At 42.6% G+C, this 103,121-nt stretch overlaps 2 protein-coding genes across 3 annotated transcripts; both read right to left on the bottom strand.

Moving 5' to 3' along the window:
- Positions 1–19,362: 19,362 nt before the first annotated feature.
- Positions 19,363–94,345, bottom strand: KAT14 (lysine acetyltransferase 14). Of its 2 annotated transcripts, none has more exons than XM_054255240.2 (10): positions 94,046–94,345; positions 91,681–91,799; positions 85,780–85,901; positions 77,678–77,859; positions 74,659–75,075; positions 73,953–74,521; positions 60,729–60,865; positions 59,284–59,459; positions 57,780–57,970; positions 19,363–21,472 (listed from the first exon to the last, which is right to left on the bottom strand). In XM_054255240.2, exons 1-10 carry the CDS (start codon positions 94,302–94,304, stop codon positions 21,434–21,436), a joined length of 2,211 nt encoding a protein of 736 aa, XP_054111215.2. In that variant the 5' UTR covers positions 94,305–94,345; the 3' UTR covers positions 19,363–21,433. The 2 variants fall into 2 exon arrangements, with proteins under 2 accessions (XP_054111215.2, XP_003732865.3); XM_003732817.6 differs by lacking the exon at positions 19,363–21,472 and adding an exon at positions 54,652–55,409.
- Positions 94,046–99,814, bottom strand: PET117 (PET117 cytochrome c oxidase chaperone). The gene is made up of 2 exons (XM_002747498.7): positions 99,618–99,814; positions 94,046–94,754 (listed from the first exon to the last, which is right to left on the bottom strand). Exons 1-2 carry the CDS (start codon positions 99,711–99,713, stop codon positions 94,605–94,607), a joined length of 246 nt encoding a protein of 81 aa, XP_002747544.1. The 5' UTR covers positions 99,714–99,814; the 3' UTR covers positions 94,046–94,604.
- Positions 99,815–103,121: the final 3,307 nt, after the last annotated feature.

Here is a 103,121-nt window from a genome sequence, read left to right as displayed (position 1 = left end):
GCTTCCTGGGTTCAGGCAATTCTCCTGCCTCAGCCTCCCGAGTAGCTGGGACTACAGGCGCGCACCACCATGCCCAGATAATTTTTGAATTTTTGGTAGAGATGGGGTTTCACCATGTTGACCAGGATGGTCTCGATCTGTTGACCTCGTGATCCACCCGCCTCGGCCTCCCAAAGTGCTGGGATTACAGGCATGAGCCACCGCGCCCGGCCTCATCTTTTCTTTCTTTCTTTCTTTTTTTTTTATTGCATTTTAGGTTTTGGGGTACACGTGCAGAACATGCAAGATAGTTGCATAGGTACACACGTGGCAGTGTGATTTGCTGCCTTCCTCCCCTTCACCCACATCTGGCATTTCTCCCCATGCTATCTCTCTCCAGTCTTCTTTTTTGAGACAGAGTCTCTCTCTGTCATCCAGGCTGGAGTGCAGAGGCATGGTCTCAGTTTACTACAACCTCTGCTCCCTGGGTTCAAGCAATTCTCATGCCTCAGCCTCTCAAGTAGCTGGGATTACAGGCATATGCCACTGCACCCAGCCAATTTTTTTTTTTTTTTTTTTGTATTTTTAGTAGAGATAAGACATGGTTTTGTCATGTTGGCCAGGCTAGTTTTGAACTCCTGGCCTCAAGTGATCCGCCCCCCTTGGCCTCCCAAAGTGCTGTGATTTCAGGCATGATCCACTGCACCTGGTCCATAGTCTTCTTTTCTTATGATGTCTTTAGCTTTGGTGTCAGGGTAATACTGGCTTAATAAAATGAGTTGGAAATTGTTCTTTTCCTTTCTATAATATTTATAGAATTTGTGTTGGTACTAGCCCACTCATTTTTGTTAAATGTTTGATAGCGTTTACAAAGGAATTCCAGGGAAACAATCTGGGCCTGGGATTTCTTTGTGAGAAGATTTTAAATTACTAATCCTAATGGATAAAATTACCATCTATAACTGACGTTAACATATTCAGGTTTGATGCTATTTTGGGTCAGTCTTAGTAGTGTCTTGCTAGGGATTTGGTTCATCTAACTTGTCCTCTGCAAACTTCTGCATTACACTTGGTAAGCAGAGTGCAGGGTAGACCTCACAGCCCTCACCCCCACAGCTGGCTGCCTCTGGGAAGGGCCCACCCTGCCCAACCTTATCCTGCAGTTCTGCTAGGCCCAATAGAGCTCAATTCATATGCACGTATGCACTAATGTATTCAACACATATTTGCTGTCTTTTGATTAAGTGGAGCCAACCCGATAATAATTTCTGCATTATAAACACCTCCCAAGGCTCGCCTTCCTTCTCTACCCCTGTGTTTCTGGTCCTAGTTGAGGTCTCTGCCATCTCTTACCTGGGCACCTGCTAATCAGTCACTTCCTAATCAGACTTGCTCCTTCTAGTGTCATTCCCTTCAAACCCAGCCCATACACTGGCCAGAACCATCAATAGATATAAATAGGTATCAACAGATATAAAACTCAGAACTGGCTAGGGCTAACCCCTGCTCGACACCTTCCAGGGGCTCCCGATACTATGGTCTGCAATGGCTGCCCTTACAGGGATTGCTTTAATCACCTCCTGTTCATCCTGCTGGTGAGAAAGGGATTTCTGTTCTAGAGTTATGGGAATGGCCAAACACAGGACATCTCACACAGGGCAGATGAGATGACAGCAGTTTATAACACATTCTGGGTCAGAACACAGCATAGCATGTAGGGCCACAGGGGCTGCACTTGGGAACGGAGTGAACAGCCAGGGTCTGGAGTCAGGCTTCGTGCTCTCAAAAAGGTGGGGTGATTCCTGCAGGAGAATATGACAGGTTTGTTTGAATAATTTCTCCGGCTGACAGGGAATTGACTGACACCCACTGCTCAGAGATAAGCAGGAACTGCACACCGTGTTTGGCTGGAGGATCTTATCCAAGAGAGCAGAAGGGAGGGGAATTTGTGGTTAGAGCATTCCAGGGTCTCTCGGTTTGACCAGATTTCAAAGCAGCACTTAATACTGAGCCAAATTCTAGGCCTTACACAGGTGAGCTCCACCTCTGTGGGCTCCTCCATCTCCCCACTCCCAGTGACTCTCTGGCTAACTCGTGGTCATCCTTATGTCTCAACTCTGGTCTCCTCTCTAGCAGGCCACTGCCCTGGCCTCTCCTATCTAACTGAGTTGCTTACATATCCTAGATACTCTTCGTGCCTTTTTTTTCCTTCTTTTTTTGAGATGGAGTCTCACTCTGTTGCCTAGGCTGGAGTGCAGTGCATGATATTAGCTGCAACCTCTGTCTCTTGGGTTCAAGTGATTCTCCTGCCTCAGCCTCCTGAGTAGCTGGGATTACAGATGCATGCCTCCAGAGCTGGCTAATTTTTGTATTTATAGTAGAGATGGGGTTTCACCATATTGGCCAGGCAGGTCTTGAATTTCTGATCTCAGGTGATCCACAGGCCTCAGCCTCCCAAAGTGCTGTGATTACAGATGTGAACCACCATGCCTGGCGTGGTACTATAGTTGCACTCTCTTGCCCATGTCAACGTCTAAATAAAAATGTAGAGATGAGTCTCTAAACTTAACATTTTATTTGGAATACGAGAATTGCAATTTGAGGCATACACATAGACTAGGAGGTCTTTGGTGTGTCTGAAGAACAAAGAGAAAGTTGGGGGTTTTATTTATTTATTTTAATATTTATTTATTTATTTGAGATGGAGTCTTGCTCTGTTGTCAGGCTGGAGTGCAGTGGCACGATCTCGGCTCACTGCAACTTCTGCCTCCCGGGTTCAAGCAATTCTCCTGCCTTGGCCTCCTGAGTAGCTGGGACTACAGGTGCGCACCACCGCACCCAGCTAATTTTTTTGTATTTTAGTAGAGACAAGGTTTCACCATGTTGGCCAGGATGGTCTCGATCTCTTGACCTTGTGATCCACCTGCCTTGGCTTCCCAAAGTGCTGGGATTACAGGCGTGAGCCACCGCGCCCTGCTGGGGGATTTACTTTTAAAAAGAAATGTTATCTGGGGTCTTGAAAGAAAGTTCATGGGTGTTAGTCAAGTTTTGGGGAGCTGGCAAGCTCCAGTTGGTGAGCCACGGGGCTGGGTAAAATTAGTCTCAGAGCTGTAGCAGCTGTTGGGTAAAGCTGGTCCAAGGCTGGTCTTATTTCAGCAGCTATTGGGTAAAGCTGGTCTTAGGTTACCACAGGTTGCCAGCTTTAGCTGCTGGACTTGCAGAGAATGAAATTTTTGGAGCAATGCTGTCTGCCCAAGTGCTTTTCCCTTCTGGCTTCTCAACTCTGTTTTTGTTGGGTATGACTAGAATGACTCAGTTTGTATACTCAACTTTCACACCCAGAAGTTGGCAAACCAGGCTTAACCACACCCTCTCTTCTCCTCTACAATGTCAGCTCCTTGCGGGCCTGGCACAGTCTGTTTTCAAATCCTTAGTACCTGCCCAAGGAAAGGTGGTAAATTTTTAAACTATAACTCAAAAATTCTAGCTTACTTTTGCTACATTTTACATGGCAAGAAAAAGCAAGTCCATTGGAATCTCTCAGACAAAACAGACAACAAAAATTTCAACTCTACAGAGAAATTGTGGGGGAAATAATATGTTTAAAATAGTTGGGTATGTTTGCTCACACCTTAAATTCCAGTGCTTTGGGAGGCCAAGGCAGGAGGATTACTTCAGGCTAGGAGTTCAAGACCAGCCTGAGCAACATAGTGAGACCCTATCTCTATAGCTGTATATATTTTAACATAGCCAGGCATGGTGGCACATGCCTATAGCCTTGGTTACTCAGGAGGCTGAGATGGGAGGATTGCTGGAACCCAGGAATTTGAGGCTGCAGTGAGCCATGATGGCACCTACTGCACTCCAGCCTGGTGACATAGTAAGACCCTGTCTCTTTAAAAAAAAATTGTTTGTGAATATGTTCTCTTCCTGCTCCTTTTCTTCACAATGTCTAAGTGGGTGCACGTGAACACTTGCTCTCAGCATACCTTGGTGATTTTGCCGCCCTCCTTTTAAAATGTTGAGCATGAGGTCAAAGAGAGTTTGTGGTTCTGAAGTACCACTTCAAATCAGCGTGCTGGGAACTTGTTCTCACAGCCAGGAGCTGAGATCCGCATTGGTTTCACACAGAGTTTATTCAAATGGGCAATAGATGTTCTGTCCAGGTCCATTAGTCCAGAGGAGTTGTTTCCTCCAGAGGTAGGAAACACATTACTCAGAGAAAAGCTTTTATAATCCCCGACCCACTGATAGAGAAGAATCCAGCAATCCGGCATCTCATGACTACTAAAAAGCAGAGGCAGCATTCAGACCCAAGTGTGTCCAGCTCCCTAGACCACCCAGATGGAGTTGGGCCAGAATGTGGAACAGCCATGGGCCATTGCAGAAGACCAGTATATGGCAGAGGGGACAAGCTAGCAGCCTCGGGCCCCACAGAACCCAAAGACAAATTTTGTTTGAACTGTACTGTACTTAGAATTTTGTTCCTATTTTTTTATTGCAGTAAAATACCCATAACACAGAATTGACCATTTTGTCCATTTTAAGTTCAGTGGCATTAAATACATTCATAATGCTGTACCACCATTACCACCATCCATCTCCAAAACCCTTTTTATCTTGTGAAACAGAACCTGTACTCATTAAATGCTAATTCTCCATTCTCTTCTCTCCCAGGCCCCGGCAGCCACCATTCTATTTTCTGTCTCCATGACTTGGACGATTCTAGGTGTCTCAGAGAAGTGGAATCATACAGCATTTGTCTTCTTGTGACCAGCTTATATTACTTAGCATGATGTCTTCAAGATTCATCCATGTTGTAACACATATCAGAATTTCCTTCCTTTTTAAGGCTGAATAATGTCTCACTGTATACACTCATCTATATCACATTTTGCTAATCTGTTCACCTATTGATGGACACCTGGGTTCTTGTAGAGTTTGACTCTTATGAATAATGCTGCTTTCAGTTCTTTTGGAAGTACACCCAGAAGTGGAATTGCTGGATCATATGGCAGTTCTATTTTTAATTTTTTGAGGAACTGCCATACGTTTTTCACAGTGGCTCTACCGTTTTACATTCCTACTGACAGTGCACGAGGATTCCACTTTCTGCATATTCTCACCAACATTTGTTATGTTTTTTAAATAACAGCCATCCTAATGGATGTGAGGTGGTATTTCATTTTAGTTTTGGTTTGCTTTTCCCTAATAATTACTGATGTTGAGCATCTTTCCATGCGTGAATATAATTTTTAAAAACTTAATTGTCAACATGAAATACCTGTAAATTTCACAATAACTCAAAATTCCTGGCTTCTCTTGACAAAACAAGAGATCTGGCTCAGCTGGGCACCTACTTCCACAAGGCGGCAGTCAGCTGGTCAGGACGAGGGCTGCTCTCTGAAAGGCCATGCATTCTCTAGTTTACCACAGTCCCCACCACTCCCTGTTGCCTGACCACAGGTGGCACAAAGTTTGGGACTCCCTAGGCGATGTTAGCAGTACCTCAACTTGTCTATGTCTTCAGATCTTTAAGCCAACGACTCATCCTGGCCTCATGCACCCCTACCCTGCCCCTGGGCCTTGTGAAAACTGCCAGAGCGGCTCCAGATACCACATCTGACTTCTCCGAGCGCTTCTTGCAATCACCTCTGTAACAGGAGCCAAAAAGTATTTGCCAAGCAAATAAGAGAACGGAGGCTTCTCCATAAATCTCAATACTTAGTTAAGAATCTAGGTGTGACCGGGGAGTGACATCTTGAGCCCAAATGATCTCAGGAGAGGCCGCCAGAGGCCTTTGTGAATCAAGAGCGGCCCAAGCATGGCTGAGCCGGGCATGCAGCCGCATTTCTGACATTGTGCTTTCATGGCAAAGGTTTGATGCGGCTTTCTTGAGATGACAGAGTAAGGAAGAGCAAAGCTGCTGGAGCATAACCCTTCTATTGTTGCAGTAACTGGACAAATAACGTGGAGGCTTTTCTAGGTGACTAAGACCCTAGCAATGCCCTAGGGGATGGAGCTGGTGAGTGTTCCCCTCTCCCATGGGTGGCATCCAGTACCTGGGAACTTTGGGTGGGGATGCCAAGACTCAGAAAACAAAACCGGGAAGATAGCAGGATCCTCCACGCCTCCTCCCAGACTGAACTTGGTGAATCACCCAGCGTATCGCACCATCAGGAAGGCAGGCGCTGAATTGTCTGGGGCAAACCAGAGAGAGGAGGAATTTTCCAGGCTGCCTTCCTGGGACCTCCCAGTCTTACCCTTGCTGCAAGGATTTAAGGACATCAACAGAGTGGAAAACAGCCTCTCCTTTCTACCACCTTAAGGATGAGTACACATTTCACAGGACAGGAGGATGGAGGTTTGTGTCCCAGTGACACATGACCCTGGACATGAACTATGAAAGCACTGAACTATTAAAGGTCTAGTTGGGCTGGGCACGGTGGCTCACGCCTGTAATTCCAGCACTTTGGGAGGCCGAGGCGGGTGGATCACGAGGTTAAGAGATCGAGACCATCCTGGTCAACATGGTGAAACCCCGTCTCTACTAAAAATACAAAAAATTAGCTGGGCGTGGTGGCACGTGCCTGTAATCCCAGCTACTCAGGAGGCTGAGGCAGGAGAATTGCCTGAACCCAGGAGGCGGAGGTTGCAGTGAGCCGAGATCGCGCCATTGCACTCCAGCCTGGGTAACGAGAGCGAAACTCTGTCTCGAAAAAAAAAAAAAAAAGGTCTAGCTGGTCACCTTGATATTCCAAGTTTCTGGCTAGGTTAGTTAGATGCAGTCTGAATAAATTATGGTTTTAGCAAAAAGATGCTGTAGCTCTCTGGGGCAGCGACTCACTGTTCTGCAGACATGGGTCTGGCTCCAGAAATACTTAAGGGGTCTATGGGACTTCAGAATAAACCACCGGCTGCTTTATTATTGCAGTAATCACCAAGTTGATTGTGTATCTGCATTATATGCTTCCTATAGGCCAACCACTCTTCTACACCTTTGCCACACGTTGATACTTTTGATCATCACCACAGAGCTTTCAGGTCTTACTGAATTCCAGGATGAAGAAGTCACTGAGGCACAGACAGTGCTCACAGCAGACAGCGCCCATGGCAGAGAGTGCCCACAGCAGACAGCTCCCAAGGGGCAGTGCTGAGAGCCAACCTAAAATGCTTGTTCTTTCAACTCCTACAATATTACGGTTGTGTGTGGTTCCCACAGAAATTTCTACCTGCTTTCCCCGCCCTCAGAGCACTATTCCACAAGCAGATCTGTGCCCCATGCCCCCTTTTTTCCCAGATGAATCAGCGGCACCTATGTCCATTATGCTCTTTACTCCTCACAACACAGTAAAATGGGTGTTGCTCTACTACCATCATGGGCTCCACTGTTCAGAGCCGAAAACAGACCCAGAGAGACTTGGTGGTGTGGTCATTGGCATAGCCTGGGAGGTAGAGGAGGGCACTGCTTAAGTCTCCCTGCCCTGGGCCGGGGTTCCTGATGCTCCGCCCTCAGTGGGTCACCAGCAAATTCATGATGGATAAATAAACTTATCAATAACTTCTAGATGGGAAATTTCAGATAACTGACAATATCACTCCCCACTCATATCATGCAGCAAAATCTTCTTAAATAATATTTTGGATTGACATTTTTATAAAATACGTTACTCTATTTCCTGCATTTTTTTCTTACCTTTTCTTCCTCAGTTGCCATATTTTATTTTAGCAATTTTGATGGAAGTTTTTCTAAAATAGATTACACAATTTTTCTATCTTTTTTAGGAGTAGCTTTAAAAACATAACTTTATCATGGAGAGTTTTGAAGATACATAAAATAGTTCAGAGTTGCGTGAATCCACAGTATCCATCACCGAGTCCCAATTGCCATCAGTGGTGACTGGTCCTGTCCCCAACATCCCACTCATTACATCCCCTCCAACCATATAATTCTGAAGCAAATCCCAGACGTTGTATCATTTCACTTCTAGATATTTAGACACGCATCTCCAAAAGATAAAATTGTTTTTCATCATAATTATCCTACTCTTCTTTTTTTTTTTTTTGAGATGCAGTCTCGCTCTGTCTCCAGTCTGGAGTGCAGTGGTGCCATCTTGGCTCACTGCAACCTCTGTCTCCTGGGTTCAAGTGACTCTCCTGCCTCAGCTTCCCGAATAGCTGGGCCTACAGGTGCGTGCCACCACACCCAGCTAATTTTCATATTTTTAGTAGAGACGGGGTTTCTCCATGTTGGCCAGGATGGTCTCGATCTCTTGACCTTGTGATCTGCCCACCTCACCCTCCCAAAGTGCTGGAATTATAGGTATGAGCCACCGTGCCTGGCCACCCTACTGTTTTTACATATGAAATTTAATAAAAATTTCTTTTTTTTTTTAAGAGAAAGGGTCTCACCATGTTGCACAGGCTGATCTCGAACTCCTAAGCTCAAGTGAGTCGCCCACCTTGGCCTCCCAAAGGGTTGGAATTACAGGCGTGAACCACTGTGCTTGGCCAAAATTTCTTAATATGATAATATATTCAGTTGTATTCAAATTTTTAATTGTATCACATATTTGTACACTTTCAGCAGAATTTTTTAAAAGTCAAGATTCAAATAAGGACCTCACATTGCATTGCAATGGTGATAGGCTTTTTAAGTGTTCTAATCTAAAGATTTGTCCTCCATCTCTTTTTTTTCCTTTTAATTTATGTGAAGACCCCTGAATTCACTTTACCAGAAAAAAATAGCTTACTTTATAAACAGAGTGCAGAGAAAGTTATTGTTTTTTTTCTGGATGCCTTGGGACTGTTGTGTAAAACATTAGTGACTGTTCTCTGCCGTGGCGGGAACCCTTTCAGGATCCTGCTACATCCTTGTGCTGCCTGAGGCCTTGCTAATCCTTTCATATTTGCTCTGCCTCTGACCTCGGGGCCTGTCACTTCTCATGGCTGAGGTCTGCCCACAGCAGCCCTTCTTCTACCCTAGCCAGCAGTGGGCTGGCAGCTTCCCAGACTTGGGACTGCTGCCCTGTGCAGGGGTGATTGAGAGGCTCTGCTGCAGTCTTAAACTTGGCCCTCCGTGTGGAGACTGAAGCAACATTCTCCCGGACTGCTTGTATTTGCTCTCTGGGTGGTGTTTCTGAGTAACTGAGCTCTGGCAGCAGTAGTAATACAACAGTATTTGCATACTAATCAGGAAAATAGCTAACATCATAGTGGTAAGGCATTTTGCCCAGGATCCTATTTTAAAGTGTTGGTTCTCTTTTGAGGATATCAAAACAACAAGAGCTTATATTTATTGAGCATTTGTGATACCCTATGTCCTGTTTTAAGTATTTCACATAGATTATTTCATTCAATCCAATCCTAAGAAGTGGGTGCTATCATATCCCTATTTCACAAATGAAGACACAGGGGCACGCCGGTATCAAATCTCTTTCCCTGGGGAGCCCAGCTTGCTGGTGGGCTGCTCAGTGCCTGCACCCTGGAGGCTGGCTCCAGAATCCAATGTACAACCCCAGCATACTGTTAATTCGATAATAGTTTAATACAGGGAAGTGAGATTCAAGGGTGCTGGCCTCCATTATTCTCTGTGTCTTCCAATCAGTCATTTCTCTTTTACTATTAGCAAGGGGAACAAATTATACTCCTTAAATAGCATTTTACAATTCTCTGTTGAAAGTGAGAATGATTCAGATTGTTACAAGCCATACTAGACCTCCTTTGAATTATTCAAATCACAGAATTATTTCAATATGAAAGAAATGTTCCTAGTTTTTAAATTATGACTAACTCCAGCCAAAGTGGAAAGTGATAGAACTACCTTGGAAACTGATTGGCTCAGTTTCCTAAAGCTGAACACATCCATATCTTTGGACCTAACAGTTTCACACCTCTGAGTGTATACTGAAGCAAAATGCGTGCATAGGACCACCAAAAAAAACCTGCAGAAATGTTTTCAGAATTTCTTTTTGTACCATCCTCAAACTGGAAACAACCCAAATGTCCATCAACAGAGGACATCATACATCATTAGAGAATTGCAGATTAAAACAGTGGTGGGATACCACTACACACCTATTAGAATGACCATAATCCACAAAATCCACAACTCTGACAACACCAAATGCTGGTGAAGTTGTGGAGTGACGGGAACTCTCATTCATTACAATGCAAATGAATTTTTGTGGGAATGCAAATTGATACAACCACTTTGGAAGACAGTTTGGCAATTTCTTACAAAATTAAACATATTCTTACCATTTGATCCAGAAATTAATGCTCCTTGGTATTTACTCAAAGGAGTTGAAAACTTACGTCCACACAAAAACCTGCACACCCATTTTATACTGGGTTTGTTCGTAATTGCCAAAACTTGGAAGCAGCCAAGACGTTCTTCAGTAGGTGAATGGATAAATCAACTGTAGTTCATCCAGACAATGAAATATTGTTCAGTGCTATAAAGAAATGAACTAGCAAGCCATGAAAAGACATGGAGGAAACTCAAATGCATGTTACTTAGTGAAAGAAGTCAATCTGAAAGAGCCAAATACTGTATGATTCCAGCTATGTGACATTCTGGAAAAGGCAGCAGTAAAAAGACCAGCAGTTTCCAGGGGTTGGGAGGCGAGGAATGAATAGGTGGAGCACAGAGGATTTTTAGGGCAGTGAAACTACTTTGTGTAATCCTGTAATGGTGGATACGTGTCATTATACATTTGTCCAAACCCACAGAACGTACAACACTAAGAGTGAACCTTAATGTAAACTGTGGACTTTGGGTGATAATGATGGTCAGTGCAGGTTCATTGGTTATAAAGAACAAATGTGCCACTCTGGCGGGGGATGTTAATAACGGGGGAGGCTTTGCATGTGTGAGGGCAGTGTGTATACAGGAAATCTTTGTATCTTTTTCTCAATTTTACTGTGAGCATAAAAGTGCTCTAAAAAAATTAAGGGCCAAGTATGGTAGCTCACGTCTGTAGTGCCAACACTTTAAGAGGCAGAAACAGGAGGATTGCTCAAGCCCAGTATTCAAGACCAGCCTGGGAAAACAGCAAGACCCCATCTTGCTGATGAATAATGAAAAAATTAGCTGAGTGTGGCAGCACACACCTGTGGTCCCAGCTACTCAGGAGGCTGAAGCTGGAGGACGGCTTGAGTCCGTGCATTTGAAGCTGCAGTGAGCCAGGCTCACATCGCTGCAGTTCAGCTTAGGCAACAGAGCAAAACCCTGTCTCAAAAACAAATTAATAAATAAACATTTTCAAAACGAATGACGAAAAAGACCTGACTTATCTGGTTTTGGGGGAAGAAGGTAAAGAAATTAGAATTAGCACACAACCATTTCACCACAGCACACTAGACTATCAAGCAGAAGCAAGCCCTGGGGCTAGTTGGCCACAGCAAGGAGGTTAGAGCTGGAAGAGCCCAAGAATCATCGCTTTCTCGATCCCTTTCCAACTTCCAAATAAAATTGACCTTCTTTCTTAGTGCTTATAGTACGCCCCATACAAATCTCTAGTTGCATTTTCTCATTTAGCAACATTAAAATACCAATTACATGTGCATTAATATTTAATTAAAATAATTAATAATTTTAAATAATAGAAATGGCGTCCTCATAACAACCCTCAGGCAGGTATCATTAACATTTCCATTTTACAGATGCAGAGACTGAGGCACAGACAGGTTAAACTGGCCAGTCGACCAAGGTCTCCCAGCTAGTAAGCGGCAGGTTATGGCCATTCTTGCAGGAGTGAAGTGGTATCTCATCGTGGTTTTGATTTGCATTTCCCTGATCATTAGTGATGCTGAGCATTTCTTTATATGCTTGTTAGCCATTTGGATATCTTCTTCTGAGAACTGTCTATTCATATCCTTAGTCCACTTTTTGATGGGATTGTTTGGGTATTTTCTTCCTGATTTGTTTGAGTTCCTTGTAGACTCTGGATATTAGTCCTTTGTTGGATGTACAGATTGTGAAGATTTTCTCCCACTCTGTGGGTTGTCTCTTTACTCTGCTAACTGTTTCTTTTGGTGTGCAGACACTTTTTAATTTAATTAAGACCCATCTATTTATCTTTGTTTTTGTTGCAATTGCTTTTGTGTTGTTGGTCATGCAGTCTTTGCCTAAGCCAGTATCTAGAAGGATTTTTCCAATGTTATCTTCTAGAATTTTTATGGTTTCAGGTCTTCGATTTAAGTCTTCGATCTATCTCGAGTTGATTTTTGTATAAGGTGAGTGATGAGGATCCAGTTTCATTCCTCTACATGTGGCTAGCCAATTATCCCAGCACCATTTGTTGACTAGGGTGTCCTTTCCCCACTTCATGTTTTTGTTTGCTTTGTCAAAGATCAGTTGGCTGTAGGTACTTGGCTTTATTTCTGAGTTCTCTCTTCTGTTCCATTGGTCTACATGCCTATTTTTATACCAGTACCATGCTGTTTTGGTGACTATGGCCTTATAGTATAGTTTGAGGTCAGGTGATATGATGCCTCCAGATTTGTTCTTTTTGCTTAGTCTTGCTTTGGCTATGTGGGCTCCTTTGTTTGCACCATATGAATTTTATAATTACTTTTTTCTAGTTGTGTGAAGAATGATGGTGTTATTTTGATGGGAATTGCACTGAATTTGTAGATTGTTTTTGGCAGTGTGGCCAATTTTACAATATTGAGTGTACCCATCCATGAGCATGGGATATGTTTCCATTTGCTTGCACCATTTATAATTTTTTTCAGCAGTGTTTTGTAATTTTCCTTGTAGAGGTTCTTTCACCTCCTTGGTTACATATATCCCAAGTATCTTATTTTATTTTTTTTGCACCTATTGTGAAAGGGGTTGAGTTCTTGATTTGATTCTCAGCTTGGTTGCTGTTGGTGTATAACAGAGCTACTGATTTATGTATACTAGTTTTGTATCCTGAAATTTTGCTGAATTCGTTTATCAGTTCTAGGAGCTTTTTGGAGGAGTCTTTAGGGTTTTGTAGGTATATGATCATGTCATCAGCAAACAGTGACAGTTTGACTTTTTTTTTTTTACCAATTTGGATGCCCTTTATTTCTTTCCATTGTCTGATTGCTCTGGCTAGGACTTCCAGTACTATGTTGAATACAAGTGGTGAGAGAAGGCATCCCTGTCTTGTTCCAGTTCTCATGGAGAATGCTTTCAATTTTCCCCTGTTCAGTATATGTTGGCTGTGGATTTGTCATTGAAGGCTTTTATGGCCTTAAGGTATGTCCCTTCTATGCCAATTTTGCAGAGGGTTTTAATCATAAAGAGATGCTGGATTTTGTCAAATAATTCTTCTGTGTCTATTGAGATGACCATGTAATTTTTTGTTTTTACTTCTGTTTATGTATATCTCATTAATTGACTTGTATGTGTTGAACCAACCCTGCATCCCTGATATGAAACCCACTTGATCATGGCAGATTTTCTTTTTAATACGTTGTTGGATTTGGTTAGCTAGTCTTTTGTTGAGGATGTTTGCATCTATATTCATCAGGGATATTGGTCTGTAGTTTTCTTTTTCTTTGTTATGTCATTTCCTGGTTTTGATATTAGGGTGATACTTGCTTCATAGAATGATTTTTACAGGTTATGTCACTATTATCGTTCAGTTCAAAGAATTTTTTAACTTCCATCTTGATTTTATTGATGACCCAAAGATCATTCAGGAGCAGGTTATTTAATTTCCATGTATTTGCATAGTTTTGAGCGTTCCTTTTGGAGTTAATTTCCAGTTCTTTTCCACCATTGTCTGGGAGAGTATTTGGTATCATTTTGACTTTCTTAGCCGGGCACAGTGGCTCATGTCTGTAATCCCAGCACTTTGGGAGGCTGAGGAAAGCGGATCACTTGAGGTCAGGAGTTTGAGACCAGCCTTGCCAACATAGTGAAACTCTGTCTCTACTAAAAATCCAAAATTAGCCACGTCTGGTGGTGGCTGACTGTAATCCCAGCTACTCAGGAGGCGGAGGCACGAGAATCACTTGAACCCAGGAGGCAGAGGTTGCAGTGAGTCAAGATTGTGCCACTGTACTCCAGCCTGGGCAACAGAGTGAGACTCTGTCTCAAAAAAAAAATTTTATTTTCTTAAATTTATTGTGACTAGTTTTGTGGCCTATCATATGGTCTATCTTAGAGAATGTTCCATGTGCTGATGAATAAAATGTATACTCTGCAGTTGCTGGGTAGAATGTTCTGTAAATACCTGTTAAGTTCATTTGTGCTATGATATAGTTTTAATCCATTGTTTCTCTGTTGACTTTCTGTCTTACTGACCTGTCTAGTACTGTCAATGGAGTATTGAAGTCCCCCATTATTATTGTGTTGCTGCCTATCTTATTTCTTAAGTCCAGTAGCAATTGTTTTACAAATTTAAGGGCTCCTGTGTTAGGTGCATATATTTAGGATTGTGGTATTTTCCTGTTGGATAAATCCTTTTATCATTATATAATGGTGTGCTTTGTGTTTTTTCACTGATGTTGCTTTAAAGTTTATTTTTTCTGATATAAGAATAGCTTATGTCTTAAGTGAACTCATGTTCGCTTTTGGTGTCCATTTGCATAGAATATCTTTGCCTTACGTCTATGTGAGTTCTTATGTGTTAGGTAAGTCTCTGGAAGACAGCAGATACTTGGTTGGTGAATTCTTATCCATTCTGCTGTTTGTTTGTTTTGCTGTTTGTTGGTTTGTTTCTGTAGCTCTTAAATGGAGCATTGAGGACATTTACATTCAATGTTAGTATTGAGAAGCAAGGTACTATTCTATTCATCAAATGATTTTGTTTTCTGAATACCTGGGGTTTTTAACTGTGTTTTTGTTTTATAAGTCCTGTGAGATTTACACATTGAGGAAGTTCTATTTTGGTATACTTTGAGGATTTATTTCAAGATTTAGAGCTCCTTTTAGCAGTTATTGCAGTGCTGGGTGGTGAACTCTCTCAGCATTTTTTTGTCTGAAAAAAGGTGTATTTTTAAAAAATTTTCATTAATGAAGCTTAGTTTTACTAAATACAAAATTCTTGGCTGATAATTGTTTTGTTTAGGGTGGCTAAAGCTAGGGCCCCAATCCCTTCTAGATTGTAGGGCTTCTGCTGAGAAATTTGCTGTCAATCTAATAGTTTTTCCTTTATAGGCTTACCTGATGCTTTTGCCTTACAGCTGTTAAGATTTTTTTCCTTCACCCTGACTTTAGATAACCTGATGACTATGTGCCTATGGATAATCTTTTTGCAATACATCTCCCAGGTGTTCTTTGAGCTTCTTGTACTTACATGTTTAGATCTCTAACACGACTGGGGAAGATTTCCTCAATTATTCCCTTATACCTGTTTTCCAGACTTTAGATTTCTCTTCTTCCTCAGGACCAAGAAACTTCTTGGGCGCTTTGTTCATTTTTAAAATTCTTTTTTCTTTGTCTTTGTTAGATTGGGTTAATAGGAAAGCCTTGGCTTCCAGCTCTGAAGTTATTTCTTCTACTTGTTTGATTCTATTGCTGAGACCTTCCAGTGCACTTTATATTTCTCTAAGCATATCCTTCATTTCCAGAAGTTGTGACTGTTTTTTATTTATTTTATTTAAAGATTTTTCCCTTCATATCTTGTATCATTTTTTTGATTTCATTAAGTTGAACCTCACCTTTCTCTGGCGCCTCCTTGATCAGCTTAATAATCGACCTTCTGAATTCTTTTTTCAGCAATTCAGAGATTTCTTCTTGGTTTAAATCCATTGCTGGTGAGCCAGTGTGATGTTTTGGGGGTGTTAAAGAACCTCGTTTTGTCATATTACCAGAATTGTTTTTCTGTTTCCTTCTCATTGGGGTAGACTATGTTAGAGGGAAGATCTGGGACTCAAGGGCTGCTGTTCGGATTCTTTTGTCCCATGCAGTACTCTCTTGATGTGATGCTCTCTTCTTTTTCCTCGGGATGTGGCTTCCTGAGAGCCAAACTGCAGTGATTGTTATTTCTTTTCTGGATCTAGCCATCCAGCAGAGCTATCAGGCTCTGGGCTGGTACACTCCGTGAGTGTCTGCACAGTCCTGTGATGTGATCTGTCTTCAGGTCTCTCAGCTGTGGATACCAGCACCTGCTCTGGTTGAGGTAGCAGGGGAGTGGTGTGGACTCTGTGAGGGTCCTTGGTGGTATTTTTGTTTATTGTGCTAGTTTTGTGTTGACTGGCCTCCAGTCAGGAGGTGGTACTTTCAAGACAGCATTAGCTGCAGTAGTGTAAGGAGGGTCAGGCAGTGGGCAGGGTCCTGGAGCTCCCAAGAGATGATGTCCTTTGTCTTTGGAGTTTTTCGGTTGTCTCTAGGGACCTGCAGCAGCAATCAGCTTCCTTCAAAGGGTCTGTGGGTTCTCTCGGCTTTCCTGGTATGTTCCTGCTGTAGTTCTTGAAGCAAAAGTTCACAGTGTGAGTCTTCACATGTTGCTCTGTCCATCTGAATGGGAGCTGCAAGTTAGTCCTGCCTCCCCTCCACCATTTTCTTCCAAAAATCAAAATACAATCATTTTTGATGTATAAGAAACTGTTAGAAAACACAAAAAAGAAAACTTTTGCTTATAATACCCAGAAAATAAAAAAAATACCTAGGAATAAACTCAATTGAAATTAATTTATATAAATCAAAACTTTAAGGCTCTAGTTAGCAAAGAAAAAATCCTGAATGAATAGCAACACATACCTTGATTTTTAATAGGAAGAACTAATAATACATTTTTCTCTTTAAATTTATCTAAAAATTTAATATAGTGTCAATGAAATATCAACTTTTTAAGTAGATAAGCTGATTCTAAAGTTCATAGAAGCAAAAATAGCCAAGAAAACCCTACAGAAGGCTAGTAGACTACTTTTTCCAAATTATCCTTTTATCATTTGGAAAACTATACTTGAAATAGTACATGAATGAATGTAGAGCTAGATCAATGGAAGAAATTAGAGTGCTGAAAAGTAAACTCAAATACATATGGAAAGATGGCATTTCAGACAGTGAAAAAAAAGATGGATTATTCACAAAATGGCTTTGGGACAGCTGACTACCAGCCAGAACCATCCCTTACTCCGCGCACCAAAGTCAATGCCAGATGGATTAAAGTACTTTAAAAACACGTGAGAACCAAAAGAAAACATGAAGTTTTTTTTTTTTTTTAATCATCTCCAAATAGGGAAGAGATTTTCATGTAAGACATAAAACTCAGAAACCATAAGGGAAAAGATTACTATATTCATGTGCATGTAACACATTTAGGGGAAATACTGACTTAAACATTTTTTTAAGTGACAAACTTGGGGAAAGAACATTTGCTACTCATATGACAAAGGCTCAATTTGCCTTAATATGTAAAGAATCGTTATTAGAAACAAAAATAGCTAGTAACAATCCATAATCCAACTGTCGTCAGTGGGCCAGTTAAGGTTCTTGACTTCAACACATAGAAGAATTTGACAGCAAATCCAAAGTAGGAGTAAGCAGAGAAGTTTGTTGCAAAGTGCGAAGTATACTCTGAGAGGCAGAGCAGGCTGCTTGAAAAGACAGACAGTAGCCAGTGCCTTAAGGGAAACTCTCTTTAGAGGAGCAGTTCATACCTCTTCATAAAATACTCATGAGGTCAAGTAGGCAAAGGTGGACCAGAAGTTGGCGCGTGCACTTGGTGTCTACATGCTCTAACACTCTTCGCATGTATCAAAAGCATATAAAGTCTACACCTAGGGGTGTCTTTTTTTACAATTAAAATGAGGAAAAGGTCACTGTAAGCTAAACCTTGTGCATGTGGGACCCAAGAGAAGTCCCTATCCCCCCAGAGCAGGAATTTGTAGGTAATAGTTTCTTGGGCTTTTGGTGATGATTGGCTGGAGATTGGGGAATCTACATAGTGAAAAAGAGGCTTTTCACAGCCATATTGGATATCAGGAAATTGTAATCGTCTGGCGGTCAGCTGGTACCTTGCAAGAGGCTGGTATGCCTTCTGCTACCCTGCAAAGAGTTAGGTGCTGACACGCAAGAGTGCAGATGAAAGGAGCCCACTGCAAAAGGAGCCTGTGGGGCGTCACACAACGAAGCAAGTCGGCATGGCCTCTTAACCTTGTTTATCCTGCCCTACAACCCTGTGACAGAAAAAGAAGCAAAAACCAGGAACATGTAGATATACCTCTTTATTAAAAGGTGCTCAGCCTAACTTACAATTAAATAAATGGAAATTCCAACAATGAGACGATAAAAATGTAAAAATCAGTAATTCACACTGTTAGCACATAGGGAAAGTGCTGCTGGTGAGAGGTGAACGGCTGTGATTTCTTTCTGGGGCCTTGCGGCATTAACTGTCCAAAATAAAAATGCACCCTCCTGTGGATCCAGCAATTATTTCTCTACTAGGGATTTACCCTACAGATATCCCTGAGGGCAAACTTCGATGAAATATTGTTTAGAATAGCATGAGGTTAGGGCCAGGTGCAGTGGCTCACACCTGTAATCCCAGCACTTTGGGAGGCCGAGATGGAAAGATCGCTTGAGGCCAGGAGTTCGAGAACAACTTGGCAACCTGGTCAACATGGCAAGACCCATATCTTAATAATAATAATAATAAGCCTTAAATTAGAAACAATTCGAATAAGCTTTCAACAGGAGACTGGCCAAGTATGTTCCAGAATGGGGATCAATAAACTTTTTCTTGATGGGCCAATAATAAATATTTTAGATTTTGTGGCCAAGAAACAAGATAAAGGTTATGTAGGTACTGCTTAAAATGTAACAATTTAAAAATTATGAAACCACTTTCAGCTTAAGTACAAAAACAGGCAATGGGCCCGCTTCGTTCTGTGGGCTGTGGAATGAAGACCAATCTAGATCGGCCACATAACAGGATGCTATCCAGGTAACAATGAGGTATCTCAAAATATTGATGGTATAGAAAAATCCCAATACATACATTTTTAAAAGCAAAGGATAGAGCAGGATGCAAAATCAACAAGCAAAAACCAGTTGTGTTTACATTAATGATGAACAAGTGTCAGAATGCAGCGGCTCACGCCTGTAATCCCAGCACTTTGGGAGGCTGAGGCGGGTGGACTGAGGTCAGGACTTCAAGATCAGCCTGGCCAACATGGTGAAACCTCATCTGTATTAAAATTACAAAAAAAAAAAAAGAAAAAATTAGCCAGGCGTGGTGGTATGCACCTGTAGTCCCAGCCCAGGACTACTTGAAAGCTGAGTAGTAGCTTCGGGAGGCTGAGGCATGAAAATCACTTGAACCCAAGAGCCAGAAGTTGCAGTGAGCCCAGATTGTGCCACTGCACTCCAGCCTGGGCAACACATGAAGACTACAAAATATTGTTCAAAGAAATTAAAGAAGACATAAGCCAATAATAGAAAGACAACCCAGGTTCATAGATTGGAAGATTTAATAATGTGGAGACAGCAGTACTTCCAAAAGCAATCTACAGATTCAATGCAATCCCGGTCAAAATCCCAATAGTTTTTGCAGAAATAGAAAAAAACCATCTTTAATTATATGGTATTTCAAGGGAAGTGTAATAGCCAAAATAATCTTGAAAAGGAAGGACCAAAGCTGGTTTCAAAACTTATTACAAAGCTATAATAATGCAAACAGTATTGTATCACCATTAAGACAGATATACAAACCTATAAACCAATGGAATAGACAGCCCAGATTTAAACCCTCACATATATGGCCAAACAATTTTCAACATGGATGCCAAAGCCATTCAATGAGGAAATGCCAAGAAAACTGGATATCCACATGCAAAAGAATGAAATTAGATCTTTCTTTTACACCATATACAGGCATACCTCATTTTACTGCTTTTTGCTTTACTGCATTTCACATATATTTGCAAATCAAAGAGCTGTAGCAACTCTAGGTTGAGCAAATCTATCAGTGTCATTTTTCCAACAGCCTGTGTTCACTTCATGTCTCTGTGTCGCATTTTGGAAATTCTTGCAATATTTCAAACTTTTTCATTATTGTTATATCTGCTATAGTGATTTATGATCAATGATCTTTGATGTTACCATTGCTAATTGTTTTGAGGCACCTGATTGCTCAACCAATAGGCCACTTCCCATCTCCCTGTCCTCACCTCAGGCTTTCTTATTCTGTTAGACACAACAATTCTGAAATCAGGCCATTCTGGCCATTTAGAACATCTGTGACTCTGGCTGGATGCGGTGGCTCATGCCTATAATCCCAGCACTTTGGGAGGCCAAGGTGAGTGGATCAGTCAAGGTCAGAGTTCAAGACCAGCCTGGCCAATATGGTGAAACCCCGTCTCTACTAAAAATATAAAACTTAGCCAGGTGTGGTGGTGGGCGCCCGTAATCCTAGCTACTCAGGAGGCTGAGGCATGAGAACCCATTGAACCTACAAGGCAGAGGCTGCAGTGAGCCAAGATCACACCACTGCACTCCAGCCTGGGTGAGAGTGAGACTCGGTAAAAAAAAAAAAAATCTGTGATTCACGAGAAGAGGTCAAAATATCAACATTCACAGGAGTTTAGAAGAAGTTGATTCCAAGCCTCATGAATGATTTTGAGGGGTTCAAGACTTCAGTGGAGGAAGTCACAGTACATGCAGTGGAAGCAGCAAGACAACTAGAATTAGAAGATGAGCCTGAAGACGTGACTGAGTTGCTGTAATTTCGTGATAAAATTTGAATAAATGAAGAGTTCCTTCTTACGGATGAGCAAAGAAAGTGGTGTCTTGAGATGGCATCTACTCCGGTGAAGATGCCGTGAACACTGCTGAAATGACAACAGAGGATTTGGAATATCACATGACCCTACTTGGCAAAACAGCAACAGGTTTGAGAGGACTGACTACAGTGTTGAAAGAAGTTTTACTGCGGGTAAAACGCTGCCAAATGCATCGCATGCTACAGAGTAATCTGTGAAAGGGAGAGCCAGTCAATGTGGCACATTTCCCTGGTGTCTTAAGAGATGGCACAGCCACCCCAGCCTTCAGCAACCACCACCCTGAGTCAGTCAGCAGCCATGAACACTGAGGCAAGACCAGCAAAAATAGTACAACTCACTGAAGACTAAGACAATCATCAGCATCTTCTAGCAATAAAGTATTTTTTCATTAAGGTTTTACATTTTCGTTATAATGCTATTGCACACTTAATAGACTACAGGGTAGTGTAAACATAACTTTTATGTAAACTGGGAAACCAAAAACTTTGTGTTGCTGGCTTTCTTGTAATATTCGCTTTATGAGAGTAGTCTGGAACCGAACCTGCTATATCGCTGAGCTGACCCTGTACAAGAATTAAATCAAATGGATCAAAGGCCTGCATCTAAGAGCTAACACTCGTAGAATAAAGCATAGGGGAAGTCTCATGACATCAGATTTGCTCATCATTTAGTTGTTTGTGCTTCTGGACACGATGCCGGGCTTGAGCCTGGGAGGCAGAGGTTGCAGTGAACTGAGATCACACTACTGCACTCCAGCCTGGACAGCAGAGTGAGACCCTGTCTGTTGAAAGAAAGAAAGAGAGAGAGAGAAAGAAAGGAAGGAGGGAGGGAAGGAGGGAGGGAAGGAAGGAAGGAAGGAAGGGAGGGAGGGAGGGAGGGAGGGAGGGAGGGAGGGAGGGAGGAAGGAAGGAAGGAAGGAAGGAAGGAAGGAAGGAAGGAAGGAAGGAAGAAATGGAAGGAAGGAAAAGAAAAAGTAGACACGTTAGATTTTATCAAAATTAAACTTCTGTTTTATTTTTTATAGAGATGGGCATCTCGCTATGTTGACCAAGCTGGTCTTGAACTCTTGGCCTCCCATCTCAGTCTCCCAAAGTGCTGGGATTACAGGTGTGAGCCATCACATCTGGCCCAAAATTTAAAACTTCTGTGCATTAAAGTATCCTAACAACAGAGTGAAAAGATAATTGACAGAATGGGAGAGATTATTTGTAAAACAAGTATCTATCTAATAAGGGATTAATATCCAGAATATATAATAAACTCCTAAAACTCAAAAATCAACCCAAGTAAAAAACGGATAAAAGACTTTGGTAAACATTTATCTGAAGATGATACTCAAACAGCCACAATTTAGTACCTGAACTGATGCTCGACATTGCTATTCATTAAGAAAATTCAAATAAAAACCACAAAGAAATATTCCTTCACACCAATCAGGATGACTACTAACCAAAAACAAGTGTTGGTGGAGACATGAGCAAATTAGCTTCGTTCATTGCTGGTGAAAATGTAAAATGGTACAGACGCTGTGGAAAACAGTACGGTGGCTCCTGAAAATAACACAGCTGGAATCACCACATGATTTCTGGATATGTACCCCAAAATTTGAAACCATGAACTTGAACGGATATTCATAGCACCATTATCACAATAGCCACAAGGTATAAGCACCTCATGTTGATTGACAGGTAACAAAATGTGTTACATACATACAACAGAATTATTCAGCCTGAGAAAGAAATGAAATTCGGACACATCCCACACATGAATGAACCTGGAAGACATTACGCTAAGTGAAATAAGACAGATACGAAAAGACAAATGTTGTATAATTCTAATTATATGAGATATGTAGTGGCAGAAAGTAAATTCTGCCACTAATTCATAGAGACAGAAAGAAAACAGTGGTGGAAAGCGGTGGGGGGATTGGGAGTAGAGTTTCAGTTTGGAATGAAAGAGGTCTGGAGGTGGAGAGTGATGATAGTTTCACAAATGTGAATGTCCCTATTGCCACTGAATTGTACACTTTAAAAATTGTTAAAATGATACATTTTATGTTATGTATATTTACCACAATAACAAAAAAACTTGAAGTTTTTTAAAAACAAGGGATAAAATAGCAAACTTCCATTTGCCTAAATTAATATATGTGTGGCTGTGGCTGTGGCTGTGTGTATATACACAAATATATATTTGTATGTATTCAGGAAATTTCTGAAGAATATGTGAGTAGTGACAGTAGGTTTCTGGGATGGCAGAGAGTATGAATTTTTCAATAAAAATGCTAGATTTAGAAAGGAGTATTTTTCACAATATGGTAAAGAATTTCAAATAGAGCACCATTTGGACTCCTTTTGCTGCACTAAACTTGTATCTCTCTCGATTTGCTGATCAAATCCATTATGCATACACTACACCTACAAGTAGAGCTAACACCTTTGTGCAATTAGAAAAAGACATGCATTCCTCTGAGTGGTTATAGCCCTGCAGGCATGCAGCATGGGGAGCAGAGAGGAAGACAGAGGACAGCCCCAACTTGTCCCTCGGCTGGGTTCATTTCTGCAGTGCACAATATGATACGCACACGTGTTGATGGCAGCCCTGGCTGCAGCCGCATTTTCCCTACTCAACAAGGGTTATTATTCACAGACCATGAAAGAACACATAGCACATGTTGTTAAAGATACAGCATTTTTTTTTTTTTTTGAGACAGACTCTCACTCTGTCGCCCATGCTGGAGTGCAGAAGCATGGTCTCAGCTCACTGCAACCTCCACCTCCTGGATTCAAACGACTCTCGTGCCTCAACCCTCAGGTAGCTGGGATTTCAAGCATGCACCACCATGCCCAGCTGATTTTTATATTTTTAGCAGAGAGAGGGTTTTGCCATGTTGGCCAGGTTGGTCTTGAACTCCTGTTCTCAAGTGATCTGCCCACCTCGGCCTCCCAAAGTGCTAGGATTACAAACATGAGCCACTGTGCCTGCCTGGCTAAGAAATACAGCATTCTTAAAAAAAAAATAAAGGTTTATTTTAACTATTATACATATAATATCATTATATATATATATATAGAGAGAGAGACATATATATATATAAAATGAGACATTAATGAAAGTCTCATCATATATATATATATGATGAAATACTACTCAGCCGTTAAAAGGAATGAATTAATGGCATTTGCAGCAATCTTGATGGGACTGGAGACCATTATTCAAAGTGAAGGAAATCAGGAATGGAGGACCAAACATTGTATGTTCTCACTCTTAAGCGGGAGCTAAGCTATGAGGATGGAAAGGCATAAAAATGATACAATAGACAGTGGGGACTCCGGGGAGGGGGGGAAATGGGTGGGAAGGGGGTGAGGGATGAAAGACGACAAACTGGGTTCAGTGTATCCTGCTCAGGTGATGGGTGCACCAAAGTCTCACAAATCGCCACCAAATAACTTGCTCATGTAACCAAACACCTCTCCCCACCAAAAAATGAATGGAAATAAAAAATATTTTTAAAAAGACTAAAAAAAGTTTCTTTGGGAAGTGCACAGAGAGTAGAAGTAGAAGATATTTAACTCTTTTCAGTAGTTACATGGATAAATAGAGATGGTGTTAGTTACATTTCTGCTTAACTGTTGGTTGCTGTGATTTTCATAACCACAGTGACCTTTCTGGTTACCTGAGATTTGATCCTTTCTCTCAGAAGGTCCTAAGAGTTTAGTCAGTAGGAAGAAAACCCTTGTTCTTTATTTTCTTCCCACCAATTTGGTGCCATTAATGAAAGTCTCATATGATGGGAAGTGGCCTCTCCGGACCCGGTCTGAGAACATCAACATGTCAATGTCAGGCCAGAGGAAGTTATGTGATCAACATGACGTCTGATTTCAGGTAAACAAAGTTCACACCAACTGACTGGTTTTTGTGTTTGTTTTTTAGGACAAAATATTGGATATTGCCTAACTCCTAACCCAGTTTCTTTTTATAGTCTGAAAGCAAGTATCAACCACGTGTGATATTTCTTCAGAGCACTGTGGAAGATGGATCAAACATGGAGATTCCCAGATCCCTGTTCTCAATCAGTAAAAATATTTTATATTGGTACCTACAATATCCTTAGATATATATTCCGTTATATTCTAATGAATTTGTGATTCCTTTTTGATTATGTCTTCAATTTCTTCTGAGACCTTTCCTGTACAGTCATTTGGTTCTATGGCTTTTAACTTATTTTTGTACTCCAGTGGCAAATCGTTTTCTTTTGCACCTATGCATATCATCTTTTATACTGTGGGGATGGGGAGCACTCTCATAATTTGCCATCAGATAATATCAACAGGTTATTTCTCTTCCTTCTTGAGTTGAAACTTTAACTTCTATGACAACATATGTTCTACCCCTTCTTGCAATGCAGAAGAAGCGGCTGAGAGGTTTCAGAGGTGGATCTCTCAGTCAGTAGGTTGTTGTCACAGGGCAAGTGCAGAAAATTCTCCTCATCCAGACCCAGATGTCCTTGTAGCCCGAGTTCATCAGGTCCCACTAGACACCTGCATGGCAGTCTGAAGCAGGGCTATGAGGAGCAGCCACAGAACACAGTGCCTGCCCATGATCCCGACCAGTAACCACTGTGCCACCACCTCAGGGTTAGGGCAATTTTAAAAAATTTTGTAGAGATGGGGTTCCACTATGTTGCCCACGCTGTTCTCAAACTCCTGGCCTCAAGTGACCCTCCTACCTTGACCTCTGAAAATGGGGGTATTACAGACGTGAGCCACAGTGCTTAGCCTCAACAGCAATCTTCTTCTTTTTTTGAGGCTGGAGTGCAATGGCTTGATCTGGGTTCACTGGAACCTCCACCTCCCAGGTTCAAGTGATTCTTGTGTCTCAGCTTCTGGAGTAGCTGAGACTACAGGTGTGCGCCATCATGCTTGGCTAATTTTTGTATTTTTAGTAGAGATGGGGCTTCACCATGTTGCCCAGGCTGGACTTGAACACCTGACCTGAGGTGATCTATCTGCCTTGGCCTCCCAAAGTGCTGGGATTACAGACATGAGCCACCTGCCCAGCCTCAACAATCATTTTTTAACACATATGTCAAGCATGGTGCTAGGTGCTGGAGATAAAACCAATGTAGGCCTCCCTGTCCTTGCGGAGCTGACATTCTTGTGGATTCTATTACTTCAGGGTCCCTTTCCACATCTTCTGGGGGTTTGCTGGTTAAAGCACGTGTTCTAAGGCACTCACCCTAGAGTGAGGAGAAGAGAGGGACATGGCCTAACATCTGAGAGGCCCAGAGGCCCTGCCTGACCTATATTATTCTCATGGCTTCCCAGGGAGCCAGGGAGTAGGTAGGCATTATTGCACTTTACAAACAGAAATGTTGGTCCTATGTCCACCCCACAGGCATCCCTAGGATCCTGAAGCAGAAACATACTAAAAGTAATGTCTCCTCTTTCTAGATGGCTTCCTTCAGTCTTCCAGCAACCAGCATTTGAAATAAAGATGAATTTAGATTTAGATTTAATCAAAAGATTGGCTCATCAAAATTTTCTATGACATTTCAGATCCCCGATGACAAACAGGTGAAGCCACCAATTCCATCTTGTCTCATCACTCCCTGTGGGCCCCATCCAGGGCTGAGGTCAAAGCCGGCCCCTTAGAGAGTCGGAGGAGGAGTGAACAGATAAGGTGATGGAGAGTGACCATCTGACACACATGGCTACAGCACTCCGTGTGCCCTCTAAACTTTTTGTTTGATCTAGAAATCAGCTCCCTGGTGTATTGATTTTTTTTTTTTTTTTTGAGATAGACAGATTCTTGCTCTGTTGCCCAGGCTGGAGAGCAGTGTCCCGATCACAGCTCACTACAGCCTTGATCTCCTGGGCTCAAGGGATCCTCCTGCCTTGGCCTGCTGAGTAGCTGGGACAACAAGTGCACGCCACCACATCTGTGTAATTATTTTTTACTTTCAGTAGAGATAACATCTCGCTATGTTGCCCAGGCTGGTGTCCAATGCCTGAGTTCAAGCAATCTGTCACTTCAGCCCCTCAAAGTGTTGGGATTAGGCACGAGCCACCTCACCAGGCCATGATGTATCAATTTTTTAAAGCGCCATTAGGAATTGCAATTGAGCTACTGAAACTAAACATGTAGTGCATGTATTACATGATAATTCTCAACACCCAGCCTTCCTGATAATCAAAAAGTACAGTTTATGGCATCACTTGGCCGAAACTGTTTCTATGATTCTGATGGCTTGATAGCTGAATCCCTAGACAAATTACCATTTGTCAAGTTTCAGAAAGATAGTGGTAGTTGACTTCTCAGGTATAGGAAGAACTTGGACGAGCTTTTCCTTCTGAACAAAAAGCTGGGTTTAGAGGTTCAGTTGCTCTTCAGCATAACCAAGTTGACACGTGGACCCACAGGCTGATATTGAATGAATTACATGAACTACAAGAAGTGTGCAAAGTAAGTTACAGAACTGAGTGCTTTGCCTACAAATATTCATAACATTACTGTGGGGTTTGAGCTTTGAGCTATTTCTGGATTGTTCTAAGGTTTCCCGTTACATCCCTGTCAACAATGTAAAACAACGTCAGTATGGTGACCTTCCCCAGGTCAGGGCTTCGGAGGCCACCAAGATTTACATTAGATTTGAATGTGTGGGCTGCAAACTGTTGAAGACCACACACACGTACATATACACACTCCCATGCACACATGTGCACACATACACACACTCACATTCCCCTGCCCCAGTGGCTCAGAATTTACCCAGAGAGGATGCATTTGCTTTATGTGAATATTCTGAGGTGTGGGAAATGATCACATTTTGTAGCCCTGCAGCCTGAAAAGAGACTCCTGCTGAAGGAAGTTGGACTGCCAGGGGCAGGAAGAGTCTCTGTGACTGAGCAGCTGCTGGATGAAGTAAGAGTAACCTCAAGAGCGAGTCTCTCTGGGGAGCTCAGCCTGGTGCTTTGTGAGTCTCCTTCCGATGAAAGTGTTGTTCAATGCTGTGAAAATTACACTGCTCTTGAATGAAAAACTGTTTGCGAATGGAGTGAACAGCTAGTCAAAGGTTTCCTATTACCTGAGTGGCTCAGGGTGGTCATGAGGAGTAACTGCAAATCTGCTAGTGGGTTCATGGAGGGATGAAAATGTTTTGAAACTGAATGACAAGTGATGGTTGCATGACTCCATAAATACACTTGAAACCACTGACTTCTACACTTAAAATGGGCACACTTCATGGCTCATAAATGGTATCTCAGTAATGCTGCTGGAAAAAAAGCTTTGTGTTGATTGCCACAAGTGGCTAGTTTTTTTTTTGTTTTTTGTTTTTTGTTTTTGAGACGGAGTTTCGCTCTTGTTATCCAGGCTGGAGTGCAATGGCGCGATCTCGGCTCACCACAACCTCCGCCTCCTGGGTTCAGGCAATTCTCCTGCCTCAGCCTCCCGAGTAGCTGGGATTACAGGCACCCACCACCGTGCCCAGCTAATTTTTTTGTATTTTTAGTAGAGACGGGGTTTCACCATGTTGACCAGGATGGTCTCGATCTCTTGACCTCGTGATCCACCCGCCTCGGCCTCCCAAAGTGCTGGGATTACAGGAAGTTGCTAGTTTTCATAGCAAGAACAATAGGCAGAGAAGTGCACACAAACCAAGTAACATGACAACCATGTGGGCTCATTTCAGTTTTAATAGGAGGCTTCTAACTTCTGAATCTATATAAAAAACAGACAAACAAAACCAAAAATGTGGTTGCTGTTCCTGGTTTAGAACTTTTATAAATGATGATATTTTGTTAACTCGGGGCTTTACACTGTTGTGGGGCTCCCAAATCCAGGCTGTGGGATGATAAGAACGGTTTTAATCATGACCTGAACAGTTAAGATCAACACTAAGGAAGAGGAGCGGCAGTGTGATCCTTGCGGAAATACACCCATGAAATACACTGACCCAGTCTTGGTTCCCTCCTGCCCCATTAACTTCTCTCCCAGCCTTATGAATCCGCTGTTCTCTTGCATTTTACTCTGAAAATCTAGGTTGGAAAGTTCTGGAATATAAGTTATTCATGTTAACTGCTGTATTAATCCTTTCTCACACTGCTGATAAAGACATACTCGAGCCTGGGTAATTTATAAAGGAAAGAAGTTTAACTGACTCACAGTTCCACATGGCTGGGGAGGCGTCATAATCATGGCAGAAGGTGAAGGAGGAGCAGTCACATCTTACATGGAGGCAGGCAAAGAGAGAGCTTGTGTAAGGGATTCACTAACACAAGAACAGCATGGGAAAGACCCGCCCCCTGATTCAATTACCTCTCACCAGGTCCCTTCCATGACATGTCAGAATTGTGGGAACTACAATTCAAGATGAGATTTGGGTGGGGGTACAGCCAAACTGTATCAATGGCTTATATGCTACTGAAATGCAATATATGCTACATTGTTGAAATGGAAGTTTCTAGTGATATCTATCACAGGTATCTAACAGTGCTGCTTCCTGAATTCTTACCAAGACAGCACACTCAAGGTCTCCACTATGAGATGGACACAGAGAAGTGATGTTTGCTTCTGGAAAAGAGCTGCCCTTCCTTACTTCACTGGCAGTTTCAAATGTCAGATGAGGAAACTGCAACCCTCAGTCTACTTCTTGGAGTTTCAGCTGTGGATTCTTTTCTTTTTTTTTTGAGTTGAGTCCCCCTGTCACCAGGCTGGAGTGCAGTGGCATGATCTTGGCTCATTGCAACCTCTGCCTCTCTGGTTCAAGAGACTCTCCTGCCTCAGCTTCCCACGTAGCTGGGACTACAGATGCAGACCACCACACCGGGCTAATTTTTGTATTTTTAGTAGAGACGGGGTTTTACCATGTTGGCCAGGATGGTCTCCATCTCCTGACCTTGTGATCCGCCTTCCTTGGCCTCCCAAAGTGCTGGGATTGCAGGCGTGAGCCACCGTGCCTGGCCACTGTGGATTGTTTTATTAGGTAACTCAAGGTGTGCTAGGAGAGAATGTACCTTAATCTACCACGATGCTTTGCTCTGAACAGATAGTCTGTGCCATTTCTAGATCCACCAGGAATCTTCCAAATTCAAGAATCATGCCAGACTAGGGTGTGGCCACACCTAGTTCAAAGCCTGCTCTGGAAAGCTCAATGACAAGACTGCTCAGATAAACAACTTCAGGTGTGACAATGCTGGTCTAAAGGTGCCAGCATTCTGTTAGGAAACTGTTTCACCTCGTGCCACATGATAGTTGGGTGGGGTCATTTAAGGAGCCCAGTATGCCCTTGGATGTTTAGGGAAACCTGTTGTCACAGATAAAAATTCTTACAGAAAATCAAGTCATTGAAGAAATTAGTTGAGACCATTAAGTTTGAAAAGTGGAGGCTCTGCCTGAGGGGTGGGGAGGGAAGGGGAAGGGGCAGTCTCTGGTCTTAAGTTGTCTTCTCAGGAGAAGAGACAGTCTCTGGCCTCAGGCCATCTCAGCAGGAGAGGGGACAGTCTCTAGTCTCAGGCCATTGTCTCAGGAAGTTAAGGAGCAGTCTCTGGTCTCAGACTGTCTCATCACAAGGAGAAGGGACAGTGTGTTAATTCCTTAGGACAGTTTGCTCTGGGAGCGATGAAGAGAAGTGACTGGAAGCTCTCAGGAGAAAGGTGACTTCTGAAGATGATCATTTAAGTTTTTGCCAAAAGAGAGGGGAAGAGATTCTTATGTGTAACGGAGAACACTTTGGAGGCAGGAGAAAGAAAAATTTGGTGGAATTAATCATGCCTTCATTTTTATATTGATTAAAGGGTGTGAGGATTTTTAATGCACCCAGGCACGGAAGATGGGCTGGATCAGTGTTTCTCAGAGTTCAGTGTGCACACAAATCACTGCATCTTGTTGAAGTACAGATTCTGATTTGGAAGGACTGGAGTAGGGCTGATGCTCTGCATATCTAAAAAGCCCTCAGGTGATGGCCATACTTTGAACAGTGAGGATCTGTTAAGGAGAATGTCCTTAACACATTTTGACCTTTAAAAGAAAACCCAACATGGCCCTTGGTAAGGAACAGCCTCCTAATACTGTCGGACAAGGAGGATTTTTCCCAGTATTTGGCAAGTCAGTTATTAAAATCACAGTAAGGGCTTATGCCTGTAATCCCAGCACTTTGGGAGGCTGAGGTGGTGGATCACCTGAGGTCAAGAGTTCGAGACCAGCCTGGCCAACATGGTGAAACCCTGTCTCTACTAAAAATACAAAGTGAAACTCTGTCTTGACAAAAACAAATAAAATAACAGTAAGGCTGATTGCCTAGAGATTAGCTGCTTGAGGAGACCCTCCTGTTATATATATATCTATATATATATCTATATAGATCTATGCTTCCTACTGCCACTGTGATAAATTGCCACAAACCTAAAGGCTTAACATAACACGAATTCATTATCTTACGGTTCTGGAGGCCTGCAGTCTGAAATGAGGCTCAGTGAGTTCAAATCAAGGTGTGGTCAGGAAAGCTGCGCTCCTTTTGGAGACTGCAGGAAGGACCTTCCCTTTCCAGCCTCTGGAGGCTGTCTGCATTCCTCAGCTCCTGGCTCTCATCCTCTATTTTCAAAGCCAGCAATGGCGGGTAGAATCTTTCTGGGGCTGCCTCCCACTTTCACTCTGTAGTGGGCCTTCTGATAACCCCAGATAATCTCTCCATCTCAAGTCAGCTGACTAACAACTGTCATACCTACTTGCCATCCATATAAGGTAACAGCCACAGGTGCTGGGGATTAGTACATGAACATCTTTAGGGGGCATTATTCTGCATATATAATAAAAAATATAATATAATATGATATAATATACATGCCCTTTTTTTAACACGAATGGTAGCAAACCACACACTGTTCTGAATCTTGTTCTTTTGGCTTAATACGTAGTATACATGGGTCCAAATAAGTACATAAAGACTGAGCTTTTTTCCCCTTTGCATTGAACTCGTCAATACTTCTATTTGTTATGGCCTATTTCTCAGTAAACCTTGGCCTCCTAAGACCAGCTCTAGATTTAAATAATAATTGGATCTCATCCATGTGTCTCTGGCGCCTTCCTGAATAATCTTCAACAGCAACTTGGTGAAAAGTGCTGGATGAAATGGCAGACTTACCCGGGCTTGGCCCTGAGGCCAGCACTTAATAACCCACTTCAAACAGGACTGTTTTGTGACTGTGCCCAACTGTGTGGCAGGGAGAGATCAGGCAGCTGCTCTCTGTGTGGGCCTTGAATTCCCAGAGGGCATGTCTGGTCTCGTCTCACCTGTCCCTACTCTTAGAGATCAGAAGCTCAAACCCATGCTGCCTCCTCCAAGCAAAGGATGACCAAAGACTGGGCTGAGAGGGATCCCCTGGAAGGCCAAGGAATCTGTGGGAGTCAAGAGGATTTTCACACAGAGAGGAGGCTAGTCCAGACCTTAAACACGCAACATCCACAGAAACCATTTTCCCCAGGTCAGGGCAGTTTGCATTAAAGGTACAGGACAGCTATGTGGATAGACGGTTTAGAGAACTCAGGACAGGGCAGGGGGCAGCACATTTATTCTAGAAAGGGCCAGACAGCGAATACTTGGGGCTTTGCAGGCCATGTGATCTGCATTGCTACTACTCAACTCTGCTACTATAGCATGAAAGGAATCACATATGATACATACACCAGTGGGTGTGGCTGTGTCCCAATAAAACTTTATTTACAAAAATAGGAGGCAGCAAAGTAAAGTACAAAAATAGCCACAAAGTTTTTCTCTTCTTTTTTTTTCTAGATAGAGTCTTGCCCTGTCACCCAGGCTGGAGTGCACTGGTGCCTTCGTGGCTCACTGCAACCTCCACCTCCCAGGTTCAAAAGGTTCTCATGCCTCAGCCTCCCAAGTAGCTGGGATTACAGGTGCCTGCCACCATGCCTGGCTAATTTTTGTATTTTTAGTAGAGATGGGGTTTTGCCACATTGGCCAGGCTGGTTCCAAACTCAAGACCTCAGGCCATCTGAGGCAAACTCCCAAAGTGTTGGAATTGCAGGCGTGATCCAGTGCGCCTGGCCACTTTTCTCTTCTTTGTACCCATGTCCTTTGCAGTGTGACTTTTCAGCTCTTCTCAAGAGATGGTATCTTTTTTCCTACCCCTTAAATCTGGGCTGACCTTCTGACTTGTTCTGGCTAAAAGAATGTGGCAAAGTAATGTTGTGCCAATTTTGAGGTAGGCTCCACAAGCCTTGGCACCCATTGCCTTTCTCTCTTTTCCACCTGTCTCCCACTCTCAACACCACCTCCATCCCACCACATGTAAGTAAGTCCAGGCTAGCCTGTTGGAGACAGAGAGATCACATGGATCAAAAATTCCCATCTCTCCCGCCAACAGCCAGCCAAGTCCCAGAAGCCAAGGTGGCTCACTGAACTGTAGCTAGCACAAGAGGAAGAGGCTCAGCAGAAACCAGAAGGACTGACCAGTTGAGTCCAGCCTCAGTTATTCACAGAATCACAAGGAAATAATAGGTGGTCATTTTGAATCACCACGTTTTGGGGTGTTTTTATATGGAATTATTGTGGTAATAGAAAAGTGATACAATGGGGTAATACAACACTTATATTTCACAGAATTGTGGAGGTGCTGAGAGCAAATCCTGACGGGTGTGATAAATTATATTGTTTGCTGAGAGCGATGGCAAGCAAAACTGAGCCTCCCCCAAAGCGGAAAATTGCTCACGGTGTTCTAAAACAGTAAACAATATGAATATGTCTCACACCAGATGAACTAGTTCTTTGAACACAGGATATGTGACTCTGCCTCCATTGTTCCCTCATAATGAATGCTTTCTAGTTTATCTTTAACCTATAGTGAACACACACTAGCTGCTTGGTTAGTTTACCTTTAACCTATGAAAGAACACAGAGCATCTGCTTGTTAAACTTATCACTGGAATGCAAAGAATAAATATGTGGGCCAGAGTCTTCTCTGGGCTTTCAGCTGGGCATGCTGTCAGCCCCCTAAACCAACCTTTGCACTCTGTCTCTGTGTCTGTTTCTTAATTCCTTCAGCACTGCCTGGCTTGGGGTCTCCACGACTGTGCTGGTCTCAGCATGGAGGAAATTAAATGAGATGATCTTTGTAAAAGTGTTTAATTGGGTGCCTGATATGAGGCAGCTTTCCAAAAGTGTTCATTATTATTCTTGGCATGAAGCAGTGCGTCCCATGTGAAAATCAAAACCATAATCTCAGCTAAATTAATTGTGCTAGAAATGGACTCCACTTCAGCATGCAATCAGCCACTTGTGGACCATATGTGGCCCCTTCTACAGAAGCCTGGGCCCTGCCTAAAATTTCTAACAAAATCCTTTTTAAAGTTATATAATTACCAGACACTCATGAGTGAGCTGAGAAGGGCTTTGTGAAATTTGGTGAACATATGGTAATGCTGGACTCACCTGCCAAATATGAGGGACTTGTCACAAGATAGCAGTTTCAACAGTCTCTTCATGTTCAAGGAGAAACTGGGTGTGCCCAGCTTTCTAGATCTGCTGGCCCTCCTCCAGAAAATGCCAGGCTTGCATGCACTGGACATAAGGTGTGAACAGCTGGCCTCTGGAGACCAGCCTTACACCCACCATGGAAGAGTGCAGAGCAGAATGGATCTTGGAGTATCTGTGGTGCTACTTGACTCTGATTAAAATTGTAATTTCAGAAGTGATTCACGGATTTGGCACCAACACAACAGGTTACATGTGCAAGCATATTGTTTGCTGCTTTGTTTGTAGGCAAAAAACTACAAAAGAATAAGGGAATGGCTGAAGAAATTGTGATACTTACACACCTATGGAGTTCTATGCAGCTCTATTTAAAAGTAAATTAACTCTCTGTCCTTTGGCCTGAAGGGATGTCTATGATGTATTGTTAAAATAAAAATTGGCTGGGTGCGGTGGCTCAGGCCTGTAATCCCAGCACTTTGGAAGGTCAAGATGGGCAGATCGCTTGAGGCCAGGAGTTCAAGACCAGCATGGCCAACATGGTGAAACCCCATCTGTATTAAAAATACAAAAAATAGCCAGGTGTGATCCATGCCTGTAATCCTAGCTACTTGGGAGACTGAGGCAGAAGAATTGCTTGAACCTGGGAGGTGGAGGTTGCAATGAGTGGGGATCACACCACTGCACTCCAGCCTGGATGACAGAGTGAGATTTAAACAAAAGAGAGAGAGACAGAGAAATCAAGTTGCACAATAACAAATGCATAGAGAATAACTCCATTTTAATAAAACAAAGAAATCCCATTTTAAGTGTATAAAAATTCATATAGGTTTGTGTGGGTATGGAGAAGGTGTAGAAGGATACATGCCTGGAGGACTGCAGTAGGGGGAGATGACTAGCTTTTCCTTTCTGTTTTTTTTTTTTTTTAAATTTTGAAATAACTGCAAACACAGAAAGTTGCAAAAATAAAAACAGTACAAAGAATACTTATGTACTTAATATACTCGGATTGATCTGTTTTCCTTTGCTACCTACTCCCCTCCTCCGTCCCCCATCCCTTTCTCCTCCCTCTCTCTCACAATCTCTGCACATGCGTGCACATGCACACACACAAACACACACATGTTTTTTCCTGACCCACTTGAGGATAAGTTACATACATCGTGGCAGTTTACTCCTAAATACTTCAGTGTATATTTCCCAAGCACAGAGATAGTCCATTCCATAAACACAGCACAGTCATAGGTTTCAGTACATTTAACATTAAACAAAGTATGATCCCTCAAAGAGAATTAAACTAGAAACTGATAACAGATACATGAAAATTCCCAAAGATACGGGAATAAAATAATGCACTTCTAAATAACCTGTGTGTCAGAGGAAGTCACAAGAGAAATTGTGGGGAGCCCGCCCATGTAAATACTTGCAAAGTGAGTTTTACAATACCAGCGGTTTGAGCCCAGACACAGGGCCTCCTGAAGGAGTGGAGTCGAGGTAAAAGAATCAGAAACAGACAAAGGGAAACTATTTAAAAGCTAATCAGATGTTCGAAACCAAAAACTCTTGCAGTCACGAGGAACAATGTCTCCATGTAAATGTTCTTTATGAGCACCAGGAATGACTATCACCTTTTACAACCACTGATTGTGTATAGGTCATCTAGTGATTTGTATTTCCTCTTGCAATGACGTAAACCAGAGCCTGGAAAAATGTATATATACTGAGCCTTTGAGAAATAAATTTGGTGGGGAATAAGATTTCCACACCCCTCCTGACCCCGCTTTCTGTCTTTCTTTATTTCCTGTGCACTCCCCCACTCAGGTTTGGAACCCTCTTGCTGGCCAAGAGTGACCGCCAGATGTGGTGCCCGAACTTTAAATTTAAGAATGTTCAATAATAAGGGACTTTCATCTTATCTACTGGTTCACTTTTCCTTTGCACACTGTTTACAATCCTTTATGTCCTTTGTCACGTGACTTTATACAAGCACTCACTAAAGATGGTGGAGGTTATTTCTCCTCCCTGATGATTCTGGGCTGGGGCACATGACTTGCTTTGGCCAAGGAAAGGGAACAGAGTGACAACATACCTGTTCCCTGACCAAGGCCTTGTGTTTTTCCACTGTCTTGTGCCTCTGCTATTGCTGTGGGAAAGCATTCTCCTGGTGCCTGTTGCAGTGTTGCCATGAGACCCAGAAGGAACACATGTGAGGCAGACCTGAGCTAAACCCAGCAGCACACAAATTGCGAGGATTTTTTTTTTCTTTCTTTTTTTTTTTTGAGACAGGTTCTCACTCTGCCACTCAGGCTGAAGTGCAGTGGTGTGAACATGGCTCATTGCAGCCTTGACCTCCTGGGCTCATGTGATCCTCCCACCTTAGCCTCTCAAGTAGCTGGGACTATAGGCACACACCATGCCAGGCTTTTTTTTTTTTTTTGTAGAGATGGGGTTTTCACCATGTTACCCAGGTTGGTCTTAAAACTCCTTGGCTCAAGCAACCCACCTACCTCTGCCTCCCAAAGTGCTGGGATTACAGGCATGAGCCAACATGCCCAGCCACACATAGATTGAATTACAGTGGCCCAACCAAGCCCTGCCAACCTGTAGACACATGAGAAATACCAATTGGTGTAGACCACTGAGATGTTTGCATCTGTTATGCAGCAATGACTGACCAATACAGTTGTTAACATTTGTAAAACACTTTATGCTACAGATGCTGCAAGAACTTTGCTTATATTAACTAATTTGATACACAACAATCCCTCTCACAGAGGAAATTGAGGCTAAGTCACTTGCACAAGGCCACATGGCTAATAAGCTAACAAGCTATGTGACTACGGGACACATTGCCTCTGGACGTACGCTAAGTAAGATAATAATTGATGGTGGCTTAAGCCCGTTTGAATTGGCATTTCTATTACTTGCAGCCTAAAGCATCCTTCCTGATTGACCTGCAGAGCCTTTTTCCTACCTTACCCTTCCCTTCCTCGTCTCTAGCCCTGGGGATTCTGATGACCCTGGGGGAGAAGGCTTGCTTTGCCCAAACATTAATTTACAGCTGGGCTCCTCCATGTCAACCCCAATGGTTTAGGCTTTTAGAGCACAAAAATCAGTGAGTCTAAAAGGACAAGCACCAATTTGATACCAAAGAAAAAGTGACTGTGAGAAAAAATGTAATCCAACACTGAGTCAGCTTCTACCTAAAAAAGACAAAGTGAGTCCTTCTGCTACATTCTGAGTAGGTCAGTGATCAAATGTTCAGACAGACCTTTGGGCTTGGAGAAAGAAATGTGCTTCAGAAAGTGAAATGGGGACCAATCCAACATAGGAGGCACTGTGTGCCTGGGGGCTCTTCAAGACCAGGGCTAAGCAAAGGCATAGGATCTAGGGGGTGAAGGGGGTTAGATAAAGTGCACAAATAGATTTCCATCCTTGATTAGGCCCTCAGACCTCACACACTGGTTCTCAGCCTTGGCCATCTGTTGAGGTCATCTGGACTGGGAAGCTTTTAAAAACTCCTATGCCAGGGCTACACCCCAGACCAACGACATGAGATTCTGTGAGGAAGGGACCCAGGAACCTGGTGCTTCGTGCAGTGAAGGTTAAGAATTACACAGTTCCAGCCCCACACTGTTTGGGGTACTCTCTACTCCTGAGGATAACCACCATTGTTGTGTGCCCACCAGTTATGAGGTGCCATGTATGTACTTCACATACCCCTCACAACAAAAGATTTTTAACAAGTAGGGAAACTGAACCACAGGTAGCAAATAGTAGGTGCAGGATTCAAGCCCAAACAATCCAAAGGCCAAGCTTTTTACAGCCACACCTGTGGCTGTAATGCAAGTAACCTGAGAATTAGAAGAGAAAATAGAAATTCCTATGCGATTCAAAAGAGAGCAGGGCTAAGTGGGAAGAAAGAGCAATCTGCTGTTGCTGACTGGGAGGAGCACAAAGAAACCAGGTTCCTGGGATGGTGACACCAGGCCTTCATGACTAACAGGAGCAGATGGAAGAGCGAATCTGGCTGTGCAACTGGAGAAAAGGGCCTCCAGAGAAAGAACAGGTGACTAGTTTTTCCTCGTAGTCCCTCCTTCTAGTGCTCAGAGGTGAGCACTGGGGGTTGGTTGAGGACCAGCTGAGGGACTAGAAGATGCAGTAAGATCTGCCTTTGGGTTGTTTTGTGTTTGTCTCGGTCTCTTCCTTCACTTGCCCTCCCTCCCTCAGCCTCCTCCCTCACTCTAATAATTCATGAAATAGGCTTCCAAGACTTCCCCATCAATTCTCCAAATGCAGTCAGTCCCCTCAGACTCATATAAGGATTACTACCAGAACTGTAGCAAGAACTTATTTAAATAAATGAGGAGAAACGCCGAGATTCTCCTAAAATGTTCTAAAAGTTATGTAGCTGTAGCTCTATCTCATTGTTTCAATTTGCAATTTTTTAATGATGTGATGTTGAGCATCTTTTCATATGCTTATTTGCCATATATATCATCTTTGCTAAGTTTTGAGGTTATTTGTATATTTTAAATAAGTCTATTACAATTACATTCTTTGGTTTGCGGCTTGCCTTCTCATTTTTAATCTTTAAGATAAAATTTTAATCTTAATGAAGTCCAGCTTATCAGTTATTTCTTTCATTAATAATACCTTGGTGTGGCCGGGTGCGGTGGCTCAAGCCTGTAATCCCAGCACTTTGGGAGGCCGAGGCGGGTGGATCACGAGGTCAAGAGATCGAGACCATCCTGGTCAACATGGTGAAACCCCATCTCTACTAAAAATACAAAAAATTAGCTGGGCATGGTGGTGCATGACTGTAATCCCAGCTACTCGGAAGGCTGAGGCAGGAGAATTGCCTGAACCCAGGAGGCAGAGGTTGCGGTGAGCTGAGATTGCACCATTGCACTCCAGCCTGGGTAACAAGAGTGAAACTCCATCTCAAAAAAAAAAAAAAAAAAACTTTGGTGTTACATCTAAAAAGTCATCATCATACCCAAGGTCATCTAGATTCTCTCCTATGTAATCTAGGAGTTTCATAGCTTTGCATTCCATGTTCAGATCTGTCATCCATATTGAGTTAATTTTTATGAAAGGTGTAGCACCTCAAGTTCTTCTAGCATCCTTTGTTGGAAAGACTACGTTTGCTCCATTATATTGCCTTTGCTCCTTTGTCAAAGATCAGCTGACTACATTTATGTGGGTCTATTCTGGGCTCACTATTCTGTTTCGTTAATCTATTTATTTACTCTTTCACCATATCACTGCTTTGATTGTTGTAACTTTACAGTAAGTTTTAGAGTTGGGTAGTGTCAGTCCTCTGGCTTTGTTCTTCAAAGCTAGCTATTTTGGTTTTTTTGCATCTCCATGTAAACTTCAGAATCAATTTGTCAATATCTATAACACAAAATAGCTTGCTGGCATCTTGACTGAAACTGCATTGATTCTGTACATCAAGTTGAGGAGAAGTGACATCTCAACAGTATCCATGAACATGGAATAGCTCCCCATTTATCTAGTAACTTGATTTCTTTCATTAGACTTTACAGTTTTCCTCACATAGATCTTGTACATGTTTTGTTAGATTTGTACCTAAAAAGTATTTCTTTTCAGGTACTAGTGTTAATGGTATTGTGTTTTTCATTTCAAATTCTACTTGTTCATTGCTGGTATATAAGAAAGTGACTGGCTTTCTTTGTATTAACCTTGTGTCCTACAACCTCATTACAATCACTTCCAGGAGTTTTGTTTTTTTCTTTTTCTTTATTATTCAGATTTTCAACATACACAATCATGTCATCTGCAAACAAAGACAGCATTATATCTTCCTTCACAATCCGTATACCTTTCATTTTGTTAGATTTGTACCTAAGTATTTCATTTTAGGTGGTGATAATGTGTTTTTGAAATAACCTTGTGTTTTTTAAATTTCAAATTCCACTTGTTCATCGCTAATGTGTAAGAAAGTAAATGACTTTTGTATACTAACCTTGTATCCTGCAACCTTGCTATAATCACTTATTAATTCCAGGAGTTTTTTTGTTTTTCTTTTGGATTTTCTACATAGGCAATCATGTCATCTGTAAACAAAATTTTATTTTCTTATCTTATTGCATGAGCTAGGACTTCCAGTACAATATTGAAAAGAGGGGTGAAAGGGAGAGGACATCCTTGCCTTGTTCCTGATCTTAGTGTGTAAACTTCTAGTTTTCACCATTAGATAGGATTTTAGCTGTAGAGTTTTTGCAGGCGTTTTGTATCAAGTTAAGGAAATTCCCATCTATTTCTACTTTGATGAGAGGTTTTATCATGCATGGGTATAGAATTTTGTCAAATACTTTTTATGCATGTTTTTCTTTGGCTTGTTGGTTTGATGAATTGCATTAACTGATTTTTAAATGTTGAGCCAGCCTTACATTCCTGGATATATCACACTACATTGTATAATTATTTTCATACATTGTTAGATTTCAACTTGCTAATATTTTGTTCAGAATTCCTGCACCTACATTCATGAGAGATACTAATCTGTAGTTTACTTGTTGTATATTTGGTTTTGGTATTAGGGTAATGCTGACCTCAGGAATGGGTTACGAAGTAGGCCCTCTGCTTCTATTTTCTAAAAGATAGACTGTAAAATAATTGCTATAATGTCTTTCTTAAATGTTTCCTAAAATTCACCTGTAAACTCATCTGGGTGGGTGTTTATATTGTTGAGTTGTAAGAGTTCTCTATGTATTCTGGATATAAATACCTTACCAGATACATGACTTTGAAAGATTTTCTTCCAGTCTGTGGGTGTATTTTCATTTTGTTGATGATGCCTGTTGAATTTGAATGCTTTTAATTTTTATTAAATCTAATTTATCAATGTTTTATTATTTGTGCTTTTGGCATCATGTCTAAGAAACCACTGACTAATCTAAGATCATGAAGATTTACTCCTATGCTTTCTTCTGAGAGTTTTATAGTATTAGTTCTTAGATTTAGGTTTATGATACATTTTGTGTTAATTTTTGGATGATGGGAAGTGAGGGGTGGGATCCAAATTTATTCCCTTGACATGTGGATATCCAGTTGTCCCAGAACCATTTGCTAAAAAGACTATTCCTTTCTCATTGATCAGCTGATTATAAAGGTTTATTTTTAGACTCTTTATTCCATTGTTCTGTATGATCTGTTCTTATGCCATCCCCACATTGCTTTGATCACTGTAGCTTTGTAGTAAGTTTTGAAAATGAGAAGTATGGTGGCGCACACCTGTAATCCCAGCACTTTGGGAGGCCCAGGAGGGTGGATTACCCGAGGTCAGGAGTTTGAGATCAGCCAGTTCAACATGGCAAAACCCTGTCTCTACTAAAAATACAAAAAATGAGTCAGGTGTGGTGGCAGGCACCTGTAAACCCAGTTACTCAGGAGGCTGAGGCAGGAGAATAGCTTGAACCCAGGAGGTGTGGACTGCAGTGAGCCAAGACCATGTTTCCTCCAGCCTGGGGAACAGAGTAAGAAGACTCCATCTTGGAAAAAAAAGAGAAAATGAGAAGTAAAAGTTCTCCAACTTTGTTCTGAAAATTCATTTTGTACTTGTAAGTCATCTGTTCAATATTTTTAAAAAGTAGGAAATTGGGCCGGGCACGGTGGCTCAAGCCTGTAATCCCAGCACTTTGGGAGGCCGAGGTGGGTGGATCACGAGGTCAGCAGATCGAGTCCATCCTGGTCAACATGGTGAAACCCCGTCTCTACTAAAACTTACAAAAAATTAGCTGGGCACGGTGGCGCGTGCCTGTAATCCCAGCTACTCAGGAGGCTGAGGCAGGAGAATTGCCTGAACCCAGGGGGTGGAGGTTGTGGTGAGCTGAGATCATGCCATTGCATTACTCCAGCCTGGGTAACAAGAGCGAAACTCCGTCTCAAAAAAAAAAAAAAAAGTAGGAAATTGTAAATATAATAAATTGGATTGAATTATAAATTTTTTAGAACTTTCTATGCTAAAAAGTAAAGGTTCTGATTTCTAGGGTCTTTCTGACATCCCCTCAGAGTGCTGAAGTGTTGTGACACCAACTGGATTCAGCAATGTGGCCATGTTCCTGGGTACCTGAGCCCACACAGGGCACTATATCTTGGGAAAAGGCAGTCCAGCACATCAAGAAGGATGCTCCCAGGACATAGGGAGCAGAAGCATGCACTCCCCAGAGACTGAGAGCTAGTTGCCCAGGGCCACTACCACTGGGAGAGACCCAGCTTTGTCCAGCAATGGAGCTACTGTATACCCATGTGCATGCACCACCTGAAAGCCAATGACTGACCTGCCCAGAGTCTGCTGCTGCCATTGCTGGTACCCATGCCACTGTGATGGCTGCTACTCATGGCCCACCTGGCCCATTGCTGCCACTTCCCTGCTCATGTGCCTGAGGACTGGCTCACCAGGGGAGCTGCCACTGCCAGTGCTCACATGTTCCACCTAGGGACTGGTTTGACAGTGCCCCTGACAAATGGCTGCTACCTGGGGGCCCAAGGACAAGCCTACTAGGCTTGCTGCCACTGCCATCTATGTGCCCTACCATCTGAGGGCTTGAGGACTGACCCATCGGGGGCTCTAGTGCCCATGTGCCCTGCACAAGGACCTGACAACCAGCCCACCTAGCCACCAGTCACCTTAGTTTCCAGCAAATTCTCACCACAACGTCCACAAATTGTGGCCAAAGCCACTGAGGCATTCACAGATGCCACTGGCATTGGTATGGTCAAAGAAATCATATTAAGACTACACTATGGAGCCCACCCAGAACTAAAGGCAAAGTACCCTACCCACTGACACTACAGATACATCTACAGGAAAAAGTAATTTCCTATAAAAGCTACCCTTAAAATTGGAAGAAGCATCAGATGTACAGATATCAACATAAGAACACAAGAAACATGAAAAAGCAAGGAAATACACCACCTTTGAAAAAAACACACACAATAACTCTGTAGTAACAGAATACAAAAAAAAGAAAATGTATTAAATACTTGAAAAGGATTTCAAAATAAAGATCTCAAGGGACACATGGAGATATAAGAGAACACAGGTGAAAAAACAAAGATATTAGGAAAACAATTCATAATCTGAATGGGAAATTAAACAGATAGACAGATATATACATATAAGAAGAAGGAAACATGAATCCTGGAACTGAATAATTCAATAAATGAAATTTAAAAATATAAGATCTTAAAAAATGGACTAGATCAAGTTGAAGAAAGAATTTCTAAATTTAAAGACAAGCCTTTTGAAATAATCCAGTCAGTCAAAAAGAAAAGAAGAAAAAAATTTTAATCAAGAAAGTTTACATGACATATGGGAAAACATCAAGCAAACAAATACTTGAATTTTGGGAGTCTCAGAAGAAGAAATGAGGAAAGGCAAAGAAAACCAGTTTAATAAAATATAGCTGAAAACCTCACAAGTCTTAGAAGAGATATAGACATCTAGACACAGGAAGCTCAAAGATCCTCAAATAGAGTCAACCCAAAAATATCCTCTCTCAGGTACATTATAGTGTAATTGTCAAATGTCAAAGACAGAGAAAATTCTAAAAAACAGTAACAGAAAAGCATGAAGTCACATATTAGCCCCTCAGACTAACAGCAGATTTCTTAGCAGAAACATTACAATTCAGGAGAGAATGGAATGATATATTCCATGTGCTGAAAGAAAAAAACCTGCCAACCAAGGGTATTATACCCAGCAAATCTATATCCTTCAGAAATAAAGGAGTAGTAGTTTTTCCCATACAAGAAAAATGGAGGATATTCATCACCACTAGATCAATTCTACTAGGAATGCTTAAGGGAATCCTATATCTGGAAGTGAAAAGACAATACCTATCATTATAAAAACACATGAGAGTCCAAAATTTGCTGGTAGAGCAGATACACAAGTGAGAGAGAGAGAGAGAAAAAAGAATCAAACATGATTACTACAGAAAACCACCAAATCACAGAGATAAGCAACCAGAGAGGGAGAAAGGAACAAAAGACATACAAATCAATAAAGAAACAATTAATAAAATGACAGAAGTTCTCACCTACTACCAATAATAACCTTGAAGGCAAATGGCTTAAATTCCCCAATTTAAAAGTATAGACTGCCCAGGCACAATGGCTCACACCTGTAATCACAACACTTTGAGAGGCTGAGGTGGGCAGATCACTTGAGGTCAGGAGTTTGAGACCAGCCTGACCAACATGGTGAAACCCTATCTCTACTAAAAATACAAAAGTAGCTGGGCGAGGTGGTGCGCTCCTGTAATCCCAGCTACTTGGGAGGCTGAGGCAGGAGAACTGCTCGAACCTGGGAGGGAGAGGTTGCAGTGAGCTGAGATCATGCCGTTGCACTCCAGCCTGGGCAACAAGAGCAAAATGCCGTCTCAAAAATAAATAAATAAATAGACTGGCCGAATGGGTTAAAAAAAAAGTCAAGATTTGACTATATGTTGCCTACAAGAAACTTGCTTCACCCAGAAGATACACAAAGACTGAATGTGAAGAAATGGAAAAAGATATTCCACACAAATGGAAACCAAAAGCATGCAAGAGCAGCTATTCTTACATCAGACAAAATAAACTTTAAGTCAAAAACCGTAAAAGGAGACGAAGAAGGCCATTAATAAATGATAAAGACATCAATTCAGCAAGAGGATATAACAATTAGAAATATATGCATCTAATATCAGATAACACAGATATATAAAATAAACATGATTAGAGCTTAAGAGATCAGCTCCATTGGTCTGAAAATGCCTTTTTGAGAAAACAAAAAGGAGAGATAGGCTCCAATACAATAATAATTGGTGACGTCACCATCCTACATTCAGCATTGGAGAGGTCATCTAGAAAGAAAATCAACAAAGAAACTTTGGACTAATACCGTACTCTAGACTAAATGGACCTAACAGATATTTACAGAATATTTCATCTTACTGCTGTAGAATACACATTCTTCACTTCAGCGTATGAACCATTCTCCAGGATAGAGCCTATGTTAGGTCACAAAAACAAATTTCAACAAGCATGAGAAAACAGTGAACATACCCAGATTCAGGGACAGTCTACAAATTAGCCAGTACTCTTCAAAACGTCATTGTCAAAAAAGACTCAGGAACAGTTCCTGATTATAGCTTAAAGAAGCGTGGTAACTGAATGCAACACTGGATCTTGGATTTTCTTTAGCCATAAAGGCCATAGTAGGACAATTAGTGAAATTGAATTTGAACTATAGATTAGATAACAGCATGATAGTAACACTGACTTCCTGACTTTGATCATTGTACTGTGGTTAGGTAAGAACTGTCCTTGCTTTCAGAAATACACACCAAAATATTAAGGGTAAAATGGGCATGATATCTACAACTTACTTTTAACTGGTTCAGAAAAAATAGTGTCTGTGTATGAGCAAGTGTGTGTGGAAAAGAGGAGAGAGAGGCAGATTGGTAAATATTAACATTTACAGAACTGGGGTAAAGAGTATGCAGAAATTCTTAGTTCTTTTGCAACTTTTCCTTAAGCCTGATATTATGTCAAAATTAAAATATTTTAAAGTCATCATTTGGTGAGTCAAAGCTTTGTACCTTTATCTCGATTACCCAGCTGGCTCTAGAAAGTGTCTTCCTCAAGTCTGCATCTGTTTTGTTTTGTTTCTTTAGATGGAGTCTCATTCTGTCGCCCAGGCTGGAGTGCAGTGGCACGATCTTGGCTCACTGCAACCTCCACCTCTGGAGTTCAAGCGATTCTCCTGCCTCAGCCTCCAAAGTAGTAGCTGGGATTATAGTACCCACCACCATGCCCAGCTAATTTTTGTATTTTCAGTAGACATGGGGTTTTGCCATGTTGGTCAAGCCGGTCTCAAACTCCTGATCTCTGGTGATCTGCCCACCTTGACCTCCCAAAGTGCTAGGCAGGTGTGAGCCACCATGCCTGACCTCAAGTCTGCATCCGAACAGGGCTAATTGCTACTATTTGTCTCACATACCCCTTTGAAGAAGCTTCAGGCCCCCTCCCCAGAAATACATGCATACTCTCATACTCATATACACTTGCTTTTGCATACAACCACCTCAGATTAAGAACTCTGACTTGGGAGACCGGCAAAGAAATATCTAAACAGGAGCTTAGCGGTCCCACCAGCAAAGTGAATGGGAAGTATATGGCTGGGCTCTGAATCGTGGGTCCCTATTCAGGGTTCAGGGGCCTCTTTGGCCTCCAGAAGCTTTCCTCCTACATCTTACACACTTCTGCAGACAGGGAGAAGGCTGGCTGAGAGGCCCAGGTAGCCTGGACTTAGATGCTATCTTCTGCTTACTATCTGCGCATCCTTGGGGAGTTATTTAACCTCTCAAGCCTCAGTCTTCTCTTCATAAAATAGAGGCAATTACAGGACCACCTCATAGAGCAGCTGGAGAAAGAAGAGTTCAGAAATGAGAGCTTCCATTATTTTTGTATTTTTAGCACCTAATATTGTCTGCTTAATGCTTTGTGGCCTTTGCTGTTTTTACCAAGCTCAGCCTAGCACCGGCTCTGGAAGAGCTGAGTACTGTCTGCTCCTCAGTGGTAAGCAACTCCTATACTCAGAGGCATGGGGCCACAGCCTAAGGCTTAATCACAGGGGCCATGATGCCAACAATCCTTGCTTCCTCAAGATCCTCTAAGATCAGGCTTTTGCTTTTCATCCCACTTGGAGCCTAATGTCCTTAGACATATCTTTTCACTTGAGCCTTGAGCAATACTCAGTTTAACTGGAATACTAGACATTTTGGGCAAATGTGAACATATTAGTAGCATGTTTGCCTTTCAACTGTCATTTCATCTCAAAATTCTCTTTCTCAAAATAAAACGAATTATAAAGTATCATTCAAAGTGAAAACAGGTCTGTCTTGAACTCCTTGAATATTCATTGAGAGGAAAAAAATAAAATTTCAGATTAGTGGTGCAGAGTAGAATATAACATACCTACTTTTTTTTTTTTGAGACGAAGCCTCACTCTGCTGCCCAGGCTGGAGTGCAGTGGTGCGATTGTGGCTCAGTGCAGCCTCCACCTCCTGGGTTCAAGCAATTCTCTTGCCTCAGCCTCCCAAGAAGCTGGAATTACAGGCATGCACCACCATGCCCGGCTAATTTTTGCAGTTTTGGTAGAGACAGGGTTTCACCATGTTGGCCAAACTGGTCTCAGGCTCCTGACCTGAGGTGATTCGCCCTCCTCGGCCTCCCCAAGTGCTGGGATTACAGGTGTTAGCCATGGCACTTGGCCCATACCTGTATTTTTTTAACAATGAAACCTCAAAGGACATGAGTTCTTGCCAGGTTATAGGTGGGGCCTCCTTCCATGTTGGGGTTTTTGCAGGGCAAGGCTAGGAAGCATTTGTTTAGCTCTCTGGGAAGGGGAGGAAAGCAGTAAGCTGTCCAAAGGACTTATTCTCCAGAAACAAGCTGTCACTGCTCTGGGGATCTTGGTAACTGAGTGTCTCTATGTGCCCAGGCTTCGGCCAAATGCTGGGGAGGACAAGAGCAGCTCCCGGGGAGCCCCAAATCTGGTTAATACAGACAACAGCACCTACTCCTGCAAAGAAGAGCCACTGCAGACACTGATACAAGCAGCATTTTAGCAAATAAAGGCATTATTATTTGTCGAGTGAAATATAATGTGGAGAGGCATCAGCATGTGGCCTCTCACATAGCTCTCTAAATTTAATTTTTTATCTGACATTAAACTTCAATGGTTTCAAAATTTTGTAACATAATTTTGATCGAGTTGCTTCCATTTTTAAAGATAGATCTGTCTTTAAAAACAAATAGCTTACAAATGCCATAAGCCTTAAAGAACACAGAATAGGCTGGGCATGGTGGCTCATGCCTGTAATCCCAGCACTTTGGGAGGTCAAGGTGGGCAGATCACCTGAGGTCAGGAGTTCAAGACCAGCCATGGTCAACATGGCAAAACCCCATCTCTACTAAAAGTACAAAAAATTAGCTGGGCATGGTGGTGAGCCCTATAATTCCAGCTACTTGGGAGGCTGAGGAAGGAGAATTGCTTGAAGCTGGGGGGCAGAGGTTGCAGTGAGCCGAGATTACGCTATTGCACTCCAGCCTGGGCGACAGAACAAGACCGTGTCTCAAAAAAAATGAACACAGACTATTCCCGTGCAACCCTTTCCATCTGCGGCCCGGCGTTGGCTTACTCCAACCTCTCTGTGCATCTTTGGGGAGTTTCTTCACCTCTCAAGCCTCACTTTTCTCTTCTATAAAATAGGGACATTTATAGGACCACCTCATGGAGTTGCTGAGACAACGGCTCTGCGAATGTCCTTTGGCTGTATGGCAGAGGTGGCCCATCAGCATTCTCTCTGCATCATAGGGCACAAATAAAACAGTATCTGTGCCACACACTGGACACAACAGAGGGATGGATGCAGCCACTTAGAGCTTAGTGAAGAAAATCATTTTTACATTCTTAGGAGAGATAAACTAATAGAATGTACTAAATATTGAATTTATATATCATTTTCAAATAAAATCTCTTCAAATATTTTAATAAGTTTTTAATAATTCTCTCTTCTAGTTCTTGACTGTCATCAGTGAGAAACATTCACAAAAGTAGGTGACAAAACATTTAATCTTCCTGGCTGGGCATGGAGGTTCACGCCTATAATCCCAGCATTTGGGAGGCTGAGGTGGGTGGATCACCTGAGGTTGGGAGTTCAAGACCAGCCTGGCCAACATGGTGAAACCCCATCTCCACTGTACAAAAAATTAGACAGGTGTGGTGGCATGCACGTGTAATCCCAGCTATGCAGGAGGCTGAGGCATGAGAATTGCTTGAACCTGGAGGAGGAGGCTGCAGTGAGATGGCACCACTGAACTCCAGCCTGGGCAACAGAGTGAGGTGCTGTCTCAAAAATAAATACATAAGTAAATAAATAAATAAATTTTTTTAAATGTAACCTTCCTTTCTTTAAAATTTGAAAATTTCTAAGAGTTGAAATTAGAAGAGTCTTAGCAGTCCATCTTTTTTCTAATGGACAAATGTAATGTTGATAATTGTGAAAATGTGAATGGAATATGAATTCAAAAGAAATTTTTTCAAGTCATGTGTTTTTAAGTGGTAGGAAAGCTCTGAACTAGGGGTCCCAAACCCCCAGACCATGAACCAGTGCTGGTCTGTGGCCTGTTAGGAACAGGGCTGGAGAGCAGGAGGTGAGCAGTGGGCAAGTGAGCAAAGCTTCATCTGTATTTAAGCCGCTCCACAGCTCAGATTACCACCTGGGCTCCGCCTCCTGTCAGATCAGCGGTGGCATTAGATTCTCACAGGAGCGTGAACCCTGTTGTGGACTGCATGTTGAAGGGATCTAGGTTGTGCACTTCTTATGAGAATCTAATGCCTGATGATCTGTCATTGTCTCGCATCACCCCCAGATGGGACCATCTAGCTGCAAAAAGCAAGCTTAGGGCTCCCACTGATTCTATATTACTGTGACTCATGTAATTCTTTCATTAAATTTTACAATGTAATAATAATAGACATAAAGTGCACAATAAATGTAATGTGTTTGAATCATCCTGAAACCATTCACCCCATCAATTCCAATCCATGGAAAATTTGCCTTCCACAAAACTGGTCTCTGGTGCCAAAAAAGTTGGGGACCACTGCTCTAAGCCATAAAATGTGTTCAGTAGAGTGGTCTCCCTCCCTTCCAAGCAGCCAGCTTGGAAGCTACAAAAGCCACAGACAATCCAGCATGTGTGAGGCTGCAACCTGGGCCTCCCAGGGCTTCCAGAAAGCCTCCCTGACCTTCCTAGTCCACCCCACCCTCTACTCCTGACAGCACAGGAACTCCTTGGGAGGCAGCTCCATCCTTGCCCAGGCTGACACTGTGGGCAGCATGTGGTGAACTGCAGAAGCTGCTCACGTCTGCTGCTTGTGGGACCACCAGGCAAGCCATCAGACCCCGTTCTGCCCAGCCCTGAGGTGACTGCATGCAGGAGCTGATGGTTAGCTTTCCAAAGTCATTATTAAAAGTTAAATTATATACAATTAAATCAATCATATTTTAAAAAACACTCAAAACTTACTAAATGTCAGCTGGGCGCAGTGGCCCATGACTGTAATCCTAGCACTTTGTGAGGCTGAGGTGGGAGGATTGCTTGAGGCTAGGGGTTCAAGACCACCCTTGCTAACATAGCAAGACCCTATAAGAAACAAATAAAACAACTTACTACATGACAATTATCTGCTTGTAACTATTACCTGTGCTCTTGACCTTAACTTCCACCTATTGTTTCTGTGTGACAGAAATACAATATAATAGTGGCTACTGTGCACGCCTTTCTGCCTCTGGGTTTAGTGACATCACATTGGTAGCTTGAAAACTGGCCATGGTGCCGGTTGCAGTGGCACACGCCTGTAACCCAGCACTTTGGGAGGCTGAGGTGGGCAGACCACCTGAGGTCAGGAGTTCAAGCCCAGTCTGGCTAACATGGTGAAACTCCTACTAAATATACAAAATACAAAAATTAGCTGGATGTGGTGGCAGGCGCCTGCAATCCCAGCTACGCAGGAGGCTGAGGCAGGACAATTGTTTAAACCCAGGAGGCAGAGGGTGCAGTGAGCTGAGATTGCGCCACTGCACTCCAGGCTGGGCGACAAGAATGAAACTCTGTCTCAAAAAAAAAGAAAAAGAAAAAGAAAAAGAAACTTGGCCATAGTAATAGTATTTTACCATGGGAATCAGCAAACACTACAAATCAGGGCTTGGTTTACTGCTCCCCATCTTCCCGCCTAACCCCCAGTCTATAGTCAGACATCTACCAGCACATTTCTGACTACACCTAATGGAGACAAACCCCTAGGGGCTCTGGCTGTCCCATGGGCTGAGAGGATTCACATGTGACGCAGATGGGACCTGCTCTGCTGGACAGGATGCTTGTTGGGTCTCCTGGGTTTCTAAGTGACTTCATCATCATGCTTGGGCCAGTGGCCTTTCAGATCCATGCTCTGATGTCACCTGCAATAAAATCCCACCTTATATGAGCAGCAAAGCTACAGGGAAAGGCTGAGCTGCCCTTTACACACATGGGCTTGCCTGGAGCCATTCCATCTGTGACTACACAAACTGTCTGCCTTCCAGCCTCTTACCTAAGTAGCCATCAGTCTTTTCCTTTAGCTCATATAACTGAAAATTTTACTGCTGTATGTGGTTACTTTTGTAGAAATTCCTCTGGCATGGGGTAACCTATATATAATGTTGTAAGGTTCAAAGACGCTAAGAGCTGCCTTTACCTATCCAGGTAGAGAGAAGGGGCTGGGTGCAATAAGGAACACTTATGATTTGTGATAAACAGAAAGATTCCATGCCTATAATATTTTAAAAATGAATAAAACAAGAGGCATTAGTGAGGCATTACCTCTCATCACATTGAACTCCTGGTACACAGTTCGTTTTCTCCCTGCTTCATCCAGTGTATGGAGTATGGCTCTGTGCTGGGCACCACGGGCAGTGTTAAGCCAGACACATGCAGACCCCCTAAACTTCCCACCACCACCTCCCAGCACCCTCCCCAAGGCTAAGCCAGAGCAGGGAAGGCTGCAGGCTGTGGCGCCAGACTCCCTGACTTAGAATTCAGGGTCCTCCACTGGTGGTTTTCTTGACCTTGTACCTGTCACTAGAAATCTGTGAGGTGGGTCTTATCAACTCGGTTTTACAGATGAGGAAGCTGCAGCATGACATTCACTAAGACTGTGAACTTGTTTCTCATAAATAACTGTAAACCATTTGTCAGAGTCAAGTATGTACTAATGAACTCACAAGTATGTGAGTTAGGTGTGTACTAATGAAAAGCCTCATGACCCCTTGGTCATTCCCAGTACTGAGGTACATTATGTTTTTACTGCAACTTCCTGCTGTTAGATACCTGAAGGACATCCCTAACCACACTGTGTAACACAACCCCACACTGTGGGGGTCAGCCTGGATGCTTCTCCCCAGGGCTGTGGTGAAGACACCAAGACAGTTCCAGGAAAGGTCCCAAAGTAGTGTGGCTCTTAGGTGATGGAAACTATGAAAAATATGTTAACTGTCTTTAGAAAATTCAAAATTAGGTTTCTGGTTCTTAAACATCCTGCTGTAAATAGAGCTCAATCTCCCTAGAAAAAGACTGGGCAAATATGGACAATAATTAATCAGAATTCCTACACCACCCTGGGTATCCTGAAGGCCCACCTGGCTACCCCAGGCCACCTCTTAGGAGACAATCCAGACTCTGTCAGGAATACACAAATGAAGGCTAAGTGCTTCAGCTTGTCAGAACCCATTCTCACTTTTATGGCAGGAAAAAAACCAAGCCTTCCTCCTTAAATGAAATTCTGAAACTTCACAGTAAATTTTTATTGTAAATCCACCAAAACATGGCTTTTCTGCAACGCAGCCCCAAGTCTGGCACTGTGGAGACTCACTTCTAGAGGACTAGCTAAGAGTTTGCTACAGGGCTAGCTCAGGAAAAAGGCCAGTGAGAAAGGCAGGTCAAAACGGATAGCTGCCTCACACACAGTGGCCACCAAGCCTACCCCTGGAAAATGGCCCTGCCCCAACACCCAAGCGCGGACTGGGGTGGGGCAGGGAAAGTCAGCTGTCCCCACCCTCGGCTAAAGAGGCAAGCACAGGTCCACTCCTCACCTTGTCCAGTCAGTCCTGCCCCACGAAGGACACAACAAGGATGCAACAGACAACCCACATGTGGGATGTGCCACAGAACAATCAATGTTGTCAGTGGCAGGGCAGTAATGGGGCGGAGGCCGCCTAGATGAACAGGCGGTGGAGACAAGACAGTAAGTCACTTATGTGGACCCTGCTTGGCTGCTGATCCAACAAACCAACTGTAAAAGGAATTTCTGAGACAATCTGAAAGGTGTGACTACTGGCTGACTACTAGATTATTCTAAACGTGTTCATCTTGTTAGAGCAGTGGTAATGCACATTGAGGTTAAGAAAATATCCTTATTTTTTAGAAATACCTATTCAAGTAAGCAGTGGTAAAATCATATAATATCTAGAATTTACCTTAAGATATTTTAGCAAAGAAAAAAAAAACAAACAAAAGGATAAATGAAGCAAATGAGATAGAATTTCAACAACTGTTGAATATGGGTGATGGGATCTGTGGCATCATTCTCTTTGTGTATAATTAAAATTTCTCATAGGCTGGGCGCTCATGGCTATAATCCCAGCACTTTGGGAGGCCAAAGCGGGCAGATCAGAAGTTTAAGATCAGCTTGGAAAACATGGTGAAACCCCATCTCTACCAATAACAAAAAATTAGCCAGGCGTGGTGGCGTGTTCCTGTGGTCCCAGCTATTCAGGAGGCTGAGCGGGGAGAAGGGCTTAAACCTGGGAGACGGAGGCTGTAGTGAGCTGAGATTGCACCAGTGCCACTTCACTCCAGCCGGGGTGACTGACAGATGAGACCCTGTCTCAAAATTTTAAAAAATAAAATAAAGTAAAAAATAAAGAAAAATAAATGAAAAGGATTTATTTTTTAATTTGTCATAGTTTAAAAAAATGTGACACAGAGTCAGTAAAAGCAATCACAGCTTTGCTGAGCTCCGGGAAGTTACAGACAATATCTGAGCCCCTAGCTTTGCAACAACAAATGCCTGACATTCACGTGCAACAATCACAAGCTGGTTTACAGATGTGGAAATGTCGCCTTAATTTTACTTCGTGGTGTTACAATCCACTCTGTCAACAAAAACCTTTCAAAGAGAAGGAAAACTTGGGAGGCAGGGTGGGAGGTAAAGAAAAAAGAAAGCAAGAAATGAGACAGTGCTGCTACAGTTCCTCTCACAAATGAAATGGAGCCTCAGCTGTTTCCTCAGGTGACTAAAGAGCTTCCAGATGTCTTGATGTGGGAGCTCAACACATTCTCTCTCACACAAAGGAATCTGAGCTGGCTCCAAGCACAGATTTTAAAACACATGTTCTTAACTTGTGGTTGACAGATCCCTGATGCAAAATTTTAAATGTGCATGACAGTTTTCTAGAGAGTATTCAGCTTTCTTTGGATTCTCAAAGTGATCCATATCCCAAAACGTTAAGAACCACTGATCTTAATTAAGAGGGTATGAAAGGAAACTGACTAGACTGAAGCTCTGGTCATGGACTGTGCAAAGAAAGCTTTTCATTTGAGAACATTTGATACCTTTGGAAATGTTCTCACTGGATCACAAAAAACCCGATTGACAGTCTATCTCCAACAGCCACAAACACAACAAACAATCCAGTCCTGCAGACCATACAGGGTACGTCTACAGAGGGTTCTACTTGCATCACCCACACCTCCACTCCTATGAAACGACTGTCTTGGGCATGAGAAGGGCCAGGATAGGCCATGGGCCAAAGTCCCTGCAGGAAGATGCTAACAGGTAGAACAGGTAGAACATGTAGACACAAACAAGTAGTTTATTTTTTCTGACTGTGACCAAAGTCAGCAAAAGAAACAACAGAACTTCAGTGCCCTAGAGATCTTCCTGGATTCAATGACAATGCATTGATGGCCGGCACAGGACTGGATTCCTTTTACGAACTCATCTCATAATCTCTCATCATCCCATGTCAGGACAGTGCCTTTTGAGACTGCATGAATCTTTAATAGCTACCCACATTTTCTCATTCTTTAAGTTACGACAGACAGGTTATCTCTCTCCAAGAACATCAGGTTAGATGCTGTTTCACTATTACAAACTGTCAGGTGGATGGAGGACCACAACATTGTTCATTTAACTGTGAAATCCGAGATGCTGTCTGAAGGGGTCTCCAGGAAGGACTGGAGGGTGATTTTGCTGAAGGGCTACTTACTGCTTATTTCACTGCATGCCACTTTTCTCACTCTGGTTGGGAGGTTTGAAGGACCACGTAAGCACAGAGAAGACGAGAGCTCCCTGTGAAATCAATCACTGCCTTTCCGTCTTCACAAAGACCTGTTCTCCAATAATGCATGCATTTCTCTGTGGGAAGCTGTATTCACATCAGCGCCGGAGCCTCAGAAAAAATGCATGTTTACACTCCGTACTCTCCAATGGGTAATATTTATCATAGAAATCTAATACATATTCTTCAGTCTTGAATCCAAACTTCTGATACAGTAACATAGCGGGGTTGCTTGCTGAGACGTGAAGCGTTACGTCCTTGCCCATGCAGGTCTGCCAAGAGTGGAAAAATACAAGATAAAAATGGAAAAGCCTGAGGGAAAATGAGTAGGTGAAGAAGCACTTTTAAGTGTAGGCAGTTAGTTATGGAAACCAGAGAAGTCAGAGACTGAGGCTGAGACATTGTAACACCAACAACAGCTGGAAACAGAATGACATTTTGCTGCTGGTCAAAACATTCACAAGACTAAGGAAACTGATAGCATTCTGGGCATTTAAAAATTTTTCTTTGAAGCAAAGGGTCAGTGCGGATATAATTATTGTGAACTTTATTATTTATAACTAAATTACCTTTAAATATGTCAAACATTTCAATACCCAACACTATGATAACCTTGAATAAATACAGAACAAAATAAGTTTTGCTTTTTAAAACTAGATGTTATCTTTTACCTCCTCAAAACCTGTAAAAATTCCTTTACTAGACCTGCTAAATTACATGCACAAACATGAACTATCAAGACTGCAATTATAAAACCTGAGGCCCTCAGAAGTATAGACCTTCTGAATCCTAAAGTCCACCTTCCATCTCCAAAACTGACAGAATTAGCTTTTTAGAACTGAGATTTCTACATTCGGCTTTGACCTAATCTTAGGGGAAAAGAGTAACAATCATTCAATCAACACAAGGCAAGTCCTTTGATTCTTTAAGCAGCTACAGAGAGTAAGGTGTCCCAAAGGTCATAGAATTTGAGAATTTACTGAAGTTGATACAGTCCTTGAGATTTATGACCCGTGGTTCTCCCAGGCCTCTAAGAACTCCTCTGTTGAGGGTCATCTGACGGCTACCTGCTTTCTCTGCTTCACTGCCATGTGTATTCATAGGCATTTTTAGAACAAGAGAGCACTTACTAGTATGCCAGGGACAAGAACACGTTGTGAGTTTTTAAAGCAAATTTTGTGGGGTCATGTTAGTGATTGCAAGTACATGTGATCTCACCGTGGCCATCACTAAATGCTATCGAGTGTATTCCGCCTATGTTTGGGCCCTCAGGTGTATGGTCTGGCTGGGGAGAAGGTGCCCACCTACAAAGATGAACCACTCTTCCACTGGCCCTGCCAACACTCGGCAGGGACTGACTCTGTGCCAGCTCTCACCTGCACCCCCGCAACACACATACTATTCCTGTCTTGTCTTCAGACCCTTACCAGTGATAGATAAGGCAGCAAATCCTCTAAGTGCTCTCCTAGGTTAAAAAGATGCATACTGAGAGATCAATTCTTGGGTGGGATAGGGCAGAGAAAGGGAGTGTTGTAGAAATAACTGAGAAACTCTCAAGAGAGAAACACCACCACAAAGTAGCGCATATTAATTACTCAGTCAGTGATTTACATAGTCATTGCCTAAGGAGAGAAGAAAGCAATTTCTAGGAAAATGGTTCTCAAGGTTCCTGCCAACGTTTGGGAATTATTAAGCAAGTTTCATTAAAAACTGGAGAAACAACTTTTATCATCTTCATCTTCACTTTAAAAGGAATCTTGCCTGCATAACATGTAATCCTCCATACCAAATGGTTTCTAAGTAAAAGTTGACTTACAAATATATCAAAGGATAAATTACAATTCAATATTAGAATCAAATCTTAGAAGGTTCATATCAACCTTATACAGTGATAGTAAAATTAAAAACTATCAGTAATAATAAAATATGTAGCTGGGCATGGTGGCCCCTGCCCATAATCCCAGCACTTTGGGAGGCTGAGATGGGAGGCCTGCTTGAACCCAGGAGTTCAAGTACAGTCCAGGCAACACAGCAAGACCCTGTCCCTACAGAAAATCAGCTGGGCATGGTGCATGCCTGTGGTCCTAGCTACTAAGGAGGCTGAGGCAGGAGAATCACTTGAGCCCAGGGGGCTGAGGCTGCAGTGAGCCGTGATTGTGCCACTCCAGCCTGGGTGAGAGTGAGATCCCGCCTCAAAAAATAAAAATAAAATAAATACATATTCTTATTGATACAGCTGTGCTAAAATGTTTACAAATACTTAAAAAAATACACAATGATAGTCCTACTCTCACTTCTCTGAGTTGCGAAGGTGATGATCCTGAGCAGCAGCTATTACTGACATCGACGGTGTACCCTAAAGATCTTGCTTTTGGCATTTTCTCGTTTTATTTACTACACATGTTCACAAACTGGTTTCCATGAAACCTGGGTCTGAATAATAATCTTGTTTTAGAGGACTGGAGAGTTTTGTCTGCCTGCTTTAATAATATCATGAATGTTGATGACTGGCTTTCTTCATCTGGTTTCCAAGGAAACCATTCCACTGGGCCACACTGGAAGGGCTAGCTCAGCTTCATTCCTCCTCCCCTGTCCAGGGGAGTCCAGATGCAGGTGATAAATCACAAATATAGACAACTTACCTGAATCAGATGATAGATCATGAAAGTTGCAATCCCTGCTCTTCTCCATTCAGGGTGGACAAACAGAAACGAAATGTAAGCTTCATTGTATTTCACGTCGGGAACCATGAAGCCAAAGGCAATGATGACTTTTTTATAGAGAACAACCACACTGAAGTCTGGGTACTGCAGACACTCAGACAGGTCAATGCCTAAAGGAAAGAAACGATCAGACTCAAACCGCATGCCTTTGAGAATTAAGGAACACCAAGCTGTTCAGCATGTATGTATAGCTACACCTGCATGCTAAAAAAAACCACCAAAATTGGAGGTAAAGATATTACCATAGATACCACACATCCAGATCATAAAAATGAGTGAATTTTAGAAAATATCGAAATTAACATAGTATTTTTTTAAGTACATATGTTAAAAGAAGAGTGGCAAAATAGGGTAGGTAGCAATGCACGGGTTCAGAATTGGACACAGCTGGCTTTGAACTAAGCCTTCTCTACCACGTGTGGCTTGGCACATTTCAAAATATCTCGAGGACTCTGTTTCTGCAATGTGTAAGACGAAGAGCATAACTAGACCTGACAGGGTTGAGTGAAGATCCCCTGAGCGTGTTCTATCATATCCTTTACCCCACACGTGTAATTTATAAGCTCTTTTGTACAAATGCTACCTTTCACAATACGTAAGTAAAAAATGGTTCTGTGCATAATGTATGGAAGGCACCTAACATAAGGGCAGGAAGCAGGAGATGCTCCCAGAATGTTGCTTTTGGTTAAATATGACTCCCAAAAGAATGAGTGCAGCTCTGCCACCACATGCACAGTTATGTGATTATCTGGCAGTAAAGACGACATAGCTCTAATCTTGATGAAATTGTATCTAACATCTGGAAAATACGTATTATTTCCTTTAGGTTTCAAGGAAGCGTGGGAAAGCAGATCCACAAAGAACACATTTATATTTAGCAATGAAAATGTGTTCTTTTAATTGATGACTTTGGTCTTCAGAAGCAATTTTGTTAAGGCTGATAAAATGACAAATCATATTGGGTTTACTCTTATTCTCACAGTCCATGATCAAGGTATTTGGCTTTTAAAACATACCTTCTGGCTGTACTAACACTCTCTAAGGAACAGCTAAATAAACAAAACATAAAGAATTATTAAGCCAAAAATAAAAGTGTCCAAACATGCCCAAGCTACCAATCTGGTATCTTTGATAGACATTACCTGGTATCTAAATATATGGAGAAGCAAAACAGGATGAATCTTTTTACTCGGGAAGTAGAGACAAACAGGGAGGAGAAACAAACAAAAACCCTGTGTATTGCTGGCTTCTTCTAGATTTTAGGAAAGCAAGAGGTATTTGCATTTTAATATTTTTATGTTAGCAGAGACTAAATGAAATCATGAGTAAAAATCTTAAGGATACCACATACACTAATTAAAAAAACTGCTAGAATGGACTGTACAGAAAAAATGACCTTCCTGGCTTGGGAGGGGGAACGTACCCGGCCAAAAAAACTCCTGACACATGGAGTTGATCGTTGGGATATGATTTGGCCGCACATAACAGTAATCGAGAGGTGCATCTGGCTCCGGCGTCCAGCGAGGGTCGCTCCTGTGCAGGTGGGAACGTATCTGTGACAGGAGCTGCAGTTTGGGTGGCTTTGTTTCATAATCACGCCTCCGGTACCACAGAAGATAAAGAAATACAAGTCAAGAAAAATACCTGGTATTATTCCTAGCTTTTTGACTCATATAAACTCTTTGATCTGCTTGAAACTTTAAAGTAACCTGCACTGTTTTACACAGAAGCTGGATTGATTATAGCTATACTTTTATGGTATGACATCTAAAATTCACTGTGAACATTCATCAGGCCAAAGCCCTCTGTACCTACCAGGGACTGTGCCAGGTGCCTTAATGAACAAAGTGAGGAAACAGAAACTGCATCCGATTCACCCTGAGGAGTCAGACACAAGGCTGCATCTCCAGTGCCTTGGAGGCCAGAAGGGGGAATACCCAACTTTGTGGGGTAGTTGGGGAACACCAGAGACAAAGTGAGCTTGGAGCAGCTCACAAATTGCCTTTCACTGTGCCTGCCCAGGAATGTGGTGCCGGCATGGAGAGTCAGGGTGATCATGAAGCTGCAGGACAACTGTAGTGTAACGAAAGCAATAATGTGCTCTCAGTGACAGTGCCAGACACTGCTGGGACTCTCTAGCAAGCTCAGCTTCCACTTCATTGCCTGGACAATGAGAGCATTATTGGAAACTGTCCCATATACATCCAGTCCAGATGGAGGCTCAACTGAGACACCTTTCATAGTTTTTCATTTCAGACTACTAAAAATATATACAGCTTTAGTATTTAAAATAACATAAGGACCGGACCCGGTGGCTCATGCCTGTAATCCCAACACTTTGGGAGGCCAAGGCAGGTGGATCACTTGAGGTCAGGAGTTCGAGACCAGCCTGGCCAACATGGTAAAACCTGTATCTACTAAAAACACAGAAATTAGCTGGGCTTGGTGGTGCATGCCTGTAATCCCAGCTACTCCAGAGACTGAGGTGGGAGAATTGCCTAAACCCTGGGGGCAGAGGTTACAATAAGCCAAGATTGCACCACAGTACTCCAGCCTAGGTGACAGGGCAAGAGTCTGTCTCAAAAAATAATAATAAATAAAATAAAATAATGATTATGATAATCACAAAGCAATCTTTCAGTTAATTTATTCTTGCTTTTTAAGTTTCTTTCAAAGGACCATGTTCTCTGCCAAAAAGTAGAGTTGAAACAAAGGAAGAAAATGGAGGTGAAGCACAGAACTCAGTCCTTGCCAATGCTGCTCACAGTCTGTGATCTTTATTCTCTCCAACAGGAGAATAGGGCACAGAAACCACCATTATCATCCCTCATGACACACCTGACATCACACCTCTAGTTCTCCATATACCTGATATAAGGTTTCAAGATCCGAGAGGTGTAAGGGCTGACAATACTCTGGTCCACAGCCATATCTTCTGATCCCACCAAGCGATACAAAAACTTGGTGGTCTGGTGTCGAAATCCCTTTCTGGACGGCAAGGACGTCTATGAGAAAGAAACACTGGTTATACAGAAATAAAATTACTCAGACGATTGGTTAATTTCCATATATAATCAGTATATTTTTATGTGTCAAAAAGTAGTTCTTTTTGCATTACTAATTTGGAAAGCTCAAACTTCAATACAAAGTTTGTAGACACCTTTGCATAAAACTAGACATAAAAAACTAACCCCAGCTGTTTAAAATCAAAGTAATAATTTTAAAATTTTGAAGTCATTAAAAAAATTTAACTCATTTGAGCGAGTGAGATGTAGGGCTGAACACTGGATTTGCAGCTTCTCTAGGCTTCACTTTGTCTACATTATGTCTTCAACCCATTCACTAAATATTAACCAGCACTAATATCAAGTAGGTAACACATACATGGGTCATATTATACGACCGCTCTGTTATCCAAAGAGCCACCAGGGCCAACTACTACTGTATATAGAGTTTCTGAAATACATCTCTGATATGATTTGGCTCTGTGTTCCCACCCAAGTCTCATCTTGAACTGTACTCCCATAATTCTCATGTGTTATGGGAGGGACTAAAGCTGTATATATTTTTAGTAGTCTGAAATGAAAAACTCTATTTTTGAGACAGTGGGAGATAATTTGAATCATGAGGGTGGTTATCCCCATACTGTTCTCATGGTAGTGAATCAGTCTCATTAGATCTGATGGTTTTATCAGGGGTTTCTCCTTTTACATCTTCCTCATTTTTTTCTTGCCACCGCCATGTAAGAAGTGTCTTTTGCCTCTTGCCATGATTCTGAGGCCTCCCCAGCCACGTGGAACTGTAAGTCCAATTAAACTTCTTTTTCTTCCCAGTCTTGGGTATGTCTTTATCAGCAGTGTGAAAACAGACGAATACAGTAAATTGGTACCAGGAGTAGGGTGTTGCTGAAAAGATATCCAAAAATGTGGAAATGACTTTGGGATAGGTATCAGGCAGAGGCTGGAACAGTCTGGAGGGCTCAGAAGAAGAAAGAAAAATGTAGAAATGTTTGGAACCTCCTAGAGACTTGTTGAATGGCTTTGACAAAAATGCTGATAGTGATACGAACAATAAGATCCAGGCTGAGGTGGTCTCAGATGAAGATGAGGAACTTGTTAAGAACTGAAGCAAAGGTGACTCTTACTAGGTTTTAGCAAAGAGTCTGGCAGCATTTTGCCCCTGCCCTAGATATCTGTAGAACACTGAATTTGAGAGAGATAATTTAGGGTATCTGATAGAAGAAATTTCTAAGCAGCAAAGCATTCAAAAGGTGACTTGAAGGCCAGGCATGGTGGCTCATGCCTATAATCCCAGCACTATGGGAGGCCGAGGTGGGCAGACCACCTGAGGTCAGGAGTTCAAGACCAGCCTGGCCAACATGGTGAAACACTGTCTCTGCTAAAAATACAAAACTTGGCTGGGTGTGGTGATGTACACCTGTAATCCCAGCTACTTGGGAGGCTAGGCAGAAGAATCGCTTGAACCTAGGAGGCAGAGGCTGCAGTGAGCTGAGATCTCACCACTGTACTCTAGCCTGGATATCAAGAGTGAGATTCTATCGAGGTGACTTGAGTGCTGTTAAAAGCATTCTGTTTTAAAAGTTCAGAAAACTTGCAGCCTGACAATGCAGTGGAAAAGAAACAATTTTTTGAGGAGAAATTGAAGTTGGCTGCAGAAATTTGCATAAGCAACAAGGAGCTGAATGTTAATCCCCAAAACAATGGGGAAAATGTCTCCAGGGCATGTCATAGGTCTTCATGGCATCCCCTCCCACCACAGAGCTGGAAGCCTAGAAGCTAAAAATGGTTTCATGGGCCAGGCCCAGGGTCTCCATGCTGTGTGCAGCCTGGGGACTTGGTGCCCTGTGCCCCATCTGCTCCAGTTGTTGCTAAAAGGGGCCAAAGTACAGCTCAGCCCACGGTTTCAGAGGATGCAAGCCCCAAACCTTGGCAGCTTCCACGTGGTGTTGAGCCTGAGGGTACACAGAAGTCAAGAACTGAGGATTGGGAACCTCCACCCAGATTTCAGAAGATGTATAGAAATACCTGGATGCCCAGGCAAAAGTTTGCTGCAGAGGTGGGACCCTCATGGAGAACTTCTGCTAGGGCAGTGCAGAGGGGAATGTGGGGTCAGAGCCCCCATAGAGAATCCCTACTGGGGCACTGCCTGGTGGAGCTACGAGAAGAGGGCCACAATCTTCCAGACCCCAGAATGGCAGATCCACTAACAGCTTGCATTGTGCAACTAGAAAAGCTGCAGATTCTCAATGGCAGCCTGTGAAAGCAGCCAGGAGGGAGGCTATATCCTGCAAAGCCACAGGGGCAGAGCTGCCCAAGACTCTGGGAACCTACCTCTTGCATCGATGTGACCTGGATGTGAGACAAGGAGTCAAAGGAGATCATTTTGGAGAGCTTTAGAATTTTGACTGCCCTGCTGGAATTCAGGCTTGCATGGGCCCTTTGTTTTGGCCAATTTCTCCCATTTGGAATGACTATATTTACTGAATACCTGTATCTCACTGAATCTAGAAAGTAACTAGCTTGCTTTTGATTTTACAGGCTCACAGGTGGAAGGGACTTGCCTTGTCTCAGATAAGACCTGAGACTGTGGACGTTTGGGTTAATGCTGAAATGAGTTAAGACTTTGGGGGACTGCTGGGAAGGCATGATTCGTTTTTAAATGTGAGGACATGAGATTTGGAGGGTCCGAGGCAGAATGATATTGTTTAGCTCTGTCTCCCCCCGACCGCCAAATCTCATCTTGAATTGTATTCCCATAATTCCCACATATTATAGGAGGGACCTGGTGGGAGATAATTTGAATCATAAGGACAGTTTCCACCATACTGTTCTCATGGTAATGAGTAAGTCTCATGGGATCAGATGGTTTTATCAGGAGTTTCCTCATTTGCATCTTTTGCATCTTCCTCATTTTTCTCTTGCCACCACCATGTGAGAACTGCCTTTCACCTCCTGCCATTATTCTGAGCCCTCCTCAGTCACATGGAACTGTTAAGTCCAATTGAACCTCTTTTTCTTTCCAGTCTCAGGTATGTCTTTATCAGCAGTATGAAAATGGACTAATGCAATCTCTTTTTCAGTGAATAAATTTTAAAAAATGGGACTTACATAGATTATTATCCCTAAAATAAATCTCAGTAGCAGAGAGGTCCTACCAGTGGTTCAGTGAGGATGAGGCCTAGGATACCTATGAAGGTATCCTAACAACCTGGTGGATTTTATGTATTTCCCTTCAAACCCCAAGAGCTGGACTGGAAATATGTTGTTCTTCAGTGACTGCTGCTCCAGGGTTCTCAGTCATGTAGTAACAGAACATATGCAATTAGGGCTTTATAGCAAAGAAATCAGATGGAAGATTAAAAGGCACATTTATACAGCTGTTTGCCAAGGGTTGGATGAAGTTTAAAAACCTGAGTTGTTTTTGTAGAATCAGTTTGCTCTTAACCTAGAAAATAGCTTTGTTAAAAAAAAAAGATCAAGATTCCTTCCTTTATACTTTGCTCTCATACCTTCCCTTCCCAAACTGGACACCAAAATTTTAAAAGGCCAACTGAATTCTACCAAGGTTTAAAGTCAATTTCAAAGTAAAACTGAAAAGTGTGATATGTAATTCCTAAATATAGTCACTATCAACTCCTCCATCCCTATAGGTATAAGTGGCTCCTCATACCAAAAGGCAGGGTCAATTTCCCCACCCCTGAAGCCGGATGGACCTTGTGAATGGTTCTGACCAATCAGAAAGTAGTAGAAGTAACTTTCTGGGGCTTTCAAGTCTAAGTCTTAAGACAATTGGTGGCTTGCTTTCACTTTTCCCTCCTGGGAGTCCAACTCGACCGGTTAAAATGACTAGAGGCAGGCTGGGCGCGGTGGCTCACGCTTAAAATCCCACACTTTAAGGGGCCAAGGGGGAGTGGATCACGAGGTCAGGAGTTCAAGACCAGCCTGGCCAATACGGTGAAAGCCCGTCTCTACTAAAAATACAAAAGTTAGCTGGGCGTGGCACATGCCTGTAATCCCAGCTACTCAGGAGGCTGAGGCAGAAGAGTAGCTTGAATCCAGGAGGCAGAGGTTGTAGTGAGCTGAGATTGTGCCACTGTACTTCAGCTGGGTGAAAGAGTGAGACTCTGTCTCAAAAAAAAAAAAAAAAAAAAAAAATGACTAGAGGCCACAGGGAGATGGGTTCTGGAAGAAGAAAAGCTCTCCTGCTCATTCCAATCCCAAACTAGATTCCAGGTTAATGCAGCACATGAGTGACCCCAGCCTTCAGCCCACTAAACAAAGAACCACCCAGTAGTGCCCAGTCAATCCACAGAATCAAAAAAGATAGAGGTATCATAGGCCACCAAAAGTTTTGGAGTGGTTTATAATGCAGTAACAGATAACTGAAACACCAGCCACTGAACTACTTACTATACAGAATACTCTTATCTGGTTAATGTCTCAAGGACATTAATGTCTGGGGAGCTCCATCAAAGTTACACAGCTCCCTAACTTCTTCCCACTCTAATGTGAACCACTCCCAGTGCTGTCTGGATCCACTGCCTCCCACTGGCCTCTCTCCTCCCGCTCTTATACCTGTACTATCCAGTCTTGACATAGAAGCCAGAATCTTCTAAAAATATAAATTCACTTTCCTTGATCTAAACTCTGACATGGCTTCCTACTGTATGTTCAGAATGCAGTTCAAACTCCTTACTTGTGACCTGCAGGATCTTGCAGGATTTGGCCCGTTACTCCAGTGGCCTCATTAGCCACCACCCCATTCCCTCTGCCATCACTAGCTTCCAGCCACATCCACCAACCCAACTCCCGCTTCCGGGCCTGCCCCTGGGCCTTCCACCCTGACCCTGTATCACCTGGCTCCTCCTTGTGAAGCAGGGCTTAAAGTGCTGCCTCCTCAGAGAGGCCATCCTGAACCCCTGCAGAGCTGTACTCCTGCCCCCTACTCCTCTACTGCCCCCGTGTTCACCCTGCATGCTGTGATCACATTTGCCTCGTTAGTTAGTTAATGTCAGCTCCCTGCTCAAGGATGTCCTCTGCATAAGAACGGGGACCTACCCTGTCTTAGTTCACAGCAGTTCCCCTGCTAGAATAGTGCTTTGCAATTTTTTTTTTTTTTTGAGAGGAAGTCTCACTCTGTTGCCCAAGCTGGAGTGCAGTGGAGCAATCTCAGCTCACTGCAACCTCCACCTCCCAGGTTGAAGTGATTCTCCTGCCTCAGCCTCCCAAGTAGCTGGTACTACAGACACACGCCACCATGCCTGGCTAATTTTTGTATTTTTAGTAGAGATGGAATTTCACCGTGTTGGTCAGGCTGGTCTTGAACCCCTGACCTCATGATCTGCCTGCCTCGGCCTCCCAATGTGTTGGGATTACAGGCATGAGCCACTGTGCCTGGCTTTTTTGTTGTTGTTTTGAGACAGGGTCTCACTCGGTTGCCCAGGCTAGAGTGCAGTGGCATTATCATGGCTCACTACAGCCTTGACCTCCTAGGCTCAAGTGATCCTCCCACCTCAGCTTCCTGAGTAGCACATGCCACCATGCCTGGCTAATTTTTTTTTTTTTTTTGTAGAGACGAGATTTTCTCATGTTGCCCAGGCTGGTCTCAAACTCTTGAGCTCAAGTGATCTGCCCATCTTGGCTTCCCAATGTACTGGGATTACAGGTATGAGCCATTTTATGGCTCTTGGTGTATGTTATCACTTAACTGACATTTGCTGAGTGGCAAAGTGTGGGGAAAAAAGCATCCCAATGTCAAAAAAGTGTGAAAAAATGTTAAATGAGTTTCTTTACACTTCTAATTCTAAACAATGGAGATCTAGGTGGGCTACTTGGCTACTCCCTTCCCAAGCCCAATCCAATAGATGCTACAGACATGAGAGGGAAGGCTAAACACAAGGCTGGGAGAAAGCCCAGGGGGAGGTGCCAGGTGCCTGGGTACGAGTGAGGCAGCAGAGTAGAGAGGGCAGAAAAAGGCTCTGCCCCACAGATGTGTCAGAGGCTGCTTGGATAAGTCATCACCTCCCCCAAGCACTTCTCTGGGAGAGGCAGATCACTGCCAATCGACTTTGCCAGCTACACACTGACTGGAAGATAATGCCCGAGCAGCACTGGAGCCTTCCTGTGTAGAGGGTGGATACCACTCGGGGCAGCCCCTGAGCATCCCACAGTCCTAGGCAGCAACACCAGAGGGAGAGCAAAAGCAGCACCTGGGCAAGAGGTCCTGGGAGGTTCCCTAAGCAAAGAGGGCATCTGACTGTGGGAAAAAGAGAGGATGAGAAGTGGTTCTGCCCAGAACCTCCCATTTTATTAAACTTGCTGACAGGGTCAAAAGCTAGGAACCAGGCTTTTGCTCTCTCCCCCAGGCATAAAATCCCAGCAAAGGTAGCTTAAATCACTAAGAGGGTATGAGTTCACAGGAAAAAGAAAAAATCCAGACCCATAAATAGAAAGTGCAAGAAAATGACCAGGCACGGTAGCTCATGCCTGTAATCCCAGCATTTTGGGAGGCCAAGGCAGGTGGATCACCTGAGTTAGGAGTTTGGGACCAGCCTGGTTGACATGATGAAACCTCGTCTGTACTAAAATTAGCTGGGCGTGGTGGTGGGTGCCTGTAATCCCAGCTACTCAGGAGGCTGAGGCAGAAGAATTGCTTGAACCCGGGAGGCAGAGGTTGCAGTGAGCCAAGATCGTGCCACTAAACTCTAGCCTGGGCATAAGAGCGAAACTCGACCTCAAAAAAAAAAAAAAAAAAACTGTAAGAAAACAAAAGGATAACAAACTAAACAAGTTAAACAGGAAAAGGAAGATTTAATTTACCAAGCAGACAAGAGTTTTAAGGTACAATAGTCATCAAAGAAATGCAAATCAAAACTGCAATGAGATACTACTTCACACTCACTAGGATGACTGTAACAAAAAAGACAGACAAGAACAATATGGCAAGGATGTGTAGAGAAATCAGAATCTTCATGCCCTGCTTGGTGGGAATGTAAAATGGTACAGCCACTTTGGAAGACAGTCTAACAATTCTTCAAAAAGTTAAACATACAGTTACCATTTGACCCAGCAATTCCACTCCTAGATCTACACTCAGAGAAATAAAAACATGTGTCCACACAAATACTTGTATACAATGTTCAAAGCAGTATTTATCTTCATAGTTAAAAGGTGAAACAACCCCGAAGTCCATCAACTGATGAATGGATAAACCAAATGTGGTCTATCCATACAATGGAATATTAAGCCATACTTAGGAATACTAATATGCGTTACAATATGGATGAATCTTGAAAACATTATGCAAAGTGAATGAAAGTGTTCTGCAAAGGCCACATATTATATGACTCCATTTATGTGAAATGTCTAGAGAGTACATAAACCTACAGAAGCAGAAAGTTAATTCAGGGGTGGTAGGAATAGGGGCTTTTTTGGGTAGTAACAACTCAAGGATTCAGGGCTTCAGCTAAAGTAATGGTGTTAACATCCATATCCAGAGTCCAGAAGAGGAAAATATAAAGGAGGAATACACTTAAAGAAGCAATAATGGGGGATTTCCTAGATCACAGCAGCACATACAAGGACTTCTGGTTTCCAGTCTGGCAGGTTAAGACGCTTAGAAGTTGTTCCTCCAGTCTAACAAGTAAACTGCTGAACACATTGAAAAATCAAGAACTCTTCTTACATACATAAAAGACATGAGGTAACAAGGCAAACCACTGCCCTCAAACTTGGAGAGAAAGACAGAGAATCACAGTGCCTGGAAGCAGAGCCTCTGTGGGAACCAGCATCCGCGTGGGAAAGCCCTGAAGAAATGAAGAACTGCTAGAGGCTCAATGCTGACAAGTCTGAGAGAGAAAAACTCCACTGGGTAAGTCCTGCCTCCAGAAGTTGGAACAGGGTCTCACAGTGAATATCAAAGAAAACTCCCCTCTGGCTTCTAGCTGGAGGAGGGGAAAAGGAACCATCTTAAAACTAAACACAGCATTGTGTTCTTAGTAACACCTGCCCTTAGGAGAAGTTATGTTATCAGAGCCTAACCAGTTGGGATTTAATCAGAGCCTAACTGACCTGGGAGAAGAGAAATACCTAACTCCATACCCTCTAACCATCCAGTCCCAGCTGACTGGGGAGAAAAGTGAGAAGCACTTTTGAAGTCCACAGCCCAGAGCACAGGTTCAAAAGACTGAGAACTACTCACAGAGCTTATAGAGGGCTTTCCCTGCCCACACCTCCCACATTTCCAACAGCCAACTTATCACAGCTCCTCTTACCCAGAACATTATTTTTGGCTTTCAACAAAAAATTACAAGGTATACTAAAGGCAAAAAACACAACTTGAAAAAAACAGAACAAACATCAAAACCAGACTGAGATATGGCAAAGATGTTACAACTACTGGACTGGGAATTTAAAATACAGGTGCACCTCAGAGACATTACAGGATCGGTGCCAGACCACTGCAATAAAGTGAATATCATAATAAAGCAAGCTGCACAAACTTTTGGTGTTCCAAGGCATATAAAAATTGTTTAAGGCCAGGTGTGGTAGCTCATGCCTGTAATCCCAGCATGTCAGGAGGCTGAAGCGGGAAGACTGCATGAACCCAGGAAGTCAACTGACAGCTACAGTGAGCCATGATTGTGCCACTACACTCCAGCCTGGGTGATAGCGAGGCTATCTCAAAAAAAAAAAAAGAGAAGAAAAGAAAAGAAAAAAAAAGCTGACAATATATTGTCATTGTGTACAATAATAGTACTATGTCTAAAAAAGTGTATATGCCTTAATTTAAAATACCTTATTGCTAAAAAGAAAAAAAATGCCAACAATCATCTGAGCCTTCAGTGAGTCAATCATTTTACTGGTAGAGGCTCTTGCCTCAATATTGATGGTTGCCAACTGATCAGGGTGGTGGTGGTTGCTGAAGGTTGGGATGGCTGGGGTAATTTCTCAAAATAAGACAAGAATGAAGTATGCCACATTGATTGGCTCTTCCTTTCACAAAAGATTTCTCTGTAGCATGTGACGCCGGGTTTCTTTGTTTCTTTTTGTTTGGTTGGTTGATTTTAAGACGAACTCTTGCTCTGTCGCCCAGGCTGGAGGGCAGGGATGAGATCTCAGCTCACTGCAACCTCTACCTCCCAAGTTCAAGTGATTCACCTGCCTTAGCCTTCCAAGTAGCTGGGATTACAGGTGTACACCACCATGCCCGGTTAATTTTTGTCTTTAGGAAAGACAGGGTTTTACCATGTTGGCCAGGCTGGAACTCCTGACCTCAGGTGATCCACCTACCTCAGCCTCCCAAAGTGCTGGGATTACAGGCCTGAGCCACCATGCCCGGCCATGTAATGTTGTTTGATAGCATTTCACCCACAAAAGAACTTCTTTCAAAATTGAAGTCAGACTGTGCCACTAATTTATCAACTGTTTATGCAATATTCTAAATCTTTTGCTGTCAAATTTCAACAATGTTCATGGCATCTTTACCAGGAGTAGATATTATCTTATAAAACCACTTTCTTTGCTCATCCATAAGAAGCAACCCTTATCCATTCAAGTTTTATCATGACACTTATCGATCACATCTTCAGGCTCCTCTTCTAATTCTAGTTCTCTTGCTCTTTCCACCACATCCACAGTGACATCTTCCACTGTAGTCTTGAACCCCTCAAAAGTCATCCAAGAGGCTTGGAAATCAACTTCTTCCAAACTCCTGTGAATGTTAAAACTGTGGCCGGGCGCGGTGGCTCATGCCTGCAATCCCTCACTTTGGGAGGCTGGAGTGGGCAGATAACCTGAGGTCACGAGTTCGAGACCAGCCTGACCACTTAAAAAAAAAAAAAATTAGCCAGGCATGGTGACACATGCCTGTAATCCCAGCTACTCAGGGGGCTGAGGTAGGAGAATCGCTTGGACGCGAGGGGCAGAAGTTGCAGTAAGCCGAGATTGCACCATTGCACTCCAGCCTAGGCAACAAGAGTGAAACTCTGTCTCAAAAAAAAAGAGAGAAATTTTGACCTCCTCCCATGAATCACAAATGTTCTTAATGGCATCTAGAATGGTGAAAGCTTTTTAGAAGGTTTTCAATGTCTTTGCCCAGATCCATCAGAGGAATCGCTATCTATAGTAGCTATAGCCTTACAAAAAGTCTTATTTAAGACTTGAAAATCAAAATTACTCCTTGATCCATCATGGGTTACAGAATGGATGCTGTGTTAGCAGGCATGAAAATAATATTAATTTTATACCTCTCCATCAGAACTCTTGGGTGACCAGGTATATTGTCAACGAGCAGCAATTGTTTGGAAATAATCTTTTTCTCCAAGTAGTAGCTTTCAATAGTGGGCTTAGAATATTCAGTAAACCATGCTGTAAACAGATATGCTGTCATCCAAGCTTTGTTGATATATTTACAGAGCACAGGCAGGGTAGACTTAGGATAATTTATAAGGGCCCGAAGACTTTTGGAAGAGCAAATGATCATTGTCTCTAACCGAAAGTCACCAGCTGCATTAGCCCCTAAGAAGAGAGTTGGCTTGTCCTTTGAAGCTTTGAACCGAGGCCCTGACTTCTAACTACTAAAGTTGTAGGCAGCATCTTCTTTAAATAGAAGGCTGTTTCACCTACACTGAACATCTTGCTTAGTGTAGCCACTTCCATCAATAATCTTAGCTAGATCTTCTAGATAACGTGTTGCTGCTTCTACATTAGCAACTGCCGCTTTAACTTGCACTAAAAGAATAAATATAAAACAAGAGTATGGATTGAATAAATGCATTTATAGCCACCCCTGTGTAAATACATTAAAATTTATACTAAAATTCCAAGTTGGCCAGGTGCGGTGGCTCCTGCCTGTAATTCAGCACTTTGGGAGGCCGAGTTGGGCGGATCACGAGGTCAGGAGATCAAGACCATCCTGGCTAACATGGTGAAACCCTGTCTCTACTGAAAATACAAAATTAATCAGGTGTGGTGGTGCATGCCTGTAATCCCAGCTATTTGGGAGGCTAAGGCAGGAGAATTGCTTGAACCCAGGAGGCGGAGGTTGTGGTGAGTAGAGATTGTGCCATTGCACTCCAGCCTGGGAAACAAGAACAAAATTCCGTCTCAAAAAAAAAAAAAAAAAAAAAAAAATCCAAGTTAAGACTGGGTTAAAACACAAGTATATAGCTTTACTACTTCCCAAAATCCCACTAAAACTACAGAAACTGACTTAATTAGAACAGTAAGTGGTAAGCAGATGGACAAATAGTAACTGATTTAACGCCAAAATCCCAAAGTGGCTTTGGGTAAGCTGAATGAGAGCTAACAACCCAATCTATACTGCAGAACTGGCTAAAATCCAGGCAGCAGCAGCAGATTCCTCTGGAACTGGGACTAAATGGGACAGTTAAAATAAGAATCAGGCAAACAGCATGTGGAAAGCAGTATGATCCCCAGATCCCTCCACTCTCTCTAGCTGGGTGGCTGCCCTCCCCCAGAAGCCAGGAGGTCTGATTTTTGGGAAGGTCTAACAAAGGCTCCAGATGGGGCCATTCAGTGAGAGCTGATACCACCTAAGCCAGTGGTAAAGCTAAGCCAGGAGCAGGGTGATTTACAAAACACAGCCTCAGGGAAGTATAGCCACTGAAGTCATCAGCCTTAGAGCCTGGGGGGTATGATTTCGACAGAGAGGCTCTTTAAGAGGTTAAAGCCTCTAATTATACCCGTATACTAATTACACTGCCCACAGCCAGGAAATGATCTTTCCCTCTACAGGCAGAAGACTGCAGAGGCTCAAGAGAGAAATTCTGGACACAGGAAGCCAACGGTGAGTACCGTCCTGAAGACAGGGAGAGTCAATTTACTTCCTCAATGGTAGGCTCCTGAGCCCTCCCAACTTGGCTCCTGGTATGCAGGCTGGTTAATACTGTGTGCTTCCCAGGAAATACTGGAATTAGAAGAAAAAAGAAAAGAGGATCTATCTGGAGTAGAGATCCTGGTAAACTATAGGCACTCCCCACCATTCTTTTTACTGGAACACAGCCCCATTCACTATGGCTCTCAAATCACAACAGCAGTTCCCAATGAGATTTTGTGGCCGGCAAAGCCTAAAATAGTTACTATCTGGCAGAAATATTTTTTTATTTACAGAAAAAGTTTGCCAACTTTTGATCTAGAGGGTCCAATATCCAAATAATAGGGGAGTTCTAAAATGAGGGAACAAAAAAAATAGAAGACAGGAGATCAAAACTTTTCCATACTCAGGAAAGAAAGTTTCAAACTGAAGGGGCCCAAACACCACATGTCCAGCACAAGGAAAGACATAAGCCCTACATATGGCATATCACTGAATAATACCAGAACACCAGCAATGGAGAGCAGAATCCACTAGCTTCCAGAGAAGAAGACAGAAAAGCATCCAGGCCCCAAACAGGCAATTTGCAGAGAAACAACCATGAAATTTAACCTCACCTCTAACCAAAGAAATGTAAATAAAAACAAGATTTCACTTTACAGCCAGCCAATCAGCAAAACTTAGAGGCTAGTATCAAGTGCAGACAAAGATATAGTGAAATAAGGCCTCTTGTTCCTCCCAGTGCTAGGGTATATGCAGACAGTTCTAAGTGGAATTAAATGTTCCCAGAAGCATCCACAAAATTTGGGTTCCACTGATCATCCTTTGGGCAACACTGACACCACACTGATCCCTTGGCTACTATTTCTTCATGCTGTCCTCTACGCAGATCTCTACCTTCAGATCCTGTGCAGCACAGTGTGCGAGACACTGTCATGGCCTCGACAAATCTATCAAAGCTACAACACAAACCATGTACAGCTACCCTCTGAGAGAGAGATAAAGAACACTTATAGGTTAAAGAAAAAGAAAACCCAGATGTACTAAGGTGTTCTTCTAAGAAACAACTGTCACAAACAAAGCCCAGTGATTTTTGTTCCCCTTGCTCATTACTTCTCTCTTCCCAAACTACTCAGGATTTAAAAGGTCACAGCATAACCATGTCAACTGCCTGGTACAGCCTGCCCCACCTCCACTCCTGCCCCCACCAGCTTTATAGCAAATGCCTGCATTCACCTGGTATCGGTCAAGGATTCTGAAGTCCTGACAGGTAGTTCGGTACATGGCTTGTCCAGCTGAAAGTCTGGAAACTCCTCCTTCTTTGGCTCCATAAATCCCATCAACTAACAGAAGAGCAGCATTAACAACTTGATCCAAGTCAAAAAGTGGTAATCCCCTATCCCTTTTCGCTTGTCTGACAATCAGTTTGCGCTTCAGTCTCCGAGCTTCCGGAGTCATGGCAACCGCACCAGGACAAGCTTCCAGCCTCTTGAGCAACAGCTTTTCCTCATAGATGCTCACGGGAGTATACTTGGGCTCTTTCGGCTTTGTGTCCTTCTCCAGCTGAGGCTTCCTCTTTTCTCGAGCCCTTGTTTGCAAAGACGTGTTGGAATCTGTGTCTTCACTGTCAATATCCATCCTGTCTGGTTTTTCTTCCTCACTCTCTACCTCCTGCTTTATCTGTTCAGGGCCTCTGACCTTCTTTCTGCTCCCAACCACTGGCCCAGAAGCTACTGACCCAGAAGGGGGTGGAATGTACTCCATCCCTGGGTCTATGACTCCATCGCCTTCCATCTCATCATCATCTGTGCAGAATACAAAACAGTGTCATCAAGACCCAGGAAGGAAGAAATGCAGAGCACAAAACCCACAGGGTGAAAACTTGTATATCTATACTATGGCCCATACCCAAAATAAAAGACCAAAGCAAGCAAAGTCCTACCGTGAAACAAGGCTTGCGGGGGCATCACATCTGGAATCAGATCTGCTTCTGAAAGCAAGCTGGGCGTGGCAGAATGAGAGGCAGGTGTCCCAGGGGCAGAGAAATCCAGAGAAGGAGAAGGAGATGGGCTTGTCAGCGGGGTGCGGTCAGAGGAGCTCAAGGAGGAAAAGTCAATCACTTCTCCTTTTTCAAGAATCACATCTGGCCTACGGCCTCGGCTTATGAACTTTACAGGGGTAGAAGACGTGCTCCTGTCAAGAAAACCAGCCGCCTCCTTTTGGGCTCTTCTAATATCTTTTGCTTCCTGAGTTCGAGACCTTTTCTCTTTTAATTCCATGGCAGATTCCACAGGATTCCGACTTGCCCGTTTTCTAAGTCCCTCAACAGTAATGATGGGATCTAAAGTTGGTTTTGAGGCTGCCAGAAAAGAATAAATACAGGCTGAGCATCCCTCATCTGAAATGCTTCAGAACAAGCATGTTTTAGATTTCAGATGTTTTCGGATTTTGGAATACTTGCATTATACTTATTGGTTGAGCATCCCAAACCCAGAAATCCAAAATCTGAAATGCTCCAATGAGCATTTCCTTTGAGGGTTATGTTGGTGCTCAAAACGGTTCAGATTTTGGAGCGTTTTTGATTTCTGATTTTCAGATTTGGACTGCTTAACCCATATCTAAATTTTAAAATAACTACTCAACTTTAGCTTCTTTTGCTAATTTATCTTTATGAATAGTTTCATGTTCAATTAATGCCCTAAACTAAAAAAGATTTTAAATATCTCCTGAGAAAAAAGAAGTTGAAATGCAAATTTAAACAAATAAATACTTTCTTTTCTTTTTTTTTTTTTAAGACGGGGTTTCACCATGTTGGTCAGGCTGGTGTTGAACTCCCGACCTCAGGTGATCCGCCCACCTTGGCCTCCAAAGTCCTTGGATTACAGGTGTGAGCCACCACGCCCGGCCATAAATACTATCTTTCATCTACTGGAACTGGTAAATAGTAAAAGTTTAGCCAGGCATGGTGGTGCAAACCTCTAATCCCAGCAGTCTGGGAGGCTGAGTGGATAGATCTTGAGCCTGGACGGTGGAGGCTGCAGTAAGCCAAAAAAAAAAAAAAGTTTGGTAAAGCTCAGTAAATGTATGGGAAAATGGGCATTTTCGAGGGCATTTTAATGGGAAGTTTCTTTCTTTCCTTTTTTTTTTTGGAGACAGGGTCTTGCTGTGTCACCCAGGCTGGAATGCAGTGGTGTGATCGTGGCTCACTACAACTCCGCCTCCCAGGTTTGAGTGATTCTCCTGCCTCAGCCTCTCAAGTAGCTGGGATTACAGATCCGTGCCACCATGACCAGCTGATTTTTGTATTTTTGTAGAGATGGGGTTTCAGCATGTTGGCCAGGCTAGTCTTGAACTCCTGACCTCAGCCTCCCAAAATGTTGGGATTACAGGTATAAGCCACCACACCTGGCCTTATTATAGTCTCTTGGAGGATAATTTGGCAATCCTGATTAAAATTTTGAATGAATATGATCTTTGATATAGAAACTCTGCTTCCAGGAATTTATCACATTTTCACATGTACACAAATTTGTATAATTATAGCGTGTTTGAAGTAACAAAAGGTCAGGCATGATGTCTCACGCCTGTAATCCCAGCACTTTTGGAGGCAGAGGCCGGAGAATCACTTGAGCCCAGCAGTTCAAGACCAACCTGAGAAAAATAGTGAGACCCTATCTCCATTCTTTTTTAAAAAATGTTTTAGTGAGACCCTATCTCCATTCTTTTTTTAAAAATGTTTTAATAGTGGCTCACGCCTGTAGTCCCAGCACTTTGGGAGGCCAAGGCAGGTGGATCACCTGAGGTCAGGAGTTCGAGACGAGCTTAGCCAACATGGTGAAACACCATCTCTACTAAAAATACAAAAAAATTAGCTGTGAATGGTGGTGTGTGCCTTTAAGCCCAGCTATTCAGGAGTCCGAGGCACAGGAATCATTTGAACCCAGGAGGCAGAGGTTGCAATGAGCCAAGATTGCACCACTGCACTCCAGCCTGGGTGACAGAGCGAGACTCTATCTCAAATAAATAAACCAATAAGTAAATATAAAAATGTAAAAGCACATTAAAACCTTTTTAAATTATAAAACTGATCAATATGTGATAGAAGTTACTATTAACATCTTTTTCCATGTGAAAATGGCATTATGGTCAGGCTGCAAAAAGGAAAGAATCCTGCCTGATCTCTTAGAGATACACACTGAGACATTTAAGAATGAAATGTGGCGTCTGGGCACCGTGGCTCATGCCTATAATCTCAGCACTTTGGGAGGCTGAGGCGGGCAGATCATGAGGTTAGGAGATCAAGACAATCCTGGCTAACAGGGTGAAACCCTGTCTCTACTAAAAATACAAAAAATTAGCCAGGTGTGGTGGTGTACCCCTGTAGTCACAGCTACTAGAGAGGCTGAGGCAGAAGAATCGCTTGAACCAGGGAGGCAGAGGTTGCACTGAGCCAAGATTGTGCCACTGCACTCCAGCCTAGGGGACAGAGCAAGACTCCGTTTCAAAAAAAAAAAAAAAAGAATGAAAATGTTCATTCCTGGGATTTTTTAAGAATGGGGAAAGTATTGGGGATTTAGATAAAATAGATGGTCAGGAGTTAATGTCCAAGTGAGGTGGAAGGCATAGGGAATTCATTATGTTATTTATTATGGGAATTTTAAAACATCTCTTCACCTTTGTGAGATGGTACGTTTAAAAACAAAAATCAGATGGAAAACATTGAACCTTTCAGATACCCAGGGAAATTTGTAAAACTGATAGCTTGATTAGGAAGTGATAAAATGTTTTTATGTGGCATTTATTTCTAGCACACACACATAAGTGTCATCACAGAAGTGTTAAGGAGACTAGCTCCAGAGAAGCCTTGGAGCTGTGCCAGTGGAAGCAGGGGCATCTCCTGGGCTCACGCCTGCTTGGCTCTGGTCTGACTAGCATCTTTTGTATTGTTCTCACAACAGTACCTTTTATTTTCAAAGTCGAGGCAGACAACTTCTCTCCTTCAGGTTTCATTGTTGGGGGCTTGTTATGAACAAGTTTCCACCATCCCGACTCTCCAAATTCCTGAGCACCTGAACGGAAGTACATGGGACTTCCCACGCTGAGGCAACCTGCCACGGTGCTCCACCAGGTGGATGTCTTTTTCCTAAAGAGTCCAAGAATTTAAAAATGATTGGCACTAAAATAAGCTCATTATATAGAAAGACAGTCTATGTATACCGTGACTCCCGGCCTGCAACATGCAATGGCACCACCCGCTGCTGAAGGAGCAGAGCACAAGAGGCAGGAGAGAGGTTCTGGGGCCCACCTGCTTCACACCCTGGCACTACCAACTTCTAGCAGTCTTGGTTTGTTCATCTGAAAAATCAGAATAATAGAACTTACCTCACAGGGTTGCTGTAAGGGTTAAATGAAACAATTCAAACGAAGCACGTAAAATACTTCTCAATCACAATCATGATTACGGAATTCTACAGGCTACTTTTAATTAGGTTACTTTTTTATATGAATTAAGCACAGCTCCCAAGAATAAAGCACACGAAAAGCATAACTCCAAGTCCGGGCATTTTGTGATAGAAGTTAATCACTGGCTCCAGTAAAGAGCTCACTTTACCAGGGGAGTCGCACACGTCTCTCAATCTGATCCTATCTACTTGGATGCACTAGAGTGGTAAAAAAACTACGTGGTATGCTCCACAAACAGAGATAGCACCTACTGCATGACAAATATCAAAATGTGCATAATGTCAACTATTTGCGGACCCTGTTGAAAATTCTTTTAAGACAACTGTTCTCTTTCCACCTTGAAAACACAAATCAGTTGCCGGAAATCCTAAAAGACAGTCTTTCACAAGAAGGTCAGCCTAAAAGATATTTCTAGGAAGGCAAAGGAAAAGCATTCTGAAGAACAGAGATGTATTATTAAAGAAAACACAGAAAATAAACAAATAAGCTAAGCTACAGTAGGCATAAGCACCATCTGAGGCCAGGCATGGTGGCTCACGCCTGTAATCCCAGCACTTTGGGAGGCCGAGGTGGGTGGATCACCTGAGGTCAGGGGTTTGAAACCAGCCTGGCAGACATGGTGAAACCCTGTCTCTACTGAAAATACAAAATTAGCCAGGTGTGGTGGCACATGCCAGTAATCCCAGCTACTCAGGAGGGTGAGGCAGGAGAATCGCTTGAACCCAAGCAGCAGAGGTTGCAGTGAGCCAAGACTGCATCATTGTACTCCAGCCTGGGTGACAACAAGAGTCAGTCTCAAAAAAAGCACTAACTATCTGAGAGAATGACACCCCCAACCGTTTGGTCCCAAAGTACCTCTCCTACATTTTTATCTTTTTCCAATCTTTCCAAACCCCTCTAATATACAATGTAGTATAAACATACACAAGAGAATACAATTCAAATCTTAAAAATAAAGGAAATCCTGTCAGATGCCGCAACATGGATAATCCTTGAGGACATTATGCTAAGCAAAATAAGCCAGTCATAAAAAGACAAATACTGTATGATTCTACATATATGAACTATTTAGAATAGTCAAATTCATAGAAACAGAAAGTAGAATGGTGACTGCCTAGAGCTATGGGGAGGGGAGAATGGAGTTATTTAATATAGAGTTTCAGATCTGCAAGATGAAAAGAGTTCTGGCAATCTGTGAATCTACATCCAAATATGTGAATATACTTAACACTACTGAACTGTCCACTTAGAACTGGTTAAGATGGTAAATTTTCACCATTTTTACTGCAATAAAAAAAAAAGGTCTGGGCAACGCAGAAAGACCTCATTTCTACAAAAATAAAAATAAAAAAATTAGTTGGGTGTGATGGCATGTATCTGTGGTGTCAGCTACTTGGGAGGCTGAGGTGGGAGGATCACTTGTGCCTAAGAGGTCAAGGCTGCAGTGAGCCATGATTTTGCCACTGCATTCCATCCTGCATAACAGGGTGAAACCCTATCTCAAACAAACAAAAACAATAAAAAGATTGAAAAAGGCTCAAAAGATTTTAAAAACCAATGTGTTATTTAGTGTGTGGAAAATAGGTGTGTACTTCTACATTGACAGTGGGACTATAAACTGGCGTATACTTTCTTGAGGTTACTTTCATAATGTACAGCAAAATTGTGTGTATTCTCTGACCCCACAAATCTAATCACAAAAACACAAAGGACATATATACAAGAATATTCCCTACAAGGCTAACTTAAACACAGGAAAACCAGAAGTAACATAAATGTTCATAAAAGTATCAGCCAGTGTTACAGATTTAATTTTGTCCTCCCAAAATGAAGTCCCAGTACTTGTGAATATGACCTTACATGCAAACAGTGATCAAGAGGTCACTGGGTTGAATAAATATGACTGGTGTCCTTAGACAAGGGGAAACCTGAATAGAGACAGACCTGGAGAGGGAAGATGCAGGAAGACACAGGGAAAACGTCCTCTAAATGCTAAGGAAGGCCTGCGGCTAACAGAAGCTAGGGGAGAGGTATAGAATAGACTCTCCCTCACAGCCTTCAAAGGGAACCAATCCTGTCAATAACTGGATTTCAGATTTCCAGCCTCTAGAACTAGAAAACATTTCTGTTGTTTAAGCCATCCAGTTTGTGTTACAGCATCATTAGCAAACTAATAGAGCCAGCTAAATCACAGTATAGACACATAATGAAGTATTTGTATGGAATGGAATAAATTTGTTGCCAGGACATATACAAACACAGTATTTATAAACAGCCTGAATACTTTCCCCCAAAATTATTGTTGTGGTAAAATATACCTAACATTTACTATCTTAACAAGTTTTAAGAGTTGAGTTCAGTGGTATTAAGTACATTCATACGGTACAATCACCACCACCATCCACCTTCAGAACGCTTTTCACAGGGCAAAACTGAAACTCTGTATCCATTAAACAACTCCCAATTCCACCCTCCCACCAAGTGCTGACAACCACCATTCTACTTTCTGTATCTGTGATTTTCACTACCCTAAGTACCTCAGGTAAGTGGAATCACACAATATTTGTTTTCTTGTGATTGGCTTGTTTCATATGTTCATCTACACTGCAGCACGTGCCAGAATTTCCTTCCTTTTTAAGACTGAATGATATCCACTGTATGTATATGCCACACTTTGCTTATCTATTCATCTGCTGATGGACACTTGGGTTGCTTCCACATCTAAGTTATTGTGAATAATGCTGCTAAAAACATGGATATACAAGTATCTCTGAGACCCTGCTTTCAATTCTTGTGAGTATATACCCAGAACTGAAAATGTCAGATACTATCATTATATTTTTAATTATCTGAGGAAATGCCATACCGTTTCCCGTAATGATTGTACGATTTTACACTCCCACCGACACTTGCACAAGGGCTCCCATTTCTCCACATTCTTGCCCACAGTTGTTATTTTCTGTTTTTTGATAATTGTTGCCCTAAGGGGTATGAGAGGGTATCTTGTTATAGATTTGATTTGCATTTCCCTAATGATTAGTGATGTTGAACATCTTTTAATATGCTTATTGGACATTTTTGTATCTTTGAAGAAATGTCTACTAAATTCCTTTACCCATTTTTGCAATGTGGGGAGCTCCAACAACAACGGCTGCCACCTCTTTTTAACTCTATGATTAGATGCAGTAATCAGTAATCAGAGCACAAAATACCCAATATTTGGAAAACGGCTTATTTTTGCCCACCATGAATGCTACAAGCTGTGTGTAAGCTGCTCCAGAAACACACAAACAGCTCTCTCCCTAGCAGCTGGAGAAGGGGGACGGGTAGCTGCTACTGCATTAAGAACCAAAACTGACCAGTATGAAACACAATATGCTGTCCACGCCTTCCCTTGGAAACTGCAAGCCTTTATTAGACTACAGAGTTCCAAAACAGTTCCATGAGTCAGATTCTGCCAGTGCAACTGCTGTCCAAGCAGCGAGGCAGATGCTTCCTATCTGCCACCTTCCCAGAGTCCTCCTCATATAGTTGATCGAAGTGTAGATACTACCAATATGTTCTATTACATTTCATCAATGCTAAGATCCATTAACTTTGAGATACACCATTTTATGTACAAATAAGAAAAAGCTAACTACCAATTAAATTATGACCTACAGTAACTATAAGATATATCTAGCTGTCAGAGACGTCAAATTTTACAAAATTATGTATCTTAAAAAAAAATCAGGGCTGGGCGTGGTGGCTGACGCCTGTAATCCAAGCACTTTGGAGGCCAAGGCGGGCGGATCACCCGAGGTCGGGAGTTCAAGACCAGCCTGACCAACATGGTGAAACCCCGTCTTTAAAACACAATCAGTAAAATATGGCAACAGAAGAAAATATTCAAACTATTCTTCACTAATCAAAACTATGCCTTCTGGAAAAATTCAAGGCCAGGACTGTAAAAGCAGATTAAATGAACAAACACTAGCCAATTATTCAGTAATAATTAAGTTTTCATATACTTTTTAACTTGTTTCTACAATGGTACATAAAATTATTTAAGTTAGCCCTAAAAAATACACTTTTCTACATTTAAACTTTAGTAACACATTAAAGGCATAAAAGAAAAATCTGTAAACATCTGAAAGAAAATTTAGAACTTCATTTCACTGTATACTATTCTCTCAGGTCTTGCGACAAATGAAAAATGGTTACAATTTTTAAGAATTTAAAGTATGTCCTGGCTGGGTCACCTGAGGTCAGGAGTTCAAGACCCCCCCAACCAATATGGTGAAGCCCTGTCTCTACTAAAAATACAAAAATTAGTCGGGCATGGTGGCATGTACCTGTAGTCCCAGCTATTCCAGAGGCTGAGACAGGAGAACTGCTTGAACCTGGGAGGCAGAGGTTACATGAGCCAAGATTTCACAGCTGCACTCTAGCCTGGGCAAAAAAGCAAGATTCCGCCACACACATAAAATAGTAATAAGGCCGGGGGCAGTGGCTCACACCTGTAATCCCAACACTTTGGGAGGCCAAGGCAGGCAAATCACCTGAGGTGGGGAGTTCAAGACCAACATGGAGAAACCTCCTCTCTACTAAAAATACAAAATCAGCCAGCTGTGTTGGCACATGCCTGTAATCCCAGCTACTTGGGAGGCTGAGGCAGGAGAATCGCTTGAACCTAGGAAGCAGAGGTTGTGGTGAGCTGGGATCGTGCCATTGCACTCCAGCCTGGGCAACAAGACTGAAACTTTGTCTCAAAAAAATAAATAAATAAAATACATCCTATGGATAACAGAATGAAAATCTTTAGCTATGAAAAAAGTGTACCTTAAATATAAATGCTCTTTATGGACAGCTTCTCTGGGGCATGGTGATCTTGTCAACATTCATACACAGAGATATCTGAGCAAGTGATAACTACTTGGGCAGTAGTTTCTGGGGACTTTTCCAATCACTGATGTTTAAAGTGGAGTTCCAAAAGCAAAGAGCAGCACTGTAGCATGAAACCCGGTAACAGGAATCACAGAGTGATTTCTAATTCTCTTTTGCTTCTTCTGGTTAGATCAAGGAGAAAGTTTACTGCTTTAAATTCTCATTAACACTTGTAACCTCTCTTTTTGACTGGAAAAGAAAGTCTTGCCTTGCCATTACACGCCACGGGATCCAGCTACAATTTAACAGCATTGTTTCATTTTTATTGTTACATTCTATTTATGACAATTCATATAGGCTTCCCACTTACCAGGGTGATGTGACGTTTCTTTTTAAAATTAATGTATTTTTAAGTGACCTGACTTAAATAGGAAGATCAAATAAATAATAACTTGGGTGATATACCAATATGGCCAAAACACTAGTTTAATAAAGTACACAGAGACTGGAGAGTAATTAATGCCTTTCAATGGTATGTTAAAGAGAAATAAGGCTCAGCTGATTCATCTCAGAACATGCTCTAGAAATGAACAAATGAAGCAACTGAACAACTTCTGTTAAAAATCCAGGGATATCCTTAAAAAGAGGCAATCTAAATCCAATTTGTTCCAGGAGATAACTCACTACATAGAACAGCAGTTGAAGATAATGAAAACATTCCAAGATCCAATTTCATCAGTTTTTCCCTTTCTTATCCTTTATAAACGGGGTACATTAAGTTCCATAAATAATGCTAAATCATTAAACTAAAACAACAGATTTCCTTTCCTTATGAGAAAAAACTAGTTATAGTGTCAGCTCTTTTCTTAGCACCACTAAATAGCTCAAGAACTAAAATAACCCCTTTTGTAAAAATGCAGGGAGTCTATTCCATTGCCTCACAGCAGCCTGCAGAAGGTCACCCTCCTTCTGACTGCCCTCCCACACTCTCAGTAACATGAGCAAAGCTGTGATTCCTCAGCATCTGAAGAAACAGACAGTGCAGTGAGCCCTAGGTAAGGAAAGGCATGAACTCCCTGCCCTGACCTGAAGTGATCAGAGCCTTTGTCATGTCTAAACTAACCTCATTCTGCAAGATCCACAAATCTCATGCAGGACTTCAGACAGCAACTCACAATCAGAATCTCAAATAAAAATTCACCCATGTGGTAGCAAACTCACAAGTCCCCAGGAGCAATAAAAGTCTTGTCAGATCCAGAGACCTTTAGTGAAAACATATGGTCGCAAGGTCTGTGCATCAGCATCCCCGAGTTAAATGAACCAAAGCAGCTACTGAGGAGGGCACATAGCAGCAAAATCAGAGTGCAATGATAAACACAGTGATTAATGAACCAGCCATATGCACATGTGCCCAGACTTTGCTAAGCACTATGAAAAATAGTTAAAAGCATAAGAGTGTCTACTTTCCAGAGTTAAGAACAAATAACAATAACACAAAACTCTATTAACTAAGGGCAACCTAAGCAGATGCTGTCAGTAACTGCCATTATTTTTCCTCTCGTCCTTGTTTTGTTAGATCTTTCTTTCTTTCTTTTCTTTCTTTTTCTTTCTTTCTTTCTTTCTTTTTCTTTCTCTTTCCTTTTTTCTTTTCTTTCTTTCTTTCTTTCTTCTCTTTCTTTCTTTCCTTCCTTCCTTCCTTTTTTTTTTTGAGGTGGAGTCTTGCTCTGTCACTCAAGCTGGAGTGAAGTGCAATCTAAGCTCACTGCAACCTCCACCTTCTAGGTTCAAGCAATTCTCCTGACTCAGCCCCCCAGGTAGGTAAGATTACAGGAGGCTGCCACCACCACACCCACCTAATTTTTATATTTTTAGTAGAGATGGGTTTTCACCATGTTGGTCAGGCTAGTCTCGAACTCCTGACCTCAGGTGATCTGCCTGCCTCAGTCTTGCAAAGTGCTGGAATTATAGGTGTGAGCCACCGCACCCAGCCAAGTTTTCAATCTTAAGAAAGTAAAAACATTCTCTGGAATTCAAAAATTCTTTGTAATTGCCACAAGTAAACACTAAATCTCTAACAAAGTCAGGAATGGTGGCTCACACCTTTAATCCCAGCACTTTGGAAGGCTGAGACAGGAGAATTGTTTGAGCCCTGGAGTTCAAGACCAGTCTGGACAACATGAGACCTCTGTCTCTATAAAAAATAAAAAAGTAAGGCCAGGCATGGTGGCTCACATCTGTAATCCCAGCACTTTGGGAGGCCGAGGTGGGTAGATTACTTGTGGTCAGGAGTTCGAGATCAGCCTGGCCAACATGGTAAAACCCTGTCTCTACGAAAAATACAAAAACTAGCTAAGCATAGGGGCAGGTGCCTGTAATCCCAGCTACTCAGGAGGTGAGGCAGGAGAATTTCTTGAACCCGGGAGGTGGAGGTTTCAGTGAGCCAAGATCACACCACTGCACTCCAGTTGGGGGTTACAGCAAGACTCTGTTTCAAAAAAAAAAGCCAGGTGTGTTGGAGGCTGACACAGGAGGATTACTTTAGCCCAGGAGGTTGAGGATGCAGTGAGATATGATTGTGCCACTGAACTCCAGCCTGGGTGACAGAGGAAGACTCTGTCCCCCCAAAAAATTAAAATAAATCTCTAACAAGGCTACATTAGGCTGTCTCAAATCTTGTAAACTTCATTCTTTACACATTCCCTCAATTATAAGATTTTTTTTAAAAAAACATTACCTATTCCCTAGTAAAAAAGTCCAATGTTTCTCAATAAAAGCGCAGATATCTTCTTTCCACCTGAAATAACCTTGACGTCCACTTCCTTCTAGAGACAAGTTGTACATCGCCAACATGACGACCTGAAACACAAGTGAAACAAGGGGTGGAAAACAGCACAGTCAGGGATATTAATCTTGAGGGGGAAAAAGTTTCTTCTGTTTTATATTCTGAGTAGGAATGGCAGGAAACAGAGGGAACAAAGGAAGGACAGTATCTTGGAATATTCCCAAGGTAGAATTTACTTCCTTTTTTACTTCCATTAGATATCACTAATCCACTGAATTCTGTGTGCCACACATGCAGGGCTAATGTGTGGTTGAACTAATGGCTACAGCAGAGCTGCCTCTGAATCAGTAGATAAACAGGCATTGTCCCAAGGATCCCGCACCCTACAGTGCAGTCCTAAATCAAGGGCTACCTACTGGCCAGCAGGAGGCCTCCTGGTGCCTACTCCAGCCAGCATTTTCTAACCAACAGCACTACCCTTTATCAAATATCCTGAAAATCACCCTTGTATACACCTTTCTAAGCTATTACAGGGAAAAAAGACTCTCAGAATTTCAGAACTAAAAATAATGCTACATGCTATATCTACTCAGTGACTTAGCCATTTTTAGCTGTCAAATCCCTCTTTCAAATGAAATCAGCATTGGAGAAGAGGGAAAGGCCTGGCTGCTCAGCCCATTCTCAGCGGGCTCCAAGATACCCCCAGAGCTCAGGCTGTAAACTCCTAATCTAATTTAATCCACTCTTGTTTTACAGATGAGAAATTCATGACCCCAAATGGGGATGTATTTTCCAGAAACATAAATAACACATGCTAATTGTAAAACACTTCAGTAATACAGAAAAGAACAAAGGAGGAAGTAAAAATCACTTGAAATCCACCATCAAGGAATAATCACTGTCCTTTCAGACATTTTTCTTTGCATCTATACTCATATACTCATGTAGATTTTTTTTTTGAGATGGAGTCTCACTGCAATGCCCAGGCTAGAATGCAATGGTGCAAACTCGACTCACCGCAACCTCCGATTCCTGGGTTCAAGCAACCTGCCTCAGCTGCCAAGTAGCTGGAATCTCAGGTGCATGCCACCATGACTGGCTCATTTTTGTACGTTCAGTAGAGACTGCCCAGGCTGGTCTCAAACTCCTGACTTCAAGTGATCTACCCGTCCTGGCCTCCCAAAGTTCTAGGATTATAGGTGTGAGCCGCTGCACCCAGCCTAATACTTATGTAAGAATTAGGAGCATCCCATAGCTGTAAGGACTGTATATTGCAGTGAATGCCCCCAACATCTGTATTCACAGCATTAAATCCCCAATAGTCCTATGGAAAGACCTATATTTACGCCATTCAAAGGGGCCCAGTAATTCTGACTCTTCACTAACCAAGTCTCAATTTCCCCCATTCTTTTTTTTTTTTTTTTTTGAGATGGAATCTTGCTCTGTCACAGGCTAGAGTATAGAGTGCAGTGGCTTGATCTAGGCTCACTGCAACCTCCGCCTCCCAGGTCCAAGCTATTCTCCTGCCTCAGCCTCCCGAGTAGCTGGGATTACAGGTGCCTGCCACCATGCCCAGCTAATTTTTTTGTATTTTTAGAAGAGACAAGGTTTCACCATCTTGGCCAGGCTGGTCTTGACCTCCTGACCTCATGATCCACCTGCCTCAGCCTCCCAAAGTGTTGGGATTACAGGCATGAGCTGCCGTGCCTGGCCTCAATTTCCTCCATTCTTAAACTTGCAATACTTGCAGACAATCTAAAAACAACCCCATGAGCAGATTTTTAACAATGTCTTCCAGTTACATCTGCATCCAGTCTACACCAGTCAACAAACATCTTCCTTTAAACAGTCAACATTCCTGGGAAGACAGTGTCTAATGGGCATGGAGTTCCATTCTGCAAAGACAAAATTCTGGAGATGGATGGCAGCAGTGATTACACAGCAATGTGAATGTGCTTAATGCCACTGAACTGTAGCCTAAAAAATGGTAAACTATATGTTATGCATATTTCATCAAAATTTTCAAAGTTATTGCTCAATAAATAATTTAAGAAAATCATAGAACAATCTTTGCCTACTCTCAGACTCCAAGAGTATCTCAGAAACATGTATCTGTTGTTAATCTCAGTGATAAAGTATCTGTTATTTTATTTCTATGAGTTTTCTGTATAATTGAGATATTTTATGACTTTAAAAAGTTAAAAGTTCACATATTTACTTGAAAATAACTTTTTCTATTATCCCCTAATATTTACTGGGCAAACTATATACTAATACATAAAGGACCTGTTTTTCCTCCTCTCCTGGAATTTGTAATCTAAAAGAATGAATCCCAGGCTGGGCACAGTGGCTCATGCCTATAATCGCAGTACTTTTGGAGACTGAGGTGGATGAATCACCAGAGGTCAGGAGTTCAAGACCAGCCTGGCCAACAAGGTGAAACACCATCTCTAATAAAAATACAAAAATTAGCCAGGCATGGTGGGGCATGCCTATAGGTCCAGCTACTCAGGAGGCTGAGGCAGGAGAATCACTTGAACCCGGGAGACAGAGGTTGCAGTGAGCTGAGATAGTGCTATTGCACTCCAGCCTGAGTGACAAGAGCAAAATTCCATCTCAAAAAAAAAAAAAAAAGAATGAATCGCAGTATAATTTTCTGCTCTCACACTACCAGACCAAGCTCATCAGTAATGAAGCTGGTCTTGTAAACCAATGTATCCACAGGGCCTAGCTCAGAGCTGGCAGATACTCAGTATATGCTGAAGAACACTAGAAAAATAATGAACACAGATCAATCATAGCATCTTTACTTGTGCCATAAGAATGAGTCTCCAGGAAAACAATGTAAAAACTTCTCTATCCTTCCCAAATGTTTGATAAAGTTTCTCCTATGTATAGAACTGCTATTGACAGGAGTCACCAAGGAGGAGGAAAGGACACAGAAAAGGAGTGTGGCAGGAAGGGCCCTTTTAATCAGGAGATCAGACCTCTTTACTACAAGTATTTTATAATACAAACAAAATGCTGTCTGCATTGCTAGCATTTCTATATATTTCTTTGGTAAATCAACAAAGTTTGAGATTTAAAAAGACAGAAAACCCACATTTCAATATGCTAAGTATTTGGTGACTTCAATGAAGTCTATTCAAGACCAACTGATTCTCTTTCAGGACTTCAACCAGAGGTGGGCTTTTTCAGATGCAACTAGAAACACTGGTCACTTGTTTGTAGAGAACCAGATGTGTGTAATCTAAGTGATCACTTCATCCTACCAGATTAGTATCCACCATCAATATGTCTTTTGGAAGTGAAAAAATAATTTGGCTGGGCTTGGTGGCACTTCAGGATACTGAGGCAGGCGGATCACCTGAGGTCAGGATTTCGAGACCAGCCTGGCCAACATGGTGAAACCCCATCGCTACTAAAAATTAGCCAGGTGTGGTGGCAGGTGCCTGTAATCCCAGCTACTTAGGAGGCTGAATCACAATTGCTTGAACCTGAGAGGTGGAGGTTGCAGTTGTCTGAGATCGTGCCACTGCACTCCAGCCTGGGGGACAGAGCTAAACTCCCTCTCAAAAAAAAAAAAAAAAAAAAAAAGAAAAGAAAAGAATTTGTATGTTAGTCTAATTAAATATGCAAAGTGGCTGGGCACACTGGATCACCTGAGGTCAGGAGTTCAAGACCAGCCATGCAAACATGGTGAAACCCTGTCTCTACTAAACATACAAAAAAAAATTAGCCAGACATGGTGGCACATGCCTATAATCCCAGCTACTAGGGAGCGCTGACGCAGGGGCATCGCTTGAACCTGTGACTTGAAGGTTGCAGTGAGCTGAGATCATGCCACTGCACTCCAGCCTGGGCAACAGAGCGAGACTCCACCTCAAAGAAGAAATAAAAATGAATAAATAAACATGCAAAGTGAGCCAATATTACATATTCTGAGCAAAATAGGCAAAAGCCAGCATTTCTTTTAAAAAGAACCTCTATGGAAAACTCATATTTTTGAAAATAACAAATTACGTATATTTGCTCTCTCCCATTTTACAGCTTTCATGAGAAACCACTTACAGGCCAAATACAAATCTACCTGTGTGCACATATCACAATAATTTATAAGATTTTTATAAGATAATTATAAATTATTATATTTATATCTATATATTTTATATATTAATATATTCATGTATCCCATGTACACTTGAGAAAAATGTCCCAATTACAATATTCATGAGGCTCTATCCTCAATACAAACTTCTCTTCATTTTCTACTTACATTTTTTTCAGGCAAGTCAAAGAAAAGGCTTCCTAAATTCACTGCTGACAGATTTCTTCAGACTCACTAACAAAGCACTAATGATTAAGATAATAGTGTAAGGCTGCTAAAGCAACTACAATTTATAACGACCACCACAAGTGGCTACAAGGGTGTGATTTAAAATCTTTCTCATCACCCATTTCCGTCAAACTAAAAAGTGCTATGGGTAATTATCTTGTTTATCTGTATATTACCTAAATTAAGTACAGAATGTCAGCTGTCTTGGGGCAGAGGCCTTAGCTATCTCATTCACCACAGTAGACTCAGGCCTAGAATAGCACATGGTTCATAATGGGTACTCAGTATTTGTTGAATGAATGAACATAACTGAGTAACATATAATTCATTTTTTTGAGACAGGGTCTCACTCTGACACCCAGGCTGAAGTACAGTAACTCAATCACAGCTCAGTGCAGCCTTAACCTCCCAGGCTCAAGCGACCCTTCCACCTCAGTCTCCTGAGAAGCTGGGACCACAGGCACCCACCACCACAACACTCAGCTAATTTTTGTATTGTTTTTTTATAGAAACGGGGTTTCACCACATTGCCCAGGCTGCTCTCCTGAGTTGAGGTGATCTGGCAGGCTCAGCCTCCCAAAGTGCTGGGATTACAGATGTAAGCCACCATGTCTGGCTTCATTTGGTTTTTGAACTAAACAGCACATATATACTGGTGCCTTATTATTATATATATTATATATTAACATACTGATGTAGAAACAAAACGAAACAATTTAATACAACTCGGAGATCAGTAAAAAGCTATTGTTTAGGATACAGCTGGCTTAGATTAAGGTGTTGGTATTAGAGATAGTTAAAAATGAACAAGTATTTCAGCAAACAAAAAAATATTCAAACATCTCCGAGTTCAAATGCAGAAAGCTGGGTTATGTTGGTTTTTGCAGTCAGTCACCTTAGTTCTTCCAAATCTATTTCCAATACAGCCATCTTTCCATTTAAAAAAAAAAGTTTTATTGTTCTTAAAATGGCTGCCAGGAAAATAAGAATTTCATTTCCAATTATAACCAGAGCTTGGTATCACATATAAATGAAATCACGAGATTCTCAAGCCTCTCAAACCAATTCACCAAGTCAGCAGTGATTTTTTGTTTTGTTTTTTTGAGATGGAGCTTCACTTTGTCGCCCAGGCTGGAGTGCAGTGGCACAATCTCAGCTCACTGCAACCTCCATCACCCGGGTTCAAGCAATTCTCCTGCCTCTCAGCCTCCCAAGTAGCTGGGAGTACAGGGGCCTACCACCACAAAAATGGCCCACCATTTTTGTATATTCAGTAGAGATGGGGTTTCACCATGTTGGCCAGGCTGGTCTCCAACTCCTGACCTCAGGTGATCCACCCACCTTGGCCTCCCAAAGCGCAGGGATTACAGCAAATATTTTTCACTTCCTTCTCCACCTATTCGGTATCTAATTGCATCTCGAAATAAAAAGTCCCCCTCCAAACAACTCAAAAGCTCATCCCTAAGTTTCTAGATACTCATTCCAACAAACCCCTGGGGGAATGGCTTTTTACTCACTTGCTGCCATGTCAGCTTCAGCCTTTCATACTGCTCCTTGCCATCTGCCGAGCAATCCGAACAAGTAAACCTAAAAAAATTATCACCCTTAAGGTAACTGAGCTGTTCCCTCAGCTGACCTAGAAGAAAAACAGAAAGTCACATCATGGGTTTATCTAGAGCAGTGGTAACCCCAAGGTATGATGCATTTATCACCCAGATTTTCCTTTCCCATGTTGAGTCTTCTTTTCTTGAGCAAACACACAATAGCAAGATGGGAAAGAGGAAGGCAGTAAGAAAGACTTGTATTCTTCTAACACCAAGTATACGCCCACTAAGATCTGTACGATCCAGTAACTTTTAGGAGAAAAGTACTGGAAAATCAGGTATTGTTGCTGGATTTCCCAAGTGTCACATTCCTGACTCCCAGAGGCAGGTCTCTTCACACATTCTTTCAAAAAATATGAGCTCCTTCTGCATACCAGGCACTGCGCTAGGAACTGGGAATACAAAGCCCAAGACAGATAATGGTGCCTGGTCTCACAGGTTTGCACTTCCCTGAGGGCAGCACAGTGATTCTCCACGCTCACAATGCATCAGAATCGCCCAAGTTGTTCCTGGTTTTCTAAATATACTTGGTTCTAGACCAGATAAAATGAATCAACTTCTGAAGCAGAGCCTAGGAGCTACATTTCTGTGACACATGAAAACCACAGGAGTGGAATGTGATATGCACCACTGGGCAGTGTGAGAGTAAGTAAAAGGGGGACCCAACCTATGTTAGGGGGAGGCTTAGGATTAGAAATTGGCCAGGTGAAAAGGGGTGTCTTTGTGTAAAGGGAGAATGGAGGCTGTGGAGGAGCATATTCCAGAAAGGAAAAATACATGTGCAAAGCCCTAGGAATAAGACAGAATTGTTTGTAAAGAATGAAAAGTTCATCCTAACTGCAAAGTTCTGTGGGGATCAACAAAGCTACACTTAGCAGGGTCCTGACCACAAAGAGCAGCTTAAAATTTATCCTCACAGGACAAAGGGAAAGCCACTGAGAATTCAGGCAGAACCTGGATTTAATAAGCAGAGACCACTCAGAAGCAAAAACCAGCTAACTAGTAAATTCTACATTTCCTGTGAAAATGTTACTATTAATTTGTTAACAGTAACTAAATCTGAAGTTGAACCCATTTTAAGAAAAAATTTCCACATGCCAGAAAATGACCCACTTCATAATTACAATGTATTTCTCCTACTTGATGACAGATTCTATCACACAAAAGCATTCCTCAGGTACATATGTCTGTAAAGCCTCTTGCCTAATGGGAAAATCCTCTTTTGGTATGAACCGTATGGCTGGCAAGCCATACCCTCGAGTGCCAGGAAGCTGACCATGGAATATCTCAAAATTGGGAATGGCCACAGTGGCTCATGCCTGTAATCCCAGGATTTTGGGAGGCCGAGGCAGGCAGATCACCTGAGGTTGGGAGTTCGAGACCAGCCTGAGAAACATGGAGAAACCCCATCTCTACTAAAAATAAAAAATTAGCCAGGCATGGTGGCGTATGCCTGTAATCCCAGTTACTTGAGAGTCTGAGGCAGGAGAATCACCTGAACCTGGGAGCCAGAGGTCACAGTGAGCCAAGATTGCACCTTTACACTCCAGCCTGGGCAATGAGAACGAAACTCTCAAAAAAAAAAAAATTAGCCAGGTGTGGTAGCAAATGCCTGTAATTCCAGCTACCTGGGAGGCTGAGGCAGGAGAATCACTTGAACCCAGGAGCTGAGATCGCACCACTGCACTCCAGCCTGGGCAACAAAAGCAAAACTCCATCTCCAAAAACAAAAAAAAAAAGAAGAAAACCTCAAGATTGGGGCAATCAGGGAGTGTGTATGATGTTATCTCTTGCCAGAAGAAAAAAAGGAAAATGGGAAAAAAAGACTGGTCCTAGAAAAAGAGCAAAAAACACCTTCAATGTGCTCATCTAACTTCTCTTCAGTATACAACAGCAGTTCTCTGCATAAGTTAAACATTAACAAAGTAATTTTTATAAACTTGAACATGAATTCTACACTGGGATTGGAATTTTGCCCCAAATCTATATGATCATGTTAGAAAAATATGGCTAATTATTTAAGTAACACAGGATTTCCAATTTTCTCATTTTTATTGAGTTACCATCAAAATTGTTAACGATGTGACAGAGGTTGACAGTAAGTTTCATTAGTACAAACGTGCCTAGGTTTTGTATAAATTGATAGCTGATTAACTAGAGAATAAATATAATTATCCTTTTATTTAGGTCTCTTTTATATTCACATTTCTTTCTCAGGTTGGAAAAACAAACCTTCACACTGCAATTGACAAATCAAAGAAATTGAGAAGCTCCTTACTGGCTGGTATCCATTTTTGGCACTTGTCACAGAAGTAGGACAGCTGCTCCTCTATCCACGATACGTCTCCTTCATCGCTGTTGAGGGAATCCCCACTCTGGTCATGTGATAAGTCCACTGATGCCTGATCCTCAGATTCCACAATCAGGAGTGTCTCTCCCTCCACTTCACCTTCCTCCAGTCCTTCTGAGGTCGATGTTCTCGTGGCTTCGTCATCATGCCGACTAATCAGACTACTCAGGTGGATGCTACTCTCCATCCCCTCCTTCTCACAAGTTCAGCAGTGCTTCTCAGTAACAACCCTAAGCTCTGGACAGTGACCTTAGCAGAGCTTCTACCAGGATCATACAAAGACTCTTCCAAAGAGCATCTGCCTACACTCCTTTATTCAGATATAAGGGACACTGAAAGCAGTAATTTACAATATATGATCCACTGTCCTTTATCTGATCAAGTTTAAAAGGACGGTGACCAAAAAAAAGATGAAGACACCACTAAGCTACTCTCCGTCAACACACACACATACACTCATGTTGTCTGTCCCATTGATATTTCACATTCAAGTCGTTTTTTGAGATCCTTTTGCCAATAACATCTCTCTTTCTGCTTCAAGTTGCTTAGTCAATTTAATCTGCTCTCCCAAAAGACGAATGTTTTCTTTTTTCCGATTTTGCCTCTGAATGTCTCTGATAACTCCGTCATGAAGCCTCTAAAAACGTATAAGAAACAGATTTCAGTAACATCCCGAACAGGTGGTCCCCATCCTTGTGCCATTCAAATCCAAATAACAGTGTTACCAAAATACACTTAAAACTTTCAGATTCCAAATACCCAGTTACTATTTTAATTTTCTGTACAAATGTAAAATGTAATAAACCATCAAATAAATGTTATTACTGAAATGATTTCTCATATTTTAAGAAATTTCTGAGCATTGAGTACAGACTATTTAATGGGAAATAACAGGAAAACGACTGTTAAATAAAAAATAAAATGTTAAATTTTATTTTATTTTATTTATGTATCGAGACAGCGTCTTGTTCTGTCGCCCAGGCTGGAGTGCAGTGGCGTGATCTCAGCTGGCTGCAAACTCTGCCTCCTAGGTTCAAGTGATTCTCCAGCCTCAGCCTCCCATGTAGCTGGGATCACAGTCGTGCACCACCATGCCCAGCTAATTTTTGTATTTTTAGTAGAGAGGCGTTTTGCCACGTCAGCCAAACTGGTCTGGAACTCCCGACTTCAAGTGATCTGCTCGCCTCAGCCTCCCAAAGGCTGGATTACAGGTATGAGTCACCGCGCCTGGCCAATGTTAAATTTTAAAAGTGTAACTGATACATAATGCTTAAAACCTTGGCAAGTTACTACAGTAACACTGTAAACTACCCTTCTGTTAGCAATTATCCTAGCTGAACAATAAACATCAAGAGAAAAAAAGCAGATTACTAAAATCTGAACTTGACTTCTAGCATGTAAAGCTAAAAATGTAAAACTCATACAGAATTATTAATTATATAACAGAGAGAGAAGGAAAAAAAGAAGAATGCTACTACCAGAGGAAAAAATAAATTCCCATCAATGGTAGTTACCTTAGTAAGCACTAAAAAACCACAGAATCCCAGAACACGGACCTGACACCCAAGTTTAGACTTTTAAAAACATCAATTCAGTCATTACTAATAACTAACACTTTATAGTTTATTGCTCACAAAAATATAAAGTTTTTAGGCCGGTGGCTCACTCCTGTAATCCCAGCACTGTAGGAGGCCAAGGCAGGCAGACTGCTTAAGCTCAGAAGTTTTAGACCAGCTTGGGCAACATGGCAAAATCCCATCTCCAGCAAAAATACAAAAAAAAAAAAAAAAAAAAAAAAAATTGCAGGGCATGGTGATGTGTGCCTATTGTCCCAGCTACTCCAGAGGCCGAGGTGATAGGATCACCTGAGCCTGGGAGGCACAGGCTTCAATGAGATGAGATCCCGCCACTTTACTCTCAGCTGGGTGACAGAAGCAAGACCCCATCTCAAAATAAATGAAGTTTCTTTATTTTTTATTTTTTGAGACAGAGTCTCACTCTGTCACCCAGGCTGAAGTCCAATGGCACGATCTCGGCTCACTGCAATCTCCACCTTCTGAGTTCAAGATATTCCTGTTCCTCAGCCTTCCAAGTAGCTGAGATCACAGGCATGTGCCACCAGGCCTGGCTCATTTTTTTGTATTTTTAGTAAAGATGGGGTTTCACCATGTTGGCCAGGCTGGTCTCAAACTCCTGACCTAAAATGATCTGCCCATCTTGGCCTCCCAAAGTGCTAGGATTACAGGCATAAGCCACCACACCCAGCCAGTAGTTTTTTTTAACAGTGGCTACATAAAGTAGAATTAATAGGAGTGGGACCTAGGGCCTGCATATGTCTGGGGTTTTTTTTCCAAATTATTTTACCTATTTTTAAAAACTCAGCTAACATAATACCTACTTGCTGAACCTTCTCCAGGTCTACAGCTGCATTATGAGGGATCTGAAGGAGCCCTGGGACTGACATAACTCAACTGAAACCCAGCTGTCTTGAACAATGCACCCTTGGCAAGATCCCCACTGAGACAAAAATGGAGGTGCTTATTCCACTACCCTGACCCCAGGTCTTCTTGTCCTGTTCTTTTTACACCATGACACACCAACAGCCACCCTCCCAACCCACACCATTCACCAGAATCATTCCTTCCACACCTGCCTCCCAGATCCTACCCTTCCTTCTCAGAGATGTCATATGTGCTTATGCTCTGGCTCCCCATTCCATTATTTACTATTGACCTCCAGGTTTCAAGGTCTATGCTGATTGCCTCACACATCCATCCTGTGACTCTCACTGAACTACCTTTTTTTTTTTTTTTTTTTTAAAGACGGGTTTCACCATGTTGGTCAGGCTGGTCTTGAACTCCCGACCTCAGGTGATCTTCCTGCCTTAGCCTCCAAAGTGCTTGGATTACAGACGTGAGCCACTATGCCCGGCCTGAACTACCTTTCTAACCACAAAAGACCTCTTTATTCTTCCAACCCTAACACCTAGAACTCTGGCTTCTCATGTAGCACTGCTTAATTTTTGCTAGGTTACTGTGAGGATTAAAGACAACGTATGTAAAGTGCTTAACACACTGCCTGGTACATGGTAGACAGTCAGGAAACAAGTTATTATTTAATTTCTTGCTTCCTTGAACCTTCTGATACATCCACTGTGCTAATCATTTGTCCTAGTCTTTCCTACTGCTATTAATACAATGTAAGCCCCTAATGAGGAACCGGACATTAAAAAAACAAAAAACAGGTTATTCTGTTCAACCTTTTCTTTTTTTTGAGACAGAGTTTTGCTCTTGTTGCCCAGGCTGGACTGCAATGGCGGATCTGGGCTCACCGCAACCTCCACCAGCGGGGTTCAAGCGATTCTTTTGCCTCAGCCTCCCCAGTACCTGAAATGACAGGCATGCCCCACCACACCCGGCTAATTTTGGATGTTTAGTAGAGACTGGGTTTCTCCATGTTGGTCAGGCTGGTCTCGAACTTCTAACCTCAGGGGATCTGTTTGTCTCAGCCTCCCAAAGTACTGGGATTACAGGCATGAGCCACCATGCCCAGCCTCTGGTCAACCTTTTCTTCATCTCTAACTTACAAATAACCACTGTTCCACTCTGTAACACACTGGTTCTCAACACTGTGTTAAAATCCTCTGGGTTGCTTTTAAAACACTGCTGAGGCCGGGCACAGTGTCTCACGCCTGTAATCCCAGCATTTTGCGAGGCCAGGGCGGGTGGGTCACACGGTCAGGAGTTTGAGACGAGCTTGACCAACATGATGAAACCGTCTCTACTAAAAATACAAAAACTAGCCAGGCGTGGTGTCGTGTGCCTGTAATCCCAGCTACTCAGGAGGCTGAGGCAGAACTGCTTGAACCTGGAGGCAGTGGTTGCAGTGAGCTGAGATCGCGCCACTGCACTCCAGCCTGGGTGACAGAGTGAGATTCATCTCAAAAACCAAAACCAAAACAAATACAAATACAAAAAAAAAACCAAAAAGAAAACATTGCTGAACCAGGTCCCTATCCCCAAGAGATTCTGGTTTAAATGGTCTGGGGTGGGGACCAAGCCTTAGTCACTTGGTAAAAACTTTCAGGGAACATCTGATGTTTGTATGGTCCAAAGCCGAGTTCTAACCCATCCCTACCCTAACCCTTCAAAAATCACTTCACTGTCATCAGAACATCTGTCATACTAAACTTTACCCCATTTCAAGTTTTCCCGGGATCACCATCTTTTCCTTTTCCTTCTAAGAGGGAGAAGTCTTCTGCCTCTACTCCAAAAACTATCCCCTTAGGAGCACATTTTTAAATCCCAAATCTCTGATCTCTTCTGTGCCCTTTCATTAAGTCACCTTATCTCCCTCCAGAAAATTCTTGTACCATCACATGCCTCCTCTCCTGTAATTTCCACAGTCTGTGAACACCAAGAACAAAGACCTCATCTGCTTCATCTCTGTATACCAAGCTCATAGCACAATCCAAAGCTCTGGTTAGGCAAATCAATAAAAGACTGTTTATTCTTTTATTCAAATCAAGAAAAGACTGTATATTCTTGATTCATCCAGTCCATTATTTTCACCCTTGGTGAACTAGATTCAATCCCAATCACTGTCAAGGTGTTCTCTGAAAGTTCACTAAGCACCCAATTCCCCGATCTCAGTACGGTTGCGAATCATTGATAGACTCTGGGAAGAGTGAAGTTTCCTTATCTTTGTATTCCCAAGGTGCTTAGTGACCTAGCTTCCACACAGTAATCAGCCATTAAAGGTCTGCCAACTTGATCAAGAAAGAAAATATGAATTGAGAGGAAAGAATAGATGATCAGTCACTCATCAGTAGGTCACGGGAATTTCCTGAAATAAAAGTACCAAAAAGAAAATTTGGAGGCTTTTATCTCTATCGTTCCCAGATTCTATAGTTCGCATAGCAAACTGTTCATTTAAAGGAGAAGTGCAAATATCTCACCAAATTATCTTGGCCAAAGGCGAGCGTGGGGGTGGGGGACTGTCTTACTATGGGATAAAATCAAGAGCACTTAAAACACGTTAGGCTTTAGCCGCAACCTTGGGCCAGAAGGGAGGCTGGTAACTCGCAGAATGCACCCCTAAGAAACTCCTTCCCCGCCTTCTATTTTCCTGCGGCCCAAGTGAGTGTGGAAAGGTCCGCACCTTGCGGGCCGGCTGTGACCTGAAAACAGAGCCGCTGGGCACCCCAAGAGCGTGCGTGAGTGCGCGGAGCAAGGCCCCTTCAGCGCCCGGCTCCCAGGGCGCTAAGCCGGCAGCCGAGTAGTCCTGAACCGCCCGGCTGCACACGCCAGCCGGGAGCGGCAGCTCCAGGAGCCTAGCAGGGCGGCCGCCGGCCGCAGCCGGAAACGCGTGGGGTGCCGGGCCGCGCCGCCGCGGGGGAAAGACACGAGGAGGAAGTGAAGAACAGAAGGGCCAGAGACCACTAGAGGCCCCAGGTCGCCGCCTCGCCGGGGCCCCTAAGAGACGGTCACGTGACACCGACCTGCTGGTCCCACCGCTGCTTCACATGTACTCCGGCCACTGTGGCCGCCGTTAGCAGCACCGACAGGCCCAGCACCACCTTGGAGGTCCTCGACATCCCCGCGCTGGCCGCCGCGGCCTCTTTCTCCCGCCCGCCTAAGGCGCGGGGGCCGCCGCAGATTGCGCGCCGCCGCCGGTTCGGCCCAGGCTCGATCTCTCGAGCGCGGAGCCCCAGTCGTTGTGTGCACCGCCCACCGCCGCCAGGCATGAGCAATCGAGAGCCGAGCACCGAGCGGCGCCCCAGCACTGCGGATTCTTGGCTTCTCTAGGGGCACACCCCGCCGACAACGGTGTTAGACCACCCTCACTCAATTCAAATTTTAGGAGTCCCGGCCCAAGCTGGCCCCGGCACCTTACCAGGGTGGAGGGTGGGGGTTCCATGCCTGAGCCCGTTCAGTACCAACCAAACCCCGGCTACGGGGGACGGCCTGGAGGGTCTGGGGTTCCCACAGGAGTACCGTGCTGACCCCTCTCCCTTCTGAGCGCCTGACCGATCTAGACGCTTTGCTCAACACCAGCTTCACCTAAACGTAGCCCCTCATTGCTCCTTTGGCGGGTCAGATTCCCCCAGAAGACCGCCTCGTTGGACAGTTTCAGAGGCGCGGGATTTCGATCTGTGGAGTTCTTGCCTGAGGACCCGTTATTAAACGCTGTAGTCGCGGTTACCTGCTTTCATCTTGACGCTGTGGGGCGACTGGTCATGCTCTGATTTTCTTATTTTTTGATAAAGAGTCTCTCTCTCTCTCTCTGTCGCCCAAGCTGGAGTGCAATGGCTCACTGCAACCTTCCCGGATTCAAGCGATTCTTCTCCCTCAGCCTCCAGTGGGGATTACAGCCATGAGCCACCGCGCCCTGCCGCCCATATAATCTTTGTGATCACTTTTACACCCAGTTTCCGCGCCAGTAATACAGGATTCCTTATGCCCACATTACTGGTGAAATAAATGATAGAATGAAGTCTTTTCGTTGGGAATAAGTTAAGCAATTGTGCAAGACACATTTTCACTTCTTCCTTGGATAAAAGAGGCAAGGCCTCCCAGGAACTTTAAGTATCTGATAGAGCAGCCAATGAAGAAATGTTTATCATTCAATCATTCTTTCCCACTAGAATTTACAGAGAATGAGCTTCTTCCGGTGGGCAAGGCTATAGACAGTATTGATTAAGCCTCACTAGGGACTTTTACAACATTGCTCACTGTTCATAGCACTTTGCTATTCCAGTCTCATGTGAGGGTAAATGGCTTGAGAGGGCTATTGCTCTCAAGAAATGTAGTGCCCTTGGCCGGGCGCATTGGCTCACGCCTGTAATCCCAAAACTTTGGGAGGCCGAGATGGGTGGATCAGCTGAGGTCAGGAGTTCGAGACCCGTCTGGCCAACATGATGAAACTCTGTCTTTACTAAAAATACAAAAATTAGCCAGGTGTGGTGGCGTACACCTGTAATCCCAGCTACCCAGGAGGCTGAGGCAGAATTGCTTGAACCGGGGAGGCCGAGGCTGCAGTAAACTGAGATGGCGCCACTGTACTCCAGCCCGGGTGACAGAGCAAGACTCCGTCTCAAAAGAAGAAAGGCGTGGTGGCTCATACCTGTAATCCAAGCACTTTGGAGGCCAAGGCGGGCGGATCACCTGAGGTCGAGAGTTCAAGACCAGCCTGACCAACACGGTGAAACCCCATCTTTATAAAAAGAAAAAAACGAATGTAATACTTAAAAAAAAAAATGAAAATACCTTTTTCAAACGTCTTTTTGTCCACGGCATTTTTTTGCAGCCTAGAGAGAATGTACCACTGAATTGGAAAATGGAGTTCTTGCTGTAATGAAATTTGGAGTGAGAAGAAATTCAATCCAGGGTGTATTTGCATATTTCTCTTAAAAGAATAAAATTATACTAGACTTATTTTTATTTGTGGTATATCCTAAATATTTTTTCCCTGTAAATCAGTGAGCCTTCAACAGAGCTGCATGTCTTTAGAACGTACATCAGGGAGTTAGATCAATCGCGTTTCATTTTATTTTGTCTAGTTTTTCAACTTGTTTTCTTGAAATACACTCTTTTTTTTTTTTTTTCCGGGATCCTAGACTCGGAAAAAAAAAAAGTATTCCACTTTTAAGAAATCATTTATTGTTAACTGTGTCAAATAAAAAAGTGGGTTGGTGGACTGAGGAAGGTCAAGCAAAGAAAAAAAAGTAGGTTTATCTGTTTCAGTGTTTATAAACCTAAGCAGTATATTTTCTGTGATTATTGTCGCATAAATTACTGATTTGTGAAAGTGACTGCATGTCATCTAACTGAGAAGCAACAATTTTTTTCTTTTCTTTTTTTCTTTTTAATTGAGACAGGGTCTCACTCTGTCGCCCAGGCTGGAGTGCCATGGTGTGATCTCACTGCAACATTTGCCTCCCAGGTTCAAGTGATTGTGCCTTAGCCTCTGGAGTAGTTGGGATTACAGGCCTGAGCCACCATGCCCAGCTAATTTTTGTATTTCTAGTAGAGACAGGGATTCGCCATGCTGGCCAGGCTGATCTAGAACTCCTGGCCTCAATTGATCTACCTGCCTCAGCTTCCCAAAGTGCTGGCGTTACAAGTGTGAGCCACCTTGCTGGCCAGAAATACATTTTCAAACAGAAAAGTTCAGACTTGCTGATCACCTCTTTTCAGGTGTTGATTACATTCATTCTTTCAACAAATCTTGAATGTGTCAGAACAGTGTATTCAAGGGATAGATACCATCCCTTCCCGTATCCCTCAAGCATTTACAATTAATACAACAAAAAAGAGGAGATAGTTGACAAGAAGTAAATGTTTTATTTGTATCCCCCCAAATTCCTATGTTGAAACCCTAGCCCCCAAGGGAATCTATTGGGAGGTGGGGCATTTGGGAAGTAATGGGGTTAGATGAGGCCATGAAGGTGGAGCCCCATGATGGGATTAGTGCCCTCATAAGAAGAGAAAGAAACTAGTGCTCACTCTCTACGACGTGAGGACACAGCTGGAAGACCGTGTGTGCAAACCAGTAAGAGGGTCCTTACCAGAACCCAGTCATGCCAATACTGTGATCTTAGACCTCCCAGCCTCCCAAACTATGAGAAATAAATTGTTTAAACCACATAGTCTCTGGTATTTTTGTTACAGCAGCCCAAACTGACTAAAAGAGCAACTAACTGTTCCCCAAAGTTAAGTGTGGGTGTGTGGGCCTACCCCAACCGAGGAGAAGATTCCAGATTGAGTTATCTCTCAGAAACTTCCAGCAACTCTCCTCCAGAAACTGAGTCCTGCTTGTCTTGAATTCCTCCCTCACTTCCTCTCTGTGCTGAATCGTCACTAATGCCCAGTAAATGAAAAAGTTTTGCTTAGCCTTGATGACTCCCAGTGACAGGCACACCTGAAAAAATCACAGAGGTAAGTACACGTAGGATTTCCAGTAAAAGGTAGAAGACAAAATTAAGGCCCTCCCAACAGGGAGA

The sequence above is a fragment of the Callithrix jacchus genome, chromosome 5 (genome assembly GCF_049354715.1).
Source record: "Callithrix jacchus isolate 240 chromosome 5, calJac240_pri, whole genome shotgun sequence".
Taxonomy (NCBI): domain Eukaryota; kingdom Metazoa; phylum Chordata; class Mammalia; order Primates; family Cebidae; genus Callithrix; species Callithrix jacchus.
The sequence above is the reverse complement of the archived record's forward strand: the minus strand, read 5'-3'. Positions and strand labels throughout refer to the sequence as shown.

What these genes read in the sequence shown, in the direction of transcription:
- KAT14 (XM_003732817.6), bottom strand. Translation starts at nt 94,304, where the DNA reads ATGGAGAGTAGCATCCACCTGAGTAGTCTGATTAGTCGGCATGATGAC. An exon ending in TGAAGCTGACATGGCAGCAA is followed by an intron (nt 85,902 to 91,680) that starts GTGAGTAAAAAG and finishes CTTGTGTTTCAG; the next exon opens with GTCGTCATGTTGGCGATGTA. An exon ending in GAATCCTTGACCGATACCAG is followed by an intron (nt 60,866 to 73,952) that starts GTGAATGCAGGC and finishes TCTTTCTCATAG; the next exon opens with ACGTCCTTGCCGTCCAGAAA.
- PET117 (XM_002747498.7), bottom strand. Translation starts at nt 99,713, where the DNA reads ATGTCGAGGACCTCCAAGGTGGTGCTGGGCCTGTCGGTGCTGCTAACG. An exon ending in AGCAGCGGTGGGACCAGCAG is followed by an intron (nt 94,755 to 99,617) that starts GTCGGTGTCACG and finishes ATACGTTTTTAG; the next exon opens with AGGCTTCATGACGGAGTTAT.